Source organism: Microcaecilia unicolor, chromosome 3 (genome assembly GCF_901765095.1).
Source record: "Microcaecilia unicolor chromosome 3, aMicUni1.1, whole genome shotgun sequence".
Classification (NCBI taxonomy): Eukaryota; Metazoa; Chordata; class Amphibia; order Gymnophiona; family Siphonopidae; genus Microcaecilia; species Microcaecilia unicolor.
The window spans coordinates 401,911,103-402,041,996 of NC_044033.1; the positions used below are offsets into that span (position 1 = coordinate 401,911,103).

The following is a 130,894-nucleotide window of genomic DNA, read 5'->3' on the forward strand; positions in this document are numbered from 1 at the left end:
TTGATGGGCATGGGTGGCTGCAGGGGGGTGCTGGACATGGGTGGCTGCAGGGGGAACACGGGGAGAGGAGGGTCGCTGCACATGCCTGGCTGCAAGGGGACAGGGGAGAGGGAGGGAGGGGGTGAGGGGGTTCTTCACACCACACACGCAGTCACTCATTCTCTGTCTGCCACATACACTCTCACTCACACACTCACTGTCTTTGTCCCTCTCTCTCACACAGTGTCACACAGAAACACAAACACTGTCTCTCACACACTCTCTCTCTCTCTCGCACAAACACATACACTCTGTCTCTCTCTCACATTCTCTCTCTGATGCACACGCTCCATCTCTCACACACGCTCTTTCTGAAACATACACTCCAAGGAAAACCTTGCTAGCGCCCGTTTCATTTCTAACAGAAACGGGCCTTTTTTACTAGTTATGTTATAAAGGGAACGGAGTGGGTGGAGATGAGCATAATTGCTAAGTCAACTCTGTAATTTGATAGCAAAACTTTCAGCAGTTCAGTCTTACAAAACATTTTCTATAAGCTACTACAGCTTCAGAGAGCAAGTGTTAAAAACAATGTGCATTTCAGTTCTAACTGTTATTTTTTTGGTGGGGGTCATTACTCTTATTTGTTACATTAGTGGAGTAAATGCCTGGAAAAGAAATATCCAACAGAATTTTCCACCAGGACCAAGACCAATGCCTTTCATTGGAAACATGCACATCATGAATATAAAGAGACCCTACCAGAGTTGGTGCGAGGTAAGACTTTGCAGGAATGAATCTCTCAGGGAGAATCCTGGTGTTTAAATATACACCTTTCCTTAAATTAATTTTTCTAGAAATTCAGACACAGATAGTTTTATTACTAGATGGCTCTTTGCAGACAAAATACATAGTTCATACTTTTTAGTCTGCTTTCAGAATGGAAAGAAAAACTTACCAAATCATGATGTGTGTTGTGTGTTTGTTATGTGTTTGTACTTTGTAACTTGGGGGAAGGGTGTATGAGGATTGTTACAGCTGTGGGTACATGGAGCATAGGTGTGTGCACCCTGGAAACATTGGGGTCCTTTTGCTAAGGTGCACTGAAAAATGGCTTGCGATAATGTAGGCGCGGGTTTTGGGTGCGCACTAATTAATTTTTCAGCACGCCTGTAAAAAAGCCCTTTTTAAAATTTTTGCCGAAAATGGATGTGTGGCAAAATCAAAATTGCCGCTTATCCATTTTGAGTCTGTGAACTTACCACCAGCCATTGACCTAGTGGTAAAGTCTCACACGGTAACCGGGTGGTAATGACCTACTCACGCCAAATGCCACTTGGTGGGTGTCCAATACGCTTGGCCAAAAAAAAATTATTTTTCAGCCATGCATATTGGACGCGCGTGAAAAATGAAACTACTGCAAGAGCCACAGGGTAGCCAGGCAGGAACTCCATTTTGGCACATGTTCGGTGCGCATACAGCCTTATGCGACTTTGAAAAAGGGCCCCACTGTTCTCTCTATACTGAGTGGGAGTCCTCCACCTACAGTCCTGTCAATAGGGTGATTGGGGTGCTGTTTCACTATCACATTTTCAGTAGTGAGGGCCAGGCAAGCCAGGACTCCAGGGAACCTGCTTGTCCCTATCAATTGAAAATACAATATTGAACCTTCACCCCCCCCCCCCCCCCCCCACACACACACACACACACACACTGGCAGCAGTGTCCTTAGAGGGAACAGTGCTTGGAAAACAGGTTCTATTAATCCTGGGTAAAACTACTTGTAAATATAGGATCTTGCATTCAGATAGATTCTGCAGGTCAGGCTTTGTGCATAATCTTTCCATATGTTACATTTTTCAGAGCCAAAAGAAGAATAATTATCAAAGACACATACCCATTATATGGGCTGAATCCAGTATATGTGGAGATTGCCACCACACTGGTTCAACTATAACAATAGCAAACATTATTGAAAACAATAGTAAATAGATTATTAGAAATAATGGACTACCTATGCATGGTCCAACTGTAAAGTCTAAAGCAGTTTCAACTGGATATGCAGTGCCTTAAAAGATGGAGGACAAAATATTTTATTTTATTTTTTGACATCTTTTTTATGATTTGAAAGCTTCTCATATATAAATATCATAAAAATAACAATTGAATATCACTAAAACAGCTAGTAGAGAATCAGCAGTTATAAACTGTATTTTGTGCTCATTTTTCTACACTGTTCTATGCAATACAGATGGCTAAATTTCAATGAGGATCTCCTGTTACCTGATGGGTTCATCTTAACTGTTGTAATCTGCCTTGGGTAGCCTGGTGTTATAAAAATGGAATATACTGAAATTAAATGGAAGTAAAATTAAACTCTCCTTTCACTGGGGCACATGGAATCACATCTGTATCTATTTTGTAGAAGTTTACATTTTAGATTCACAAATTGATTATTCTGTTTTTGAACATGTTTCAGGGACAAATGGCTTATACTTCAACATAAAAATAAATATTTTGTTTCATAATAAATCAATTGATGTAAACAAAGAAGAACACAGTCTTCACAAACTTAAAAGAACTCAGCAAAGATAAGAACATAAGAGTTGCTATACTGGTTCAGACCCAGTATCCTGTTTTCCAAACAGAGGCCAAGCAAGGTCATAAGTTCCTGGCAGAAACTCAGATCATGGCAACACTCCATATTACTAATCCCAGGGCAAGCAGTTGCTTCCCAAGTCTGTCTCAATAGCAGACTATGGACTTTTCTTCCAAGAATTTGTCCAAACCTTTTTTAAACCCAGATACGCTAACCACTGTTACCACATCCTCCGGCAAAGAATTCCAGAGTTTAACTATTCGTTGAGTGAAAAAATATTTCCTCCTATTTCTTTTAAAAGTATTTCCATGTAACTTCCTCGAGTGTCCCCTATTCGTTGTACTTTTGGAATGAGTAAAACATCGATTTACTTCTACTCCTTCTACACCACTCAGAATTTTGTAGACCTCAATCATATCTCCCCTCATCCGTCTCTTTTCCAAGCTGAAGAGACCTAACCTCTTTAGCCTTTCCTCATATGAGAGGAGTTTCATCCTCTTTATCATTTTAGTAGCTCTTCTTTGAACCATTTCCAATTTCGCTATATCTTTTTTGAGATACGGAGACCAGAACTGAACGCAATACTCAAGGTGCAGATGCACCATGGAGTGATACAAAGGCATTATAATATTTTCGGTCTTATTTACCATCCCTTTCCTAATAATTCCTAGCATCCTGTTTGTTTTTTTGGCCACCACCGCACACTGAGGAGAAGATTTTAGTGTATTATCTACAATAACACCCAGATCTTTTTCTTGAGTGCTGACCCCCATGGTGGTCACTAGCATCAGGTAACTGTAATTCAGATTATTCTTTCCAATGTGCATCATCTTTCATTTGTCTTCATTAAATTTTATCTGTCATTTGGACGCCCAGTCTTCCAATTTCCTAAGGCCTTCTTGCAATATTTCACAATCTGCACATGTTTTAACAGCCTTGAATAGTTTTGTATCATCTGCAAATTTGATCACCTCACTCGTCATTCCAATCTCCGTATCATTTATAAATATGTTAAAAAGTACCGGTCCCAGTACAAATCCCTGTGGCACTCTACTGTTCACTCTCCTTCTTTGAGAGAAATTACCATTTAACCCTACCCTCTGTTTTCTGTCCAAAGATATGGTCTTTATACAATGTATAAAAAGTCCAAACTTATTGATGGGTCCATAAAAATAATGGAAATTGAAGAGACCCGACACCGCCGTGTTTCAGCCAACCAGCCTGCCTCAGGAGTCTTTATACTCTAAATTAAAACATACATAAAAAGGCAAGTTTATACATATACAGTCAAATAAAACTAAATAAAAGACAACCAAATAAATTTACAACTCATAATAAAATTACAAAATATATATAAAACAACATGAAAATGGAATATATGTTATAAATACAAAAACACGCAGCATGTTATAAAATTGACTTAAAATAACAATATCTCTTAGAAATGAAAATTACTAATAAAAATAAAAAAGTAGTGTATAAAAACAGTCATCTCTTATATAGGTAGATTCAACCTTACATTTATAATTTTTCTTTAAATAAATCAGCAGGCACTGTCACGGTTGTAACTGTATCCCATACCTACACTCACCTCGCCTCCTGGTGACCAGGCCCTATGGCTGCTGTGGACTGTCTTCTCCCTGTTTCCCAAACATGTTCCAGAATCCGGTTCCAGCCAAGCCCGGTCCAGCATCCGGTTCCAGCCAAGCCAAGCCCACTCGAGTCCCATTCTGATGTTCCAGCATTCCAGACTTACTTGTGACCTCATCTGTAATTGCCTTTATTAAGCACCTGGGAACTTTCAGGCTTGCCTTTGCAACAGAGGTCTTCAGATGAGTTTTCGTCTATGTGTTTTTGTTGCAGTTCCAGCCCTGCTAGTTCTTGTCTTGCCAGTCTTCAACCCTGCTTGTTCCAGCCCTGCAGGCCTTCAGCTTCAGTTCTAATCCTGCTTGTGTTTGTCCTGTTTGTCTTCTGCTTCAGTTCCTCCACTGTTTGTTCCAGCCCTGTCTGCTTTCAGCTTCCATTCCAGTTCTGCCTGAATCCTGTTCCAGCCAAGCCTGTTTAAGAATCCTGAACCCTGTTCCTGCCTTGTTTATTGTCTTGCTTCCGGTCAAGCCAAGCCCGTTCCAGAATCCAGTTCCAGCCAAGCCTGTTTGAGAATCCTATCTACAGCTTCAGCTCCAGTCCGGTAGTTCCAGTCCTGCGTATTCCAGCCCTGCTCATCTACAGCTTCAGTTCCCATCCTGCTAGTTCCGGTCTTGCTTGTACCAGCCTGTCTGTGTTCAGCCTCGCTTCCTGTTTGGGTGGTTCACCTGCTGCTGCCGGTAACTGGCAGTGGCCCAAGGGCTCACTACTCCGGACTCCGTGACAGTCCATGACAGGAACATATAAAAACACATGTACTAGACAACAATAATACAGGCATTAGTATGCTTTATGGATGTTAAAGAATTATATATTAACACCATCTGTTTTTAAGAAACAGTCTCCTAATAGTTTAAACAAAAAATCAAACAAATCTCTCTGAGACCTAGGTCTTATAGATTTAAAACTACCAAATCTATTGTTATATACTCTAGCTGTCTAAGGAAAGTATGAGAATAACAATTCCACTAAAATTGAGATGAGTATCTGTTGAATGTATTAAAACAGCAGGTAGCTTATACTTAACAAGGAAAATAAGATGGAATTAAAACAAAAGAAAATATATAAAAATATATCTGCACCTCGATCAACATTCATGCATAGTACTTACAATACGAAACAGTTTTTAGTATATGCTAATACAGTGACCAGAACCTTAGTATAACTTGTGTAAACTGAAGTCATGGTTAATTATATTTTATATGTCTGTCGATCTGTGTGTAATCCTGTCCCTTGCCCCTAGGGAGGGGAAAACACTTCAGCCCTAGAGGCTGGAATAAGAGAGACAATCAGACTTAGCTATAAACGCAAAGAGTAAAAATCTTTATTGGTATCTCACTAAGCCAATACAAAATAATTGTTCTCTCAGGAGCACGTTGTCATACAGAAAAGCCAGGCGCAAAGACTGAATAACAAAACCGCTCAGCAAAATCTTCCTAACCATCACATATATTATTATTTTTTATTATTTGTTACATTTGTATCCCACATTTTCCCACCTATTTGCAGGCTCAATGTGACTTATATTGTACCGTAATGGCATTCGCCATCTCCAGTAAAGAAACAAATACAGCTTCACCACTATAGGCCTGGGGTGAGATTGATTTAATTTCCTGAATGAAGGCACGCGATGTGCTCATTCGAACTCTAGCGGAGGCTCAAAGTTAATATGCAAGATGGAAGGTATTCATTTACTGAGAAAGTCTAACATGTTATTGCCTTCGATGCCTTCTTTAAGACATAAAATTCCGATATTACTCTGTCTGGATCTGTTAGCTAAGTCTTTCATTTCAAGCTCGAGCTTTTTAAAGTTAGCTGTTGTTGCATCTTGCATCCTGGTGATTTGTAGAGCTGCAAGATCAGATCTTTTCTCTAATTCCTCAATACGGGCTTGAAATGCCGACATCGAGTTGTTTATACTTATGATTTCTGTTTTCAGTTCGCAAGTTGTCTCATAGTGTCTCGAAGAGAGATCACGGAGAGCTCGTAGTTCCTCTAAAACTGACTCTGTTAGTGTACTCATGGATTTTCCCGGCGCCATTTTTTCTGGAATTGGGGGATCAAACTCTGTACAGGTAACGCAAAGATCCATTTTTGAAGTTTTTGGATTTGACATAGCTGTAGTGAAGCAGATCGATGTATATTGTGAATGATATCTTGTGATATAGACTGTTCTAGCCAATGTTCATGATCAGTTGGCAGGAGACATAAAATCAGACGTCCATTTCTGTCAATAGCTCACTAGCGCCCCGATATTATTGTTTAAAGAAGATTGGAAATATATGACAACTAATCAGAGCTCTTCCAGTACATGATAGGTTATCTCTCATGTCAGTCTCTTCAAATATATTTACTTTTTCATGAAAATACTATTATTTGAATATAAACGGTGGAATATTGCATATTTGACTGTGCAAGAACCTAAGAGCAGTAAGCCACTGATATTGATTTAAATGTTGCTTTTGAGCGTGATTTTTAAAGAGACTGATTTTTGCTTTTGATTTTCAGCTGTACAGAAAGGTCCATTTCCCCTTGAGGCAACAATAGTACACAGAAAAATGGTGGCCAGCATTGGGGAGACCTTGATCTGCTCAAAAGCAATGTCGCTTTTTGATACAAATAAAAAACTGAAAAATCAAATACAATAAATTGAAGAAGGTGGAAGGGTTTTTTTTGCCTATGATAGATAAACAGCAGATGTAATAAGATTATCATCTGCAACAAGATCTGAGGATTTTCTTTTCTACAATAATAATGTCTGTGATGTTGAAGTTACTGTGTTCAGGAGAATTGCTTAAATAGTGAACACAGGGTTAATAAAGGATTTTCTTTGCTGATTATATATACTTCACTCCTCTTTAGTTTGGTTAGAGATCAACCTGTACCAGAAATGGTTTTCAAGGGTGCAGTAGCATTCCTAGGGGCGCTGACACCCGGGGTGGATCGCCGATGCGCCCCGCCCCCCCCCCCCCGGGTGCAGCGCCCCCCCCCCCCCCCCGTGTAGCCCGACCCCGCCCTGGCAAAAAAACATCCCCCCACCCCGGCAAAAGAACCCCTCACCCCCGGGTGCACGCCGCTGGGGGGGTGTCGCGCGCCGGTCAGCGTCGTTCGTTTCCATGCTCCCTCTTCCCCGGAACAGGAAGTAACCGCCGCTAAGGGGGTGCCACGCGCTGGTCAGCGTCGTTCGTTTCCATGCTCCCTCTTCCCCGGAACAGGAAGTAATCTGTTCCGGGGCAGAGGGAACATGGAAACGAATGACGCTGACCAGCGCGCGGCACCCCCCCCCAGCAGCATGCACCCGAGGCGGACCGCCCCCCCCTTGGTACGCCACTGCAAGGGTGATGTTGCAGAGGAACTCAAAAAAAGGATAGTGATAGGAGTGTACTACCGTCCACCTAGCCAGGATGAACAGACGGATGTAGAAATGTTAAAGGAAATTAGGGAAGCTAACAAACTGGGCAACACAATAATAATGGGTGATTTCAATTACCCTGATATTGACTGGGTAAATGTAACATCAGGGCATACTAGAAAGGTAAAATTCCTTGAAGAAATCAAGGACTGCTTTATGGAGCAACTGGTACAGGAGCTGACAAGAGAAGGAAAAATTCTAGATCTAGTCTTTAGTGGAGCGCATGATCTGGTGCGGGAGGTAATGATGCTGTGATGATAATATGATCAGATTTTTTATTTATTTATTTATTTATTGCATTTGTACCCCACATTTTCCCACCTATTTGCAGGCTCAATGTGGCTTACATAGTACCGTGAAAGGCGTTTGCCCAGTCAGTGGATAACAAATACAAAGTTGTATAGTGATCGTATGAGGTATAAGTGGAGGGTCGGAATGGATGAAGATTGCGTGATGTCCTGTTCGATCATAGTCATGCTGTGTTGGTAGGTGAAGAGGGTTACATGGGGTCGTTGGGGTAGGCCTTTTTGAAAAGGTAGGTTTTTAGTGATTTCCTGAAGTTCAAGTGGTCATGGATTGTTTTCACAGCTTTTGGGAGCCCATTCCATAGTTGTGCGCTTATATAGGAGAAGCCGGCTGCGTAAGTTGTTTTGTATTTCAGTCCTTTGCAATTTGGGTAGTGTAGGTTTAGGTAGGATCTTGACGATCTGACTTTGTTTCTTATTGGTAAGTCTATAAGGTCTGTCATGTATCCTGGGACTACGCCATACATGATTTTGTGGACATATATTAAAGGATCCATATAAGATCATGCTCAACTGCATAATATCTTATGAACTAAAGTAAATAATTCAGGGGGTCTTTTATAAAGCGGCATGCTATCCTGGAACTACCGTCGGCCCAACGTGGCAATTGACAGTAGTTCCAGCTCCAGCCTGCTCCATACCAGAAAAAGCCCTTTTTATAGTATGGTGCTAACCCGGCATAAATGGGCATTGCCGCAAGCAGCTTGGCTACCGCCAGGTTTGATATTAGCTTTGGAGTAAGTATATGCAGGAAATCCAATACGTTAGCGTTTAACTTTCAAAAAGGAGACTATGATAAATTGAAAAGAATGGTGAAAAAAAAAAAAAAAGCTTAGAGGAGCAGCTGTGAGGGTCAAAAATTTACATCAGGCGTGGATGCTGTTCAAAAATACCATCCTGGATACCCAGGCCAAATATATTGCGCATATTAAAAAAGGAGGACGAAACACCAAACGACAGCTGGCATGGTTAAAAAATGAGGTGAAGGAAGCTATTAGAGCTAAAAGAAAATCCTTCAGAAAATGGAACAAAGAACCGTCTGAAAATAATAAGAAATAGCATAAGGAATGTCAAGTCAAACGTAAAAACGCTGATAAGGAAGGCAAAGAGGGACCAGGGCCAGTCCTAGGGTCTCTGGTGCCCCCCTGCAGACTATCAGTTGCCCCCCCACCCCCGTCTAGGATAAAACCACCTAGGAATAGATGGTTCACAGTAGGCTCAGGCAGACTTCACCATGTGACACAGAGGCATCCGCCCTCACAAGTGTTGCCCCTACAGAATTCTTTTGCTCCATTACAGCATGGTGGTGATCCTGAAAATAGAACTGAGGCAGAAGAGAAAGAAATGAAGTTGGAACAAAAGGATATGAAGGAACCCAAAGAGAAAAGACAACCCCAAATCACAAATGTTGAAGCACATACCAAGAAATGTACATGGAAAGCAATGGCCACAAATGCTCGTAGTCTAAGCAATAAAGTTCATGACCTTCAAGCCCTGATGTTGGAGGCAGACTTAGACATTGTTGCAATCACGGAGACGTGACTAAATGGTTCCCATGAATGAGATGCAAACATACCAGGCTATAATCTATTTAGGAATGATAGAGAGAGTCATAAAGGTGGAGAAGTAGCTCTATATGTGAGAAATGATATCACGGCGACCGAAATGACAGGGACCTGGGGAAAGGAAGAAGCGATATGGATCACCTTCAAAAGAGAGGATAGAACCTCTATACACGTGGGTGTTGTCTACAGACCTCCGAAACAATTGGAGGAATTAGATAAAGACTTGATCGCAGATATTCAAAAGTTGGGAAACAAGAGAGGTGCTGTTGCTGGGAGATTTCAATCTGCTGGATGTAGATTGGAAGGTTCCGTCTGCGGAATCGGAAAGAAGTAGAGAGATCGTGGATGCTTTACAAAGCGGTTTGCTCAGACAAATGGTGATGGAACCCACGAGGGAGGGAGCAACGCTGGATCTGGTGCTCACAAATGGGGATAGCGTGTCAAATATCCGAGTGGGTGCCCACCTGGGCAGCAGTGACCATCAAACGGTTTGGTTTGATATTACAGCTAAAGTGGAGGGCAGCCACTCAAAACTCAAAGTTCTGGATTTCAAGCATGCTGACTTTAGTAAAATGGGGGAATACCTGAGGAAGGAGATGATGGGCTGGGAGGAAATACGAGAAGTGGAAGGACAGTGGTCCAGACTGAAAGAAGCTATAAATAGGGCCATGAACCTTTATGTAAGGAAAGTAAATAAAAGCAAGAGAAAAAGGAAACTGATATGGTTCTCCAAGCAAGTGGTTGAGAAAATAAAGGCTAAAGAGCTGGCGTTCCAGAAATACACAAAAACTCAAGAAAAGGAACACGAGGAGGAATACCGGATGAAACTGAAAGAAGCCAAGACAGAGATACGTCTGGCGAAAGCGCAAGCGGAAGAACAAATGGCTAGAAATGTAAGGAGGGGTGCCAAAAATTTCTTCAGATATATACAGTGGTGGAAATAAGTATTTGATCCCTTGCTGATTTTGTAAGTTTGCCCACTGACAAAGACATGAGCAGCCCATAATTGAAGGGTAGGTTATTGGTAACAGTGAGAGATAGCACATCACAAATTAAATCCGGAAAATCACATTGTGGAAAGTATATGAATTTATTTGCATTCTGCAGAGGGAAATAAGTATTTAATCCCTCTGGCAAACAAGACCTAATACTTGGTGGCAAAACCCTTGTTGGCAAGCACAGCGGTCAGACGTCTTCTGTAGTTGATGATGAGGTTTGCACACATGTCAGGAGGAATTTTGGTCCACTCCTCTTTGCAGATCATCTCTAAATCATTAAGAGTTCTGGGCTGTCGCTTGGCAACTCGCAGCTTCAGCTCCCTCCATAAGTTTTCAATGGGATTAAGGTCTGGTGACTGGCTAGGCCACTCCATGACCCTAATGTGCTTCTTCCTGAGCCACTCCTTTGTTGCCTTGGCTGTATGTTTTGGGTCATTGTCGTGCTGGAAGACCCAGCCACGACCCATTTTTAAGGCCCTGGCGGAGGGAAGGAGGTTGTCACTCAGAATTGTACGGTACATGGCCCCATCCATTCTCCCATTGATGCGGTGAAGTAGTCCTGTGCCCTTAGCAGAGAAACACCCCCAAAACATAACATTTCCACCTCCATGCTTGACAGTGGGGACGGTGTTCTTTGGGTCATAGGCAGCATTTCTCTTCCTCCAAACACGGCGAGTTGAGTTCATGCCAAAGAGCTCAATTTTTGTCTCATCTGACCACAGCACCTTCTCCCAATCACTCTCGGCTTCATCCAGGTGTTCACTGGCAAACTTCAGACGGGCCGTCACATGTGCCTTCCGGAGCAGGGGGACCTTGCGGGCACTGCAGGATTGCAATCCGTTATGTCGTAATGTGTTACCAATGGTTTTCGTGGTGACAGTGGTCCCAGCTGCCTTGAGATCATTGACAAGTTCCCCCCTTGTAGTTGTAGGCTGATTTCTAACCTTCCTCATGATCAAGGATACCCCACGAGGTGAGATTTTGCGTGGAGCCCCAGATCTTTGTCGATTGACAGTCATTTTGTACTTCTTCCATTTTCTTACTATGGCACCAACAGTTGTCTCCTTCTCGCCCAGCGTCTTACTGATGGTTTTGTAGCCCATTCCAGCCTTGTGCAGGTGTATGATCTTGTCCCTGACATCCTTAGACAGCTCCTTGCTCTTGGCCATTTTGTAGAGGTTAGAGTCTGACTGATTCACTGAGTCTGTGGACAGGTGTCTTTCATACAGGTGACCATTGCTGACAGCTGTCTGTCATGCAGGTAACGAGTTGATTTGGAGCATCTACCTGGTCTGTAGGGGCCAGATCTCTTACTGGTTGGTGGGGGATCAAATACTTATTTCCCTCTGCAGAATGCAAATAAATTCATATACTTTCCACAATGTGATTTTCCGGATTTAATTTGTGATGTGCTATCTCTCACTGTTACCAATAACCTACCCTTCAATTATGGGCTGCTCATGTCTTTGTCAGTGGGCAAACTTACAAAATCAGCAAGGGATCAAATACTTATTTCCACCACTGTAAGTGAAAGGAGAATGACTAAAAAGGGAATTGTGAGACTAAAAGATACTGCAAATCGCTATGTGGATAATGATGAAGAAAAAGCAAATTTGCTAAATAGATACTTTTGTTCTGTTTTCACAGAAGAAAATCCTGGAGAAGGACCGCGATGGACTGCAAAAAGTACAAATGAGATTGAAGTGGATAGAGCACCGTTCACGGAACAGAGTGTGTATGAACAGCTTGAAAAGCTAAAGGTGGACAAAGCCATGGGACCGGATGGGATCCACCCCAGGATATTGAGGGAGCTCAGAGAGGTTCTGGCGGGTCCTCTTAAAGATTTGTTTAATATATCCTTGCAGACAGGAGAGGTTCTGAGGGATTGGAGAAAGGTGGAGGTGTTCCCTCTTCACAAGAGTGATGATAGGGAAGAAGCTGGAAACTACAGGCCGGTAAGCTTCACTTCGATTATTGGAAAAGTAATGGAAGCGATGCTGAAGGAAAGGATAGTGAATTTCCTGGAAGCCAATAAGTTGCAAGATCCGAGACAACATGGTTTTACCAAAGGGAAATCGTGCCAAACGAATCTCATTGAATTCTTTGATTGGGTGGCAGGAGAATTAAATCAGGGACGAGCTATGGACGTATTCTACTTAGATTTCAGCAAAGCTTTTGACACGGTTCCCCACAGGAGGCTCTTAAATAAATTGGATGGGCTGAAGATAGGACCCGAAGTGGTGAACTGGATTAGGAACTGGTTGACGGACAGAAGCCAGAGGGTGGTGGTGAATGGAATTCGCTCGGAGGAGGGAAAGGTGAGTAGTGGTGTGCCGCAAGGATCGGTGCTGGGACCGATTCTGTTCAATATATTTGTGAGTGACATTGCCGAAGGGTTAGAAGGTAAAGTTTGCCTATTTGCAGATGATACTAAGATCTGTAACAGAGTGGACACCCGGGAGGGAGTGGAAAACATGAAAAGATCTCAGGAAGCTAGAAGAATGGTCTAAGGTTTGGCAATTAAAATTCAATGAGAAGAAATGCAAAGTGATGCACTTAGGGAATAGAAATCCTCGGGAGACGTTTGTGTTAGGCGGGGAGAATCTGATATGTACTGAGGGGGAGAGGGATCTTGGGGTGATAGTATCTGAGGATCTGAAGGCGACGAAACAGTGTGACAAGGCGGTGGCCGTAGCTAGAAGGTTGTTAGGCTGTATAGAGAGAGGTGTGACCAGCAGAAGAAAGGGGATGTTGATACCCCTGTATAAGTCATTGGTGAGGCCCCACCTAGAGTATTGTGTTCAGTTTTGGAGGCCGTACCTTGCGAAGGATGTAAAAAGAATTGAAGCGGTGCAAAGAAAAGCTACGAGAATGGTAAGGGATTTGCGTTACAAGACGTATGAGGAGAGACTTGATGACCTGAACATGTATACTCTGGAAGAAAGGAGAAACAGGGGTGATATGATACAGACGTTCAAATATTTGAAAGGTATTAATCCACAAACCAACCTTTTCCGGAGATGGGAAGATGGTAGAACGAGAGGACATGAAATGAGATTGAAGGGGGGCAGACTGAAGAAAAATGTCACAAAGTATTTTTTCACGGAGAGAGTTGTGGATGCTTGGAATGCCCTCCCGCGGGAGGTGGTGGAAATGAAAACGGTAACAGAATTCAAATATGCGTGGGATAAACATAAAGGAATCCTGTTCAGAAGAAATGGATCCTAAGGAGCTTAGCCGAGATTGGGTGGCAGAGCCAGAGGCGGGGATAGTGCTGGGCAGACTTATACAGTCTGTGCCAGAGCCGGTGGTGGGAGGCGGGACTGGTGGTTGGGAGGCGGGGATAGTGCTGGGCAGACTTACACAGTCTGTGCCCTGAAAAGGACAGGTATACACAAAAAGTAGCACATATGAGTTTATCTTGTTGGACAGACTGGATGGACCATGCAGGTCTTTTTCTGCCATCATCTACTATGTTACTATGTTACTATGTCTAGCATAAAATGCCATAAATAAGTAAATAAGTATTTAACGTTGAGCACCTGATTATCAAAGTGGACATATTCCAAACACTATAATGAAAATAAAATGATTTTTTTCTACCTTTATTGTCTGGTGACTTTGTTTTTCTGATCATGCTGGCCTAGTACCTGATTCTGCTGCTCTGTCCTCTTAACTCCATTTCCAGGTCTTCTTTTCCATTTATTTCTTTACTTTTCTCCTTTCTTGCCTTACATCCATAAGTAAAAGCTGGGTCCTCTGCAGACTTGACTGTCCAGTGGATCCAGCTTCTGCCTATTTTCTCCATTCATGTGCAGGTTTTCTCCCTTTTCCCTCATCTCATCTCCTTCCTCTCTCTTCCCTCCCCCCATCCATGTCGATCATTTCTTCTCTCTCCCTTCCCCTCCATCCAAGTGCATCTCCTTCCTCTGTCTTCCCTCTCCTCCATCCATGTCCAGAATTTCTCCACTTTATCCATGTGCATCTCTTTCCCATCTTCCCTTCCCTCCCCTCCATCCATGTCCAGCAACCCTCCTCTCTCCCCTGCCCTCCCCTCCATCCACCCATGTCCAGCAACCCTCCTCTCCCATCTATCCACCCATGTCCAGTAACTCTCCTCTCCTCTGACTTCCCCTTCATCCATGTCCAGCAACCCTCCTATCTCCCCTGTCCTCCCTTCCATCCACCCATGTCCACCAACCCTCCTCTCTCCCCTGCCCTCCCCTCATCCATCCATGTCCAGCAACCCTCCTCTCCCCTGCCCTCCATGCATATCCAGCAATTCTCTTCTCTCCCCTGCCCCCTCCATCCATCCATCCATACCCAGTGACTCTCCTCTCCCTTGCCTCCTCCATCCATCCATACCCAGCTATTCTCCTCTGTCCCCTCCCCTGCCCTCCCCTCCCACTCCCATCCATGTCCAGCGATTCTCCTTCGCCCCATCCCCCATCCCACTCCCATTTATGGCCACCTGCTCGCCCTCTTCTCCCCCGAACATCCCCCTTTCTCTTCCTGCCACCCTGCGTGGTTTGTCTTTTTTAATTTACTTTGGTCGCAGCGTTCGCATCATTTCAAAACCATGCCCGTCTCTAGCCTTCCCTCTCTTCGTGAGTTCATTCGGCCTCAGAGTCCCGCCTTCTGATGTCATTTCCTCGAGGGTTGGACTCTGAGGGAACAAACTCACGAAGGGAGGGAAGGGTAGAGACGGGCAGGATTTTGAAATGACGCGAACGCTGTGACCGAGGTAAATTAAACATTTAAACCCCCAAGGGCAGCACGGTATGGCGGCACAGCACTGCAGCTGCACCCTTGAAGGCAGGCGCCCCCCTGTGGTGCTTACCCCGCTTACCAGGTTTGACCGGCCCTGAGAGGGACTTTGAAAAAAGATTGCGCTATGGGAAAAAACACATAGTAAAAATGTTTTTTAGGTATTTTAAAAGCAGGAAGCCAGCAAAAGAATCAGTTGGACTGCTAGATGACTGAGGGGTAAGAGGGGCAATCAGGGAAGACAATGCCATAGCGGAGAGATTAAATGAATTCTTTGCTTCGGTCTTCACCGAGGAAGACTTGGGAGAGATACCGGTGCCAGAAATGGTATTCAAAGCTGATGAATCGAAGAAACTGATGAAATCTCTATGAACCTAGAGGATGTAATGGGGCGGTTCTAAAAACTGAAGAGTAGCAAATCTCCTGGACCGGATGTTATCCATCCCAGAGTACTAATAGAAATGAAAAAATGAACTTGTGGAACTATTGTTAGTAATATGTAATTTATCTTTAAAATCAAGCATGGTACCAGAAGATTGGAGGGTGGCCAATGTAACACCAATTTTTAAAAAAGGTTCCAGAGGAGATCCTGGAAATTATAGACCGGTGAGCTTGACGTCAGTGCCGAGCAAACTGGTAGAGACTATTATAAAGAACAAAATTACAGAGCATATTCAAAAGCATGGATTAATGAGACAAAGCCAACATGGATTTAGTGAAGGGAAATTGTGCCTCACCAATCTATTACATTTCTTTGAAGGGGTGAACATACTTGTGGATAAAAGTGAGCCAGTTGATATTGTGCATCTGGATTTTCAAAAGATGTTTGATAAAGTACCTCATGAAAGACTCCAGAGGAAATTGGAGAGTCGTGGGATAGGAGGTAGTGTCCTATTGTGGATTAAAAAGTGGTTAAAAGATAGGAATCAGAGAGTATGGTTAAATGGTCAGTATTCACAAAGGAGAAGGGTAATTAGTGTGGTTCCCCAGGGGTCTGTGCTGGGACCACTGCTTTTTAACATATTTATAAATGACCTAGAGATGGGAGTAACTAGTGAGTTAATTAAATTTGCTGATGACACAAAGTTATTCAAAGTTGTTAAATCGCAACAGGATTGTGAAAAAATTACAAGAGGACCTTATGAGACTGGGAGACTGGACGTCTAAATGGCAGTCGACATTTGATGTGAGCAAGTGCAAAGTGATGCATGTGAGAAAGAGGAATCTGAATTATAGCTATGTAATGCAAGGTTCCACATTAGGAATCACTGACCAAGAAAGGGATCTAGGCGTCGTCGTTGATGATACGTTGAAATCTTCTGCTCAGTGTGCTGCAGCGGTTAAGAAAGCAAATAGAGTGTTAGGTATTATTTGGAAAGGAATGGAAAACAAAAAGGAGGACATTATAATGCCCTTGTATCGCTCAATGGTGCGACCGCACCTCGAATATTGTGTTCAATTTTGGTCACCGCATCTCAAAAAAAATATAGTGAAATTAGAAAAGGTGCAGAGAAGGGCGACAAAAATGATAAAAGGGATGGGATGACTTCCCTTTGAGGAAAGGCTAAAGCGGTTAGGGCTCTTCACTTGGAGAAAAGATGGCTGAGGGGAGCTATGATAGCGGTCTTTAAAATAATGAGTGGGGGAGTGGCCTAGTGGTTAGGGTGGTGGACTTTGGTCCTGGGGAACTGAGGAACTGAGTTTGATACCCTCCATTGCCCCATGTAAGCCGCATTGAGCCTGCCATGAGTGGGAAAGCGCAGGGTACAAATGTAACCAAAAAAAAAAAAGGGTAGACGTGAAGCTTCTGTTTACTCTCTCCAAAAATACTAGGACTAGGGATCATTCAATTAAGCTACAAAGTAGTAAATCTAAAACAAATTGGAGAAAATTTGTCTTCACTCAATATGTAATTAAACTCTGGAATTCATTTGCAGAGAATGTGGTAAAGGTAGTTAGCTTAGCGGGGTTTAAAAAAGGTTTGGGCAGCTTCCTAAAGGAAAAATCCATAGACCATTATTAAAATGGGTTTGGGGAAAACCCACTGCTTATTTCTGGGCTAAGCAGCATAAAATGTTTTGTACTTTTTGGGGCTCTTGCCAGGTATTTGTGACCTAAATTGGCCACTGTTGGAAAGAGGATGCTGGACTTCATGGACCTTTAGTCAGTCCCAGTATGGCAATACTTACGTACTTATGTAAATCTCAGTGAACCTGGAAGATATACTAAGCTAAATTGACAAATTAAGAGTAGTAAATCTCCTGGACCAGATGGTATGCACCCAAGGGTACTAAAAGAATTTAAACATGAAATTGCTGATCTGCTATTAGTGATTTATAACCTGTCATTAAAAATATTCTGCAGTATCTGAAGATTGGAAGGTGGACAATGTAATGCCAATTTTTAAAACGGGTCCCAGGGATGATCTGAGAAATTAGAGAATGGTAAGCCTGACATCAGTGCCGGGTAAAATAGTGGAAACTATTATTATAAAGAATAAAATTATGGAACACATAGACAAATATGGTTTAATGGCACAGAGTCAGCATGGATTCAGCCAAGGGAAGTCTTGCCTCACTAATTTGCTTAATTTCTTTGAAGGAATGGATAAACATATCGATAAAGGTGAGTCATTTGATATAATGTATCTAGAATTTCAGAAAGCTTTTGACAAAGTTCCTCATGGGAGACTCGTGAGAAAATTACAGAGTCATGCGGTAGGAGGCAATGTTCTGTTGTGAATTAGGAATTGGTTATTGGACAGAAAACAGAGGGTATGTTTAAATGTCTATTTTTCTCAATTGAGGAGGGTGAATAGTGGAGTTCCACACAAGGATCTGTACGGGGATTAGTTCTATGTAACATATTTATAAATGATCTGGAAATCAGAATGACTAATGAGGTGATTAAGGGCTCCTTTTACTAAGTGGTGGTAATCCCAACACAGGCTTACCACTTGCTTTAGAAGAAGTACTGCCGGGCTACCACAGCAGCCCATTGGTACTTCCCACGCCCCTAGTGTGCCGTCATTTCCTGCACTACAAAAATTTATTTTTGTAGTATCGGAGTATACCGGTGGTAACCGGGCAGTACCATGTGTTGCCCGGTTACCACCAGGTTAACACAGGAACCCTTACCGCCACCTCAATAGGTGGTGGTAAGGACACCCCCTGAAATGGCCACATGGCAAGTACTTTACTTGCCGTACGGCCATTTCCTGCAGGAAGGTGAGACTTCCCTTTTACCAGATGCGGGAAAAGGGGGCCTCGGCGCACGGGTAAAACATGCACCTATGCCAGCGCCGGCCCCATTTTGCCACAGCTTGGTAAAAGGTGCTCTAAATTTGCAGATGACACCAAACTATTCAAAGTTGTTAAAACACATGCAGACTCTGAAAAATTACAGGAAGAACCTTAGGAAATTGGAAGACTGGGCATCCAAATGGCAAATGAAATTTAATGTGGAGAAATGCAAAGTGATGCACATTGGGAAGAATAAGCCACATCATATTTACCTGATGCTAGTGTCCACCTTGGGGGCCAGCACCCAAGAAAAAGATCTAAGTGTCATTGTAGACAGTGCGCTGAAATCTTCTACCCAGTGTATGGCAGCAGCCAAAAAAGCAAACAGGATGCTAGGAATTAATAGGAAAGGAATAATAAATAAGACCAATACATGTCGCCTCTGTATCGCTCCATGGTGCAACCTTACCTCGAGTACTGCATGCGGTTCTATTTGAGGTATCTCAAAAAAGATACGAAATTAGAAAAGGTTCAAAGAAAAGCGACCAACATGATAAAGTCCTCTGATATGAGGAAAGGCTAAAAAGGTTAGGGCTCTTCAGCTTGCAAAATAGACAGCTGAGGGGAGATTGTGGTGTACAAAATCCTGAGTAGTGTAGAACAAATAGAAGTGAATCGTTTGTTTACTCTTTCAGAAAGTACAAAGACTAGGGAATACTCAATGAAGTTACATGGAAATACTTTTAAAACAAATATGATAGAGGTATATAAAATAATGAGTGGAGTGGAACAGGTGGATGTGAAGCGTCTGTTCACGCTTTCCAAAAATACTAGGACTAGGGGGCATGCGATTAAACTACAGTGTAGTAAATTTAAAACAAATCGGAGAACAATTTTCTTCACCCAACGTGTAATTAAACTCTGGAATTCATTGCCAGAAAATGTGGTGAAGGCGGTTAGCTTAGCAGAGTTTAAAAAGGGGTTGGACGGTTTCCTAAAGGACAAGTCCATAAACCACTACTAAACGGACTTGGAAAAATCCAAAATCCCAGGAATAACATGTATAGAATGTTTGTACGTTTGGGAAGCTTGCCAGGTGCCCTTGGCCTGGATTGGCCGCTGTCGTGGACAAGATGCTGGGCTGGATGGACCCTTGGTCTTTTCCCAGTATGGCATTACTTATGTACTTATGTACTTATGTTTTCACACAACATATAGCTCGTTGCCTGAGAATGTGGTAACCGGTTATCGTATCTGGGTTTTAAAAAGGTTTGGACAAATTCCTGGAGTAAAAGTCTATAGTCTGTTATTCATATGGACATGGTAGAAGCTACTGCTTGCCTGGGATTGGTAGCATGGAATGTTGCTACTATTTGGATTTCTGCCAGGTACTTGTGATCTGGATTAGCCACTGTTAAAAACTGGATACTGGGCTAGATGGACTATTGGTCTGACCCAGTATGGCTATTCTTATATTCATATAAGAGGATTAGTCAGGGTTAGAGTTTTGTGGGGGAGGGGGGGAAAGGCCCATTTGAAGGAGTGACTCGAAAGACAGGTTTGCCTGGGAGAATTTGACAGCAAAAGTTTACTTTCTGTCATACTAACAGAAGGACCACATAAAAAGATTTAGGACTCTTCTTTGAAAGGCAATGGGAATATAGCATATACATTCATCTGTGATCTGTACTGATCTTCAGGCTCTCAAAAGAATTTACTATTGACCAGTCCAAACACAGCTTTTGAAATGATAGGACTGTAAAATGTGAAATCAATCAAGAAACAATGGTGCACTAAGAGAGAGCTAAAGCAGTACCAGAACTGAATAGAAGACCTCAAAGCATTGAGGATGAATCACTTGAGTACTGGTGTTTAGGGGTTAGGATGTTACTCCCCCAAAATTTGGCTATTGGGATTCAGTAAGCATGTCAGAATTGGAAGTAACATTTATACTCATGGTCTGTTAAGGTAATTGGGTATAGAAAATATATTAACCTTGGAGGAAATGTTAGATTGTAAGCTCTTTTGAGCAGGGACTGTCTTTTCTTCATGTTCAATTGTAAAGCACTGCGTACATCTGGTAGTGCTGTAGAAATGATTTGTAGTAGTAATAGTAGTAGCCTGAGGGCTCATGTTAATTAGTGGCTAGGAGGTGCAGCAATTATATCCACAAGGCACCACCAAAGTTTCAAATAGTAGGAGCAACAGTGGAAAGAAGACCCAAGGCACCAAGAAAAAAGTAAAGCAGGCAGAGAAGGAAGACTAACATCTATGTAGAAAGGCCCAGATAACAGATGATGTTATCAGCCTACTTGCACAGGACTGAGGTGATAAGTTCAAAGAAGGGTGATCAAAATGTGCACACAATGTAATTGAATAACAAACCAATTAGTGCCAATAATTGGCTTTTTAACAAACAATTGACACTAATTAGATTTAATTAGCATTTACATGTATAAATTTAGGCGCAGGATCCATGCCTTTTTTACATGTGGACATTGAAATGGGAGGGTCATAGGCACTTTGGGGTGGATCAGGGGTGTTGTTCTGAGTTATGCTCTCATTTGTATACTCAACGGCAGCATTAGGTATGCCCAGTGGTGTGCTGGAGCCAGTTCAAACTGGCTCACCAGAGCCGATTGTTAAATTTTCGAGAATTTTGCGAACCAGTTGTTGAATGGGGCTGGCATGCAGGCAGAGTAGCAGAGTGCAGTCAACATGTTTTTTTCCTCCTCTAGCATCATTCTCCTCCCTCCATCCCCCAACACATGAGTCCTGCACACCTCTCTCAGCTTTCCATATCACAAACCCAGTACTTCTTTCATATCTTCCCTCAGGTCCATCCCCCTCACTGTCATCCTTCACTACTCTTCCAGCTGCACTAGCGGTAACATGCTGGCCAACCCAGAGCCTTTTCTCTGCCAGATCCCACCCATGCATAAACAGGAAGCTGCATCAGCAGAGTTTTGTTTAAAATCTACTAACTCAGTAACTCAATCAACTACAAAGATGTTGTTCTAAACTAAAGTCAATCACTGGCAACTCATAATGTAGAAGAGACACCAGGCACAATGACAAAGGCAACAGTAGTAATCAACATATACACAAAATCTACAAAACTATTAACTCCCACTTTACTCTTTGACAAATTCCTTTTTCCTTAGCTCCCGGTTGCCACTACTAGTTTAGCAGGTAGCCAACACAGTTATTTTAAGCCACATTTCTACTACTGTGGCTAGCAATGCAAGTTTCTTTTAGCTTAGATGACTACTACTGAGGGTAGCAGTGCAGTACTGTTCATTAGAGGTTCCACTTACACTTCAGATGCTGGCTGCCATGAGGCTCAGGGGGTCTATAGCTCAGGGCAAAATTCTGTGTACTTGAGATCTGGTACTAGCTGTTTTGATCAATAGGAGCCCTGTAAATGTTGTAAGTAATATATTTCCTTCAGCTTTGTGATGCTCCTTTCATCACTAGTAGTTAGGGTGAAACCCAGGTCTTCTTCTTGTAATAGGTAGACAAATAGACCAATCTGTAAGAGGGTGGTGAAGGTTTCCCATTCCCTCTATATCCACTAGGGCAGGTGCTTCAGTGGCTGTCATCTAGATATACTTAGCTACTCTTGCCTACTTCTTTGAATTTCTACAACAGCACTAATCTTTATTATAGCTGGGCTATAAGGATAAGGCTTAGGCATGAAGGTTCTTGCCTTGTGACTAGGGTCATAGGATGGGGAGGAACAGAAAAGGCAAAAGACTGGGTTTCAAAACAATGAGGCATGATATAGGACCCAGTCCTCCCTCTGATTACTCCTCACCCTGCTGGCCGTGGGGGCGGTGTTGGACTACTTCTCTCTCCCTCCTCCAGATTTCAACCCCTTCTTCCACCTCAATCTCACTGTTTTTCCTCCTTTGAAGTCTACTCTATCCACCTTTTCTCTCCTCTGCCTCTTCGAATAGCGGTCATTTATCGTCCCCCTGATAAGTCCCTTTCATCCTTTCTCAGTGACTTTGACGCCTGGCTTGCCTTCTTCCATGATCCTTCCTCCCCCTCTCTCATCCTTGGTGACTTTAATATTCCTGCTAATGATCCTTCCAACTCTTATATTTCCAAGTTACTTGCTTTAACGTCCTCCTTTAATCTCCAACTATGCTCCACCTCCCCCACTCATCAAAATGGTCACTGTCTTGATCTCATCTTCTCCTCCAACTGTTCACCCTCTAGTTTCCTCTGATCACCATCTTATAACTTTCACACTTAAATCTCCTCCCTCCCAGTCCCGTCCTATCTTATCTAATTTATCTAGGAATCTTCACGATATTGACCCTTCATCTCTATCCTCCCATGTTTCAAACCTCCTCTCTACTGTGGCACCATCCACGTCTGTCAACGAGGCTGTTTCTTCTTACAACAATACTCTATCCTCTGCCTTAGACACTCTTGCACCTTTGATGACCTGCCCTGTAAGGCGTACAAAACCCCAACCTTGGCTGACTTCTAATATCCACTACCTACGTTCCTGTACCCGCTCCGCCGAATGCCTCTGGCCCTTGCTGATTTCTTATACTTTAAGTTCATGCTGACCTCCTTCCAATCTGCTCTTTTACGTGCCAAACAGGATTATTATATCCAACTGACCAACTCTCTTGGCTCTAATCCTCGACTTCTCTTCACCACATTGAACTCTCTCCTCAAGGTGCCCCCTCCCCCAACTCCCCCTTCATTATCTCCTCAGACCCTTGCTGAATTCTTTCATAACAAGGTTCAAAAGATAAACCTTGCTTTCTCTACCTCACCACCTCTCCCTCCACTAGTCCGTTCCCCTCTCTCTCCTTCCCCTCATTCCCCTTCCTCCTTTCCTGAAGTTACTATTGAGGAAACTACACTTCTCCTTTCTTCCTCAAAACGTACCACCTGTTCCTCTGATCCAATTCCCACCCACCTTCTTAATGCCATCTCTCCTGCTCTTATTCCTTTTATCTGTCACATTCTCAACCTCTCACTTTCCACTGCGACTGTCCCTGCTGCCTTTAAACATGCTGTGGTCACACCTCTCCTTAAGAAGCCTTCACTCGACCCTACTTGTCCCTCTAATTACCGACCCATCTCCCTCCTACCTTTTCTCTCCAAATTACTTGAGCGTGCTGTTCACCACCGCTGCCTTGATTTTCTCTCCTCACATGCTATTCTTGACCCACTACAATCTGGTTTTCGCCCTCTCCACTCAACTGAAACTGCGCTTACTAAAGTCTCCAATGACCTATTACTGGCTAAATCCAGAGGTCAATATTCCATCCTCATTCTTCTTGATCTTTCTGCTGCTTTTGACACTGTCGATCACAGCGTACTTCTCGATACCCTGTCCTCACTTGGATTCCAGGGCTCTGTCCTTTCCTGGTTCTCTTCCTATCTCTCCCTCCGCACCTTTAGTGTTCACTCTGGTGGATCCTCTTCTACTTCTATCCCTCTGCCTGTCGGCGTACCTCAGGGTTCTGTTCTTGGTCCCCTCCTCTTTTCTATCTACACTTCTTCCCTTGGTTCATTAATCTCATCCCATGGCTTTTCCTACCATCTCTATGCTGATGACTCCCAAATCTACCTTTCTACCCCTGATATCTCACCTTGCATCCAAACCAAAGTTTCAGCGTGCTTGTCTGACATTGCTGTCTGGATGTCTCAACGCCACCTGAAATTAAATATGACCAAAACCGAGCTCCTCATTTTCCCCCCCAAACCCACCTCCCCGCTCCCTCCGTTTTCTATTTCTGTTGATGGCTCTCTCATTCTCCCTGTCTCCTCAGCTCGAAACCTTGGGGTCATCTTTGATTCTTCTCTCTCCTTCTCTGCTCATATCCAGCAGATTGCCAAGACCTGTCATTTCTTTCTTTACAACATCCGTAAAATCTGCCCCTTTCTTTCCGAGCACTCTACCAAAACCCTCATCCACACCCTTGTCACCTCTCGTTTAGACTACTGCAATCTGCTTCTTGCTGACCTCCCACTTAGTCACCTCTCCCCTCTCCAGTCGGTTCAAAACTCTGCTGCCCATCTCGTCTTCCGCCAGGGTCGCTTTACTCATACTACCCCTCTCCTCAAGACCCTTCACTGGCTCCCTATCCGTTTTTACATCCTGTTCAAACTTCTTCTACTAACCTATAAATGTACTCACTCTGCTGCTCTCCAGTATCTCTCCACACTCGTCCTTCCCTACACCCCTTCCCGTGCACTCCGCTCCATGGATAAATCCTTCTTATCTGTTCCCTTCTCCACTACTGCCAACTCCAGACTTCGCGCCTTCTGTCTCGCTGCACCCTACGCCTGGAATAAACTTCCTGAGCCCCTACGTCTTGCCCCATCCTTGGCCACCTTTAAATCTAGACTGAAAGCCCACCTCTTTAACATTGCTTTTGACTCGTAACCACTTGTAACCACTCACCTCCACCTACCCTCCTCTCTTCCTTCCCGTTCACATTAATTGATTTGATTTGCTTACTTTATTTATTTTTTGTCTATTAGATTGTAAGCTCTTTGAGCAGGGACTGTCTTTCTTCTATGTGCAGCGATGCGTACGCCTTGTAGCGCTATAGAAATACTAAATAGTAGTAGTAGTAGTAGTAGTGATTACAATGTGTCACTCCCAGCTTTTCCTAACTTCTCCCCCTTTTTTTTTTTTTTGAAAAGACCAGAATGTTACTGGCCAAATCAAAAAGTCTCTATTGTATCCTCATCCTTCTCGATCTATCCGCCGCTTTTGACACTGTTGACCACAGCTTACTCCTGGATACGTTGTCTTCACGTGGATTCCAAGATTCTGTTCTTTCCTGGTTCTCCTCCTACCTCTTGCTTTGCACCTTTAGTGTACACTCTGGTGGATCCTCTTCCACTTCTATTCCACTACCAATCGGTGTACCTCAGGGTTCTGATCTCGGTCCTTTCCTGTTCTCCATCTACACTTCTTCCCTTGGCTTTCTGATATCATCCCATGTCTTTCAATACCATCTCTACGCTGATGACTCCCAGATCTACCTCTCTACCCCCAACATCTCAACCAGCATCCAGACCAATGTATCAGCCTGCCTATCTGATATCGCTACCTGGATGTCTCAACGTCATCTGAAACTTAACATGGCCAAAACCGAGCTTCTCATCTTTCCCCCCAAACCCACCTCTCCTCTCCCCCCTTTCTGTATTTCTGTGGATGGTACTCTCATTCTCCCTGTCTCATCAGCTCGTAACCTTGGGGTCTTCTTTGACTCCTCTCTCTTCTTCTCTGCTCACATTCAGCAGATTGCCAAAACTTGTCGTTTCTTTCTCTATAACATCAACAAAATCCGTCCCTTCCTCTCTGAGCACTCTACCAGGACCCTTATCCACACTCTTATCACCTCTCACCTTGATTATTGCAACCTGCTTCTCACCGGCCTCCCATCCCACTTAGCCTTCTCTCTCCTCTTCAATCAGTCCAAAACTCTGCTGCACGCCTCATTTTCTGCCAGAGTTGCTACACTCACATTAGCCCTCTCCTCAAGTCACTTCACTGGCTCCCTATCCATTTCCGCATTCAATTCAAACTTCTGTTATTGACTTATAAGTGCCTTCACTCTACCACTCCCCATTACCTCTTCACTCTTGTCTCTCCCTACGCCCCCTCTCGAGTACTCCGTTCTGTGGGTAAATCTCTCTTGTCTGTCACCTTCACCTCTACTGCTAACTCTAGACTCCATTCCTTTTATCTCGCCGCACCTCAAGCCTGGAATAGACTTCCCGAGCCTGTACATCTAGCCCCGTCTCTTGCCGTTTTCAAATCCAGGCTAAAAGCCCACCTCTTTAACTCTGTTTTTGATTCCTAACCACTACTCACTTGCCCTGTACCATTCTATCCCCTCCTCTTTAATTCCCCTACCTCTTACTTGTTCTTCTGTTTACCTGTCCAATTTAGATTGTAAGCTCTTTGAGCAGGGACTGTCTTTTCGTGTATGGTATACAGCGCTGCGTATGCCTTGTAGCGCTATAGAAGTGATAAGTAGTAGTAGTAGTAATGTCCAGATGGTGAAATATTGGTCTACCTGCCTATCACAGAGGTCAGACAAGAGGTAAATCCCTATTAGTGAGGTAGTAACAATGGTATTGTATGCAAACATCCCTACTGCTAAATTACCAGCTGCCCTAGATATGGCTATCTCAGTTCAGAAAGGCCACCTAGGAGTACCTTAGTTATTGTAAATGAACTTTACTGTAAATGTACAGAACTGCAAAAGCTTTTCCATTAAAAATCCATACCAGGGTTAATTCTTGATAGGCATGTGTAGTGTTAACATGTTGGCTTGTGGAATTCCTCCATTTTATTCATTTCTTTTTACTTTTTCCTTACCTTGATTCAGAGTTTGCCTGGACTTTTCTTCCTCTCATGTGTAGGGCTATGTGGAATTACTAATTGTACTTTGCTTTCTCAAGACATAGTTTGTGTAAACATTTAAACATTTCTAAATTTAGGGTTCACAATTCTAGATTATTGATATTTTGATACCACTGAGAAAAGAATTGTCCTTTCAAAATTAATTTCTGTTGTGTTCTGCATTTCAGTTGTCTGAGCAATATGGCTCTGTGTTCAGCATTCAGCTGGGTATGAAGAAGATGGTCATACTGACAGGATATGAAACTGTGAAGGAAGCTCTTGTGGGCCATGCTGATGTATTTGAAGAAAGGGCCAGAATTCCAGTGTCTGAAGATATTTCAAAAGGATACGGTAATTATTATTTTTAATATTATTGACTAAGGGGTCCTTTTACTAAGGTGCACTAAAAAATGGCCTGCGGTAATGTAGACGCATGCTTTGGGCACACGCGAAATTAGTTTTTAGTGCACCTGCAAAAAAATGCCCTTTTTAAAATTTTTGCCGAAAATGGATGTGCGGCAAAATGAAAATTGCCACGCGTCCATTTTGGGTCTGATACCTTACCGCAAGCCATTGACCTAGCGGTAAGGTCTCACACGGTAACCAGGCGATAATGGTCTACACGCGTCAAATGCCACTTGATACGCATAGCTGCCACGCACCAGAAAATAAAAAATATCTTTCAGACGCGTGTAGCGGACGCACACCAAAATTGAAATTACCACAAGGGCCATGTGGTAACTGGGCGGTAACTCCAATTTGGCACACGTTGGGCGTGCTTAGGCACCTATGTGACTTAGTAAAAGGGCCCCTAAGTCATGTTAGCAATTCAATATGGTTTTACTATGCACCAAGGAGGCAGTTCTGTAAAGAGCTTTAGTTTTAGGCAACAGAAAGATATATAAATAGAACCATTCTAGAGATTTAGCAAAACAGTAGAAGGCGATGATCTGCAAAGGCTCAAGTGATGCAGATGACAGCAGACCAACATACACATGAAAATAGAAGTTGAGAACAATTTATTACAGCAGAAAAGATAAAAACAGTGCCTGACGTGGCCACATTTCATCTTTGTGAGGCTGTGTCAGGGGCAGACAACTGTTAAACAAAATTGAAATTAATAGCCGAATATATAACATAAGAAAAAATAATGAAATAATTATAATTAGAAACATAGAAACATGACGGCAGATAAAGGCCATATGACCCATCCAGTCTGCCCATCCTCTGTAACCCCTAATTCTTCCTGTTCCTAAGCGATCCCACATGCTTATCCCATGTCTTTTTAAATTCTGGAACAGTGCTCGACTCCACCACCTCCACCGGGAGGCCATTCCACGCCTCCACCAACCTTTCTATGTAATAATACTTCCTTAGGTTACTCCTAAGCCTATTCCCTCTTAACTTTGTCGTATGCCCTCTCATTCCAGAACTCTCCTTCATTTGAAAAAGGCTCACTTCCTGTACATAAATGCCCTTGAGATATTTAAACATCTCTATTATGTCTCCTCTCTCCCTCCTCTCTTCCAGCCTATACATGTTGAGGTTCAGAAGCCTGTCCCTATAATTTTTGCATTCAAGACCGCTTACTAATTTTGTAGCCGCCCTCTGGACTGACTCCATCCTGTTTATATCTTTCCGTAGGTGCGGTCTCCAGAACTGCACTCAGTACTCCAAATGAGGCCTCACCAGAGACTTATACAACGGCACTATCACCTCCTTTTTCCTGCTGGTCATGCCTCTCTTTATGCACCCAAGCATCCTTCTAGCTTTGGCCATTGCTTTTTCTACCTGATTGGAAGCTTTAAGGTCATCAGACACAATCACCCCAAGTCCCGCTCTTCCTTCGCACACTGAAGCACTACAACCCCTATATTGTACCGTTTCCTCGGATTTTTGTGATCCAAGTGCATGGCCCTGCATTTTTGGGGATTAAACCTTAGTTGCCACATATTGGTCCATTCCTCTAGCTTCTCTAGGTCCTTCCTCATGTCATTCACACCCTCCAGGGTGTCCACCCTGTTGCAGAGTTTAGTATCATCCGTAACGAGACAAACCTTACCAGACAGCCCTTCCGCAATATCGCCACCAAAGACGTTAAAAAGAGCCAGCCCTAGCACCGATCCCTGTGGTACTCCACTGATGACCTCTTTTTCCTCAAAGCAAGCTCCATTTACCACCACCCTCTGTCTCCTACCATTCAACCAATTTTTTACCCAATCAGTTACTCTAGGTCCCGCACCGAGGGCACTCAATTTATTTATCAGTCGCCTGTGCAGAACCATGTCAAAGGCTTTGCTGAAATCCAAGTATACCACATCAAGCGCCCCTCCCACATCCAACTGTTTGGTCACCCAGTCGAAGAAGACAGTCAGATTCGTCTGACATGACCTGCCACTAGTGAAGCCATGCTGCCTCGGGTCCCACATTCCATGTAGTTCAAGAAATGTCACAATCCTCCTTTTTAGAAGCGTTTCCATTAGCTTACTCACCACCAAGGTCAGACTGACAGGTCTGTAATTCCCAACCTCTTCCTTACTTCCACTCTTGTGCAAAGGAACCACATCCGCCCTTCTCCAGTCCACCGGGACCACTCCATTTTCTAAGGAAGCATTGAAGAGGTCCGTCAGTGGAGCCGACAGAACTTCTCCGAGTTCCTTAAGCACCCTTGGGTGTATCCCATCAGGCCCCATCGCTCTGTCTACTTTTAGTTTGGCAAGCTCCTCATAAACACAGTCCTCCGTAAACGGGTCTTGGTCTACCATACATCCATCCCCTTTAGCCTTTGTTTTCTGCAGCCCTACCGCCGGTCTTTCATTCATGAACACAAAGCTAAAATAATTGATACAGCCAAATCATAAAAATCAAATCTTGTTAAAAGCTATTTTAAAAACCAAAAAGTGGAACACCGATAATAGTGAATCAGTCATTCACATACAAAAAATATGCAGAGCAAATCAAAATGCACATGCACATGTGTATTTTAACAGAAACTATCAGCAACAGCTTTGGTGATGTATGATGAGCATTAATAATGTAGGTTAATCAATGTTACTATTGAACATTGTAAGTCTAAGTGCTTTGAAAATACTTCTCCATGTATAACAAATTATTGATTGTGTATAAACCAATTTCTGTTTAAAAAGAAGGGTAAAGTTGAAACTGCAAGAACCAGATATAACATGCTTAGAGGGAAATGGAGGCACACACTTCCCTCTAGAATTAACAATGGTGACAAATCTAAAAAAGTGTCAGAATATCAATGGATTAGAAGCTTAGAAGACAAGCAGGGGCATTTTCGAAACAGAAGGGCGCCCATCTTCCGACACAAATCGGGAGATGGGCGTCCATCTCTCAGGGTCGCCCAAATCAGCATAATCAAAAGCCAGTTTTGGACATCCTCAACTGCTTTCTGTTGCAGGGACAACCAAAGTTCACGGGGGGGGGGGGGGGGGGGGGGGGGCCTGTCGGAAGTATCGAGAAGGCAGGACTGGGGCGTGCCTAACACATGGGCATCCTCAACCGATAATGGAAAAAAGAAGGGCATCCCTGACAAACATTTGGCCGACTTTACTTGGTCCATTTTTTTTCACGACCAAAGCCTCAAAAAGGTGCGTGAACTAACCAGATGACCACTGGAGGGAACTGGGGATGACCTCCCCTGACTCCCCTACTGGTGAATAACCCCCTCCCACCCTAAAAACACAACTTTAAAAACTTTTTTTGCCAGCCTGAAATGTCATACTCAGGTCCATCACAGCAGTATGCAGGTCCCTGGGAGGGGAGGTATGTGTGTGTCAGCGGATTCATAGCGAAGGCCTGAACTGCCCCCCCCCCCCCCCCACACCCACACACACACACACAGGGATGGCCAAATTTCAAAGGAGTGGAGTGCAGGACTGACCTAGTGGTTAGAGCACTGGTCTTGCAATCCAGAGGTGGCTGGTTCAAATCCCACTGCTACTACTTGTGATCCAAAATTCAAATAAATAAAGGGGGTGTCGGAGGCATGGACACCCTTCTCACAGAAACATCCAGGTATGGATGTCCTTCTCACAGAAACATCCACATTTTGGACGTCCTCAATTACCATCACAGGGACGGAGGCATAGCAAAGGACGTCCTTCACCCATACTCTAAAAAAAAAAAAAAAAGTCCCTGACGAGCACTTGGACGTTTTCATCTGGACTTATATTTTTCTAAAGTTGTACATTGCAATTTATTTAAGGTTGTAGATAGCTATTATACACACAGCTTGTCTGCATATATGAAACCGTCTTTGGCATGCGCAGAGCAGCCACGCATAATGCTTGCCTGCTCTGCACTGGTTCCCCTCCTTAGGAAGGAAATCATGTGCAGATGAGCTAACAGTGAGCAGCTCATTTGCATGCAATTTCCTTCATGCATGCCCGTTCCTTTCCTAATCGCTAAGGGATCGGTAAGGGGAATGCTTTTTCCATTCAGTTAGTGCATCAGTTAGTCCACTGCAGTGCCCCCTAGGGTGCCCGGTTGGTGTCCTGGCATGTCAGGGGGACCAGTGCACTACGAATTCTGGCTCCTCCTACGACCAAATGAATTGGATTTGGTCATTTTTGAGATGGGCGTCCTCGGTTTCCATTATGGCCGAAAACCAAGGACGACCATCTCTAAGGTCGACCATCTCAACATTTATGTCAACCATCTCTAAGGTCGACCTAAATGTTGAGATTTGGGCGTCCCCGACCGTATTATCGAAACGAAAGATGGACGCCCATCTTGTTTCGATAATAGGGGTTTCCCCGCCCCTTCACGGGGACGTCCTGCGAGGACGCCCCTAGGAAAACTTGGACGCCCTGTTCGATTATGCCCCTCAAGGTGACACATAAAAGCTTAAGAAAGTCAAATCATAAAAAGCAGTATAGCAGTGAAAATCTCTGAGGGAGGTTGTGCATAACAGGTCCCCAGTCAGCAGGCAAGACTAAAGCCCAATGATCCCCTGATGAAAGGGGAATGGATGGAAATGATAAAGAAAAGGATAGCACAAAGGGAAAGATATGTAGCAAGCAAGAGAGACTTGGGGCTCATTTTCACAGCACTTAGATTTACAAAGTGACACAGAGGGGCATTTTCGAAAGAAACGTCCAAGTTGTGATTTGGACGTTTTGTAAAACTTTCAAATCCAGGGGCGAGAAAAACTGGACGTCCTTGGATTTGGATGTCTCTGACTTTTGGCGATTTTCGAAAGCAATAATGTCAAAGTCAAAAACGTCCAAATGCAAGCCATTTGGGCGTGGGCGGAGCCAGCATTTCTAGTACACTGGTCCCCCTAACATGCCAGGACACCAACCAGGCACCCTAGGGGGCACTGCAGTTGACTTCATAAAATGCTCCCAGGAACATAGCTACCCCCCAACTGTACACCACTACCATAGCACTTATCAATGAAGAGGGGCACCTAGATGTGGGTACAGTGGGTTGTGGTGGGTTTTGGAGAGCTCGCTGTTTCCTCCACAAACGTAACAGGTAGGGGGTTATGGGCCTGGGTCCGCCTGCCTGAAGTGCACTGCAGTACCCACTAAAACTGCTCCTGGGACCCTCATGCACTGTCATGGACCTGAGTATGACATCTGAGACTGGCATAGAGGCTGGCTGTTTTTTGAGGGTGGGAGGGGGTTAGTGATTACTGGGGAAGTAGTGGGAGGTCATCCCCGATTCCGTCCAGTGGTCATCTGGTCATTTTGGGCACCTTTTTGTGCCTTATTCGTAAAAAAACACGTCCTGATAAAAACGTCCAAGTGTTTGTCATGGACGTCCCTGCTTTTTTCAATTATGGGTCAAAGATGTCCAAGTGTTAGGCACGCCCAAGTCCCACCTTCGCTATGCCTCCAACATGCCCCCTTGAAATTTTGATGTCCTTACAACGGACTGCAGTTGGAGACATCCAAAATCAGGTTTCGATTATACCAATTTGGACGTCCATCTTCCGATTTATGTCGAAAGATGGACATCCTTCTCTTTCGAAAATGAGCCTGATAGTAACTGTTGAAATTCTTTCAACAAATCCCAAGAAAATTACATGTCCCAATAAATGTATATACAGAGAAACAAAAATAAGAGAAACAAAAATAGTAGAAATTTTTTCTTTTTATTCAACTGCCATTTGGATGACAGGGCTATGCAAGAATATTACATAGGAAGCAAGTATAGGAACAATCTCATCAAATACAGAGATGAAGTTGCCTGTTAAGAAGTTGCTTGCTAATACAATTGTCTCCTTTCTTATATGTACATAATTCTGGCATCATCACACATTCCTTGCATTTTATTTAGCTCGTTACTAGTTTATCTCAAACCTTCTGGCGTCTAACTTTCTCTCCCCTTTTTTTCCCTTCTGCAGTACTATCAGACACCTGTTTGCCAACCTCTGTTCTTACTTTCATCTCATGGTCATGCTGTAGACATCCTGCCTCTACTCCCTTCTTTCTCAGGACTCTCAGCACATTCTTTATAAAGGTTATTATAATGTCAGATTTTCAGTGTCAGCTATTCCAGCTGCACTTCTGGAGTCCATTTTATATTTGTGACTCCATTTTGTCAGTTTTAATATATACAATCCTCCCTTGAACGCTGTATGCAGCGTTCACATATTTAGGCAAACACTATAGTATGTCTAGCATGTTTGAGCTCTATGGGGATATAGTATTTCTCATTACTCCCTTTCTAGAGGCCGTCATAGCTAGCATACAGTTTCTGTCAAGTGTTATTCATGATTAATCTTTGAATAGATTTTATTACATGCCATTCTTTCCTTTGTCTGTCCATGTCCTGGATATATGTTAACATGTTCCCTATGTGTTATCATAGTAGTATTTGTTATCTTTGTCATCATGTTCCCACATAGTTTCATACAGCATGGGATAAGACAAAGCAACAACATTATTACAACTATGAAGACTATTACTATTGAAACAAGACCCTTTAACCAAGGACTCAGGGATCCAAACCATCCAGTTATTGAATCCCACCAAGATGTGTCTAAAATTCCCTTATAATCACTCACTTCAATTCTTGCCAGTGAAAGAATGCGCTGCATTGCATTTTTAACAATTATTGATTGATTTCTAATAAGTGAACAACACGATGTATCATTCACTATGCTGCACACTCCTCCAGATTGGGCTAACATAAAGTCAACCGCCATGCGTGTGTGCATTGCATATCTCGCTGTATCATCAATTTCCTCTTGAAGTGCTGTTATAGCTATATCTAATTCATGTGTTACAACATGTAATAGTGATTGTAAGCGTCTGATTGACATACCCATTTCAGCCGCAATGGCAGATCCTGCAAATGGAAGCCATCCAGTGGCTGACAAAGCATCTAAACGTGTCTTGGTCATAGGATAGGTACTGTTAATATAATCTAATGCTAATTGTAAAGCTTGATCATCTCCTGTTAAAGCACTAAAGGAGGTACTAGAAACATCTCTTTTACGTCGTCTCTGATTATTAGAACTATGTGGTGTGTCATTTAATGGAATAATCAAATCAAATAAATTTAGTTGAACAAGAGTGCAGAACTTATAACATGATGGAAGATAGGTGTACAGGATATTATCACATAACAGATAATCTCCCAACCGTAAAGACTGTAGAGAAGTTAGGTTATGATATAAAGCATATGTTTGAGAAAAAGGAAAAATAGGATTATTTAGTGCCTTAAGTGAAGAACACGCAGTAGGCATAGCAGTAATGGCTTGTATAGAAGAGGCATTAAATTGACATAATGAAAAAACAAAAGTCAAATTTGTAAGAGTAAGATTAGTAGAAGTCACATAAGAGGTTGTCAGTGTCCGGTTACAGAACATTTTGTTAGCACAAGCTATAGATGTTGCAGTCTGATTTATAACATAGGATCCCTGTAACACAGTCCAATTTCGGGATTGTATGTCATAAGTATAATTACATAAAACATTAGGCATCTTACCCTGAAGTGAACTAGAGTTTATCAGACACCAATAGTTTAGTGCAGGTATAGTATGAGCAAACAAAGAAGGCAGACGTTGAGCAGTAACATTGGTCCAATATTGTCTGTGTTCATGTCCTCGACCCAAATAGCAGGTACCATTACTGAAACAGTTATGAATACCTTGTAACTTAATCATAGAGTAAGGATGAATATGTGCTGGAATGGTAAGTACGGAAGTGACAAGTGGAGTGCAAACAATACAGTTAGTCAGATTAAGAGTCTTTGAGGCATGTTGAATTTTCTCAACATATGTATTGAGTCCATAAGTAAGTCCTACCAGCAAATAGATTACAAAAGCCTTCATAATCCTTTTTCACTGGTAATGTTGTTAATCAATGTTCTCTGCTCTCTGGAGGTGCAATAGTGGTCTCTATTTCCTCAGGTAGTCCTAGATCATGAGCCTTACGTATATCAGATAAATGTACCCAAGTGGTATGGTCTGATAATCTTGCTGTTGTATGAGTTAATTCCTTGATCTCAAATGGTCCTACGTAGATAGGATCTTTCCAGGTTTTGTGTGTGAAATTCTTCCGAAGAACTTTCTGACCTACAGAAAAAGATGAACAAAAAGTCATGTTAGGAACTTCTTTAGATTTGGCTATTGCCATATCTCTTGTCAAATTTATTATTGGATTTATTTGTTTCCAATAGTTAGTCACTCCTTCATTATCGTTATTAATTTCTTCGACAGGTACCCCTCTGGGGTCTCGTCCTGTATGCAACTGGAAGGGTGAAATCTGTAGCTTTGTGCTAGGATGGGATCTTAATTGAAATATCGCCAATGGTAACACATCCATCCATGTATATTTCTTTTCCTTTCCTGCTAGTGCTTGCAAGAGCACACGTAATCTAGTCTTTAAAAGACCATTGTATCGTTCTACTAGGCCATTGGAAGTGGGCCTATACACTGCCACCCTTCGGTGCAGTATCCCACACAATTCAGTCATATCTTTGACCAAAGCGTTAACAAAATGAGTACCATTATCTGTAACAAATTTCTGAGGACAGCCATGTGCTGGCAATATTCTCTGCAAAAAAGTTTCAATTACTACTTGTGCATTTTCCTTTTTACAGGGGAACGCTTCTACCCATTTTGTAAAAGCGTCCACCCAGACCAAGAGATACCTTTTACCTTTTACCGGTATTACCATATCTGTGAAATCCACATGCCATTCTACTCCGGGTCCCGTTGGAATTGGAATGGATCCGGGAGAAATAACTGGTCCCCTGTGTACTATATTTTTGGAACAAACTAAACAATTTAGTACAACTCTTGTGGCATAAGAAAGCATATTAGGATGCCAAAATGAAGTTTCCATTGCTTTACTCATGTCAGAAGCAGACAAATGTAATGTAACATGCCAATTATAAAAGTTATTAATTAATTCTGAGGTAGACATGCATATTTTTCCACTAGGATGTATCCATTTACTTTTGTCAGGGTGTGTTGTACAATCCAAATTCTGCCATTTCAATTTTTCAATTTCAGTTGGTTTTTCTCGGGGTTGTGAGACATCTGGTGGATATGGTGTCTCAGTACACTGTATATGAGCACGGGTAATTATCATGGTAGAAAGTACCTCTTTAGCTGCCTTATCAGCTAAATCATTCCCTTTTGCTTCGAATGTCTGTTCTCCTGTATAGGCAGGAACCCAAACAATGGCTGTATGTAATCCTCTTCCTTCTCTATCACTCAAACAGTTTAACAATTGTTCCCATAAACTTTCATGTTTCAGGGGCTTTCCATCTGCTGTCAAAAATCCCCTTCTTTTCCATTTTAACAAATGATATTGCAATGAACTAACTACATATGAACTATCAGTATATATAGTCCCTTTCTTTTCTGTCCCTAATTGTTTCACAGCTTCTAGTACTGCTGTTAGTTCTGCTTCTTGAGCTGTTGTGCCTACTGGCAATCGTTTTTGAATCTTTTTACAAATTTCAGTGTTTCCCTGATTTAATTGAACCTTAAGTGCTGAAAATGAAGCATGCTCGCCTGTTTGTGCTCCATCAGTAAACCAAATGTCTCCTTTTCCTTCAAGAGGTTCAAATATAAGTAACCGAAAAACTGGAATATCCTTTAACCCATCTAGATGTTCCTGAGTCTCTTGTTCTAATTTAAATAATGCATCCATTCGTTTAGTATTTTCTTTAGTCAATGGCTGGGTACGAACATCTTGTCCTATTAATATGGCCTGATATTTTCCAAATCTTGTATTAGTTAATGCAACCAGACTAGTGGATAGTAAATTATGAATTGTATGGTCAGAATGGATGATGATAGGACCGAAAGGCATAACTGCTCTCCATTTCTCAACGGCCGCAACTGCGGCTACCAGGAAACGAGGAATGTTCTCCATTCCCCTTTCTACTGGACTAAAGGTTCCTGATAAAAATGATACAGGTGACACAAAGGTGTCTTGTTGATTTACCATTGCTGCCCAAGTAGTGCCCATATCTTTAATCCATAAATGTATCTCTTCTTTGGGGTCTACTGTGGTTAATGGATTATATGATACTAAATGTTTTACTAACAATTGTATAATAACAATATCACTCTGGGTAAGCTGAATATGAGTCTTATGCGGTGTGCCAGCCGGTACACGCAAGTGTCGATATAGTGGGCTAACTAATTGAGAATAATTAGGGATCCATTGTCTACAATAATTAAGAGAACCCAGCAATCCTCTCAATTGTGTAAGTGTCTTTGGCAATGGGGATTTCAAAATTTCTGTCAGGGCTTCTCGTGTTATAACCTTAGCTTTACTTGAAACTGTTTGCCCTAGGAAGGTAACTTCTTCCCTGCACACAAAGCACTTATTTCGATTACACTTATAACCCTTTGATAGTAATTGATAAAACAGCGCCACTGTCCATGAAAGACATTCCTCCCTTGTGGATGCAGATAATAAAATATCATCCACATACACGAACAGAGACACAGTGTCAGGCAACAATTGTTTAAATGATTTCAAGTCTTCTGTTATCTGCTTAAAGAAAACAGATGGACTTTCGGTATATCCCTGTGGCATTCTTGTCCAACGATACGCTTTATTGTCTAAGGTAAATGAGGTTAAATCTCGTGATTCCTCTGCTAAAGGAATGGCAAAGAAAGCATTTGACAAGTCTATAACCGAATTAAATGCATAGATAGGCTGTGATTGTAATAATGTCAAAGGATTTGGACATACTGGAAACTGAGCTTTTACCAAATCATTCAAACCTCGTAAATCATGAACAATTCTTACGTCACCATGTGGTTTAGGAACTGGAAAAAGAGGTGTATTATACGGTGAATTTGATGGTTCTATGATATTATGTTTTAACAATTTATCAATATGCTGCAAAGTTTTGGATAATAATTGCGGCCTTATAGGGTATGGTGGCCAGACAGGACCATCACCCTCATGTTTAAGGCGAATCACATGGGGCTCCATTTTAGCTAATCCATAGGGATCATCAGGTGTGCTCCATAAATCTGCTGGTAATCTTTGCATCACCTGCATACCCTCATCATCCTCGTCAACATAAAACATATCTTGTACAACTGAAATCAGCAAACTTTGTTTACATCTGGGAAATTTTAAAGTAAGTCCTAACTGTGAAAGTAAATCTCGGCCACATAAATTTACCGGGCAATTTTCTGCCAACACAAAATCAATAATTCCCTTCCTGTTCATTTCCCTCATATTAGGTCCAGATGCTTTTAAAATTACTTCAGTAGGTACAGTAACACGCTTATCCTGCTTTTTTCCTTCAAATCCTACCAATGTATCTATCCTTTTGCTTAAGGGTACACCCCTAACTCTAGTACTCAATACTGATCTAGTGGCTCCGGTGTCAATTAAAAAGGACATAGGAATCTTTTCAGGTCCTACAAGCAATGTGATAAAGGGTTCTTGATTAGACAGGGAAAAGGTAAAATCATTATTTCCTTCTTCGGTTAGTCAGTAAACGTCTTCCTGATCTTTTTCCTGTTCCCATAAAGGAAATTGTTGGAGTGGTATATTCTGCTGATTCTGAGTTTCTGGAATCGCATTCTGTGTCTGTACAAATGGATTGTTAGACCCTATCATTTGCCCTAAGTTCTGGGGCATCTGTGTTAACTGCTGAGGCTGACTAATAGGATTTGGCACTATTGGAAATGCTGGCTGTCTTGCTGGACATTCATTCGCATAATGTCCCCAATTTTGACATACCCAACATTGAACGTTAGCTCGTCTGTTGGGAGAGGGTTGACTAAAACCCCTTCCTCTATTCCCTCTTCCTCGTCCCATACCTCTACCACGATTATTCTGATTATAGGGTTGTTGATAACCCTGTTGATACTGGTATTGCTGATAAGGCCTAGGATAACTTTGATTATCATTTTGTCCTGGCGTCATATAATAAACAGGCTGTCGTTGCTCTTTACTAATTTTCTGTACCTTTTTATCCTCAATTTCTTTAATCTGCATGGCCACTAATTTATCTGACAATTTCTGCTGCTCTTTTCCGGGTGTCTCCAGCATTTTAATATGAATGGCACTAAAATGCAACAATGTAGCACGAATTTCAGGCCATGGTTTAGTTGCCAATGCCACTACATTATCCAGATTCTTTCTCATGCTCATAGGTAGTGTAACCAAGAATAGATGTAAAAATATAGCTGAGGCAGGAGCAACATCTGGGTCATCCCCAGTCTGAGCTTTATAGATCTGCATACACTTCATTAAATGTGTAGCAAAGTCATCTTTTGTATTCCATTTAGAGGTCGTTATAGCAGAAAAATCTATTTCAGTTGGATACATGATCTGTAAGGCACCTGTGAGTTGTCGCCTAGCATTTCCCACAAATGCCGCACCATCTCGCGTATGGTTTAATATTGCCGGATTCTGAGACTGCACCGCAAGTTGTGCAAGACTAACTCCTGCAGCAGTACAAAAGGCTTTAAAATCTCCTACTGCCAACTGTGTTCCCGCTGTTAAAGCATCCATCTGTTCTAGCCAAATGCGCGCACCCTTTTGGATATTTGGCAACTTATTGACTAACGTACTAATATCAACTGGACTATAAGGTTTATATACCTCCTGTCTTTGTCCTAATGGCCCTGTGCGTGTAAATATGGGAAATTGACTATTCGTAGCTACAGAACTCTTACTTTGTTCCAAAGTTTCCAACATCTGATTTTGCAACAACCCTTTCCATAGGTTTAAACCTTCCAAAATATGCATCTGATTTGACCATTCTGTCCCTCTTCTGTGTATTTTTTCTATCAATTTATCGATATCTCCCATGCAACTCGGACCCCGTGAATCAATAGGCAAACGAACATCATTATCTAAATATGTCCGGACCACTTCATCCCAAAACTTATGGCCATATTTGTGTACAAAATCCACTGGGAGTAAGGACATTAGTCCTTTAAAAAAGTCTTCCTTATCTGGGACATTTCCTTCTGTATCATCCCGTCTCCCTTCATCTTTTCCTCCCTTATCTTTTGGTCTTACAACAGGATCCTGCAAATCATCTGGCAAGGGATTCCTTTGTTGTATCATTTCTCCTTTCATTGTAAAAACACCTTTTAATTCAATGTCAACCTGCTCCCTCCCTCTTCTACTTACAGATTTCTTTTTCTTTCTTAGGTCTGACTCAGATTTAGAACAAACTTCATCTTCAGTTTGACGGTCAGAGTCAGTATCAGTATGTGATGAACACACGGGTACTGCGCGTGGCTTTGGCTTTGCTGGCGGCTTCGGGACAATCTTACTATCCCAAGGCTCATATCCTGCAGCCGTTTTATCTGATTCTTCTGCCTCTTTTTGTATTTCTTTTAAACTTTTTAAATTGGGATATATTCCAGGAGCAGTACTATGTTCATAAGACGGGGGTGCACTTGGTGTGAGACAGTGTGATGTATTATCTTGCCTTTCTTTCTGCCGCTCAGCTACAAAAGCTTTATCCTGACATTGTTGTTTATCATACCGCCACATATCAGCGGTGACAGTAAAAAGATTCCAGACATGCAAATGTTTCTTCAAGGAATCCTTTGTCTTATTGTCCTGAATATATTTCAACAACTGACATAACACTGATTTCTCAAAAGAGCCGTGCTCAGGCCAACCCAGAAATGAATTCTTCTTGCTATATGTTAGCCATTTTTTATGTATGTCTTTAATGCGTTTTTCATCAAGGGGAAAAGCAGCTATAACATGTTGCAAAGGAGTAAATGTGCTAGAACTATCTACAAACAAAGTATATTTAGGTTCGGGATCTGGTGGGGGAACTTCTATATCTATGTTAATATTAGCCATTTTACAACAGGTACAATAGTATTGTAAATAATATCCAATAATAAACAATAAAAGAAAATATAAACAAAAAAGCGGAAAGAAAGAAAGCAGCGTTAAGACGTGAAGAAAAGAGTTAAGAATGACGTCAATATTTTATACTCACCGTCCGTTGGTATCGGAAGATTGCAGTGGACCTCTCACGAGCTGATCAGTATCGTAAGACCGGGACACCTTAATGCAAAAATCGAACCAAAAATAATGGCTGTGCGTGCACGGTCCTGCCGCGCAGGTCGCCAGTTGTTTAAAACTCCTCGTTTAAACTTGTTTACTGAGTATCTTCACCAAAAAAGAATAAAGAATAAAATAAAGAAATGAAAGCAAAAATTCTGTTGTGGCCGCCTCACACGGGGCACCAATTGTTGAAATTCTTTCAACAAATCCCAAGAAAATTACATGTCCCAATAAATGTATATACAGAGAAACAAAAATAAGAGAAACAAAAATAGTAGAAATTTTTTCTTTTTATTCAACTGCCATTTGGATGACAGGGCTATGCAAGAATATTACATAGGAAGCAAGTATAGGAACAATCTCATCAAATACAGAGATGAAGTTGCCTGTTAAGAAGTTGCTTGCTAATACAATTGTCTCCTTTCTTATATGTACATAATTCTGGCATCATCACACATTCCTTGCATTTTATTTAGCTCGTTACTAGTTTATCTCAAACCTTCTGGCGTCTAACTTTCTCTCCCCTTTTTTTCCCTTCTGCAGTACTATCAGACACCTGTTTGCCAACCTCTGTTCTTACTTTCATCTCATGGTCATGCTGTAGACATCCTGCCTCTACTCCCTTCTTTCTCAGGACTCTCAGCACATTCTTTATAAAGGTTATTATAATGTCAGATTTTCAGTGTCAGCTATTCCAGCTGCACTTCTGGAGTCCATTTTATATTTGTGACTCCATTTTGTCAGTTTTAATATATACATAACCTATGGAGCTTTGTAAGTCTGCTTTGAAAATACATCTCTATAACACTAGCTCAGCACATAGCTGATCAGATTTTATATTGGCTTTGGAGTAAGTCTACACAGGAAATCCAATACGTTAGTGTTTAACTTTCAAAAAGGAGACTATGATAAAATGAGAAGAATGGTGAGAAAAAAAACTTAGAGTAGTGACTGTGAGGGTCAAAAATTTACATCAGGCATGAATGCTGTTCAAAAATACCATCCTGGAAGCAAACAACAAATATATTCTGTGTATTAAAACAGGAGGAAGGAAGACCAAATGACAGCTGACATGGTTAAAAAGTGAGGTGAAGGAAGCTAACAGAGCTAAAAGAAAATCCTTCAGAGAATGGAAGAAGGAACCGACTGAAAATAATAAGAAACAGCATAAGGAATGTCAATTCAAAAGCAAAGCGCTGATAAGGAAGGCAAAGAGAGACTTTGCGTTGGAGGCAAAAATACATGATACATTTTTTTTAGGTATATTAAAAGCAAGAAGCCAGCAAAAGAATCGGTTGGACCGCTAGAGGACCGAAGGGTAAAAGGGGTGATCAGGGAAGACAAAGTCATAGCAGAAAGATTAAATGAATTCTTTGCTTCGGTCTTCACCGAGGAAGCTTTGGGAGAGATACCGGTGCCAGAAATGGTATTCAAAGCTGATAAGTCAGAGAAACTGAATAAAATCTCTATTAACCTAGAAGATGTAATGGGGTAGTTTGACAAATTGAAGAGTAGCAAATCTCCTGGACCGGATGGCATCCCAGAGTACTGATAGAATTGAAAAATGAATTGGTGGAGCTATTGTTAGTAATATGTAATTTATCTTTAAAATCGAGTGTGGTACTGGAAGATTGGAGGGTGGCCAATATAACGCCGATATCATAGGCGCCCCGTATAAGAGGCTTGGGAAGGCTAAGCCTCCCTAGCACAGCTGTGACCTTCCCTGCCTGCCTCCTCCTCCAAATGTAGTGCCGATAAGCATACCTGCCAAGACTCCCATTGAATTCTGCAGCTGTTCCTGTTGAACAGCGGCAGGAACAAGCACCATGCTGAGCCACTTCTCTCCACAGCCATCATTAGAACAAAAAGAAACGCGGGGCCGTAGCAGCCTTCAGGCATGCGCTGTCGGTTCTGCCGTCCTCTGCCCCCGCTGACGTCAATTTCCAGTTCCATGGGCAGAGGACCGGCAGAGCCGACAGCGCATGCCTGAAGGCTGCTGTGGCCCCGCGCTTCTTTTTGTTCTTCTGTCAGCGCTGCTGTAAAGAGGCCTGGAGGGAGAGAACATGGCTGGAAATGGTAGGGAAGTGAGGACACTGGAGAAGAAAGAGAGTGTAAAAGAGCAGGGGAGAGCCAGGGACATGGAAAAGAGCAGGGGAGAGCCAGAGAGAGAGAGATAGTTAGAGAAAAAGGGGACATGGAAAAGAGCAGGGGAGAGCCAGAGAGAAGATGCTGGATGGAAGAGGGGTACAGAGAGAGAGAGAGATGAGTGGAAAGATGGGGAGAGAAAGAGGGGACATGGGCAGGAGAGAGAGAGAAGCTGCTGGGGAGAAACTGGGTGAGACCCTAGCTGTCAAACAAACAAATGCTGAATGTAAGGAGGGAGAAAGGGGGAAAATGCTGGAAGGGGGGGGCAGAAAGAGGGAAGGTGCTGGACATGGATGGATGGAGGGGAGGGAAGACTGTAAGGAGATGCACATGGATGGTGGGGAGGGAAGAGAGGAGAAATCTGGACATGGATGGAGAAGAGGGCAGGGAAGATAGGAGAAATGTTGGACAGGGATGGAGGGAAGGAAAGACAAAGGAAGGAGATGAACACGGATAGAGAAGAGTGAGGAGAAATGCTGGATATGGATGGAGGGAAAACTGCTGAATTTAAGAGCTGGATCGGAACACTGAAGGATAGGGACAGGGCTACAGATGGTAGACAGGATGCGTAAGGACACAGGAGGATGGTGGACATGGTGAGAGAAAAAATATCAAATGGAAAGAAGACAATGCATAAAACAGAAGACACTGGGACCAAAGCGAATGGAAAAACTAAATGCTCAGACAACAAAGGTAGAAAAAAGTATTTTATTCAGAATATGCCAGCTTTTGGAAATGCGTTATTGCGTTATTGATACTGCCATATTAACATGGTTTTGGCAGTAGACGCTACTGAGGTACCCTAAAAAAATGAATTTAGTTGTGCCAATACTAAGAAGAGGGAATGAGTGACGTTGAATTTGCTGTTTGAAAGAATATATGAGTAAGAAGTTGGGTCCCAAAAACCAAATATAATTGTTCTTTATTTGCATGACAGTGGGACTTTTGAAGATCTGATTTTTGATATAGCCATTGAATAGGAGCTTTTGGAAATGTGCATCTGTGATATTTTGCATTTAAGTTTTAATTTCTCTAGTATTGCTGGATGCCGAGTTTGACTTCTTGAGATAACTTTCCAGTTCAGTATTTTGCCTTCATATGAGATGTGTATGAAACTGGCTGAGATCCACAATGGGTCAAGAAAGACTGACAGCTTTATGTTTACTGAACATTGAAAGTGATCTTGTTGGAGATATTAACCCTGAGCAGATCATTGACATCTATGATGTGAAGTCTAGTCGCCAGATGTTACTTCACTAATGTGACCATTTCATTTTGGGATTTTCCATGGATGGAAGCAGCAGTGTTTAATAATTGATAATATTTTTGAATAGTATACATTGGTTAATATATGCTTTGAGCAACCACTTTTTTTTCTTTGACATATGATACATATCTAATATTAATTGTGACTATTTTACTTTTACTTAATTTTTTTTCTGTGTGTTGTCAGACAATTATGGATGTAAGCCCCACCCCTGGTACCACCCCTAACCCCACCCCCTTTAGCCTGCCCAAACAGTTGGGCCACCGACCGCCTATGGCCGATATTTTAAAAAGATTCCAGAGGGGATCCGTGAAATTATAGACCGGTGAACCTGATGTCGGTGCCGAGCAAAATGGTAGAGACTATTATAAAGAACAAAATTACAGAGCATATTCAACAGCATGGATTAACGAGAAAAAGCCAACATGGATTTAGTGAAGGGAAATCTTGCCTCACCAATCTATTACATTTCTTTGATGGGGTGAACAAACATGTGGATAAAAGCAAGTCGGTTGATATGTATCTGGATTTTCAAAAGGCATTTGACAAAGTACCTCATGAAAGACTCCAGAAGAAATTGGAGAGTCATGGAATAGGTGGTAGTGTCCTATTGTGGATTAAAAACTGGTTAAAGGCTAGAAAACAGAGAGTAATGTTAAATGGTCAATATTCTCAATGGAGAAGAATAGATAGTGGGATTCCCCAGGGGTCTGTGCTGGGACGGCTGCTCTTTGACTGTCACGGTCGTCGTTGCCTACATCCGTGCCTTGCTCGTCTATGCTGTGTTCCTTCTTCTTACCTACTAAAATTACCTGCAGTTCCAGTCAGTGACCTGTGGGGTCACTGTAGAGTGGTGGAGGCCAAGCTGGTGATGTCATCAGCACTGAGCACTTCTTAAGCTGGCTTCTGAGAGTGCTCAGGTTTCTGGCAATTACCCTTGATGGTCCCAGGCCCGCCTGGACTCCTGCTAGTTCCAGCCTTGGTTCCTTTGTGAGACAGTGGCCTGAAGCTTTGCTACAGCTTTTCCTTATGCTGTGTTCCTGTGGAGAACTGTCTCCAAACCAGGGAGTCCTGAGGAGTAAAAGCTTGGCCTACAGCTTTTCCTTATGCTGTGTTCCTGTAGAAATCTGTTTCCAAGCCAGGGAGTCCTGAGGAGTAAGCTTTGCCTACAGCTTTCACCTATTGCTGTGTTCCTGTGAAGCCTGCTTTCAAGCTTGGGAGTTCTGAGCAGTAAAGCTTGGCCTACAGCTTTCACCTTATGCTGTGTTCCAGTGGAGGTCTGCCTCCAAGCCAGGGAGGCCTGAGGAATAAAGCTTTGCCTACAGCTTTCACCTATTGTTGTGTTCCTGTGAAGCCTGCTTTTAAGCTTGGTAGTTCTGAGGAGTAATAGCTCTGCCTTCAGCTTTCACCTTTGTTTGGGTCCAGTGAAGCCTGCTACCAGGCCTGCGATTCCAGAGCCTCCCATGCTTCAGTTGAGATTCCAGTCGCTCACTGTGAGTCATTACTCACTGTATGCAGCGAGTGGCATTGTGCTGTGTTTGGGGCTGTGTGGGCTGGATGACGGGGAATGCTGCAGGTGCAGCGGCTGAGGCCATTCCGCGAGATATCTCTGGACGTGGGAGCGGTGCTTGGAGCGCCGAGGGTTCCACGTGGGCTGATCCTGCCCTTGGGTGCTGTGCAGGGCCGTTGAGTCCTCTACCTTTTTTGTTGTTGTTGTTACATTTGTACCTCGCACTTTCCCACTCATGGCAAGCTCAATGCAGCTTACATGGGGCAATGGAGGGTTAAGTTGTTGCAGGAATTACCACTATTGTTAGCAGAATCTGTGGTACTTCAGGAGTCAAACACCACACACCAGAATGAGAGAGAAATCTTCTTTATTTGCCAGCACACAAAGTAGGACATCAGCGCTAGCTCTCTCCTTCTCTTCAGCTTTCTATGTCTTGTGTCTCCTGTCTTGGTTCCTTCTCTTCTCAGCTCCTTCTCCAATGTAAGCTGCTTCTGCTCTCCTTTATATAGGGTCCTAAACCCTTCTAGCCCCCCTTTCTCACCAAATGGTAAAGAATAGATTGATTACCCTGTCTTGAACTAATTATCTCCACACATTTACTCAAAAATATCAGTTACATAGGTTTGAGATATTTCCTAAACTGACCTATGACAAAACTAGACAATGTGGCACCTATCTCCTGCATTTTATTATTATTAAATTCTCAGATTCCCAGTTATAGCTTAAAATACTAACCTGTTAACTGGACTCTGGCATTCATTAAGGGGCCAAGGGGCCAGTCTTGCTTAATGGCACACAGACATGGTTTGTTATTACTTTCAGAAGGCCAGTCCTACACTTAGCTATAATCCATCAAGGAGAAGACTTGACTTTCCCTGACCTCTTTCACCTTCTAGCTTCATACACAGAACTAGCTAGGACTGTGGATAATTCAAACCAGATGATAACCTCTTAAACTGCAGACAAATCTCACTTAAAAAGTCAGACAAAGATGTAACACTGAATTGAAAAGATATTCTACATAGAAATAGAACTTATTAATTAAACAGAATAAAACATATTTTAAAATAAGCAGAAATCAGAATTCCTTATAAGACAAAATCTAACTTATCTAGAATTATTTAAATCTACTCTATCTCCTTCTAAACAGAGTTCAGTCTAATCTTTTAAAACAGCTTGCTTGCTGATCCCCTCGAGATTGTCCAGTATGCCTTACTCAGAATGACATCCAGATGTGGTTTATATGAACTAGCCTTAACAATCCATCACTCAAAAAGGGACAAAGAAAGTTTCATTTCTCACTGACCTCTCTAACCTCTAGTCTAGCAAAAGCTAGACATTTGAGTAATTAAAACCAGATGGCATTCTACCACTTTACAGGACTGAACCAAACTTAAACAGAATTAACAAATTAATATGATTTCTCTGCCCAGGCTGCCTCAAAGTGACTTGCCCAGAGTCACAAGGAGCTGCCTGTGCCTGAAGTGGTAATCGAACTCAGTTCCTCAGTTCTGCAGGACCAAAGTCCACCACCCTAACCACTAGGTCACTCCTCCACTCCTTGGAAGCAACGGCTCAGATTTGGCTTCTTCACCTTGCTTGCCTTGGGAGCGTCGGCTCGGGCTTTGTTGCTTTATCTTGCTTGCCTTGGGAGCATCCGGCTCAGGTGCCTGAGTGACTGTTTGCTTGTCTTAGGAGACATCCCTAGTCTTCTGTGAGTGGAGTGACCCACTCTTGCCTCCAACTGCGGTGAAGGTCCTCAAGAGACACTTTCTTTTGTCTTTGTTTGCTTCTGCTCTACTCTGGTTTTGAGGGAGCTTGCCACGGTAGTTCCGTGGCTTTTCTGTATGTACTGACAGATTGAACCCTTTCCTGAACCACTAGGGTGAGCCCTTTGCCTAGTCTATTGTGTTCTACTGTATGCCACATGTTTGCATTGCTCTGTTAGTATTGAGATGCGCTGCTAGGCTGTTTATGTTTGATTTCCCCATACAGCTAGGCTGTTCCACTTTACCTTTACTGTATACTTTGCTTTGCATTGTGTTCGTTAGTATTGAGTTGAGCAGCTAGGCTGCTTATGATACAGCTAGGCTGTTTTACTTTACCTTTACTGTATACTTTGCTTTGCATTGTGTTCGCTAGTATTGAGATGCACAGCTAGGCTGCTTATTGTATAGCTAGGCTGTTCTACTTTACCTTATTCTATGATTTAGGTTTGCCTTGCATTAGCTAGGTTAGACTGTATAGCTAGGCTGCCTATTTTCCTTTCTGTGTCATTTGGCTACCCTTTTAGGCCTGTGTTTTTGCTGCTAATAAAGCTACCTCTCAGTTCATCTCCACTTGTGGTCTGGTCCAGTTCCTGGGAGCAATCTTAGTTCTGAGGGGACTCGATCTACCCAGAGGTGGTTGGGTGATTCTCGCATGGCCACCTCTGGGCCAAGGGCTCACAAATGTCACATTGACATATTTGTAAATGATCTAGAGATGGGGAGTAACTAGTGAGGTAATTACATTTGCTGACGACACAAAGTTATTCAAAGTTGTTAAATCGCGAGAGGATTGTGAAAACTTACAAGAGGACCTTATGAGACTGGGCGTCTAAATGGCAGATGACGTTTAATGTGAGCAAGTGCAAAGTTAGTTATGCAAGTGGGAAGGAGGAACCAGAACTATAGCTACATAATGCAAGGTTCCACGCTAGGGGTCACCGACCAAGAAAGGGATTTTGGCATCCTTGTTGATGATACGTTGAAACACTCTACTCAGTGTGCTGCGACAGCTAAGAAAGCAAGTAGAATGTTAGGTATTATTAGGAAAGGAATGGAAAACAAAGGACGTTATAATGCCTTTGTATCGGTCCATGGTGCAACCACATCTCGAATATTGTGTTCAATTCTTGTCACTGCATCTCAAAAAAATATATATCACAGAATTAGAAAAGGTACAGAGAAGGGCGACTTCCCTATGAGGAAAGATTGAAGCATCTATGGCTCTTCAGCTTGGAGAAAAGACGGCTGAGGGGAGATATGATAGAGGTCTATAAAATAATGAGTGGAGTGGAACGGGTAGACGTGAATCATTTGTTTACTCTTTCCAAAAGTACTGGGACTAGGGGGCATGTGATGAAGCTACAAAGTAGTAAATTTAATATGAATCAGAGAAATTTTTTCTTCACTCAACGTGTAATTAAACTCTGGAATTCATTGCCAGAGAATGTGGTAAAGGCGGTTAGCTTATCGGGGTTTAAAAAAGGTCTGCCCGGCTTTCTAAATGAAAAGTCTATAGACCATTATTAAACTGACTTGGGGAAAATCCACTTCTTATTTCTGGGATAAGCAGCATAAAATGTATTGAACTTTTTCGGAATCTTGCCAGGTATTTGTGACCTGGATTGGCCACTGTTGGAAACAGGATGCTGGGCTTGATGGACCTTTGGTCTGTCCCAGTATGGCAAAACTTATGTACTTATCCAACATCCTGACTTGACCGCAGGGATAACGGAGCATGGCAGGTAATGGACATCATGTCCTGGAGAGCAGGGCAGTCACCAGAGACTGCCAAACATTTCCATTGGTAAACTGGCCTCCACTGGCAGCCAGGCTGGGGAAGAAGAGTTTTTATTTTTCAGTCCTTAGAAAACAGTGGACATGAAATCTCTGTTAAATGCTAACTTTCTAAAAGACACATGCATCAGCATTCTGTACCACAGTGGGTTGGAAAAAAACTGCAAGAAGGGATTATGAAAAGCAAACATTTTAGATGGCTTTTGGATACCATCTGCTTTTTACAGACCTTAGGCTTTATTTTTCCCTCTCCTCGCTTAACCACTGAACTCCTTAACCACTGAACTCCTTGTCTTGACTTCTGGCAGATATTGGAAAATCAGGTCAGGTTGGCATCAAGAGGAGTGTTTTCAGGTGGCAGTGAGCAAGGCTGTCCTGTGTTTTAACTGGTGCTGTTGTTAGAAGGCAGTTAGTTGGCCGAAGGTTATTGTAAGATTAACTCACAAGCCCAGTGTTAAAGAAGATATTTAAATCAGCTTGTCTCTGAAGGTAAAAACATTTCAGTTTAATTCTATACATTTCATTTCCCAGGAACCGAAGGACCCTCCACAGTGGACTTGACAGCATAATCATCCTTGATGTTTTGTTCACTACCCAATGTTGGCCCTCCATTGCCTCTGGTACAAACTTAGAATCACATTTACCAGCATGTATTAAAGTGTGATAATGTGAATTATGCAGTTAGGAGGCAAATCGATAAGTGGGCACCTCCAAATACACTGAGGCATATAGTCAATACCTATAGCGGAATTAGAAAAGGTTCAAAGAAGAGTGACCAAAATGATAAAGGGGATGGAACTCCTCTCATATGAGGAAAGGCTAAAGAGGTTAGGGCTCTTCAGCTTGGAAGAGATGGATGAGGGGAGGTAGGACTGAGGTCTACAAAATCCTGAGTGATGTAGAACGAGAAGTAAATCGATTTTTTTTTTACTCATTCCAAAAGTACAAAGACTAGGGGACACGAGGAGGGTACATGGAAATACTTTTAAAACAAATAGGAGGAAATATTTTTTCACTCAATAGTTAAGCTCTGGAACTCTTTCCCGGAGGATGTGATAACAGCGGTTAGTGTATCTGGTTTAAAAAAAGGTTGGGCAAATTTCTGGAGGAAAAGTCCATAGTCTGCTATTGAGGCAGACATGGGAAGCAACTGCTTGCCCTGGGATTTGTAGTATGGAGTGTTGCCACGATTTGGGTTTCTGACAGGTACTTGTGACCTAGCTTGGCCACTGTTTGGAAAACTGGATACATGGGCCCTATTACTAAGCGGCAGTAAAAAAAAAAAAAAAAAGGGCATGCGCTAGTATCAGTGCGTATTTTTAATGTTGGCTGAGGCCCTCTTTTACCGCAGCTTTCTGTCTTTTTTTTTTTTTTTAGGAAAAGAAATGACCGCACAGTAAATGGAACACTTACTGTGCAGCCATTTGGGGGGAGCCCTTACTGCCACCCATTGAGATGGTGGTAAGGGCTCCTATACTAAGCCAGCTGTAACTGGGCAGCTCACTGTGCTGCCCGATTACTTGAACTTCTGATGCTACAAAAATAGCTTAGTAAAAGGGCCCCTCAGTCACAATATTTCTGGAATGCTCCCAATAGCTTCTCTCTTAAAGTACAGCCAAGCTCTGCAGCAGCAAGTTTATAGAAGCTGTGCTGGAGTCAAGAGTCACCAGCAAAAATACTTAATTTAATTCTAAATATATTATAACCTAGAAACAGATAACCTTTTACCAAACTAAACTAAAAAGGAAAAATTATACGTTTAAAAGTCCCAAGAAACTTTAAAAATACCGTTTTTATGATACGCTATACAATCACATAAAAATGTCTGATTTTAAAAGAGGAAGTGCTGCCCTCCTTTAGTAAGTCATATTTGTTAAAAATCACTACTGTAAACACTATAAAAGTGCTAAAAAAAAACATTTTTTTTAAAATGCTATGCACTCCAGTGGCCATTTTGTGAGTTCCAATGATGCAACCATGACATTATCAGAACTGGGGCACACTGGAAAAAGCACTGGGGATCTGTGGCAAACAAAATAACAAAAGGGGCTCTCAAAAGCAGATATAATGGTAAAAATGAAGCTTGAAATTAATAATGTAAAAAAGAAGGAGGCTTGAAACCACATGGAGCAAGTGAAATGGTACATATAATACACAATTATATATGCAAAATCAATAATATACAAATGTAAAATTACATATGATCAATGAACATAACTGATAAATACTAATAAATAAATAATAAAAAATGAGTTTGAAACTATAAAGAACAAATAAATTGATATTAGCATAAAATCAAATGATAAATGCATGTTTATAACCTCATTTGAAGTTTATAACCTCATTTGATTATTGAACATTACTGCTGTGAGTTCTATTTAGAAGTCCAAATCAGATACTAGGTCAGTTATACATATTCAAAGAACTACATGAAATAATAACACAGAATTGAAATCATCATGACACATTGCTCCATGTGAGGATAAAGGCACTCAAAATCTGTCATAAATGGTTCTCATTAAAATAAAATAAAAAAAAACTAAGATCAGATTCATTACAGGTATTAAGAACATGAGGTGAAACGGTATTATATATATTTTTTAACTTCTGTTCCTACAATTCCCTCTAGGTAAGTCATATCTGGCTCTCTTGGTTTCAACTTTACCCTTCTTTTTAAACACAATTTGGTTTTGGTTTGCTCTGCATGTTGTCTGTATGTGAATGACTGATTCTCTGTTATCTGTGTTCCACTTTAGATAACTTTGAACATGATTTGGATTTTTATGATTTTGGCTGTTATGATCAATTATATATATTTAATTATTTTTTATTATGTTATGTGTTTGGCTGTTAATTTCAATTTTGTTTAACAGTTGTCTGCCCCTGACACAGCCTAACAAAGGCGAAATATGATCATGTTGGTCACTGTTTTTTTCTTTTCTACTCTAATACATTTTTTATAGCTTCTACTTTCTTATTATGTTAGGAGCCCTTTTACTAAGCCGCATAGGCACCTTTGTGCGCCCAACATGCACCAAATTGGAGTTACCGCCCAGTAACCATGTTGCCTTTGCGGTAATTTCAATTTTGGCGCGCATCCACTACACGTGTCCGAAAAATATTTTTTATTTTCTGACGTGCGGCAGCCACATGCGTCAAGTGGTGTGAGACCTTACCGCTAGGTCAATAGCTTGCGATAAGATCTCAGACCCAAAATGGACGCATGGCAATTTTCATTTTGCATCACGTCCATTTTCAGCATAAATTTTTTAAATGCATTTTTTGTTGGTGCGCTGAAAAATAACTCTGTGCATGCCCAAAACACGCGGCTACACTACCACAGGCCATTTTTCAGCACACCTTAGTAAAAGGACCCCTTAGTCTGTTATTACATGCAAGAGGCCACTTATGCATGTAAATAACCATTTATAGAATACCACCTATCAAAAAAGTATATGCCATGATGTGATGGTTCGTACTTGTCCACTGTACCCACATCTAGGTGCCCCCCTTCAACCATAAAGGCTATGGTAGTGGTGTACAGTTGTGGGGAGTGGGTTTTTGGGGGGGGTTGGGGGACTCGGCACACAAGGTAAGGGAGCTATGCACCTGGGAGCGATTTGTGAAGTCCACTGCAGTAGCCCCTAGGCCTAGGGTGCCCAGTTAGTGTCCTGGAATGTCAGGGGGACCAGTGCACTATGAATGCCGGCTCCTCCCATGACCAAATGGGCGTCCTTGGTTTCCAATCAGAAACGACCAAGTCTAGGGATGACCATCTCAGAGGACGACCTAAATGTCAAGATTTGGGCGTCCCTGACCGTATTATCGAAAAGAAAGATGGGCGCCCATCTTGTTTCAATAATACAGGTTTCCCTGTCCCTTCTCCAGGACGTTTTGTGAGGACGTCCTCAGCAAAACTTGGGCATCCCTTTCGATTATGCCCCGCCACATGAACCATCAGCTGTTCTTCCTTCCACCCTATCAGTATATCTCAACTTTCCTTTACTTTCCTACCCTTCTGTGTTCACCCCCTCCCCACCTTAGAAATACAAAAGCAAAAGCTGAAGTACAGATTCCCAAACATGAAAAATGAGGTGACAAGACTTTACTACTACTACTTATCATTTCTTTAGCACTACTAGACGTATGCAGCGCTGGATACTTGAACATGAAGAGACATTCCCTGCTCAACAGAGCTTACAATCTAATCAGGACAGACAAACAGGATAAATAAGGGATAAGAGAATTACTAAGGTGGGAATGATAAAGCATACATGGGTACTGTAGTGGTGAATAGGGATTAGGAGTTAAAAGCAGCATCAAAAAGGTGGACTTTTAACCTAGATTTGAAGATGGCCAGAAATAGAGCTTGACATGCTGCCTCAGGAAGTCTATTCCAGGTATATGGTACCACAAGATAAAAGGAACGGAGTCTGGAGTTGGCAGAGGAGGAGAAGGGTACAGATAAGAGAGATTTACCCAATGAACGGAGTTCCTGGGGAAAAGTGCAGGGAGAGATAAGAGTGGAGAGGTACTGACGAGCTGTAGAGTGAATATACTTGCAAGTCAATAAGAGGAGTTTGAACTGTATGCAGAAATGGAGAAGGAGCCAATGAAGTGATTTGAGGAGAGGGCTAATATGAGCATAGCAACACTGGTAGAATATAAGTCGTTCAGCAGAACTTTGAACAGACTGAAAGGGAGAGAGATGGCTTAGTGAGAGATCTGTGAGAAGCAAGTTGCAATAGTCTAAGCGAGAGGTGATAAGAGTGTGGATAAGGATTCTGGTAGTGCGGTCAGAAAAGAAAGGATGAATTTTGGTGATATTAAAGAGAAAGAAATGGCAGGTTTTAGCAGTCTGTTGAATATGTGCAGAGAAGGAGAGAGAGGAGTCATAGATCACCCCAAGGTTATGAGCTGATAAGACAGCGAGAATGAGAGTGTTATCCACAAAGAAAGAGGAGAGGTGGATTTAGGGGGAAAAATAAGAAGCTCAGTCTTGGTCATGTTTAGTTTCAGATGGTGTTGAGATATCCAGGCAGCAATGTCAGACAGGCAGGTTAGTTAGTTAGTTAGTTAGTTAGTTAGTTAGTTAGTTAGTTAGTTAGTTAGTTAGTTATTCGTTTGTAACATTTATATTCCACATTATCCCAAACAAGTTTGAGTTTAATGTGGCTTACAATATAGGATATATAACAAACAATAATGCATAAGAAAGTAATTTGTTGTAAGAATCCAATTTTACAATACAGTATCATAAACATACTGGGATAGCCATGGATGTTTAACATTTAGAAAATCTATTATGAATGAGAAATTGTACATGAAGCAAAGAGAAAGTTGAAGGTTGATACTTAGGTCTGGATTCTTCTGAAATTTCTGGTGTGGAAAGGTAGATCTGGGAGTCATCAGCATAATGGTGATACTGAAAACTATGGGATGAGATCAGAGCACCAAGGGAAGAAGTATAGAAGGAGAAAAGAAGAGGTCCTAAGGTCCACCAACTGATAGTGGGATAGAAGTGGAGGAGGATCTGCTAGACTATACACTAAAAGTGTATTGGGAGAGATAAGAAGGAAACCAGGAGAGAACAGAGCCCTGAGATCCAAGTTAGGACAGCATATCAAGGAGTAGGCAGTGATCAACAGTGTCAAAAGCAGCAGATAGATCGAGAAGGATGAGAATAGAATAGAGACCTTTGGATCTGGCCAGTAACAGGTCATTGGAGACTTTAGCAAGGGCTGCTTCATTTGAATGAAGAGGGCAAAAGCCAGATTGAAGTGGTTCAAGGAGAGCTTGAGAAGAAAGAAAGTCAAGACAACAACGATGAACAGCACGTTCCAGTATCTTGGATAGGAAAGGGATGAGGGAGATGGGGCGATAGTTGAAAGGACAGGTTGGGTCCAATGAAAGTGTTTTGAGGAGTGCATAGGCGTAGTTTGACTGTTTCATTTGGGGAGGCAAAGAATGGGTGGAGCATATTAGCATATCATTTGCATATATACATATGCAAATGAGTATGCTAATATGGAGGAAGGAATTGAAATTTACAGGCAAAATATCACAGATGCACATTTCAAAAAGCTGACACATTTCAATTAATAAATTCTGAATAAAATACTTTTATCTACCTTTGTTGTCTGATCATTTAGTTTTTCTATTCGCTTTGGTCCCAGTGTCTTCTGTTTTATGCAGTGTCTTCTTTCCAGTAGGCTTCCCTCTGCTCCCCACCCTCCCAGTCCCATCCATCTCTTGCTCCTTCCCTCTGCTCCCCACCCCTCCCAGTTCCATCCATCTTCTGTTCCTTCCCTCTGCTCACCATCCCTCCGTCCCATCCATCTTCTGCTCCTTCCCTCTGCTGTGCCTGACCTCTCCCAATCCCATCCATCTCCTGGTCCATCCCTCTGCTCCCCACCCCTCCCAGTCCCATCCATCTCCTGCTCCTTCCCTCTGCTCCCCTCCTCTCACAGTCCAATCCATCTCCTGGTGCTTCCCTCTGCTCCCAACCCTCCCAGTCCCATCCATCTCCTGGTCCTTCCCTCTGCTCCACACCCCTCCCAGTCCCATCCATCTCCTGTTCCTTCCCTCTGCTCCCCACCCCTCCCAGTCCAATTCATCTCCAGCTCCTTCCCTCTGCTCCCCTCCTCTCCCTCTCCCAGTCCAATCCATCTCCTGCTCCTTCCCTCTGATCCCCACCCTCCCAGTCCCATCCATCTCCTGCTCCTTCCCTCTGCTCACCTCCTCTCCCAGTCCAATCCATCTCCTGCTCCTTCCCTCTGCTCCCCACCCCTCCCAGTCCCATCCATCTCCTGCTCCTTCCCTCTGCTCCCCACCCCTCTCAGTACCATCCATCTTCCCTCTGCTCCCCACCCCTCCCAGTTCCATCCATCTTCCTTCTACTGCCCCCCCCCCGCGAGGTCCAAGATCGTGACTCCATTTACCCCCTCTCTTCCTCCCTCCCTCCGGCGCAGGCAACAGTCTTCAGCTTTTTCAGCGTTCCTGGCAGCGGTAGCGATGTACACGCTGCCTTCGGTCTGCCCCGGAAGCCTTCTCTTCAAGTTCCTGTTCCCACCTATGCGGGAACAGGAACTTGAAGAGAAGGCTTTGGGGCAGAACCGAAGGCAGCGTGTACATCGCTACCGCTGCCAGGAACGCTGAAAAAGACTGCTGCCTGCGCCGGAGGGAGGGAGGAAGAGAGAGGGGTAGGCGGACACGCTCCTCTCCGTCCGCTTGGCTTCCCTGCCCTCTCTGTCTGTGTCCCGCCATCCTCTGACGTCAGAGGAAGGTGGGACGCAGACAGAGAGGGCAGGGAAACCAAGCGGATGGAGAGGAGCGCGTGCCTGCATGTGTTTTTTTTTTAAACTAATGGCGCGGCGGAGCCTCGTCCTCGTTTGGGGGGCATTGCCCCCCCTCGCCCCCCCCCCCCAGTCTACGCCTATGAGAGGAGTGGTGTAACTATGGCATGTTTGAAGGCATCAGGAACAGTTGCAGTGGAAAGTGAAAGATTGAGAATATGACAGATAGAAGGGATGAACGTAGGAGAGATATAGAAGGGATGAACGTAGGAGAGATAGTGCTAAGTATTTGGGTGGGAATAGGATCAGAGGAACAGGTAGTCAATTTGGAGGAGGAAAGAAAATGTTTAGGTTCCTCTTCAGTGATTTCAGAAAATAAAGAGAAGGAGGCAGGAGATGAAGAAGGGTTGAGAGAATGGACTGTGGGAAGAAGAGGTGGTTGGTTGAGAATTCTTCAGATATATCCAAGAAAGGAAGAAGGACAGAGGTAGAATTCTAAAACGAAGGATGCTGAAGACCAATACATAAAAAATAAGGAAAAAGCAGAAATGTTAAACCATTACTTATGTTCAATATACACAAAAGAAAGCCCTGGACAGAAACCAAAGATAGCTAGAAGTTACAAAGTAAAAACAGAGTAGATACAGAACTATTCACAGAAGAGCTATATGTGAAAATGTTGCAGAACTGAAAGTAGATGAAGCCATAGGTCCAGATGGAATATATCCCAGGAAATGTTTCCTCTAAGGAGTGGCCTGCTGTGTGTAAATTTATTTTCGTGTCAGCAACAAGTTTTAAGAATCAACAATTTTTGAATGCTAGTATTAGCAATGTATTTCTGTATATAGCACAAAAAAACCCATTTTTGTGAGCAATCATGTGAAATCTGTGAACGACGCTCCTAAAATGTATGATACTGACAGAGCTTAGAGAGGAACAGACAGGTTCATTGAAGGATCTGACAGATTCCTGAAGATGAGAGAGGTTGTATCCCTCCCAATATTCAAAGCTATTTAACTGGTCAGACACAGCTGCTGACCAGTTAATTAGCATATTGGTGACTACCCGTGAATATTTAGCGGGAGATAACTGGTTATGTCACACTAAATATCCATGGTTAGTGGCTAACCAGTAACTGGCTAGATCCATTTATGTACAGATATTCAGCACTTAACCGGCTATGATCAGCAGTAAAAATAGGCCGCATACATAGTAGGCCTATCTTTAAACTGCTAAAAAGTTAAATGGTTAGCGCTGAATATTTGCTTAACTGGTCAACTTTTTAGTGGTTTAGAAAAACTTGGATATTCAATGCTGGTGGCCAGAAATGGCCCACGATTGAATATTCGGGTTTAACCCCGGCAGCAATAAAAGTGCTGCCTGCCACCAGCTGAATATTGAGCCCTATGTGACTGGAAAAAAGTAGATTTGGTCTCTCTTCACAAAAATGATTTTATAAAACAGGTGGGAAATTACAAGTCAGTAATCCTCCACTCAATGATGGAAAAGTAATGAGTCGCTGCTGAATGAAAGGATAGTGAGCTTTTTACAGTCTAGTGGTTTGTGGGATCTACAACAACATGGTATTATTAAACCCAATTTAATTCTTTGGTTGGTTGACTAGAAAACTAGACAGAGGACATATGCTGCATGTGCTGTACTTGATTTCAGCAAAGTCTTTGATGCAGTCCCTATTAGGAAACTGATAAATAAACTGAGTGGACGGGGAGTGAGTCCTAGAGTACATAAGAACATAAAAATAGCTATACTGAGTCAGACCAATGGTCCACCTAGCCCAGTATCCTGCTTCCAACAAATTTGGCTCACTGACAGATGACAGAAGGTAGCAGTAAATGGCATTCATATGGAACAAAAATGAGGTAGTGGAGTGCTTCAGAGCTTGGTCCTGGAGCTGAGAGATATTGCAGAAGGGTTATAAGATAAAATTTGCATTTCTACCAATGACACAATCTTTAGTAGGGTGGGCACCCCAGAAATAGTAGGCGTAGAGGGGCATAATCAAATGGGGCGCCCAAGTTTTCCTGAGGGCGTCCTCGCAGGACATCCCCGCGAAGGGGCGGGGAAACCTGTATTATCAAAACAAGATGGGCGGCCATCTTTTGTTTCGATAATACGGTCGGGGACACCCAAATCTCAACATTTAGGTCGACCTTAGAAATGGTCGTCCCCACTTTTCGGCGATAATGGAAACCAAGGACGCCAATTCAAAAATGACAAAATCCAACCCATTTGGTCATGGGAGGAGCCAGTATTCGTAGTGCACTGGTCCCACTGACATGCCAGGACACCAACCGGGCACCGCAGTGGACTAACTTATGCATTAACTGAACGCAAAAAGCCCTTCCCTTACCAATCCCTTAGCGATTCGGAAAGGAATGGGCATGCATGAAGGAAATCGCATGCAAATGAGCTGCTTGCTGTTAGCTCATTTGCACTCGCTTTCCTTCCTAAGGAGGGGAAGCCAGTGCAGAGCAGCCAAACGTTATGCGTGGCTGCTCGGCGCATGCCAAAGACGGCTTCATACACGCAGACAAGCTGCGTGTATAATAGCCATTTACAACCTTAAAAAAACACAAGTCCAGGTGAAAACGTCCAAGTGCTCGTCAGGGACGTCTTTTTTTTTTTTTTATATGGATGAAGGATGTCCAAGTGTTGAACAGGCAATTGAGGACGTCCAAAATGTGGATGTTTCTGTGAGAAGGATGTCCATGCCTTTGTTATACCTCCAACACTCCCTTTATTTATTTGGATTTTAGATCACAAGTAGCAGCAGTGGAATTTCAACTGGCCACCTCTGGATTGCAAGACCAGTGCCCTAACCACTAGGCCACTCCTCCACTTCACTCCACTCCCTTGAAATTTGGCCGTCCCTGTGGGAGGGGGCAGTTCAGGATGTCCAAAATGTTTGAAAGAAGGACGTCCATGCCTTCGCTATGCCTCCGCTGACAAACACACACCTCCCCACCTCCCAGGGACCTGCATACTGCTGTGATGGACCTGAGTATAATATTTGAGACTGGCAAAAAAAGTTTTTAAAGTTGTTTTTTTTCAGGGTGGGAGGGGGTTAGTCACCACTGGGGGAGTCAGGGGAGGTCATCCCCGATTCCCTCCGGTGGTCATCTGGTCAGTTCAGGCACCTTTTTGAGGCTTGGTTGTAAGAAAAAATAGACCAAGTAAAGTCGGCCAAGTGCTCGTCAGGGACGCCCTTCTTTTTTCCATTATCGCTCAAGGATGCCCATTTGTTAGGCATGCCCTAGTCCTGCCTTCGCTATGCCTCTGTCACGCCCCCGGGAACTTTGGTCATCCCCGTGACGGGAAGCAGTTGGGGACACCCAAAATCGGCTTGCGATTATGCCAATTTGGGCGACCCTGAGAGAAGGATGCCCATCCCCCGATTTGTGTCAAAAGATGGTAAGCCTGAAAATGAGAAATTATCTTTAAAAAAACTAGAACATTGGTCAAATACTTGGCAGTTAACATTAAATTTTTAAAAAATAGAGAGTGATTCATTTGAGGTACAGAATTCCAAATGAGCTATATTTATTAGGAGGGAAGAAGCTGATGTGTATGGACCAGGAGACAAACCTTGGGGATAAGGGTATCTGAGGATATCAAGGTGGTGAAACAATATGATAAGGCATTGCCCAAACCTAGAAGGATGCTAGGCTGTAAAAAGTGAAGCATAATTAGCTGGAAGGAGGAGGTGATAATGCCCCTGTTGAAGACACTGGTTAGAACTCATTTGGAGTACTGTGTCAGTTTTGGAGGCCATTTTTGAAAGAGAAAAACATCTAAAAAGTGTCATAAAGTGGCATTTGGATGTATTTCCTCTCAAAACATCCAAATTGCTATTTTCAAAACCTATTTTCCAGATGTTTATCTATGCAATGCATCCAAATCACAAGGGGATGTGTTGGGCACATGTTGGGGGTGGGATTAGAGTGTTCCCAACACTTGGACATTTTTCTGCCATAATGGAACAAAACCAAAATGCCCAGAGCTACAATATAAATGTTTAAAAAAGAAATAAGGTGCCTTAAATGACCACTGGAGGGATTAAGTCATGACTCCTCTTACCGCTGGACTCTTAACACTAGTAATGCCAAGGTTTTAGCTGTGGTTCCAGGCATCATCTCAGCTTCTCTGGAATTTTCAACTGCATTGCAGCTGGTTCCAATGACATGCTCTCTGAGGTGAACATGTTCCTCAGTACTAAGAGTGATATCATAGGAGACTGATGGAGCTCACCTCTTCATGCTACAGTGATCAGAGGACTAACAACCAAGGACATCAAATAATCCAATACACTGATTGCACCACATGTGGAGTAGGAGCCTAACGGTTAGTGCAGTGGGATGAAAACCAGGAGTACTGGATTTGAGTCCCACAGCAGCTCCTTGTAACCCAGGGTAAGTCACTTAATCCTCCATTGCCCCAGGTAGAAAACAAACAAGCAAAAAAAAAAAAAGCAACAACTCAGATTGTGAGCCTACTAAAGACAGAAAAAGTACTTATGTTAACTGCTTTTGGTTGTACCACAGAAACACATTACTCTTACCCTCACTGGCCCATGCAAAGTAGAAGGTTCAGCTGGGAAAGTGTAAACTTTGACTGTAGGCATTCCCATAAGATAAATTAAAACTAAAGGAAAAGTAGAAGTATTTGTTAGGAGGAAAATATGAATATTATACTGTTTTATGGTCTTTTAATATTGATTCAAACAGCATGCAAATTGCATATTAAATTAAATAATCACTATGAGGCTTGTTTTTGAAAGAGAAAAACGTCTAAAAAGTGGCATAAAGCAGCGTTTAGATGTTTTTCTCACAAAACCTATTTTTCAAATGGTTTCTATGCTGTTCATCTGCAGTGCATCCAAATCTCAAGAGCGGGATTTGGGTGTTCCAGACTTGGACATTTTTCAGCCATAATGGAACAAAACAAAACTGTCTAGGACTTAAAACTAAGACATTTTGAGTTAGACCTGTTTTTATAACAAATAAGGCACAAAAAGGTGCTTTAAATGACCACTGGAGGGAATCAAGGATGGCCTGTCCTTACTCCCCCAATTGTCATTGACCCCCTTTCTACCACCAAAAATTGTGATTAAATATATTACTTACCAGTCTCTATGCCAGCCTCAAATGCTTTACTCAGGGCCATTAGAAAAGCATACAGATCCCTGGAGTAGTCTAGTGGTGGGTGCAATGCACTGTAGACAGGTGGACCCAGACCCCTACCTCTTCCTACCTTTTACACTTGTGGTGGAAACTCACCAGAAACCCACTGTACTCATATATAGGTGCCCCCTTCATTCATAAGGGCTATTGTAGTGGTGTACAGTTGGGGGGGGGGGGTTAGAGGTTTTGGGGTAGGTTTGGTAGAGCTCAGCAGACAAGATAAGGGAGTAATGGTGAGATGTGTACCTGGGAGCATTTATTTTAAGTTCACTGCAGGGCCCCCTAGAATGCCCCATTGCTTTCCAGTGATGTCTGGGGCAACAGCCTAGTAAAAATGCTGGCCCCCTCCTATATCCCAATGGCTTGATTCTCTTCATTTTTCATTTAGATGGAATTTTTTTGAATTTGGTCCAAAAAAAATAAGTACAAAGTACAAAACCTTGTTCGAAATGATATTTTGGAAAAAAAAATAGAAGTTGTTTTTTTTTTTTTACAAAAAATGGCCTTCTTTTCTATTCAGATTTTGTGCAAAAAAGTAGTGAGATCAACACGACACTTCCAAAACACCGTGGAGGCGAGTAATAAATAAAAATGCTTTATTACAAAATGTAAAGAAAACTCAAAAGACTGCATGAATCATGGGCATGTTTTAAAAATGAGTCTTTTGAGTTTTCTTTACATTTTGTAATAAAGCATGTTTATTTATTACTCGCCTCCATGGTGTTTTGGAAGTGTCGTGTTCATCTTGCTACTTTTTTGCTGTTCTTTTATCAAAGTCAGACTTAGACATCATATTGAAAATGCCCATCTATGTCTATAGAGCAGCAAATTATAACTAATTAATACACAAATAAAGTTTGCTGTTGTAGGGAAAATTTGCAGTGCTTCTAAATTTAAAAAATTAAATTACATTTTGCTGATGTGGCCGACTGCACACAACTACAGAACTGCCATCTTGGAATCCATGGTATTTTTAAAACATGTACATGATTCATGTAGACTTTTATACTTTGCAACTGCTCTTTTTAGATTTTATTTTTTTTTTTCTAATTTCCTCATTTTATTAGTATCTCTTCTTAGAATGTTAAATGGAATTGCAATAGTTTTAGTTAGTGTCCTGTCTCCAGTGACAAGGTGAAATTAGGTTGTTTTATTATTAGGGCTTTTGATTTTAGGTTTTAGTTGATAAAATACCCCAAATGAAAAAAAGAGAAAGATGTATTTGGATAACCACAAGAAAAAAAAATCATTTTTCCTAGTACTCTGTTACCCTTTCCCTAGTTTGTCTTGCATCCTAAACTTAGGGCCCTGTTTACTAAGCTGTTATAGGCACTAGTGTTTTTAGTGCATGCTAACACTAGATACACCTATACATTCCTATGAGTGTCTCTAGCATTAGCGTGCGCTAATTTTTAACATGCACTAAAAATGCTAGAACACCTTAGTAAACAGGGCCCTTCATTTTTACACCTTTTCTGAGCACACAGTCTCTAAGTGACATTAACTAATCTATTTTAATTCACCAGAAAAGATACCCCGCAATAGCATCTGTGGCATGAAAATACCAATAAACATATGTCTTTGTACCCCCCACAGAATCCCAAGTTATCTGAAAAATGTAGTAATTTCATAAACACCTTAGAAGGCCTAATTATGATTTCTATTGCCACGTACCATTGCCATCATTATCTCAGAGGTTCTGTGTTCTTCTAAAGCTAAGATATCTCTATATTTTGTCATTTTTAGGACCAGCTCTTGTATGAAGCAGTTATTTATCGCATCTAGAATCTTTACTACATTTACATATGCTGGTAAGACATTTACCCAGTCAATACTGAGGCAAATGAAATCTTCCATTATTGTTTTATTGCCAGTTTTATTTGCCTTTCTAATCACTGTTAGTATTTTCCTGTCTGTTTCATCATCTTGGCCAGGTAGATGGTTATAAACCCCTAATGCTCTTCGCTTCCTATCACACATCTAATCTCTACCTGTAAAGATTCCATCATTCCAACAGGATTTTATCCTACTTGACTGTATGCCATCATTAATATAAAGGTTCCTGTTTACTAAAGCCAGTGCTTTTTTTATGCCGGTACGCAACGGTACGGCGTACCGGCACCTTTTTCTCCTCCTGTCCTCCCCTCCCATTATTTCCAGCGATTCTCCGCCTCTCCCCTGCCCTCCCATCGACGTGCAGCGATTTTCCGTCCCTCCCCTGCCCTCACCTCTCCCATTTCCAGTGATTCTTCGTCCCCCAGCCGTCCTCTTTCACTGCCTGCCAGCCAGCGTCGGACTCAGAAGCGAACGGTGCAGGCAGCAATTGGCTGGCAGCGTCATAGCTTCCCTCTACAAGTCCCGCCTATGCGTAAACAGGAAGTTGTAGGCGGGACTTGCAGAGGGAAGCTACGACGCTGCCAGCCAATCGCTGCCTGCACCGTTCGCTTCTGAGTCCGACGCTGGTTGGCAGGCAGTGAAAGAGGACGGCTGGGGGATGAAGAATCACTGGAAATGGGAGAGGTGAGGGCAGGGGAGGGACGGAAAATCGCTGCACGTCGATAGGAGGGCAGGGGAGAGGCGGAGAATCGCTGGAAATAATGGGAGGGAAGGGCAGGGGAGAGAGAATTGCTGGAAATCAATGGGATGGGAGGGAAGGGCAGGGGAGAGAGAATTGCTGGACATGGGATGGGAGTGACGGGCAGGGGAGAGAGAATTGCTGGACATGGGATGGGAAGGAAGGGCAGGGAGAGAGAATTGCTGGACATGGGATAGGATGGGAGGGAAGGGCAAGGGAGAGAGAATTGCTGGACATGGGATGGGAGGGAAGGGCAGGGGAGAGAAACTTGCTGGGCATGGGATGGGAGGAAAGGGCAGGGGAGAGAGAATTGCTGGACATTGATGGGATGGGAGGGAAGGGCAGGGGAGAGAGAATTGCTGGACATGGGATGGAGTGAAGGGCAGGGGAGAGAGAATTGCTGGACATGGGATGGGATGGGAGGGAAGGGCAAGGGAGAAAGAATTGCTGGACATGGGATGGGAGGGAAGGGCAGGGGAGAGAGAATTGCTGGACATGGGATGGGATGGGAGGGAAGGGCAAGGGAGAGAGAATTGCTAGACATGGGATGGGAGGGAAGGGCAGGGGAGAGAGAATTGCTGGACATGGGAAGGGCAGGGGAGAGAGAATTGCTGGACATGGGATGGGATGGAAGGGAAGGGCAAGGGAGAGAGAATTGCTGGACATGGGATGGAAGGGAAGTGCAGGGGAGAGAGAATTGCTGGACATGGAGGGGAGAGAGGAGAATCACTGGACAGGAGGGGAGGACAAGGAAGAGAGAATTGCTGGACATGGAGGGGAGGGCAGGGAAGAGAGAATTGCTGGACATGGAGGGGAGAGAGGAGAATCGCTGGACAGGGAGGGGAGGACAGGGAAGAGAGAATTGCTGGACATGGAGGGGAGAGAGGAGAATCGCTGGACAGGGAGGGGAGGACAGGGAAGAGAGAATTGCTGGACATGGATGAGAGGGGAGAGAGAAGAAATGCTAGAAATAGATGGAGAGGAGAGCAGGAGATAGAGGAGAATTGCTGGACATGGATGGATGGAGGAGTTGGCTAGGAGAGAGGAGAAATGCTGACTTGGATGGAGGAGAGGGGAGAGAGAATTATTGCTTTATATGGATACAGAGGAGAGAAGAGAGATGAGAAATGCTGGGCATGGATGGAATGGAGGAGAGAGGAGAAGTGCTGGACATGAATGGAGGGGAGGAAAGAAAAAAGAAGATGCACATGGATGGAGATGAGGGAAAGGGAAGAGGAGAAAAACTGCACATGGATGGAGAAAATAGGCAAAAGCTGGATCCATGTTATACCTCCTCCAGTCAATTCCATGGAGGAGGACCCAGCTTTTACTTATGGATGCAGGGCAACAAAAGAAGAAGAAAGGAGGAAAGTAAAGAAATAAATGGAAAGGAAGCCCTGGAAACAGAGTTAAGAGAACAGATAGAGAGCAGCAGAATCAGAGACTGGGATCAATATGGATAGAAAAACAAAGTCACCAGACAACAAAGGTAGAAAAAAATCATTTTATTTTCATTTTAGTGTTTGGAATTTGTCTTATTTTGCACTGGGTATACTGGAGCTGTAACAGCTTACAGAAATTATTTATAATGAAAAAAAAATCACATTATTTTTTTCTCCTATACTAGTATAATATTTTCAATGATGTCTGTTTATATGTGCCATGCTTGGTATAAGGGATGTGGCTAATGTGGGTGTGGCTATAATAGGGGCGGTTCCATGTGTGGTGACCCCGCCCGCAATGAATACCGGCATCTTTTTTTCTACAAAAAAAGCACTGACTAAAGCTAAGTGCCTGAGAACAGCATTATCAGTATTCTCTGCAGCAAAGCTTATTGCATACAATGGACTTTGAGGCAGAGAACGTGAGATGACGCATTTGTGTGTGCTATGCATTAGTAACAGGGATCATAGTGACACCACTCCACTAAATGTATCTACCCTAACATTTTGATATAATTCATACTCTAGTATCACAGTGCCCCCATTGATTTACTACAACTACTACTACTACTATAAATCATTTCTATAACACTACCAGTTGTACGCAGCGCTTTACAATTGAACATGAAGAAAAAAAAGACAGTCCCTGCTCAAAAGAGCTTACAATCTAAATCGGGACAGACAGACAGGACCAATAAGGATAAGGGTAGGACAGACAGAAGGACACATAGGGAAAGGGACTATTGAAGAGAGGAAGACAAGATAAAGGTTACAAGCAAGTGACAAGTTAGGTGTCAAAAGCAGCATCAAACAGGTAGGCCTTTAGCCCAGATTTGAAGGTGGCCAGGGATGGAGGTAGACGTAACGGCTCAGGAAGCCCATTCCAGGCATAAGGTGCGGTGAGACAAAAGGAACGGAGTCTAGAGTTAGCCTTGGAGGAGAAGGGTGCAATTAGGAGAGATTTGCCTAGTGAACGGAGTTCCTAGGAAGGAGTGTAGGGAGAGATGAGGGTGGAGAGGTAGTGAGGGGCTGCAGAGTGAATGCACTTATAAGTCAATAAGATGAACTTGAATTTTATAGGGAAACGGATAGGGAGCCAGTGAAGTGACTTCAGGAGAGGGCTGATATGGGCATAACGACTTTGGCGAAATATTAGTCGTGCAGCAGAATTTTGAAGAGGAGAGAGGTGGCTGAGTGGAAGACCTGTGAGAAGCAAATTGTAGTAATCTAAGAGAGAGGTGATGAGAGTGTGGATGAGGGTTCTGATAGCTTGTTCAGAAAGGAAAGGGCAATTTTGGTGATATTATAAAGGAAGAAATGACAGGTTTTAGCAATCTGTTGAATACGTGCAGAGAAGGAGAGGGAGGAGTCGAAGATGACCCCAAGGTTACGAGCAGATGAGACAGGAAGAATGAGCATGTTGTCGACAGAAATAGAGAATGGGGGAAGGGGAGAGGTTGGTTTAGGTGGGAAGATAAGGAGCTCAGTTTTGGACATATTAAGCTTCAGGTGGCGGTGAGACATCCAGGTAGCAATGTCAGAGAGGCAGGCAGATACCTTGGACTGGATTTCTGCTGAGATTTCTGGTGTGGAGAGGTAAACCTGGGAGTCATCAGTGTAAAGGTGATACTGATAACTGTGGGAAGAGATCAGAGCACCAAGGGAGGAAGTATAGATGGAGAAAAGGAGAGGTCCTAGGACGGATCCTTGAGGTACACCCACTGACAGTGGGATAGAGGAAGAGGAGGATCCACCAGAGTATACACTAAAAGAAAGCTGTGAGAGATAAGAAGAAAACCATGAGAGAGCAGAATTCTGAAATCCAAGAGAGGACAGCGTGTCAAGGAGTAGGCTGTCATCAACCGTATCAAAAGCAGCAGAAAGGTCGAGAAGAAGGAGGATAGAATAGAGCCCTTTGAATATAGCCATGAATAGATCATTGGATACTTTAGCAAGTGTTGTTTCAGTTGAATGAAGGGGATGAAAGCCAGATTGGAGTGGATCAAGAATAGGTTGAGAAGAAAGAAAGTCAAGGCATGGACGGTGGGCAGCACGTTCTAGTATCTTGGATAAGAAAGGGAGGAGGGAGATGGGGCGATACTTGGAAGGAGAGGTAGGATCCAGAAAAGTTTTTTTGAGGAGTGGGGTGACTACAGCATGTTTGAAGGCATCAGGGACAGTCGCAGTGGAAAGTGACAGATTGCGGATATGACAGATGAAAGGGGTGACAGCAGGAGAGATAGTGTTGAGTAGATGAGTGGGAATAGGGTCAGTGGAGCAGGTGATTAGCTTTGAGGATGACAGAAGAAGTAAAGTTTCTTCTTCAGTGATTTCGGAAAAGGAAGAAAAGGAGGCAGGGGTAAGAGGGTTGAGAGAGTGGACTAAGGGAAGAAGGGGTGGAGGAGAGCTGGTTGTAAGTTCAAGTTTAATCTTGTGAACCTTATCATGAAAGTAATCAGCCAGAGTCTGGGGAGAAAGTGAAGGGGGAGTAGGAGGAGAAGGCACTTTGAGGAGAGAGTTTAGCGTGGCAAAGAGACGTCTAGGGTTTGAACCAATAGAGTTAGTCAATTGGATGACAAGTTGGAGAGCAGATTGGAAGGAGGTCAGCAAGAATTTGAAGTGAATGAAGTCAGCAAGGGCATGAGATTATGCCAAAGGCGTTCAGCAGAGCAGGCACAAGAGCATAGGTAGCGGATAATAGGGGTCAGCAAAGGTTGGGGTTTGGTACGTTTAATGGGACGAGACACGGGAGGAGCGAGAGTGTCTAGAGAAGATGACAGAATAGTATTATAGAAAGAGACAGCCTCATTGACGGACTTGGTTGACATAGCAGTAGAGAAAAGATTTGAGATAGTGGAGGGTAGGGTAGAAGGGTTAATAGCCTGTAGATTCCTAAATGTGTTGGACGGGACTGGGGAGGAGGGTGTTGAAGTGTGAAAGTTATAAGATGATGGTCAGATAGGGGGAGAGTTGAGGCAAGGAAATTGGAGGGTGAGCAGTTGGAGAAGAGTACAAGATCAAAACAGTGGCCATTCTGGTGAGTAGGGGTGGTGGAGCACAGTTGAAGATTGAAGGAGGATGTTAAGGCAAGGAATTTAGAAGCATAAGAGTCAGAGGGGTCATTAGCATGAAAGTTAAAATCCCCAAGAATGAGGGAAGGAGACGAAGGTTTAAGTAAGAAGGAGAGCTAGGCATCAAAGTCAGTGAGAAAGGAAGAGGGGGATTTAGCAGGGGGTCGATAAATGACTGCTACCCGGAGAGGTAGAGGAGCGAATAGACGGATCGAGTGGACTTCAAAGGAAGAAAAGCAGTGAGACTGAGGTGGAAGAATGGGTTGAAATTTACAGGAGGGTGAGAAGTAGTAGTCCGACACTGCCTCCACGGCCAACCGTGCAAGGAGTATGGGAGAAGAGATAACCTCCATGACATAGGGCCGCAATTGATTTCCTTCCTTCTCCTTGGTCTCTGAAATGTGTTTTGTTTATTTTTATCTGAAATACTTTGGTAAAATAAAATCTTGAAATGTGACTCAAAGATTATATTTAATTATTTTATATTTCCTAGGTATCCTTTTTTCTCATGGTGAGAACTGGAAAGTAATGAGGAGGTTTACCATAAGAACTTTACGAGATTTGGGCATTGGAAAGAGAACCATAGAGGACAAAATTATAGAGGAATGTGATTTCCTAATCAAACATTTTGAATCATTTCATGGTAAGTATCACCATGGTTTTTTAGGTCCTAATAATCTAACATTTTCCTTATAGACACAGAAGAATAAAAAAAAAGCCTTAATGGATTAGACCTTATAGAATTAAGTTGTTTGTTATGGATTTAGTCATGGTGAAGTTAATTTTCAAAAGCTGTTTGCTGGATTAATGGTTATGTACCCAGAAACTAAACTCTCTGAAACCACCCACCCTGTGAGCATGTAAAAGAAGCAAAGGTAGGATCAGAGGTAAGGTTAGGTCCGGGGAGACAACATTGTTAATGCTGTATTTTCAAACCTGTTCATGTTGTTTGTCTGGGGAAAAGTATTCACAGAAAAAGCAAGTCCAAATCTCTTCAGGTACTTTTTTTCACCATGGGCTGTATTAGAGGTACATATTTTTCTCCGAGGACAAGCAGGCCAGATAGTTCTCACATCTGGGTGATGTCATCCATGGCATCTGATGCGGAACACTTTTATAGCATAATATTCCTTTAAGAGTTTGTGACAGTGCTCCTACCATGCATGTGCGAGTGCCTTCCCATCCACTACAAGAGTGCAGGATCATCAGTCTCTCTTCATCTGTAGTGAGGAGAGAACACGCTGCTTGCAGCTCCTCACAGTGTCTGATGCGTCAATTTTGTTGAGCTTTTTTGTGCCTTCCATTTTGAGTATTTGTTCCCCTGTTTTATGTTTTCCCACTTTGGTATTGTTTTCTCCTTAACCCTTAAGGTTTTAGTTGGAAGTTTTTTTCCTAATTTTAAGTTTCATCATTTTTTCTCTGGCTCACAAGGCCCTCAGGCCTGAGCTTCGGTCTGAATCCTTTCTCTTCAATTTTCTTGGTGATTTCCCTTTTTTTCTATCACAATCGAGTTGTTTGATTTGGCCACAGCAGTTTTTCCTTCCATGTCATCAAAGGTTTCCAGTGGCTTCAAGCGCTGTGCTTGCTGACTCTCTTTCCTGGTGTATCCAGTGTTTGGGGCAAGACCAGAGCTGGCACAACCCAGTAAGTGTGGTAAGCATGGCAGGGGGGCACCAGCCTCTGGAGAGCACAAGCCATGCTTACCACCGCTGGAGGCTCACACTTCCAGCCCCAGCTGCAGCCCTCGATCCCCACCTGCTTGCCCTCACTTCCCCGACAGCCCTCTTTTTGTTCCTGCCATCCTGTATTTAAATCTTTTATTTAACCTCAAAATAAAACTGGCAGCGGTAGCAACAAGAAGCAGGCTCAACTCGAGCCTTTCCTTCCTTTCCTCTCAGTGTCCAGCTTCTGTCTCCGCAAGGGCGGGACACTGAGAGGGAAGGAAGGGAAGGCTCGAGGCAAGCCTGCTTCTTTCACTGCTGCCACTTTAACTTTAAGTTAAAGTAAAAGATTTAAGCGCAGGGCAGCAGGAATAAAAAAGGGGATGTTGCAGGACAAGAGTGTTTGCCAGGTGGGAGGCTGGGATTGCAACTGGAACTCGGGGGATGAAAAGGGGAGCAGGTGGGGCCTAGGGTGAATCACTGGACATGGATGGGAGGTAGGGCAGAGGAGAATTGCTGGACATGGATGGGATGGGAGAGCAGGACAGGAGAGAGAAGAAATCGCTGGACATGGATGGGAGGGCAGGGCAGAAGAGAATAACTGGACATGCAGGGAGGGGATGGCAGGTGATAGAGGAGAATTGCTGGACATGGATGGATGGATGGTGGAGCAGGCAGGGGGGAGAAGAGAGATGCTGGATATGAATGGATGGAGGGGAGGGCAGGAGAAGTTCTGGACATGGATGGAGGTGAGGGAAGACTGTGTAGAAAACTGGTGTTTCTTATCTTTTGGGAATCATAGGTCAAGCAGGCTTGCCTTTTTTATAAAGGCCTGAATAAAAATCAAATTGACTGTCTGACCCTAAAAGATTGCAAGAGGTTTCAGTAACACTGTGTTTGTGACAGCTGACAGTTGCTAAAACTCGGCTCTGACAAAAATAACTGAAAAGGGTTCAATAACACCAGGTGGTCGGTCCAAAAGAAGAAGTTAGGAAAAAAGTTGCGGTTAGATATCCCATAACTGGTAAACAACAAAGGCGAAGTGCAAAGAAAAAGAGGACCCTAGGAGAGGGGCTGTGGAGCTTGTGATCAGATGTGCAAATTTAGGGGGGGGACTAAAGAAATCAGCATGTTTATCCAAATTGAAGCTAATGGTTTTCAATGGTAGAAAAAGAGTATTTAAGATGCTGCTGTGCTCCATAGAAATGGAGAAATCTGTATAGCTTTGATGGGCTTGTCATGCTGTCGGATATCTCCTGTAACAGAAAATGATTCTACATCTGTACTGATGAAATTCGTATGACTGAATTGTAATTCCTTTTGGGTAAGTTGAATAAAAATACTTTGTCATTCCTTTGATCTCTTGGTCTGTCTTCTGGTTAACTGCAGAGCACGTGCACAGCTCTGTCAGAATTAAGGAGTCAGTCAGTGGCGTAGCAAGGGTGGGGGCGGTCCGCCCCGGGTGTCATCGGGTGGGGGGGTGCTCCACTCCCGCTGCTCCGCCTTTACATTTTTTTTTTTCGAAGCGCTGGAAAGTGGCAGGCAGCGCGCCTCCCGTCTGCCCTGCTAGTAAAGAAGATCTCGCTGACGTCGTCGCCCTTCCCACATTGAGTCCCGCCCGCCCTCGCGGTAATAGGAAGTTGCCTCAGAGGGGGGCGGGACTCAATGTGGGAAGGGCGACGACGTCAGCGAGATCTTCTTTACTAGCAGGGCAGATGCAAGGCGCGCTGCCTGCCACTTTCCGGCGCTTCGAAAACAATTTTTTAAAGCAGGACAGGGTAGGAGAACGGATCTCGGGTCGGGTCGGGTCGGGTTGGGGGGGGACTCAGAGGGGAGAAGGGGATTGGGGGGGCGCTCAGAGGGGTGCTTAAAGGGGATTAGGGAGGGTGGGAGAGCATCAAGGAGGGGAGAAGGGGATTGGGGAAGGGTGGGGGAGCTCAGAGGGGTGCTTAAAGGGGATTAGGGAGGGTGGGGAGCTCAGAGAGGGGAGAAGGGGATTGGGGGGGCGCTCAGAGGGGTGCTTAAAGGGGATTAGGGAGGGTGGGAGAGCATCAAGGAGGGGAGAAGGGGATTGGGGAGGGGTGGGGGAGCACAGAGGGGTGCTTAAAGGGGATTGGGGAGGGTGGGAGAGCATCAAGGAGGGGAGAAGGGGATTGGGGAGGGGTGGGGGAGCACAGAGGGGTGCTTAAAGGGGATTGGGGAGGGTGGGAGAGCATCAAGGAGGGGAGAAGGGGATTGGGGAGGGGTGGGGAGGGGAGTGCTCAGATGGGAGAAGGGGTCTGAAGCTGGAACTGGGGTCTGACATGGGGGCAGGAGGGAAAATGGGTCCATGCCTGGGGCAGGTGGGAGAATGGGTCTGGGGCTGAAAGGGGGGGATGCAAGGCATGTGGTGGATGAAGGGGACTGGAACTGGGGGCTGAAAAGAGGGGGCAGAGAGAGAGGGGACAGATCCTGGATGGAAGGGGGGCACGTGAGGGAGGGCAGACCCTGGACGGATGGTAGAGGGAGGGCAGACGGATTGAAGGGGCAGAGAGAAAGGGCAGATGGTGGGTGGAAGGGGAGAGAGAAAGAGGGCAGACTGGGGCAAATGGTGGATGGAAGGGGCAGAGATAGAGGCCAGATGTTGATGGAAGGAGGAGAGAGAGATTGCAGACTGGGGCAGATGGTGCATGGAAGGGGCAGAAGTGGATGGAAGGGAGAGAGGGCAGACAGTGGATTGAAGGAACAGAGAGAAAGGGCAGACACTGGATGGCAGAGAGAGAGTGAAGACAGATGCTGGATAGAAGGAAGACAGTGAAAAGATGAGGAAAGCAGAAACCAGAGACAACGAACTGTAAATATATATTTTTATTTTTTTGCTTTAGGATAAAGTAGTATTGTAGCTGTGTTAAATGTTTATAATAGAACATGTAAATAAGGTAATCTTTTTATTGGACTAATTTTAATACATTTTACTTTCGGAGAACAAAACCCCCTTCCTCAGGTCAGGATAGGACACTGTAACAGTACTATACTGAATTGACCTGAGGAAGGAGGTTTTGGCCTCTAAAAGCTAAATGTATTAGTCCAATAAAATGATATTATTTGTTTTATTTCTATTTGTTAATTTGTAAAATGGTGATTGGTATTTGTTAGTTTTTTCAAATTTACATCTGCTGTCTTTATATTTTGCACAGTACTAGAGGACATTTTCTGTTTCTGTGGTGTTGCATTGTATGCAGAGTCTGGCATCGGGGGTTCAGTTTAATTTTTGTCTAAATAGAAAGTTTATGATTACTTATTCTATAGTGGATTAGGGTGTATCTATTTGTGAAAAAGACATGGCTTTCGGTTGGCATTGACTGTGCAGGATCGACGATCTGTACTAATCTGTCTGTTTTCGTTTTACAGTAGGTGAATTGATGTTCTAGTGCTTTCCTTTTCCTTGTGTGACTCGTACAAATTACTGCTTATGGTATGGTAGAATTGCTCTATAGGTCCTGAGTGTTTTGTATTCTCGGTATGCCTAGTACTGGATTTCGGGGGGGGGGGGGGGGGTGTTAAAAAATGACCGGCCCCGGGTGTCAACTACCCTAGCTACGCCACTGGAGTCAGTAAACCTTAAAAGCAGCCTGGGGATTTCCATCCCTCATTACTTGCAGCTGGATTGTGGTATTTGAGAACTTGGAAATAACCCAAATTTTGAACAACTGGAAGGAGCTGCATATGAATGGAGGGGAGGGCCCAGAGGGGAGAAAGGAGAAATGCTGGAAATGGATGGAGGGGAGGGAAGACAGAGGAAGGAGATGCACATGGATGAAAGGGAAGGTAGAGAGGAGAAATGCTGGATATGGATGGAGGGCAGATAAGACAGAGGAAGGAGATGCACATGAATGGAGGGGAGGGGAGAGAGGAGAAAGGCTGGAAATGTATGGAGGGGAAGGAAGAGAGAGGATAATGTTGATAAGGGAAGAAAAAACGACTTCATCAAACTGTTGCACGTATCACAAAGATAGAGAACGCGGAATCAGTGATTCCATATGCACACAGTTAAAAATATTAATCAGGGGGAAACAAGATTGTGGCATGAAGAGAATGCAGTCAAGATGGTCTGATCCTTACCTTCACTCTCTGGAACTTAGATACATTTTCTTCTTTCCCCAAGCCTAAAAGGAGTGGTAAGCAGCGTGCTGGCCCTGCTATGCCTGCGGCACCCATGGTGGGACCTATGAACCGCTTCACTGCCTTTGGACGTTTTCTGGGACTGGATTCTTCGCTGTTGGAGGGAGCGGTTGGAGATGACCCGCTCCCCCAACTTGAGGCTGAAACATCTCTCGGTCCCGAAAATCGGAGGTCACCACTCATGCTGGTGGCTGAGTTGAGATATCAGCAGGAAACCCCTTACCCTGATGTGCTGGGAGTGCTTCCTGTGGAGGGGGGGGGGGGGTCAAGTCACAGCAACAAACCACCAGATAATTCCACACAGATGAGCGTGGCACAGAATGGAGTCAGCGTTTCTGCTGATTCCAAAGCTGCAAAGGAAAAACAGCTTTCGGGTGACTTTATGACTGAAATTATTTCTTTGAGTAAGTCTTTTTTAGCGTTAGTATTGGCGGCTGCGGGTGGCGAGGGGGTTGATGTGCCCGCTGGGGGGGGGGGGGTAGGGGCTTTGGTAAAGCGCTGGGGGGAGGGTCTTGGGTGATGCGTCTAGGGGGGTAGGGGTTTTGGTGTTGCACCGGTGCTTGGTTGTTGCACCAAGGGGGGGGGGGCACTGAAAGCTGATTCGTAGGCAGGGGGAGGAGTAGGGAAACACGCAGGGGGAGGAGTAGAGAAACACGCTCCGCGTGTTTCCCTACTCCTCCACCTGCCTGGCTCGCGGTTTTGCAGGGCAGGGGCTTGGTTGTTGCACTGAGGGGGGGCACTGACAGCTGTTTCCCAGGCAGGGGGAGGAGTAGGGAAACTCCTTGCCTTGGAATCGGCTGTCAGTGACATCACTGATGTCAGTGCATTCTAAACTGCCTAGCAGACCACCTCCGAGGGAGGCACGGTCCCAGGCACATTTGAATGTTGAAGGTGAGAATTATTATATAAGATTGGGCTCCACACATAAATTTAGGCACGGACATTTGAACCACGTTTTCATTGGAGCAAATGGTGGCACCTAAATTTACCCACGAACACGATTAGTGAGCTGTGCGCATAAATGCCAATTAGTGCCAATTAGTACCAATAATTGCTTATTAACATCCAATTATTGACACCAATTGGCTTGTTACCTAATTAAGTTCCATGCTTTTCAATCATTGGCTTAAAAAAACCTCTCTTTTATTGCATAAGTTTCATCAAAAGCTGGATAAGAAAATGTATTTATGACCATAGACTGTGATAGGTGCTGGAATATTTCTATTTATGAATGATATTTGATGCTTTTGATGAAACATTTGTTTTCTAATAAAAGGGAGGTTTTTAAAGCCAATGAGTGAAAAGTAGGAAGCAAGAAAACACGTTGGGGTGATAAAAGCTACCCAAATTTTCTGAGGCTTTTTCCTACACTAAAACCTTTAGAATAAGAGCTGTCCTGTGGAGAAGAGAAGGGATTTCAAGGTTTGCTAAGGAAATTCACAACACTTGTCACAAGATTACAGTGGTATTATGTTATGATTAAGCTGTTGCTTTGAACCACTGTCCTCATTATAGTTTAGAGTAGACCTTCTCGTGAATACATATAGAGAAGCTGGAGGCAATCAAGAGAAAGTCTACAGACAGGTGCTGTATCTGCAATGTTAATCATATGACATGAGATGTAGGAACCTAAACATACATAGCCCTAGAACAAAGGAGAAGCAAGGTGAATATGAAAGAAGAATTTAAATCTCACATGCACAAGAAGCAATTATTTGTCAATAGAAATTATGCCTTAGAACACTGTTTCCCAAGTCCAGCCCTGGAATACCTCTTGCCAGTCAGGTTTTCAGGATATCTACAATGAATATGCATGAACCTGGGGGGTCTTTTACTAAGGCGTGCTAGCGTTTTTAGCGCATGCTAATATTCAGGGTGCATTAAACGTTAGCAACACCCATAGGAATATATAGATGTCTCTAATGTTTAGTGCGAAATATTAGCATGTATTAAAAATGCTAGCGTGCCTTAGTAACAGATGTCTTTGATTTGCATACACTGCCTCCATTATATACAGATCTTTTTCATGTATATTCATTGTAGATATCCTGAAAACTTGACTGGCAAGGGCTATTGACCTCTAGTGGCACAAGAGGATGGTAAGGAAGCATCAGAATAATCTTCATGAAACAAAACCTTTAAAATGGCTGGGGTGATAAATACATAAGTGCATAAGTATTGTCATACTGGGAAAGACCAAAGGTCCATCAAGCCCAGCATCCTGTTTCCAACGTTGGCCAATGCAGGTCACAAACACCTGGCAAAATCCCAAAAAAGTACAAAACATTTTATACTGCTTATCCCAATGTTATGATTCTGTTAGTATTTCTACTAGTCAGACAGGGGAATGCTTTGGACCGCTCCTGATTGGTCCGTCAGGGGCTGGGCTGATGTCAGTCTGATCTACTTAAGCTCACCCCTCCCGTCAACCCCAGTTTTTGCGTTTTCTCTGATTCTGCTGAAGCCTTACCTGTGCTCTGTCTGAGCTATTTGCTCTGTGCTTGTATGGAGTTGTTCTCCTATGCTGGCTTGCAGTTTTCTACTGCTCTGTCTCTGCCTGCCTGTGTCTAATTACCTTTCTCACTACACCTGGGTTTCTCTCTTTGGCTCTGGTGCCATGTGGTGAGTCCCTCCTCCATCTGTTCCAGTGTGTTTGTTTTGCTTCCCTTTGTTTATCTCCATGGGGGTTGTTTGTTTGTTTGTTTGTTTGTTTGTTTGTTTCATTGTACTCCCCATTACCAGTTGTCTGCAATGTTCCCTGCCTCTAGTTAATGTCTGTATGCTGACCATGGCTTAACCCTTTGTCTGCAGAGCTTCTCTGCTTCTAGCAGTTCTGTTTACTGCAGTTCCCTCCTGGTGTGACTAGTTCAGTCCTTTCTTTGTTGTATTACCTCCTGTAATACAGAGCCCTGTCCCTTTCTGTGTGTGTGTGTGTGTGTGTGTGTGTGTGTGTGTGTGTGTGTGTGTTTTAGGCTCTGCACTCCGTTTTGCAGACTTTTCCAACCAGGCACACTAGGGGGCCAGTCCACTACAAATGCTGGCTCCTCCCACAACCAAATGCCTTGCATTTCGCCGGGTTTAAGATGGCCGAGTCTGGTTTCCATTATGGCTGAAAACCGAAGCCGGCCATCTGCTCTAAACCCGGTGATCGCAACATTTGACCTAAATGTTGATTTAGCGGCCCCAACCGTATTTCGAAAATACGGTTGGCTCCGCCCCTTTACGGAGCCGGCCCCGAACATGGCCGGCCATCTATTTGGCCAGCGCTGTTCGATTATGCCCCTCCACATCAACCAGCTCACTTTTATCCACATGTTTGTTCACCCCTTCAAAGAAATGCAGTAGATCGGTGAGGCAAGATTTCCCTTCACTAAATCCATCTTGACTTTGTCTCATTAATCCATGCTTTTGAATATGCTCTGTAATTTGTTCTTAATAAAAGTGTATCTACCATTTTGCTCAGCACCGACGTCAGACTCACTGGTCTATAATTTCCTGGATCTCCTCTGGAACATATTTTAAAAATCGGCGTTACAATGGCCACCCTCCAATCTTCCGGTACCACGCTTGATTTTAAGGATAAATTACATATTACTAACAATAGCTCTGCAAGCTCATTTTTCAGTTCTATCAGTACTCTGGGATGAATACCATCCAGACCAGGAGATTTGCTACTCTTCAGTTTGTAGAACTGCCCCATTACATCCTCCAAGTTTACAGAGAATTCATTAAGTTTCTCCGACTCGTCGACTTCAAATACCATTTCTGGCACCGGTATCCCACCCAAATCTTCCTTGGTGAAGACCGAAGCAAAGCATTCATTTAATCTCTCCGCTATGTTTTTGTCTTTCCTGATTGCCCCTTTTACTCCTCGATCACCTAGCGATCCGATTCTTATGCCGGCTTCCTGCTTTTAATATACCAATAAAAATTTTATTATGTGTTTTTGCCTCCAATGCAATCTTTATTTCGAAGTCCCTCTTAGCCTTCCTTATCAGCGCTTTGCATTTAACTTGACATTCTTTATGTTGTTTCTTATTATTTTCAGTCGGTTCCTTCTTTCATTTTCTGAAGGATTTTCTTTTAGCTCTAATAGCTTCCTTCACCTCACTTGTTAACCATGCCGGCTGTCGTTTGGTCTTCCGTCCTCCTTTTTTAATACGTGGAATATATTTGGCCTGGGCTTCCAGGATGGTGTTTTTGAACAGCATCCACGCCTGATGTAAATTTTTGAGCCTCACAGTCGCTCCTCTAAGGTTTTTTTCACCGTTCTTCTCATTTTATCATAGTCTCCTTTTTTAAAGTTAAATGCTAATGTATTTGATTTCCTATGTATACTTACTTCAAATCCGATCATATTATGATCTCTGTTATCAAGCGGCTCCAGCACCATTACCTCCCGCACCAAATCATGCACTCCACTAAGGACTAGGTCTAGAATTTTTCCTTCTCTCGTCGGATCCTGTACCAGCTGCTCCATAAAACTGTCCTTGATTTCATCAAGGAATTTTACCTCCCTAGCGTGCCCTGATGTTACATACCTAGTCAATATCAAGGTAATTGAAAATCACCCATTATTATTGTGTTGCCCAGTTTGCTTGCATCCCTAATTTCCTTTAACATTTCTGCATCCATCTGTTCATCCTGGCCAGGCGAACGGTAGTACACTCCTATCACTATCCTTTTCCCCTTTAGTGACAAAAATGGATGTCTTTTTTGTTTTTCGAAAATACAGTTTGTACGGACCAAATGCAATGGATTTCTTCATTTCTGAGCTGGGCGTTTGCTTGTTTTAGCGATAATGGAAACTAAAAACGCCCAGCTCAAAAACGTCCTAATCCGAGCCATTTGGTCGTGGGAAAGGCCAGGATTCGTAGTACACTGGCCCCCCTGACATGGCAGGACACCAACTGGGCACCCTAGAGGTCAGTGCAGTGGATTTCAGAAAAAGCTCCCACATGCATAGCTCCCTTACCACGGGTGCTGAGCCCCCAACCCCCTCCCCCAAAACCCACTACCCACAAATGTACAACATTACCATAGCTCATGGGGGGGAAGGGGGCACCTACATGTGGGTACAGTGGGTTTTGAAGGCCTCCCATTTACCAGCACAAGTGTTACAGGTAGGGGGGATGGGCCTGGGTCCGCCTGCCTGAAGTGCACTGCGGTACTCACTAAAAGTGCTCCAGGGACCTGCATACACACAGGCCTCTAGGACTTGTTGCTGCTGTATAACCTTGGCACACCAGTTGACACCTGAAAACTAATCTCTCCGAAAACGTCCTTTATTGGAATAAGCACGTTTACTCACAGTTAACTGCAGATCACAGGTTGTGCCCCACTGGCAACGAGTCTCCCTGGTACTGAGATTAGCAGTAGGTCAGAGCTGGCAGAATGTTGTACAATGCCCTCTTTCAGCAACATTCAAGGTAAGAACTAGGTTCTGTAACGTGGCTAACACATGAAAGAGATCTAAAACTGGCTTACAAAAATGGCCACTACCTCATGGACTACCGGAAACAAAACAGGGCACACTCTGACCCAGTAAGGAGGGGGAAAAGCACCATGGGAGTTCAGCCTACCAACTACCAACATCGTGAGAATGTGGCACAAGCTAGTGGAATCACGGAGCCCAATACCCTATACCCACCACAATGCATTGCTGATGTGACTCTGCAGTGCGCATAACAGAAAAGGTGTCACACTCACCCGAGAGCCACATCAGAACCAGGGAAAGGCTGTCACAGGATAGGACACATTCTGCTGTCATGGAGGTGGGTACGGCATTTGAGGCTGGAAAAAAAGTTTTTAAAGTGAGTTGTTTTTGGTGGGAGGGTGACCACTGGGGGAGTCCGGGGAGGTCATCCCTGATTCCCTCCGGTGGCCATCTGGGCAGTTGGGGCACTTTTGGGGGACTTGTTCGTGAAAAAAAAGGGTCCAAAAAAAGTGACCCAAAATCAGCGTAAAAACGCCTTTTTTTTCGATTATCAGCTAAAGACGCCCATCTCTCCTCGGCCAATAACCACGCCCCAGTCCCGCCTTCACCACGCCTCCGACACACCCCCATCAATTTTGTTCGTTCCTGCGACGGAGTGCAGTTGAAGACGACCAAAATCGGCTTTCGATTATACCGATTTGGGCACCTACGGGAAAAAGACGCCCATCTCCCGATTTGGGTCGAAATATGGGTGTCTTTCACTTTCAATTATGAGGCGGTTTGTATTGTTAATTGATATTTTTACTGCTGTAATTTCCTATAGCTCATGTTTGATCTATTGTTACTGTATAACGCCTTGAGTGAATTCCTTGAAAAAGACGGTAAATAAATCCTAATAAATAAATAAATATGAGATCAGATTATTTCTAATCAAATATCTTAAATGGAGGAAATACATCAGTAAAAAGTTGATTCCCTCACTACAGTGATGAATCATGCTATTAAGATTTTCAGAAGGCGTTTGACAAAGTGCCGCACGAAAGACTCCTGAAGAAATTGCAGAGTCATGGAATCGGAGGTAGGGTATTATTATGGATTAAGAACTGGTTGAAAGATAGGAAGCAGAGAGTAGGATTGCGTGGCCAGTATTCTCAGTGGAGGAGGGTAGTTAGTGGGGTCCCACAGGGGTCTGTGCTGGGTCCGTTGCTTTTTAATGTATTTATAAATGACCTAGAGATGGGAATAACTAGTGAGGTAATTAAATTCGCCGATGACACAAAATTATTCAGGGTCGTCAAGTCGCAGGAGGAATGTGAACGATTACAGGAGGACCTTGCGAGACTGGGAGAATGGGCGTGCAAGTGGCAGATGAAGTTCAATGTTGACAAGTGCAAAGTGATGCATGTGGGTAAGAGGAACCCGAATTATAGCTACGTCTTGCAAGGTTCCGCGTTAGGAGTTACGGATCAAGAAAGGGATCTGGGTGTCGTCGTCGATGATACGCTGAAACCTTCTGCTCAGTGTGCTTCTGCGGCTAGGAAAGCGAATAGAATGTTGGGTGTTATTAGGAAGGGTATGGAGTCCAGGTGTGCGGATGTTATAATGCCGTTGTATCGCTCCATGGTGCGACCGCACCTGGAGTATTGTGTTCAGTACTGGTCTCCGTATCTCAAAAAAGATATAGTAGAATTGGAAAAGGTACAGCGAAGGGCGACGAAAATGATAGTGGGGATGGGACGACTTTCCTATGAAGAGAGGCTGAGAAGGCTAGGGCTTTTCAGCTTGGAGAAGAGACGGCTGAGGGGAGATATGATAGAAGTGTATAAAATAATGAGTGGAATGGATCGGGTGGATGTGAAGCGACTGTTCACGCTATCCAAAAATACTAGGACTAGAGGGCATGAGTTGAAGCTACAGTGTGGTAAATTTAAAACGAATCGGAGAAAATTTTTCTTCACCCAACGTGTAATTAGACTCTGGAATTCGTTGCCGGAGAACGTGGTACGGGCGGTTAGCTTGACGGAGTTTAAAAAGGGGTTAGATAGATTCCTAAAGGACAAGTCCATAGACCGCTATTAAATGGACTTGGAAAAATTCCGCATTTTTAGGTATAACTTGTCTGGAATGTTTTTACGTTTGGGGAGCGTGCCAGGTGCCCTTGACCTGGATTGGCCACTGTCGGTGACAGGATGCTGGGCTAGATGGACCTTTGGTCTTTCCCAGTATGGCACTACTTATGTACTTATGTACTTATGTACTTATGTGTATTCTACATAACTGTGTTTCGGCAGATGCGCCTGTATCAGAAATCTTGCAATTGCCTCTTCATGTTTTTCAGGGACTCCATTTGATACCTTGATGAGCATTACTCTTCCTGTTGCCAATATAATTGCATCTATACTACAAGGATATCGTTTTGACTACAATGATCCAGTATTACAGAGGCTTATACACATAATTGATGAAGGTGAGAGGCTCCTGGGATCCCCAACAGTTTTGGTAACATTTCATTTTCATATATATATTGAATGCAGAAACTAAATACAATAAACATTCCAAGTCTTTCTCATGAACATACTAAGGATATGTGAAATAATTACCCAGATCATAACCCTGTTCCTAGGGCTTCCAATATTACGTTTCAACTGATAAACACTAAAAAAGATACTTTTGATATAAAAACATTATTGGGTCCTTTTACTAAGGTGCACTAACAGATTTAGCGCTTGCTAATGATTAGCACATGCTAAATGATAAGATGCCCATAGGAATATAATTGGCATCTTGTCATTGTATGTTCTTTTATTATGATATATTAAGTAAAATTGTAAACCACATAAGTATCTTTTTGATATATGATATATCAAATAAATTTGAAATTCAACATTGAAAGTTTTACATTCTTAATGCTACATGTGCTGCTTTTAAGGAGAAAATACTTTCACATAAAAGAAAAATAAAACAAACATAAACACCTAAGGGTACTTTTTCCATGGACAGTGGAGGAGTGACCTAGTGGTTAGAGTGGTGGACTGGGTTCGATTCCCACTGCAGGCACAGGCAGCTCCTTGTGATTCTGGGCAAGTCACTTAACCCTCCATTGCCCCAGGTACAAATAAGTACCTAAGCCGCATTGAGCCTGCCATGAGTGGGAAAGCGCGGGGTACAAATTTTAAAAAAAAAAAGGAAAACATAATGCTGTCATAGGAGGCAACTTTTGAAAATAATTGGGGAGTACTGGACTTATAACGCACAACAAATTTCCCCTTACACAGCCGAAAAAACAAATCTAGTAGTGAATGACTAACGAATAACACGGGGACAAAGTTTATCCCCGTCCCCGCAGGTTCTGTCCCCGTGGGCTCTGTCCTCATCTGTAGAAACCTCAAACACTTATGATTTTATATTTAAATCTTCTTATTAAAGTATAAAAAGGAACAATATGCTGTGCAACTGTTGTGTATAAATTACAAATAGAGAACAATAATAACAATGAGCAGCTGTAATAACCCTCCTTCCCACCACCACCCTCTACCCTTCCAACCCCAACAATAGATGATTTCTACTACACCAAGGAATCCTAATTCACACTGTTAAAATGTCCAGGGGTATAAATTACAACCCATTCTATATGCCCTAGAGGGGAAAAATATGCCCTATGAAGCACTATTATGTTTTTTTAATCTAATGTTGATGAATAAGAAGTAATCATCAATCTCAGGATTCAGTCTAGCCCTTCTGTCTTCCACAGTCCTTCCTGCAATAGAAGATGTCTTCTTAGAAGATGTGCTGGTAGTAGGATGTACAGGATCCCCCATGCAAATTTTGCTAGTTGTGGCCAGTATGTTTGCTTGTTTTTCCCAAAAATCAAAATATCTTTGTAGGCATCACTTAAACATAAAGAACAGTCCAGTTCAAGTAGAAAATGACACATCCCTGTGGGTTCTGTACTCATCCCTGCCCCATCCCCATGGGATCTGTCCCCGTCCCCACCCCAACCCTGCAAGCTCTGTCCCCATCCCCACAGTTACTGCGGTTCCCCGTCTCTGTCTCATTCTCTATGAATGACCTGCTCGTATCTAAATGTCAAAAGCCTGGCAGATAATGTAGTCATACAAACAGTGGAGTCCTGCTATTCTTTCCTCCCTCTCACAGATAGTCAGCATCATTTTCTCTCTCTCTCTCTCTCTCTCTCTCTCTCTCTCTCTCTCTCTGCCTCCATTCAGGCCATCCACAGCACTTTTCTCCAACCAGTCTCTCACTTCCCTCAGCCCATCTACACCACTATTCCCCCAATTGTTTTCATTTTCCCCTAATTTCCTCTTCCCCCATGCTCCTCCTTGTCCTCTTTCTACCCTCCCTACTCCCTCTTCATTTTTTAATTTTTTCTCCTCCCACATAAGCATAATTTGATGTTTTATATTTTGGGGCAGGGAGTTTAATAGCTCTCTTCCTGCTTCCAGAGACACCAAGGGTGGCCCATTCTAATGCTAGAGATTTACCACTGCAATGCTGAAGATTGAAGGCCAATGATTGTGTTTTTTCTCATGGGCCCCAGCCATGTCTAAACCTAGTTCTGCCAGATGTACATTCCAAAATCTGACATATTACAATCAATAAATAGAAAATAGAATTACATAAGTACATAAGTACATAAGTAGTGCCATACTGGGAAAGACCAAAGGTCCATCTAGCCCAGCATCCTGTCACCGACAGTGGCCAATCCAGGTCAAGGAGCAGCTCGCAGAGTAAAAAACTTGCATCAGGCGTGGATGCTGTTTAAAAACACCATCCTGGAGGTTCAGGACAAATATATTCCACGTATTAGAAAAAAGGGAAAAAAGACTAAACGTCAGCCGGCGTGGCTAAACAGTAAGATAAAGGAAATCATTAGAGCCAAAAAACAATCCTTCAGAAAGTGGAGAAGAGAACCAACTGAAAGTAACAGGATAGATCATAAGGAATGCCAAGCCAAATGCAAAGCGGAGATAAGGAGGGCAAAAAAGGACTTTGAGAAGAAATTAGCGTTGGAAGCAAAAATACATAGTAAAAACTTTTTTAGATACATTAAAAGCAGGAAACCGGCCAAAGAGTCGGTTGGGCCGCTGGACGAAAATGGTGTTAAAGGGGCGATCAAGGAGGACAAAGCCGTAGCGGAGAAATTAAATGAATTCTTTGCTTCGGTCTTCACCGAGGAGGATTTGGGGGGGACACCGGTGCCGGAAAGAATATTTGAAGCGGGGGAGTCGGAGAAACTAAACAAATTCTCTGTAACCTTGGAGGATGTAATGGGTCAGTTCAGCAAGCTGAAGAGTAGTAAATCACCGGGACCTGATGGTATTCATCCCAGAGTATTAATAGAACTAAAAAATGAACTTGCGGAGCTACTGTTAGAAATATGCAATCTGTCCCTAAAATTGAGTGTAATACCGGAAGACTGGAGGGTAGCCAATGTTACTCCGATTTTTAAGAAAGGTTCCAGAGGAGATCCGGGAAATTATAGACCGGTGAGTCTGACGTCGGTGCCGGGCAAGATGGTGGAGGCTATTATTAAGAATAAAATTGCAGAGCATATACAAAAACATGGACTGATGAGACAAAGTCAGCACGGATTTAGTGAAGGGAAGTCTTGCCTCACCAATCTAATGCATTTTTTTGAGGGGGTAAGCAAACATGTGGACAATGGGGAGCCGGTTGATATTGTATATCTGGATTTTCAGAAGGTGTTTGACAAAGTGCCGCACGAAAGACTCCTGAAGAAATTGCAGAGTCATGGAATCGGAGGTAGGGTATTATTATGGATTAAGAACTGGTTGAAAGATAGGAAGCAGAGAGTAGGATTGCGTGGCCAGTATTCTCAGTGGAGGAGGGTAGTTAGTGGGGTCCCGCAGGGGTCTGTGCTGGGTCCGTTGCTTTTTAATGTATTTATAAATGACCTAGAGATGGGAATAACTAGTGAGGTAATTAAATTCGCCGATGACACAAAATTATTCAGGGTCGTCAAGTCGCAGGAGGAATGTGAACGATTACAGGAGGACCTTGCGAGACTGGGAGAATGGGCGTGCAAGTGGCAGATGAAGTTCAATGTTGACAAGTGCAAAGTGATGCATGTGGGTAAGAGGAACCCGAATTATAGCTACGTCTTGCAAGGTTCCGCGTTAGGAGTTACGGATCAAGAAAGGGATCTGGGTGTCGTCGTCGATGATACGCTGAAACCTTCTGCTCAGTGTGCTGCTGCAGCTAGGAAAGCGAATAGAATGTTGGGTGTTATTAAGAAGGGTATGGAGTCCAGGTGTGCGGATGTTATAATGCCGTTGTATCGCTCCATGGTGCGACCGCACCTGGAGTATTGTGTTCAGTACTGGTCTCCGTATCTCAAAAAAGATATAGTAGAATTGGAAAAGGTACAGCGAAGGGCGACGAAAATGATAGTGGGGATGGGACGACTTTCCTATGAAGAGAGGCTGAGAAGGCTAGGGCTTTTCAGCTTGGAGAAGAGACGGCTGAGGGGAGATATGATAGAAGTGTATAAAATAATGAGTGGAATGGATCGGGTGGATGTGAAGCGACTGTTCACGCTATCCAAAAATACTAGGACTAGAGGGCATGAGTTGAAGCTACAGTGTGGTAAATTTAAAACGAATCGGAGAAAATTTTTCTTCACCCAACGTGTAATTAGACTCTGGAATTTATTGCCGGAGAACGTGGTACGGGCGGTTAGCTTGACGGAGTTTAAAAAGGGGTTAGATAGATTCCTAAAGGACAAGTCCATAGACCGCTATTAAATGGACTGGAAAAATTCCTCATTTTTAGGTATAACTTGTCTGGAATGTTTTTACGTTTGGGGAGCGTGCCAGGTGCCCTTGACCTGGATTGGCCACTGTCGGTGACAGGATGCTGGGCTAGATGGACCTTTGGTCTTTCCCAGTATGGCACTACTTATGTACTTATGTACTTATGTACCTGGCACGCTCCCCAAACGTAAAAACATTCCAGACAAGTTATACCTAAAAATGCGGAATTTTTCCAAGTCCATTTAATAGCGGTCTATGGACTTGTCCTTTAGGAATCTATCTAACCCCTTTTTAAACTCCGTCAAGCTAACCGCCCATACCACGTTCTCCGGCAATGAATTCCAGAGTCTAATTACACGTTGGGTGAAGAAACATTTTCTCCGATTCGTTTTAAATTTACCACACTGTAGCTTCAACTCATGCCCTCTAGTCCTAGTATTTTTGGATAGCGTGAACAGTCGCTTCACATCCACCCGATCCATTCCACTCATTATTTTATACACTTCTATCATATCTCCCCTCAGCCGTCTCTTCTCCAAGCTGAAAAGCCCTAGCCTTCTCAGCCTCTCTTCATAGGAAAGTCGTCCCATCCCCACTATCATTTTCGTCGCCCTTCGCTGTACCTTTTCCAATTCTACTATATCTTTTTTGAGATACGGAGACCAGTACTGAACACAATACTCCAGGTGCGGTCGCACCATGGAGCGATACAACGGCATTATAACATCCGCACACCTGGACTCCATACCCTTCCTAATAACACCCAACATTCTATTCGCTTTCCTAGCCGCAGCAGCACACTGAGCAGAAGGTTTCAGCGTATCATCGACGACGACACCCAGATCCCTTTCTTGATCCGTAACTCCTAACGCGGAACCTTGCAAGACGTAGCTATAATTCGGGTTCCTCTTACCCACATGCATCACTTTGCACTTGTCAACATTGAACTTCATCTGCCACTTGCACGCCCATTCTCCCAGTCTCGCAAGGTCCTCCTGTAATCGTTCACATTCCTCCTGCGACTTGACGACCCTGAATAATTTTGTGTCATCGGCGAATTTAATTACCTCACTAGTTATTCCCATCTCTAGGTCATTTATAAATACATTAAAAAGCAACGGACCCAGCACAGACCCCTGCGAGACCCCACTAACTACCCTCCTCCACTGAGAATACTGGCCACGCAATCCTACTCTCTGCTTCCTATCTTTCAACCAGTTCTTAATCCATAATAATACCCTACCTCCGATTCCATGACTCTGCAATTTCTTCAGGAGTCTTTCGTGCGGCACTTTGTCAAACGCCTTCTGAAAATCCAGATATACAATATCAACCGGCTCCCCATTGTCCACATGTTTGCTTACCCCCTCAAAAAAATGCATTAGATTGGTGAGGCAAGACTTCCCTTCACTAAATCCGTGCTGACTTTGTCTCATCAGTCCATGTTTTTGTATATGCTCTGCAATTTTATTCTTTTTTCTACCTTTGTTGTCTGGTCATTTTATTTTCTTATTGTGTTGGTCCTAGTCTCTGGTTTCCTCTTTGTTCTCTGAAATCAAATCAAATCAATTCTTACATATCGCTAATATTCCTTTTCCAGGGTTCAGTGCTGTTTACATTCTGGATGAGATAAAAACAGAAACTGTCAGAGTGTATGCATGAAACAAAAGAACATTATATGGCAGTCTTATGGATGGTTCAATGAAACAAAAGTAGTAATGGATCATTATGAAATGGTCTTTGGGAAGAGAAAGGTTAGCCTCTTCTGGAAGCTAAGGTAGCTATTGTCTGTTCTAATGGCAATAGTTAAAGAGTTCTATAATGTATCTGCAACTACAGGGAACAGAGAGCCAAAGATCTTCTGATCTTGAATTCCCTTATGGAACGATGATTCTAGCATCAGTTGTTCTTTCAGTCAAACATAGTGAAGTAGCCCTAGTCAGCAATTCAGATGTGAAACTCTAAGATAGGGAAACTAAACAAGCAGCTTTAAACTGAATTCTTTCTGATATGTGAAACCAGTGCAGTTTGATTTAGGTGCATTGGGCCATATTCTATAATTACACGTGCACATTTCAGAATGCCCACAAAATGCCCATTTCCCTGCCTATAATCATGACCCTTTTGTCTACGTGCGTTAGAAGTTAGGTGCACTGCATTACAGAATGCACTTAGCGAGTTGTGCATGTAAATTCTAATTATTGCCAATTAGTGCTCATCATTTGCTTGTTAAGAGCTGTTATCATTGCTGATTAGCTTGCTAAGCCACTTAAGCTGTGCATGTTGTTATTGAATACGTTTGGATTTCAGTGTGGATCTCTAGGCGCACTATATAGTATCCAGGGGATAGCGCAACACTGAAATCCACAATACAGCACTGCAAATAACAAAGCAATCTCTGGAGCACTAACAAAAACATTTGAATATAACCCTTCCACCTTTTACAGACCTCTCAAAAACTCCCCAAACCCCTCCATATCCCCTTATATTCCCCCGATCTCCTCCTAACAGAAAGAATGCAAAACCAAGGAGGTTTAATAACATAATATAAATCTCAAGAATTTGCTATTGTTTTCAATAGTGTCTGCAAATGTTTTGGGTCACTCAATGTGGCAGCAATCTCCGCCTACTGGCTTCAGCCCATAGAATGTGCCAGATAGGCTCATGCAGTCTCCTCTCTTATTAAACCTCCTTATTATCAAACCTCCGTTTTAGGAGATACCAACTTTCCATCCTGCTTTCCCTGAAGCCCATTGGTCAGACATTCCTTAGCCAGCCACTAGGCTGCAGAGGGAGGCAGGAGCAGTAGCTACAGAGACCAGCCTTTCTTCCTGTTTTCCCCTGAAGCTCTACATCCCAAAGATTTCAGCTCTGATATCTGGGTAGTCCTGGAAAGAATATTGGGGATGCTCTAGCACCTACAGAGCTGGTGCCTAAGGACTCTGTTCTGACAAGTATAGCAACAATAGACTGGAAAGATCCAGTACTTAGAAAATGTATGAAGCTCAAGAACTTGACAAAGTCAGGTATAGCATGAGACCTAGTTGTCGAACACATGACTTGTCTGCCATTCTGATATAATGAGATGTCATCCAAGTTTTCAATAACTGCAGGCAGTGTAATGCTGAAGTGAATATCCTGGATCTATTTCCTGCTATTCATTGCCCATCTCAGTAAAGCCAGCTCCTCTGCTATCTCTGTTGCTGTTTCTGTTCTCTCTTTATATGTCTCTCTCTATTTTTCTTCCATTTCCATCTCACTTCCTTTGCTCTCTTTTCTTTCTTTTTCCCAGTTTGCTTTTTCTCTTTGTTGTTGAACTTAGAACTAATGTTTGTGTAACCCACTCCTCTCACCCAGAAACGGGTTCACGCTCAGGAGGTGGACCCCATGAGTTAATCTTGGGGGTTTGGGAGACTGGGTTTGCACTACTCTCTTCAGGGTCCCTCCCGGGAACACACAGTAGTCAGAAGAGTCAAGAAAATAACTGAACTTTATTTAACAAGTGGAACTCTGCATCATTTGTCATAGGAGTCCTCAGCACACAGCTATGATGGTAATCTTTCTTGAACTTACATAGTCACAAGAGCAATCAACCTTTCCTTATTGGGTTATACATTCATGCAAAACCCCTTTTGCTTGACCTTCAACCAGTTGACACTCCACAATCACCTTCTCCGATGCATCATTATCATCAACAGAGTGTTGGATCCAGCATTTTCTGTCCAAGCCTTTCAGGGGTTTACCTGAAAGAAATCATCAGCCGTGGGCAGATAGCATCCTACCCTTAAGCCCAGTTTGTGGCAAGACTCCCCAATCTCCAGCCTGCAGGTCGGCTTCTCTGTTCAGCTCAGGAGTTTAACAGTAATAACTCTGACCCTGCTCCTCTTTCAAGGTCTACTCAGCAGTCTTAGACACAGGCTACCAAGTCTTAAAGCACTGCCCTTCCTTAAATAGTAATTCATCAGCTCCGCCCCACACTGAGACTCCACAAATCAGGACATCCTCAAGTGTGAGATGGACTTATAAGTATGTTCATGCTGGGCTCCTTCCACACAGGGCTTCATGGGGTTACATTTGGCTTTTTCCTAGGAGAAGGCGGTCCTAAATTAAATTTTATGTAGGATTTGCTACACTAACTAAAGGGGCAATTCCATAAATTGGTACCAAAACGTGGGAGTCACAATGTGGTGTAGCATTTGCACCATTTCTAGAATGGCTTATGGGCGCATGTAAGCCATTATAAAATACTAGTGCAAATCAGCTTTGGCAAACAGAGTTAGGCGTTACAACTTATGTCATGGCATTGGCTGACATAAGTTGGCGTGTCTAGTGCACCATGCAACAAGTGCAACTAATAGTATTCTAGAAGTTGTGTATGACGCGTGGCAACATTCCTATCCATATCTCGCCCAAATGTCCTCCCCCTTGCAGTTGGACGCTAAGAGACTTATGCACATGGATTCAGAATAGCATCCATCACTTACATGCATAACTTTCAATTATTGGTTCCAATCAAGCATGAAAGCACTATTATTCTGTTACATACATGTGCTATTGGTATCTAAATTGAGACACCAGCTTATAGAATTGCCTGGTAAAACTTTTTAGTACATATCTGCCCTTGTTTACTACAGCATGGTAAGGTTTTACAGTAATTGCCAAAATTAATACATGGTGTTTGCAAAACCTTCTCATTAGCTGTTGGAGGTATTTCCAGAATTTTGGGGAGGGCTTACATATAGTTAATGTCATGAAAAAGTCACTAGTGCATATTAACCACATGCCACAGCAGTTAGCTTCATGTCAAGGTGCCATTAATCACTCTGTTTTATCTGTTGTGTTAACAACCTCTGTGGTAAATGTAAGGAGCAATCCCCACTCATTCCACACCCCAAAATTCTAATGTGGTTTTGTGAAAAGAAGGAATGGCTAATCAGCTGGCTAATTATATATGAGAGTGTGGTATTTTTTTTTTCATGCTTGCTAGGACCCTTTTATTGTGCCTTATTAAGGAGGTCTTTTACTAAAGATTAGCACATATTATCTGCAGCAGGGCCCATAAGAGCACATGTTTACTGAACATTTTTCCCATAGACACAAAATGGGAGAGAACCAGGCCTCAAAATACTTCCTATGGCAGATAACATTTGATAATCTTTAGTTTAAAAAAAAAACCTAAATGCACTAAACTGTATACTGGATGATATATTATATTTTTACAAAAGCTGCATCCTCTTGGATTCTGGATTTGTGAATCATAATTCAGGAGGTAGATCATAATTTAAGTTATATACCATAAGTCTCAAATGCATCATTTCCAGTTCTAGTTCATGCTAAAATTCCATTTTAATCTAAAGGGGTCTGTTTACTAAGCCCTGCTAGCAGTTGTCACGTGGCATTGCCGACACAGCCCATTCAAAGTGAATGGGCTGTGTCGGCACTAGCGCACAACCAGCCATGCTAGTGGCTTAGTAAACCCCAGTGTAAGTGTCCATTCCAATAATAGACTATCTTCTTCTGCTTATTATGCATTAGCAATTTCTTCTGTTTTGTCTGTTCATAGTTGTACAATATAGTCCCAATACTTGGATTCCTTAGTAGAAATCTCAGAATCATACAGAGCAATGCAATGGAAATAAATGCTTATATAAAATCTAGATTAATGGAGTGTCATGAACAACTGGATACAAATGGCCAGAGAAGATTCATTGATGCCTTTCTTTCCAGGCAAAAAAAGGTAAAGCAATTGATTTGTATTTGACTTTGCATAGAACATGTGTAATTAATTGTTAAAATGCATTTGCTTTATAAAACCATCATCCTGCATTAATATTTACATAGGTCTTTGAAGAAGAAGAAGAGTTTGAAAAACTTTCATAATGGTATAAGATACTTAAATTCATGGTCTGGATATGTGCTATCCAATCTACAAAACTGGAACTCTGGGCTAATGCTTGACATTTAAACTTTAAGACCAAAATTCTATATAGGAAGAGTGTCTGATATCAAGGAGCTGGGCACTCTAGGAAGCAGGAATAAATTACAAATTCAATTGTATCTGGCGAACGACAGATAGAGGCTCATAGGTTTACTTGCTTTGTTTTGGTGAACGGAGAAGACCGCAGCTGTGCGGAGGACAGGGAAAAGGAGGCTTCATTGACTTCAGCTTTTTAACATTGCCTGTTTTGGTTCCCTGCACCGCTGCCCTGCTTTAATTGTCTGGCCCGCCAGCAACACCACTGAGATAAACACATTGCCTTTAGTGGCCCCGGAAGCTCTCCCTCTGTTGCAGCCAGCATCCTGCCTGTGCGGGATAGGAAACTAACAGAGGGAACGCTTCCGGGCTGCCAAAGGTAGTGTGTTTACTGAAGCTGCCAGCTGTCCAGAAAATTGAAGTACAGCGGTGCAGGGAGCAGGAGGGCAGCCAGTAGTGCCAAAACACAGGCACTTCACTGGCTACCAGGGTTGGGGGGGCCTGGGCCCCCAGGGCCCCCCATAGGTACGCCACTGATTCAGCCCTTAACCGTATAAGATAACTGCTTAAATTGGGTCGCATAAATAGTAGTCCTATCTTTAAGTAGTTCAGCTTATGCAGTTAAGGGCTAAATATTGCACTTAACCACATTCCAGCCGGTATTCAAAGTGATTTAGCTAGTCACTGACTGGTTAAATTGCTTGGTTGGGGCTAGCCACTATTTTTCAGTGACATTTAATCAGCTAATTGCGACTGAAATTTGCGGTTAGCGTGTAACTCAAAGCTGGTTATGGGGGCATTCCAGTGGCGAAGTCAGCACTTGCTTAACCCTTAAGTGGCCAGGTTTAGCACGTAAATTGGACTGCATAAGTCTGTCCTATCTTTATGTGCTGACCAATGGCTGTTTAAGTGCTGAATATCAACTTAAGTGGCTATCGGGCTCATTTTCAAAACAGAAAAACGTCTAAAAAAAAGCATAAAGCAGCTTTTTCAAAACCAATTTTTAGACGTTTTTCTTTGAAGTCTGTCAGAAGTGCGTCCAAATCTCAAGGGGGCATATCAGGGGCGTGTAACGTCCAGGACTAAAACTAAAATGTTTTGAGCTAGATCTGTTTTTAGAACGAATAAGGCATAAAAAGGTGCCCTAAATAACCAGAGGACCACTGGAGAGAATCAGAGATGGCCTCCCCTTATTCTCCCAGTGATCACTAACCTCCTCCCACCCCCCAAAATGTGATGAAGAATATTACTTGCTAGCCTCTGTGCCAGTCTCAGATGTTATACTCAGGTCCATTAGAACAGCATGCAAGTCCCTGGAGTAGTCTAGTGGTGGGTGCAGTGCACTGCAGACAAATGGACCCAGGCTTCTACCTCCCCCTACCTGTTACACTTGTAGAGGAAACTGTAAGCTTTCCAAAACTCACCAGAAACCCTCTGTACCCACATATAGGTGCCCCCTTCACCTGTAAGGGCGTACAGTTGGGGGTAGTGGGTTTGGGGGGGGGGGTTGGGGGGCTCAGCAGACAAGGTAAGGGAGCAATGGTGAGATGTGTACCTGGGAGCATTTTATGAAGTCTACAGCAGTGCCTCCTAGGGTGCCCTATTGCTCTCCTGGGATATCAGGGGGACCAGTGTACTAAAAATGCTGGCTCCTCCTACATCCCAATGGCTTGATTTTGTGCGTTTTGCACTTGGGTGATTTTTTTTTTTCAAAAATAGACCATAAAATAAAACGTCCAAGTCACAAAACATTCTATTTTTGAAAACAAAAGATAGACGTTCTTCTTTTTTGAAAATGACCTTCTTTGCTATTCAGATTTTGGTCGTTTTTTGCAAAACATCCAAAGTCGGACTTAGATGTCATATCAAAAATGCCTCTCTATGTGTTAGCCAGATCAAAAATAACGATATATTCAAAGCAAAGCCTGAACAGAGCCTGGCTTTGAATATCCAGGAATAACTCTGTCAGTGGTGATCAAAATGCTTATTGCCACCAGCTGAATATCACACTTTTAAGTTTTAGTGGCTGACCTATAACTGGATATTCAGTGCTGGTGCCTGGACATGGCCCAGTATTGAACATCTAGGAATACAGCTAGAGGTGGATATAAAAACACTAATTGCCACTGGCTGAATATCATTACAGTCTTGATTATCTGACCTTTGCTAATCTAACCATCCAGACAGACCCCCGCCCCCACCCCAGTGACATCATTGTGTCACCTTTAAGAAGCACGTAGCTTCTCTTTCCATTTTCTGGGGTAGCACAGAGGGAAGTTTTGCACCTGAGACAATTTGTTTCAGACCTGGGACCTTGCTTTTACTGCTAGACAACACTGTTGTGACCCAGGACCCTGCTTTTACTGCAAAACAGCTCCATTGTGAGCCAGGAACTCTGCTTGTACTGGTGAGATTCTGGAGCACAGTGAGTTTTACTCTCTTTCCCTGCAACATTTTTAATAGGTCAAAAGAGAAAAACAGTTGTTTTGTCTATAGAGCAGAAACGTGATGCTTTAAAAAGAATTGAAAAGGGTGAATCCATCTAAAAAATTGCAACAGAACTAGAAGTGGGGAGAGTGGCAGTTATTGACTGGAAAAGGCAACACAGTGAGCTGGAGAAATGGGGCTCAAATTGTACCGCTACTTTTTCATTGAATACTAGAAAAACTATGAAAAAATGCAAACATGAGAAGGTGAGCAAAGCCTTATTCCTGTGGTTCACACAACAAAGAGACATGGGCATACCTATATCAGGCCTTGTACTGCAAGAGAAAACCCTGGTTTTTCAAAAGGAATTCAATGAAATTGACCCTGATTTCACTGCTAGTATCAAGTAGCTTGATCGTTAAAATGAACAATATGGAATAACGCAGTTCTACATTGCTGGTGCAAAGCTGTCAGCAGATTCTGAGGAATTTGTGACATTCAAATTGAAATTTCAGCATTTTATTAAAAAGGAAGTTGTATCAAGGGACCAGATGTACAACTGTAATGAAACCGGGTTAAATTTTAAAATGTTGTCATCAAGAACTCACATCATGGCTCAAAGCCTTGGCTCCAGATTATAAATGAAGTAAAGATTGACTATTCTAGCCTGTAGCAATGCAGCTGGTAAACATAAATTATCACTAACTTTCACTGGAAAGAAAAAAAAATCCTTTAAAAACATAGCTCCTGCTGCACTTCCAGTGTCCTATAGGAACCAGAGGAATGACTGGATGGACAAAGATATTTTCCGTAATTGTTTTTTCAAGACATTTGTTCCTAAATCTCAACTTTCCAAGCTGCAAAGGACTAAAATACAAATCTACCTACGCATCCAATTTTTCCTTCATCAACACACAATTGTGGAACGCTCTATCGAAAGCCGTGAAAACCAGAACGAGAGGACATGAAATGAAATTGAAGGGGGGGCAGACTCAAGAAAAATGTCAGGAAGTATTTTTTCACGGAGAGAGTAGTGGATGCTTGGAATGCCCTCCTGCAGGAGGTGGTGGAAATGAAAACGGTAACGGAATTCAAACATGCGTGGGATAAGCATAAAGGAATCCTGTGCTGAAGGAATGGATCCTCAGGAGCTTAGTCAAGATCGGGAGGCGGGGCTGGTGGTTGGGAGGCGGGGATAGTGCTGGGCAGACTTATACGGTCTGTGCCAGAGTCGGTGATGGGCAGCGGGACTGGTGGTTGGGAGGCGGGGATAGTGCTGGACAGACTTGTACGGTCTGTGCCATTGCCGGTGGTTGGGAGGCAGGGCTGGTGGTTGGGAGGTGAGGATAGTGCTGGGCAGACTTATACGGTCTGTGCCCTGAAGAGCACAGGTACAAATCAAAGTAGGGTACACACAAAAAGCAGCAAATATGAGTTATCTTGTTGGGCAGACTGGATGCACCGTGCAGGTCTTTTTCTGCCGTCATCTACTATGTATATGTTACCTCCAATTCAGGAAAAGACTAAAAACCCACCTGTTTCAAAAGGCATATCCTCCCACCCCAACATAAAAACATGTATTTCGTGACACCACAACATTACAATTCATTATGATCCCCAACAAATCCATCTGCTCCTGACTTCCATCATGTGGTCCCAATACATGAACCTTTTGTGGTTCCCACCACATAAACCTTTTCCTACCACTACTTAACCTTATATTTGTAACTTTACTCCGGAGTCTACCAACACCTCTATGGCAACTTGTAAGCCACATTGAGCCTGCGAATAGGTGAGAAAATGTGGGGTACAAATGTAATAAATAAATAAATAAAATCATTAGAGCACTTATTGAAAATGATAAGCCTTCCTAGGGAAGCAATCCTTCTCTTGAATAATGCACCACTTCATCCTGTTGTGGATGAACTGAAAATGCTGACAGAGTTCTTTTTCTGTCTCCAAATGTCACATCATTGTGTCAGTCAATGCACTAGGGCATTCCGGAAACCTTAAAGAAAAAATATTGCCATAAGTTTCTTACAATGCTTGTTTGTTCACTGGATGAAGGGAAAGTTTTGTGTACATGAAAGATGTTGTCTACTGGATCACTCAATCATGAGATGAAATCGAACCTCCAAACCTAAGAAAAATGATGGAGAAAGTTAATTTCAGAGCATAAAATGAACAAGGACATGGCAATGAACACAGAACAGCTGAGGAAGATCTCTTTCCTTTAGGAAACACCGGGCTGTGAAAATGCTTGTGAGGATGACTTCCAAGAATGGATGCAGGCAGAAGAGAAAGAAGAACTGACAATGATGTGATTGCTGTAGTGAATGGGAATTGGAATGGAGATGATGCCAATGAAGACACCTCAAGTGAGGCTGAACATGCAATAGATAAAATTGTAAAAGTCAGTCATAGTGAAGGGGTCAAGAAAACTGAGGTTGCATTGGCATATGGGGAACAACAAGAGGAAGTGACAGCTACTGATGCAATATTATTGAGATGCTGGCATGACCTTGCAGTGAGGAAGAGAAGTAAAATGGGAAAACAAACATTAATCACAAAATTTTACAGATACTTTAATAATTTATGGTTACCAGTTGCATTACTACTATACAATACAGTATGATACAGTATATTAATTTATTTCTATTAACAAGCACATATACAGTAATTATGGGTCAGGAGCCATTCCTGGTCGGTTAAATGGTTTTAAATATTGGGGGGGGGGGGGGTGGTTAGAGTTCTTGTTTGATATCTACATTTTACCTATTACATTTCTTTGAAGGGGTGAATAGACATGTGGATAAAGGTGAGCTGGTCAATGTTGTGTATCTGGATTTTCAAAAGGCATTTGACAAAATGTCTCATGAAATACTCCTGAGGAAATTAGAAAGTCATGGGATAGGAGGCAATGTCCTATTGTGGATTAAAAAGAGATAGAAAACAGAGAGTAGGGTTAAATGGTCAGTATTCTCAAAGGAGAAGGGATGATAGTGAGGTTCCCAGGGGTCTGTGCTGGAACTGCTGCTTTGTAACATAGTTATAAATGATCTAGAGATGGGAATAACTAGTGAGGTAATTAAGGGCCCCTTTTACCAAGCTGCGGCAAAAGGGGGCCTGTGCTGACGTCTGTATGTGTTTTTGTTGCACACCAAGGCCCCCTTTTACTGCAGTGGGTAAAAGTAGGTCTTTCTTTTTTTAAAGAATTGGCCATGTGGCAAGTGAAGCAGTGTCATGCGGCCATGTCGGGGGGGAGCACTTACCGCCACCCATTCAGGTGATGGTAAGGGCTCTTGTGCTAACCCAGCGGTAACTGGGCAGCGCGCAGCACTGCCCAATTATGGCCAGGTACACACCAGCACTACAAAAATAAATATATTTATAAGGTTAATAATAAATATATTTTTGTAGCGCCGGATATGATGGCACACAGAGTTTGGTAACTATCTCTGGGCTGCTGCGGTAGCCCAGTGATATTTCCTTTTAAGTGAGAGGTAAACCCGTGTTGGTCTAGCTGCCGCTTTATAAAAGGAGCCCTAAATTTGCTGATGATACAAAATTATTCAAAGTTGTTAAATCACAAATGGATTGTAGGAGTGGCCTAATGGTAGTGCAGTGGACTTTAAGCCCAGAATCCTGGGTTTGATTCCCACTTCAGTTCCTTGGGACCCTGGGCAAGTCATTTAACCCTCCATTGCCTCAGGTACAAAAAACAAGATTGTGAGGTCTCTAGGGACAGAGATAGTACCTGCTTATAATTGGATTGTAAGTCACAGTGAACCTGAACTCTGTTTGGATAATGTAGGATACAAATGTCATAATAAATAAATAAAAATTTCAAGAGGGCCTTGGGAGACTGGGCATCCAAATGGCAGATGACTTTTAGTGTGAGCACGCGCAAAGTGGTACATATAGGAAAGAGGAACCCAAACTATAGCTACATGATTCAAGGTTCCATATTAGGAGTCACCACCCAGGAAAAGGATCTAGTTGTTATTATTGATGATATGTTGAAACCCTCTGCTCAGTGTGCAGCGGTGGCTAAGAAAGGAAACAGAATGTTAGGAATTATGAGGAGAGGAATGGAAAGCAAAAAAGTAGAATATAATAATGCCTTCGTATCACTCCATGGTGTGACCTCACCTTGAATTCTGGTCACCGAATCTAAAAAAACAGAATTAAGATATTATACAGAGAAGGGCAATGAAAATGATTAAGGGAATGGGACGACTTTCCTACGATGAAAGGTGAATGTGGCTAGGGCCCTTCGCCTTGAAGAAGAGGTGGCTGAGGGGAGATATGATATAAGTCTATAAAATACTGAGTAGAGTGGAATGGATAGATGTGAATCACTTGTTTCCTTTTTCTAAAAATACTAGGACTAGGGGCAATGAAGCTAATAAGTTGTAAATTTAAAACAAATGGAGAAAATATTTCTTCACTCAACATGTAACTAAATTCTATAATTCATTGCAAGAGCAGTTAGCTTAGCAAGGTTAAACAAGGTTTGAATAATTTCCTAAAACAAAAGTCCATAAGCCATTGTTAAGATAGACTTGGGAAAATCAACTGCTGATTTCTAGGATAAGCAGCATAAAATTTGTTTTACTGTTTTGGGATCTTGCCATTTACTTGTGACCTGGATTGGTCACTGTTGGAAACAGGATACTGGGCTTGGTGGACCTTCAGTCTGTCTCAGTATGGCAACGCTTATATTCTTAAGTTCTTATCTAATATAATAAAACGCACCGTGAATGTTCTGAAGACAACGTTCTGAAGTCACTCAAACACTCCCTGGCTGTAGGGTTCGTGGATTCATGGTGTGAAGCCAGCCAGCCGTCTCTGCCCCGCCCTCGCGTCAAACGTCATGACGTCGAGGGCGGAAAAAAAAAACAAACAAACGGATCGCACCCACGCACGGTGCATTTTATTATATTACATTTACCTCCGTGGTGGCGGTTCCAGCAGCGCAGCGTCAGGGAAGGAGGCGGCGCTCCCGACGTCTCTAGCCTTCCCTTCGCTGTGTTCCGCCTTCTTCTGAAGTCAAGGATGACGTCAGAAGAAGGCGGAACACAGCGAAGGGAAGGCTAGACGTCGGGAGCGCCGCCTCCTTCCCTGACGCTGCGCTGCAGAAACCGCCATGGAGGTAAATTTAAAAAGAAAAAAAAAAAAGGATGTTGGGGGGAGAGAAGAGGGTGGGCAGTAAAGTTGAACAATGGGAGCGGGAGGGCAGGGGAGAAACGACAGCATGGATGCGAAGGGGGGGCATGGATGCGAAGGGGGGGGAGAAGAGGGCGGGCCAGGCTGGGACATGGCAGAGAGAGGAGCATGGATGCGAGGGGGGGTCATGGAAGGGAGAGAGGGGAATTGCTGGAAAAGGATGAATGGAGGGGACAGAGGAGCATGTATGGGCATGGATTGGGAGAGCAGGGCTCAGGGAGAGAGGGGAATTGCTGGAAAGGGATGAATGGAGGGGGCAGGGGACAGAGGAGCATGGATGGGCATGGATTGGGAGGGCAGGGCTCAGGGAGAGAGGGGAATTGCTGGATAGGGATGAATGGAGGGGGCAGGGGACAGAGGAGCATGGATGGGCATGGATTGGGAGAGCAGGGCTCAGGGAGAGAGGGGAATTGCTGGAAAGGGATGAATGGAGGGGGCAGGGGACAGAGGAGCATGGATGGGCATGGATTGGGAGGGCAGGGCTCAGGGAGAGAGGGGAATTGCTGGATAGGGATGAATGGAGGGGACAGATGGGCATGGATGGATATGGATTGCAGGGCAGGGCTCAGGGAGAGAGGGAAATTGCTGGATAGGGATGAATGGAGGGGCAGGTGACAGAGGAGCATGGATGGGCATGGATTGGGAGGGCAGGGCTCAGGGAGAGAGGGAAATTGCTGGATAGGGATGAATGGAGGGGCAGGTGACAGAGGAGCATGGATGGGCATGGATTGGGAGGGCAGGGCTCAGGGAGAGAGGGGAATTGCTGGATAGGGATGAATGGAGGGGACAGATGGGCATGGATGGATATGGATTGCAGGGCAGGGCTCAGGGAGAGAGGGGAAACTGCTGGATAGGGATGAATGGAGGGGGCAGGTGACAGAGGAGCATGGATGGGCATGGATTGGGAGGGCAGGGCTCAGGGACAGAGGGGAATTGCTGGAAAAGGATGAATGGAGGGGGCAGGGGACAGATGGGCATGGATTGGGAGGGCAGGGCTCACACTCTCTCTCTCTCTCTCATATACAATGTCTTTCTGACTCACACTCTCACACACTCTGTCTCACACTGTATCACATTCACTCTCTATGTGCCACACAGTCACTCACACACTCGCTTGGTCTCATACACTCACTCTCACAGAGAATCTGTGTCTCACACACACTCTCTCTCTCGCACACACACACACACACACACTCTCTCTCACACTGTGTCTCACATACACACTTGCACACGCTCTCATTCTCACACACACACTCTCTCACAAACACACTCACACCCAGACTCACTCTCTCTCTCACACACACACACTCACACTTTCACTCTGTCTCTCACACAGTCACTCTCACATACACTCTCCCAAACATACACACTCCGAGGAAAACCTTGCTAGTGCCCGTTTCATTTGTGTCAGAAACGGGCCTTTTTTACTAGTGTTCTTATAAAAGTTAATTTATAAATAAAAGCAGAGGTCATGCAGATTACAAAGTTCTTTCTTACTTTTTCTATCTTTTGTTGGTATAGAATATCATATTCCAGAATGCAGTAAAGAGAAACTTGTTGAGCTATATACAGATAAATGATATGGTTAAAGGAAATCAGGGACGCAAACAAACTGGGCAACACAATAATAATGGGGGATTTCAATTACCCGCATATAGACTGGGTTAATGTAACATCTGTACACGCAAGGGACATAAGATTTCTTGATGAAATCAAGGACAGCTTCATGGAACAGCTAGTTCAGGAGCCGACAAGAGAAGGAAAAATACTAGACTTAGTCCTTAGTGGTGCTCATGATCTAGTGCAGGGGGTAACGGTACGAGGGCCACTTGACAACAGTGATCATAATATGATCGGTTTTGATATTGGCATTGAAGGAAGTGAAACTAGGAAATCAAGTACGCTAGCGTTTAACTATAGAAAAGGTGATTACGACAAAATGAGAAAAATGGTGAAAAAAAGACTGAAAGGAGCAGCTCGCAGAGTAAAAAACTTGCGTCAGGCGTGGATGCTGTTTAAAAACACCATCCTGGAGGTTCAGGACAAATATATTCCACGTATTAGAAAAAAGGGAAAAAAGACTAAACGTCAGCCGGCGTGGCTAAACAGTAAGATAAAGGAAGTCATTAGAGCCAAAAAACAATCCTTCAGAAAGTGGAGAAGAGAACCAACTGAAAGTAACAGGATAGATCATAAGGAATGCCAAGCCAAATGCAAAGCGGAGATAAGGAGGGCAAAAAAGGACTTTGAGAAGAAATTAGCGTTGGAAGCAAAAATACATAGTAAAAATTTTTTTAGATACATTAAAAGCAGGAAACCGGCCAAAGAGTCGGTTGGGCCACTGGACGAAAATGGTGTTAAAGGGGCGATCAGGGAGGACAAAGCCGTAGCGGAGAAATTAAATGAATTCTTTGCTTCGGTCTTCACCGAGGAGGATTTGGGGGGGACACCGGTGCCGGAAAGAATATTTGAAGCGGGGGAGTCGGAGAAACTAAACGAATTCTCTGTAACCTTGGAGGATGTAATGGGTCAGTTCAGCAAGCTGAAGAGTAGTAAATCACCGGGACCTGATGGTATTCATCCCAGAGTATTAATAGAACTAAAAAATGAACTTGCGGAGCTACTGTTAGAAATATGCAATCTGTCCCTAAAATCGAGTGTAGTACCGGAAGACTGGAGGGTAGCCAATGTTACTCCGATTTTTAAGAAGGGTTCCAGAGGAGATCCGGGAAATTATAGACCGGTGAGTCTGACGTCGGTGCCGGGCAAGATGGTGGAGGCTATTATTAAGAATAAAATTGCAGAGCATATACAAAAACATGGACTGATGAGACAAAGTCAGCACGGATTTAGTGAAGGGAAGTCTTGCCTCACCAATCTAATGCATTTTTTTGAGGGGGTAAGCAAACATGTGGACAATGGGGAGCCGGTTGATATTGTATATCTGGATTTTCAGAAGGCGTTTGACAAAGTGCCGCACGAAAGACTCCTGAAGAAATTGCAGAGTCATGGAATCGGAGGTAGGGTATTATTATGGATTAAGAACTGGTTGAAAGATAGGAAGCAGAGAGTAGGATTGCGTGGACAATATTCTCAGTGGAGGAGGGTAGTTAGTGGGGTCCCGCAGGGGTCTGTGCTGGGTCCGTTGCTTTTTAATGTATTTATAAATGACCTAGAGATGGGAATAACTAGTGAGGTAATTAAATTCGCCGATGACACAAAATTATTCAGGGTCGTCAAGTCGCAGGAGGAATGTGAACGATTACAGGAGGACCTTGCGAGACTGGGAGATTGGGCGTGCAAGTGGCAGATGAAGTTCAATGTTGACAAGTGCAAAGTGATGCATGTGGGTAAGAGGAACCCGAATTATAGCTACGTCTTGCAAGGTTCCGCGTTAGGAGTTACGGATCAAGAAAGGGATCTGGGTGTCGTCGTCGATGATACGCTGAAACCTTCTGCTCAGTGTGCTGCTGCGGCTAGGAAAGCGAATAGAATGTTGGGTGTTATTAGGAAGGGTATGGAGTCCAGGTGTGCGGATGTTATAATGCCGTTGTATCGCTCCATGGTGCGACCGCACCTGGAGTATTGTGTTCAGTACTGGTCTCCGTATCTCAAAAAAGATATAGTAGAATTGGAAAAGGTACAGCGAAGGGCGACGAAAATGATAGTGGGGATGGGACGACTTTCCTATGAAGAGAGGCTGAGAAGGCTAGGGCTTTTCAGCTTGGAGAAGAGACGGCTGAGGGGAGATATGATAGAAGTGTATAAAATAATGAGTGGAATGGATCGGGTGGATGTGAAGCGACTGTTCACGCTATCCAAAAATACTAGGACTAGAGGGCATGAGTTGAAGCTACAGTGTGGTAAATTTAAAACGAATCGGAGAAAATTTTTCTTCACCCAACGTGTAATTAGACTCTGGAATTCGTTGCTGGAGAACGTGGTACGGGCGGTTAGCTTGACGGAGTTTAAAAAGGGGTTAGATAGATTCCTAAAGGACAAGTCCATAGACCGCTATTAAATGGACTTGGAAAAATTCCGCATTTTTAGGTATAACTTGTCTGGAATGTTTTTACGTTTGGGGAGCGTGCCAGGTGCCCTTGACCTGGATTGGCCACTGTCGGTGACAGGATGCTGGGCTAGATGGACCTTTGGTCTTTCCCAGTATGGCACTACTTATGTACTTATGTACTTATGTACTTATGGTTAATACCCCCTCCTTAGAATTTCTTAGGCCTATTTTAGCCCTGAGACTGAGTGCCTCATATGTGGCTTCTTAATGACCAGGAGCGCAAGTGAATTCCACAAGCTATTGCAAAAAAGTTTGAGTTCTTAAAAGGATTTCACCAGTTTTAGTATGTCAGATTAGGGGTTACATATTTCCAGGGATAAATTTTATGTGTAGTGGCAACAGGAGCAGCTGAGCCCTATAATGCAGAGCACAGCTCTATTCAATATCTAAATATTTTTTAAGGTCATTCCAATTTCTTTTTTTTTTTCAAAATTTGACACCACATTCAATAATGACCAGATAAACTTCTAAATGGAGATATTTGGAATGTCTTGTATTGTGTTCACGGTTTGACAAAAGGAGACGAATTTCCAGGGGAGAAATATTCCCCATATGAAACAGAATGAATGATTGTCTTAACATTCTGTGAGATTAAAGTGTTTAATAGTTATTCTTAAAATTATTCCTTTAAACAACTTAAATATTGCTCTTCACATTTATAGGAAAAGGATAATCCTAATACATATTTTAATGAAGAAAATTTAGTGGCTGTTGTACGAAACTTTGTTGTTGCTGGAATAAGTACTATATCCACTACTCTTCGTTGGGGTCTTCTGTTAATGATGAAATATCCAGAGATTCAAGGTAAGACATTGAGATAAATTTACTAATGCACACTACTGCATTAACTACACTAACGCTTATTAAAGTCTATTATTTACCACTCTGTGCAATGAGATAAATTTACTAATAATGCATATTAAAAGCATTAACAAACACAGTACCACACTTTAGTAAAGCCAGCCTTTAATGCATTGTAGGACATTCATGGAAATTAGTAGTAAAACAATATATGGCATGTATCCCTCAAAATGATATTATGTCTGGTTTCAAAAATGTACCTTGGAGGTACTTCAAGGAAAACTCAACATTGGTGTTTAAACTAAGTACATAAGCATCGCTATGCTGGGACAGACCAAGGGTCCATCGAGCCCAGCACTCTGTCACCGACAGCGGCCAAAAGAACAAGCAATTTGTCCTGCTCATCCTAGAAATACTGTATTCCCTCGTCCATTCAATAACATTCTATGGCTTTTTCCTCCAGGAAGCCGTCCAACCCTTTTTTGAAGTCCGCTAAGTTAACCGCCTTAACTATCTTTCCCAGCAGCAAATTCCAGAGTTTAACTACGCATTGAGTAAAGATAGCCATTAAGGGTGAATTCACTAAACGGTGCCCAAAGTTAGGTGCAGGGGTGATCTGTGCTAAGCTAATATTCTGTAAAGTGCACTCTGTGCAAAACATCTTTACAGAACATCAATTTAGCATGCAGGTCATGCCTGTCTTTGGGCACAAGCATTTATGCCTGCCAAAGGCTGGCGTAAATGCTTGCACCCAACTGATGGCAGTTAGGCATGCAAATGCAGGTATTCTATAACACTGCACCTAATTTCTGGGAAATGCCCCTGACCTGCCCATGCTCCTCTCCCTATGGAGTTCCACATTATGAGATTTAGGTTTGCATGTTATAGAATAGGGCGTAAGCAGATCTGCATGTATCCTCTAATTACTGCCAATTAAGTGATTGTTTATATCAATAATTGATTGTTATTGCCTAATTAGCTAATTAGTTTATGTGATCTGCACCTAAACTTGTGCACCAACTTTAGGTGACCTATAGAGAATCTGGAGGTAATTGATTTCTCCTCAGATGTATTAATTTTCTTTTAATTTAGAGGAGAAAAATGTAGTTCATACATTACATTTTCAGATAAAACAATACATGTGGTTACAGCAGTTAGCATACCTGGGTTTAAAAAAGGTTGGGCTTGGAGGAAGAGTCCATAGTCAGCTATTGAGACAGACATGAGGGATTGGTAGCATGGAATCTTGCAACTATTTAGGATTCTACTAGGTATGTGACCTCAATTGGCCACTGTTGGAAACTGGATACTGAGCTACATGGACCATTGGGATGACCCACTATGGCTATTCTTATGTTCTTATAGCGTTTTTTTCTTTACACATATTTCCTTCTTTATGAATTACTAGAAAAAGTCCAAGAAGAGATAAAAAGAGTCATAGGATCTTCCCAGCCTCGAGCTGAGCACCGGAAATATATGCCATATACCGATGCAGTTATACATGAAGTTCAAAGGTTTGCTGATATTGTGCCAATGAATTTACCCCATGAGACTACCAGAGATATCAACTTCAAAGGATATTTTCTCCCCAAAGTAATTTGTCTATTTCTTTTTAATGTAGTTATTACTTTAAGGTGCAATTGATTAGGATCTGAAGATTCAATATACACATGCTATTTTATAATCTCAACCAAAACATCCTTTAGGGCTGCTTCTCCTCATTATGAAACCCACATATACTTTTAGGCAGACTGAATGAGGACTATATTCAGGCTTCCAATATATCCCCCCAAAATTGAATTGCCCCATGCTCTTAGGGAGCACAAGAAAAGGGCCAGAGCACTTGAAGAAAGATACTGGACACCCCTGATCCATTAAAAATTAAGGGGTTGATTTTCAGCTGGCAGCAGTAAGCATTTTTTTTAACTGCCATCAGCGTTATCCCTGGATATTTAATGCCAGGCTATGTTTGGGCACTGGCATTGAAAATCCAGGTTTATGCAAACGGCTGTGTATTATTTTGTTAAGTGCAATATTCAGCATTTAACCACATAAGAGATACTACATACAGATAGGACTGAATTTTATATGGTCTAATTTAATCACTAAACCTAGGTGATTAAGTGCTGAATATTGGCTGTTAACGCATAAGTGCCAACTCCACCCCCAAACCATCCACAAAATAGTCGGCTTTGAGTTTAGCAGTCTGTGGTGACATTCAGCAGTGCTAATCAGTTTAATGCAACAGAATATTGGTGGATAACCCCAAACCAGTGGCGTACCAAGGGGGGGACAGTGGGGGCAGTCTGCCCCGGGTGCACGCCGCTGGGGGGGTGCCGCACGCCGGTCAGCGTCGTTGGTTTCCATGCTCCCTCTGCCCCGGAACAGGAAATAACCTGTTCCTTCTGGGGCAGAGGGAGCATGGAAACCAACGACGCTGACCGGCACGTGGCACCCCCCCCCCCCCCCCAGCGGCGTGCACCCGGAGGGAGTTCTTTTGCCGGGGTGGGGGGGTGTCCCTTCGCCGGGGGGGTCACGCTGCATGGGGGGGCGCTGCACCGGGGGGGCACATCGGCGATCCACCCCGGGTGTCAGCGCCCCTTGGAATGCCACTGCCCCAAACAAGTGACTTAACCAGCCAAGAGCAATTTCTGGCTGGTTAAATTACTTTGAAAATTGACTCCTAAAACTCCCTACCCCATAGCATATTTCCCAGATCCTACTAGAGGACTTTTTGTGTTGTTTTTAACTCCAAACTGCAGTTAAAAATAACATAAACTGTTTTTCCTTGTGTCATATATAGTGTGCAATATTTCTGAATAGGTCCATGATAGCACCACAGTGCATACTATTTGAGTAATAGAAAGCAGTATTGACCAATAATTCGCACTATAGTTAACATTCCTCCTCCCACACCAAAATGAAAAAAAAAAAGTTAAACCCGATGAAACAAAAAATCCTATAAATGACATGGGAAACTTTTCCTGCCCACAATAATAATCAGATTTTTCTCCTCAGTGTGAGCTGTCACTTAGCAACACATACAATTATGATTTAGTACTTTTCCTTATATTTAATTTTTTTCTTTTTGACATTTAGGGAACCATTATCTTTCCATTATTGACATCTGTGCTGAGAGACAAGAGACATTTTGAGAATCCAGAAGAGTTCAATCCTCAGCATTTTCTGGACTCAGGTGGAAAGTTTGTAAAAAAAGATGCATTCATTCCTTTTTCAACAGGTAATTTGTATTTTCAGGATAATGATCCTAACTTTAGAAGCCCTATTTGCAATTTGTATGTGTAAAAACCAGCATTTACATGTGTATATCACATTCATGTATAAACCAGGTTTAAAAAACTGGTATCTACACATGTAAATCTGCACTGTGTGCATATTGGAAGGGTCTATGGTTTGGGTGGGGCTTGCGCAGAACCCAAATCTTCATATGCATTCCTCATTTCAAAAAGGGAATCACATTTATGTTCCAGTATTTCAACATTGGGATTTACAGCTGCTCCTTTGCACGCATGTTTTTTTTTTAAGTGATTGTGTTAGTCAGTCCTTTACAGAAGGGATTAAGAGAGTTCACCCCTTAATTCCCTGTTGCTTATTTCTCCTTCCAAAATAAAAATTAATCAGCAGCATGTACACATGTAGGTTAGCAAAACGGCCGGTCTAAATATGGAACCTACCTATGGGGATCTTTTACAAAGCGGCGGTAAGCCCAATGCGGGCTTACTGCACATTAAAATGGAACTACCGCTGGCTCAACGCAGCTGCCGGAGGTAGTTCTGGCTGGAGCGCGCACCATTTCCAGCGCTCTGGGAAACTTTTTTCTCTAGATTGGCACTAACCCGGCAGTAATTGGGCATCACTGTGCGCTGCCCAGTTACTGCCGGGTTACCACAGGAGCCCTTACCTCCACCTCAGTGGGTGTTTTATTTTATTAAGTTGCTAGTATGGAATACATACTGCACAATTAAGATAAATAATTGCTTCATTTTCAGTTTCATTTATTTGTTTTTTGTAACATTTGTAATAAAGTATAGAATTAATGTAATTCAGATACCTTGGCAAGTGATTGATGACAAACCGTAGAGCTTTGATCTGAAATAGCTGGAGCTATAAGAGATCTCATAGCTTTATCTTATGAGCATCTGATGCCATTGTATCTTTTCTCACTAATTGAATTTAAAAAAATGTGGGGGCCCTTTTACTAAACCGCGTAAGCGTCTACGTGTGCTCAGTGCATGCCAATTCCAAGTTACAGCCTGGCTACTGTGTGGCCCATGTGGTAATTTCATTTTTGGCATGTGTCCACTGCACATGTCCAAAAAATATTTTTTTATTTTCTGGCACACATCAGCTACGCGCGCCAAGTGGCATTTGAATTGCACAGGTCATTACCGCCCAGTTAGCATGTGAGACTTTACTGCTAGGTCAATGGCTGGCAGTAAAGTCTCAGACCCAAAATGGACGTGCAGCAATTTTCATTTTGCCGCACGTCCATTTTCAGCAAAAATTTTAAAAAGGCCTTTTTTACAGGTACGCTGAAAAATGATTCTGCACACACCCAAAACCCACGCCTACACTACCACAAGCCATTTTTTAGCGCACCCCTGTGTTCTTTTGTGATATGTTAGTTTGCCATGTAGTATGTTCCTCCTTGATGTTTTTGTCATGTCTTTCTTTAGGAGGTTATAGAGGTTTTTTTTCCTTTCTTTTCTCTATATATGTGGTTATTTAGTTGTCCTTTCGGAAATTAAATGCTGCTGCTACAGTAGATTTCCTTTGTGGCTTCACTCCAGTTATTAGGTCAAACTTGATCATGTTATGATCACTGTTTCCATGAGTGTAGTTTGACTGTTTCATTTGGGGGGGGCAAAGGATGGGGCGGGGCATATTAGCATATTCATTTGCATATATATAGATATATTTGTGCAAATGAATATGCTAATATGGAAGAAGGAAGGAAGAGAGAGAGAGAGCTGGCTTTTTTGGGAATAACCATAATGAATATGTATGAGATATCTCATAGATATACATTACGGTTATTCCCAAAAAAGCCAGCTCTTTCTCCCTTCCTTCCTTCCTTCCTTCCTTCCTTCCTTCCTTCTTTCCTCCTTACCCAGCACTCTCTCTTCCTCTCCAGTAGTATTTCCTCACCCCCTTTCCCATACCATGCCAGCGTAGACCTTAGAAATGCATAAGCTATATATGTAGATCCTTCAAGAGGTAGTGTGTCATGATTTAGGCTCTAAAACCCTTTCTGATGTTTTGGTGCCACCTCAGTAAGGCCAACACACAATCTCTCCACTGGAAAGCACTATACACAAACTTGTGCAAAAACAAACTCATAACCTTACCAAACCATAACAGCACTAATTCCAAGGACAGGACGAGCTACAACCTCATGCGTGGAAAGCAGCACTCTAATTACACCGTGCTCTAAAAACCCAGTACGCTACCTAATGAAAAACAAAAAAAAACCAAAACAAAAAGGGCTGCAAATACTGCACCTTGATCACACATGAAAAACACATGGCAACAGATATGACACAAGGAACTAGAAATAAAAAAATATAAAGGCAAAATACTGAACTGGAAAGTTACCTCAAGAAGTTAGACTCGGCATGCAGCAATACTAGAAAAATTGAAACTTACATGCAAAATATCACAGACGCACATTTCCAGAAGCTGACATATTCCAATTAATAAATTCTGAATAAAATACTTTTTTTCTACCTTTGTTGTCTGATCATTTAATTTTCTATTCTCTTTGGTCCCAGAGTCTTCTGTTTTATGCAGTGTCTTCTTTCCATTTGATATTTTTTCACTCAACATGTCCACCATCCTCCTATGTCCTTATGCGTCCTGTCTACCATCTGTAACCTTGTCCCTATCCTTCCTCAAGTTTCAGTATCTGCCCTCAAAGTGTCCCAAACCAGCCCTTAAATTCAGCAGTTTCCCCTCCATCCATATTCAGCATTTCTCCTCACTCCCCTCTCCATCCATGTGCATGTACTTCTTCTGTCTTCCCTCCCCTCCATCCATGTCCAGCATTTCTCCTCTCTCCCTTCCCCTCCATCCATGTGTCCTTCCTTCCTTTCTTTCCTTCCCTCCATCCTTGTCCAACATTTCTCCTCTCTTCCCTCCCCTCCATCCATGTGCATCTCCTTCCTGACTTCCCTCCATCCATCCATCCATGTCCAGCAACTCTCCATTCTCCCCTGCCCTCTCCTCCATCCACCCATATCCAGCAAATTTCCTTTCCCCTGCCCCCTCTATTCATCCATCCATGCCCAGTAATTCTCCTCTCTCCCCTGCCCTCTCCTCCATCCACCCATATCCAGCAAAATTCCTCTCTCCCCTGCCCTCATTCATCCATACATGTCCAGCAATTCTCCTCTCCCCTGCCCTCCCCTCCATCAATCCATGTCCAGCAACTCTCCATTTTCCCCTGCCCTCTCCTCCATCCATCCATCCATCCATATCCAGCAAATTTCCTCTCTCCCCTGCCCCTATTCATCCATCCATGTCCAGCAATTTGCCTGTCTCCCCTGCCCTCCCCTCCATCCATGTCCAGCAACTCTCCTTTCTCCCCTGCCCTCTCCTCCATCCACTCATATCCAGCAAATTTAATCTCTCCCCTGCCCCCTCCATCCATCCATGTCCAGCAATTCTCTTGTCTCCCCTGCCCTCCCCTCCTCTCCTGTCCAGCAATCTCTCTCTCCCTGCCTTCCCCTCCTCTCCATCTCCAGTGATCTCTTCTCTCCCCCTGCCCTCCCCTCCCATCGATGTCCAGCGATTCTCCCTGCCCTCCCTCAGCTCCACGACAGCCCTTCTCTTCATTCCTTCCTGCCCCCCCCCCCCCCCGGCACATTTAACCCTTTTATTTTCAGTGGCAGCAACGGCAGTGAAGAAGAAAGCACTGCGGGCTGGCCTCCAGCTTCTCCTTTCCCTCACACAGTGTCCTGCCCTCGCGGAAACAGGAAATACATCACCGCAGAAGGCGGGACACTAAAAATAAAAGGGTTAAATGCGTGGGTGGGAGAAGGAATGGAGAGCTGAGGTGGGACAGAGGGGGAGCTGCCAGCAGCGTTGCGCCGGCCCTGCATTTGGGGATGCAATGCCTACCTCGCCCCTCCCAAACTACGCCCATGAGTGTTTCATAGTGAATCCAACACCGTTACCTCTCGTACTATGCCCTAAATTCCACTAGGGACTAGATCTAAAAATGAAGCTTGCAGGCACTATGACTAGAATACTCTTGGGTAGTTTCACGTAATCAAGTATTGATTTTAAACCATGGCAGTATCTCACAATGACACTTGAAAAATGCAAGTACATAGTCTATCAGAATAATTATTTAGCATATGTTAATATATATATAATAATTTAATAAGATTCATAAATGTTTGCTACTGTAAATTCCACAATAAATAAAAAGTAATGGATCTAAACAGTAATGTGTCAGAAATCCCCATGAACATGTAAAGAGAAGTCAAACACTTACAGTATGCAATTAAAGTTTTTATCCTATAGATAGAACTGTAGAAAAGCCTTAGGAGCCCTTTTACTAAGCTGTGTTAAAAAAAATTAGTTTAGTGTACCCTTACATGGGCCTTTTCCACACGCTAAGCCCATTTATAGCATGGCAGTCAAAATGAGATTTTTTTCTATTTCCTTAATATATGACAGTGTGCTAAAGTTAGCATCAGCTTGTGGCCATTAAAAAAAATTACTGAGCAAGCACTTACCACCACCTGTGTGCCAGGGGCATAGCCAGACTTTGGCGGGAGGGGGGTCCAGAGCCCGAGGTAAGGTGGCACATTTTAGTCCCCCCTGTCGCCACCAACCCTCCCCCGCCACCGCCAGGTACTTTTGCTGGCGGGGGTCCCCAACCCCTGCCAGCCAAAGTCCCCTTCAGCGCCAGTCTCAGAGTCCGGCGCATTCGCTGATCTAGATTCTGTTTCTGTGAGTCCTGACGTCCTGCACGTTCCTATGTGCAGGACGTCAGGACTCACAGAAACAGAATCCAGATCAGCAACGCGCCGGACACCAGCGCTAAAGAGGACTTTGGCTGGCGGGGGTTGGGGACCCCCCCATCAACTGACGCTGGCGGTGGTGGGAGGGGGATCGTATGTGGTGGGAGAGGGTCGGTGGCGGGGGGTGAAAACAGGGGGGCCAGGGCTAAATCTGTGGGGACCCATGCCCCCGTGGCCCCACCTAGCTACGCTCCTGCTGTGTGCTAGCTGGTTAACGTATCCACACCCATGTCTTCCCCTGACACGCCCTCTAAAATAAATACCCGCGCTTAGCACACACACACATGACAAAAATGATATGGAACACTTTAGTGCACCTAATGTTAGTTATTTTTGCTGTGTTAGGCATGCGTAAGTGCCTAACACAGCTTGGTGAAAGGACCCCTTAGTGAGTTCAGTGCTCTTTAGTGCTTTCTGTATTAATGATTTAAGATTTTACTCCTTCTTATATATTTTATTTTTCGCTACAATGCACATCATAAAGCCCAGTTGTTGTTGTTTTTTTTAACATCTGAAATCAGTTTTGCCTTTTGTTCCAGGTCGGAGAGTCTGTATGGGTGAGACTCTTGCCAAAATGGAGCTTTTCCTTTTCTTTACCAGTCTTCTGCAGAAGTTCACCATCCGCCTTCCTCCTGGTGTAACCCAAGTGAATCTTACGCCTGGAACTGGGATAATAATCTCTCCGAAGCCTCACCTGATCTGTGCTTTGCAACGTTCATGAACAAATATAGAAACCAATTTACTAAATTGTGAATTTTTTCACAGAAGGGAGCCCACTTGCAATAAAACTATATCTGCCATTGCTTTGGGTTATGTTTATTTTTTGCACATAGGGCCTGTTTGTAGAAAATAAACAAGACGGTCCCCTTGTAAGTAGTATTCACAGAAGTACTAAATTTATGAGTTAAAGAGCAGCTGTAATGTAAAATTTTGATTTTTGTCCATGTTTATTTTATTTTTATTTTTAAAATTTTTTTTATTTATAACCATTTACATTTTTACAAGCGATAAAACAACTTGCTGGAAATACAGAGAAAGTAATATGTAGGAATTATTTCAGTCACGTAATTCTATTCTCTTCCTTAGACCACTAAATAGGGAGAGTGAAACAAGATAAGGAGATCAATTAAACAGTAAACAGAAAAAAAAACCCTGTGGTATTAACCTGATTATCCCCAGATATTACTTGTCTAATTTATTATTCCACATTGATCATCTGGTTGGCTTCTTCAAGGCCAATACGGTGTATAGTCAAATCATTTAATTGAAAACATACTTATTGTCCAATATTTACTCAGAAATAATACATCTGATTACATTCTTTCTCTTTTAAAAACCAGAAGTTATTTAACAATATATATACTTAAGTCTCTAGTTCAAATCCCACTGATTAAAGTAATCCCAGTTTTCACAGGCTTCACTCCTTTTAAAGTAATAATTTGAGGAAATATTTCTGAGGAAAACTTTAGGAGTCATACCCGGAACTGTGGGAAAAACAATAATCTCGATATTAATCATCTATAATAATATTCATTTTATTATTCAAAATTTCTGATCTATTATCATAACCACTTCTTGCTCATGTAGAATCATTTGTTATATCAATTTTTTACTCTCAAAGGGTTCAGTTGAATTGTACATGTAACTCTCTAATAAAATTATATCTGAAACAAAATTATTTACTGCCACCATTAGGTCCCAAAGCGCCTTCCAGATGGTATTCAATGTAACCTCCACGGGAGCCAAAAACTCCAAGTTGATTTCTCATAGGTGTTTAGGAGTGGTTCCGCCGATTCAGGTTCTGCTGTAAACGTCCTCCGTTTCAGCATATGCCTCTAACTCACTCCTCCACTCCTTTGGGCATATATATATATACTAGCTGTTAAGCCCGTTAAAACGGGCGCGTATTGGAATGTTTTTTTTTCCCAAGGCCCCCCTCCCGTTGCAGCTGCAAGGCCCCCTGCCATCCTCCTTCCCTGCCAGCTCCAAGGCCCCTCTGTCCCTCCCTCCCAGCTCCAAGGCTCCAGTCCTCCCCCCTTCCCAGCTGCAAGGCCCTCTGCCCGCCCTACATCCCTCCCAGTTCCAAGGCCCCCTGCTCTCCCTCACAACTGTAAGGGGCCCCATTCCTTCACAACTGTAAGGGCCCCCCTGCCCTCCCTCCCAGTTCCAAGGCTCCCTGCCCCCCCCCCCCCGTGCCTTCTTCCCAGCCAGCTGGAAGGCCCCCTTCAGTCCAGCCCTCCCAGCTCCAAGGCCCCCCCTCCTTCTGAGACCTCCCATGTCTCCTCCCCCCCCAAGGTAGCCGCTACCGCCCCCCACCCCGGAGTCGCCCCCGCCCCCCCTTCACCCGGCCCGGGCCCTCTCTTCGTTATTCAACTTACAGCAGCGCCAAAACAGCAGCAAGCAGCAGCTCCCGTTGGCCTTCCTTCACTGCCTGTGCCTCGCCCTCGTGTGACGTCACGTCGGCGAGGGCAGGGCACAGGCAGGGAAGGAAGGCCGACGGGAGCTGAAGCTGAGCTGCTTGCTGCTGTTTCGGCGCTGCTGTAAGTTGAATAACGAAGAGAGGGCCCGGGCCGGGTGAAGGGGGGGGGTGGCGATTCCGGGGGGGGGGCGGTAGCGGCTACCTTGGGGGGGGAGCGGTAGCGACGTCAGCGGTTCCCTCCCTCCCCTTCCGCGCATTTTCCCTCTCTGTCCCGCCCCCCTCCCCCCGTCTTGACGCGGGGGCAGGACAGAGAGGGAAGTCTCTACTGCGCATTTGCAGGTGAGTCGGTCACTTGCCATTTATAGGTTTGATATATATATATATATATATATATATTTTTTTTTAATTTTAAATTCTCAATAATCAGCCCGAGACTTCAAATAAATGTATTTTTTAAAAATGACTCTATAGAAATACAAATTGTATAAATTACATACACAGTATCCAAAGAATGCAATGCAATACAGAAGCAGAATGTATAACAATAATATTGCCCCATTTAATTTTAATTTAATTTTGCATTTCTATTCTGCTTTATCTCAGAATAATTCACAGTGGATTACAAAGCCTAGGAGACATACAATTAACATATAAAGGCCCTTATTTTAGAAGCATCGTTCATGTTCAGGACATCCCAAAACTGGCACTGAGACCAAGGAGGTTTAAAAGACAGGAGATGAAGCATGTCAGAACGCTGAAACCAGTTAGGTCAATCTAAGTTTCCCCTTCCCTGTGCAGCTGTCATCTCCGTTCATCAAAACAAAGCAAGCAAACCTATGAGCTACTGCATCCACCTTATCGTTCTTTATTGTTAGTAGCATTTTTATTTAATTTCACTTATATTTTCAAACATGCCAGCTTGTGCAGCATACAGATGTGCACAGAGGAAGTATAATAATGGAATAACTTTTCATAGGTAAAGTAGTAATTTGTTATAAATCTTAATCAGTGGTCAGTTGGAGGGGCTGGTTACAGGGTCACCCTAGCACGTGTTATATTCGTGCAGAGATGTTTTTTCTCCTGGTAATGGGCCACTAAAACAGACATCATGTTATGAGAATCAGGTGCTCAACATTCAGAGTTTCTATTTATTTATTTATTTATGACATTCATATCCCACATTTAATATGTATTAGGTTGATACTAGGGAGCATTTGAAAGCGTTTTTTTTTCCTGTGCCTAGATCAAAAGAGGAAGATGATTTGTAGGAACTTGCTCCTTCTGTTTAGAAGAATGCAATGATAAATTATAAAATTGCACTTAATATTGTTTATTGCTATTTACTACTGGTTGATAAACAGCAGAAGTTAACCAAGTCAACTTCATTGTTTGTAATATAATTTTTAATAGCATGTTAATTATACAACCATGTCTGCCTCTTATGGTAGTTAGGATAACCTGGTCCTGGAGTTACCCAAGGCAGTCAGGTTTCTCAGTGTTAGGATCTGGTAACTGTGAGCCCCTGTGCCCCGACTGAGCACGGCGAAGATGGAGTGACTCCGCACTCGGTCAGGCAGCCAGACAACCCCAAGCTTCACCTGGGAGATGACCACCATTCCCTGAGAGTTGAGCCCTCAGGTGCAGGCGGCCACCAGGACTTCTGGAACCGGGGGGTTGCACAACCGCTGACCAGGCAAGCAAGCAGAACAGACACTGTCCAAGAGCCAGGAAATCCGTAGAGCAAAGAGTAGTCAAAAACAGTCCAAGGTCAAGGCAGGCAACAAAACAAGTGAGGTCCGGGAAACAAGCCAAGGTCTGGAACACTGGATCTAAAGACAAGGAGCACCGGCGTGGATCTCAAACACAATTGAGGCTGAAGCAACGAAGAACTGGAGGCAGGGCTTTAAATAGTGTAGGAATCAATCTCAAACATGTGCAGCTGATCCAAGATGGCTGCCCCCATAAGCTTCCTTCCTGCAGCCAGCCAACCCCAAGATGGCCACCACAAGCTGAGATGCCCATCCCAAGATGGCCGACCTATCCTGAAGAACCACCACCAAGATAGCCGGCTATCTCTGCCGCACCGCGCCGGACCACGCCTCACCGGTGAATTGGCCGCACAGGCCTAGAACCAGGTGAGGAACGTAACAGTATCCCCCCCGAAAGCCTCCCCCTTCTCCCTGGCCCGGGCCAAGTAGGGTGAAGAGAATGGTACTCACGGACCAGGTCTGGAGCATGAACATTGGTTGCTGGTTCCCAGGAGTTGCCCTCTGGTCCGAAGTGCTTCCAGGACAGCGAGTAGAACAACTTCCCACCACGCAGCTTCGAATCCAGGATCCGTTCCACTTCGTACTCTGGGTCACGATCGCTCTCAGGCACAACTACCTTCTTGGGCTCCGGGTGCCACTTGGACCTGCGGAAAGGCTTCAGAAGAGATACGTGGAAGGTGTTGTGCACCCTGAGCTGAGCGGGTAGGTGCAACCGATAAGTCACCGCTCCTATCCTAGAGCGCACCGCAAACAGACTGATGAAGCGTGGAGCAAATTTGAGCGATGGGAGCCGCAGTCTCAGGTACCGGGTACTCAGCCATACCTTCTCTCCTGGTTGGAGCTTGGGAGCTGCCTGTCTCCTGCGGTCGTATGTTTCCTTGGCCTTGGCCGCTGCCCGGCGCAGCTGCTCCTGAACCTTCCTCCAAGCTTCTTGCATCGTTCGGATCACCTGGCCAATTTTTCTCATTGTATCAGTCCCAGTTCTTAGTTTCTACTTTCCTTTGTCTTCTCTTAGCTCTCTTCACAGGGTTTTCTCTCTGTTTGTCATTTCTCTCTCTCTTCCTGTCATCTTCATTTCCTCTAATAGATCTGTCTCCAACATTGATTTTTTTTTCCTACCAGCTTTATTCTATTTAATTTTCCACCTCTCTGTCCAAATTTCTTTTATTCTTACTATTTTATTTCTCTCTCTTTTACGTCATCTACCTACAGCTTTCTAACTCTTTCCCTCAGCCCAGTTCTTCTATTTCCCTTCCTCATAGTCTCCAGTCTTTCACTAATTCTATCCTCTCCCCCTCCCATTCAATATCCTCCCTCTCTACCATTTTCCATCTGGCATCTCCCCATCTTCTCCATTCCTTTCCACCAGTATTTCTCCTCTCTTCCCTCCAGCATCCCTCCATTCTCCTCATTTCCTCGTATTCTCCAGTCTTTCACTAATTCTATCCTCTCCCCCTCCCATTCAATTTCTCCCCTCTCTACCATTTTCCATCTGGCATCTCCCCATCTTCTCCATTCCTTTCAGCCAGTATTTCTCCTCTCTTCCCTCCAGCATCCCTCCATTCTCATTTCAATGCAGCATCGTTCCCTCTCTTTCTCCACCCTTTCCATGCAGTATTTCCTCCACCCTTTCCAGCCAGTGCCTTCCTCTCTCTCTACCCCTTTCCTGACAAAATGTCTCCTCTCTTTCTTCTTTCTTCTTTCATCCACCTCTCTGTCCAAATTTCTTTTATTCTTACTGTTCTTTCATCCAGCAACTCCCCTCTATTTCCCCCTTTTCATGCAGCATAACTCTTTTTCTCTCCACCTTTTATATCCAGTGTTTCTCCCACCTTTATCCCCCCCCCCCACCTACCTTTTCAGCCACAATGTCCCTCTTCTCTGTATCCCCTTGCAGATAGCCTCTTCTTTCTCCAACTCCCCCCCTACAAACACACACACAGAATCTCCCTCCGTTCTCTTTGCCCTCTTTCAACCAGCACCTCTACTCTCTCTCTCTGAACTCCCTTCCCCTTTCTGCCGATCCTTCTGCTTCTCCTCAAAAGAGCAGCACTGCAGCAGCAATTTAAAAAACAAAAAAACTGTGGAACCTCTGCTTTCATAGGAGTGGCTGCCAGCTCTCTACCAGTCCTTCCCCCTCTGGAACAGGAAACTGATGTCAGAGGGAGTGTGACCAGCAGAGCCGGCAGCCGTGCCTTTGAAAGCAGAGGATCCCTCCCTCCTGTTGCCATTTCTGCCTCGCTAATTATAGAATAAAGCTCTGTGGGACTGCGGGTCTCTGCACGCTGCAGCTACCACTTCTAGCTGACCCCGCCTCCTCTGCTATAACTTCCTCTTTCAGAGGAGGTCGGCCAGAAGATGAGGCAGCAGCTGCAGTTGCAGCGTGCAGACTCAGGGTCCCGTGCAGCATTGTTTTATAATTAGTACTGTACGAACGGCAGAGGTCGAAACAGGAGACAGAGAAGGAAAACGTCTACAGCTTAAGGCAGGAGGTGGGGCAGGGGGAAAGAGAGGGGCAATACTAGGAAGAAAGCAGCAGGTGCGGAAGGTTGGTCTGGGGAGGTTTAGCCTCCCCAAGCCTCTTATACCGGGTGCCTATGGGAAGGATGTGAAATTTGGCCATGTTGGCAGCACGTCCGGTCTTATAAATCAACTGAGCAACATTTAAAAGCTAAGGACTATGATATTATACATGAAGATGCTAGCTGAGCTACATCCTATATAATAAAACGCACTTCCAACATTCTGAAGCTGACTGCATGGCTGAGGCATTCCTGCTCTCTGTATCCATCTCCTGAATTGACATCATGTACTTCCGGGTTCGTCACAAGCAGAAGTGACCAACCACATGAGGTTTCTCGGCTTCAGAATGTTGGAGGTGCATTCTATTAAATAGGATTGGTCAGTTCCTTGAAGCACAGCCAGAGCTCAGCATCCTGCACAGTAACGCTCAGACACCAGAGAGAGAGGAGGGGGGCCTGACACCAGAGAGGAGGGAGGTATCTCTGTCTCTCACACACTCTTTCTCTCTCTCACAGTCAATGTCTTTCACACACTCTATCGTCTCACACTGTATCACATTTACTCTCTATGTGTCACACAGTCACTCACACACTCTCTTGGTCTCATACACTCAGTCTCACAGAGAGTCTGTGTCTCACACACACTCTCTCTCTCGCACACACTGTATCTGTGTGAAACACACTCTCTCTCACACTGTGTCTCACATTCGCACTTGCACACACTCTCATTCTCACACACACACACTCTCTCTCACAGACACACTCGCACCCAGACTCACTCTCTCTCTCACACACACACTCACACATTCACTCTCTCACACACAGTCACTCTCACATACACTCTCTCAAACATACACACTCCGAGGAAAACCTTGCTAGCGCCCGTTTCATTTGTGTCAGAAACAGGCCTTTTTTACTAGTTGTTATCATAACTCTTAAAATGGCAATTAATAAATTGCAATAAATTGCATTTCTTGTTATCAATGCAATTTTATCCCAGTAAAAACCTCTACTTACATATTTCCTTCAACACAGGTTTTCCTTCATAGATATCCATTAGATGGGAATGTAGTGCTAAAGCCCTGCATAAGGCACTATAATTCAGCACTGGCCTACAATATAAACCTAACTTTTATAGTCATGGCCATTTTCAGACTTAATGCAGAGGCTTGGTACTGTGTGAAGGCCTCGAGGTGCATAAGGAGTTAACCAGACTACTAAAGGCAAAGCAACATAGACAATAACAACTTTTGTTGTTAGGTTGTTATCAGCATGGACGTCACCACAGGAACTTCAGGTCATCATGTTCCAGACCAACTGGCACTAAGAAAGGTATAAAGAGCCCTTCCCTGAAGGTGTTATCAGCTTAGCTGGCACGCGAGCTGTTATCTCTTAGAACCTCGGTAACAGCCCTCAGCCGGCTCCGAGCCCTGCCACCCGATGAAGGCTCATTAATCTGTGGCATCACTGCCTGAGACTTTCCATCTGGGGAGTCGACCTGCTGCCTGGGTTCCTGACTCATCATGTACCAATGTTCCTGATCTACATCATCAAGTGCCTGTGCTGTTTCCAGATCCAGTGTCCGAGAGTGATACCATCTGTCAGGTCTGAACTGTTATTTCCTTAGTGCCTTTGAGTGCCTAATGGGCTCATTTTCAAAAGAGAAGGATGCCAATCTTTTGACATAAATCGGAAGATGGACATCCTTCTCACAGAAACGTCCAAATCGGTATAATCGAAAGCCGATTTTGGACGTCCCTAACTGCACTCCATCGCAGGGACAGCCAAAGTTCAAGGGGGTGTGTTGGAGGCGTAGCGAAGACAGGACTTGGGCGTGCCTAACTTGACCCATAATCGAAAAAAAGAAGGATGTCCCTGACAAGCACTTGGGTGTTTTCACCCGAACAGGTTTTTCTTACGACTAAGGGAAAGGGAAATGTGATTTGATATACTGCCTTTCTGAGGTTTTTGCAACTACACTCAAAGTGGTTTACAAATATTCAGGTACTTCTTTTGTACCAGGGGCAATGGAGGGTTAAGTGACTTGCCCAGAGTCACAAGGAGCTGCAGTTGGAATTGAACTCAGTTCCCTGGGATCAAAGTCCACTGCACTAACCACTAGGCTGCTACTCCACTAAGCCATAAAAAGGTGCTCGAAATGACCCGATGACCACCAGAGAGAATCAGGGCTGACCTCCCGTTACTCCCCCAGTAGTCACTAACATAAGTACATAAGTAGTGCCATACTGGGAAAGACCAAAGGTCCATCTAGCCCAGCATCCTGTCACCGACAGTGGCCAATCCAGGTCAAGGGCACCTGGCACGCTCCCCAAACGTAAAAACATTCCAGACAAGTTATACCTAAAAATGCGGAATTTTTCCAAGTCCATTTAATAGCGGTCTATGGACTTGTCCTTTAGGAATCTATCTAACCCCTTTTTAAACTCCGTCAAGCTAACCGCCCGTACCACGTTCTCCGGCAACGAATTCCAGAGTCTAATTACACGTTGGGTGAAGAAAAATTTTCTCCGATTCGTTTTAAATTTACCACACTGTAGCTTCAACTCATGCCCTCTAGTCCTAGTATTTTTGGATAGCGTGAACAGTCGCTTCACATCCACCCGATCCATTCCACTCATTATTTTATACACTTCTATCATATCTCCCCTCAGCCGTCTCTTCTCCAAGCTAAAAAGCCCTAGCCTTCTCAGCCTCTCTTCATAGGAAAGTCGTCCCATCCCCACTATCATTTTCGTCGCCCTTCGCTGTACCTTTTCCAATTCTACTATATCTTTTTTGAGATACGGAGACCAGTACTGAACACAATACTCCAGGTGCGGTCGCACCATGGAGCGATACAACGGCATTATAACATCCGCACACCTGGACTCCATACCCTTCCTAATAACACCCAACATTCTATTCGCTTTCCTAGCCGCAGCAGCACACTGAGCAGAAGGTTTCAGCGTATCATCGACGACGACACCCAGATCCCTTTCTTGATCCGTAACTCCTAACGCGGAACCTTGCAAGACGTAGCTATAATTCGGGTTCCTCTTACCCACATGCATCACTTTGCACTTGTCAACATTGAACTTCATCTGCCACTTGCACGCCCAATCTCCCAGTCTCGCAAGGTCCTCCTGTAATCGTTCACATTCCTCCTGCGACTTGACGACCCTGAATAATTTTGTGTCATCGGCGAATTTAATTACCTCACTAGTTATTCCCATCTCTAGGTCATTTATAAATACATTAAAAAGCAACGGACCCAGCACAGACCCCTGCGGGACCCCACTAACTACCCTCCTCCACTGAGAATACTGGCCACGCAATCCTACTCTCTGCTTCCTATCTTTCAACCAGTTCTTAATCCATAATAATAATACCCTACCTCCGATTCCATGACTCTGCAATTTCTTCAGGAGTCTTTCGTGCGGCACTTTGTCAAACGCCTTCTGAAAATCCAGATATACAATATCAACCGGCTCCCCATTGTCCACATGTTTGCTTACCCCCTCAAAAAAATGCATTAGATTGGTGAGGCAAGACTTCCCTTCACTAAATCCGTGCTGACTTTGTCTCATCAGTCCATGTTTTTGTATATGCTCTGCAATTTTATTCTTAATAATAGCCTCCACCATCTTGCCCGGCACCGACGTCAGACTCACCGGTCTATAATTTCCCGGATCTCCTCTGGAACCCTTCTTAAAAATCGGAGTAACATTGGCTACCCTCCAGTCTTCCGGTACTACACTCGATTTTAGGGACAGATTGCATATTTCTAACAGTAGCTCCGCAAGTTCATTTTTTAGTTCTATTAATACTCTGGGATGAATACCATCAGGTCCCGGTGATTTACTACTCTTCAGCTTGCTGAACTGACCCATTACATCCTCCAAGGTTACAGAGAATTCGTTTAGTTTCTCCGACTCCCCCGCTTCAAATATTCTTTCCGGCACCGGTGTCCCCCCCAAATCCTCCTCGGTGAAGACCGAAGCAAAGAATTCATTTAATTTCTCCGCTACGGCTTTGTCCTCCCTGATCGCCCCTTTAACACCATTTTCGTCCAGCGGCCCAACCGACTCTTTGGCCGGTTTCCTGCTTTTAATGTATCTAAAAAACTTTTTACTATGTATTTTTGCTTCCAACGCTAATTTCTTCTCAAAGTCCTTTTTTGCCCTCCTTATCTCCGCTTTGCATTTGGCTTGGCATTCCTTATGATCTATCCTGTTACTTTCAGTTGGTTCTCTTCTCCACTTTCTGAAGGATTGTTTTTTGGCTCGAATGACTTCCTTTATCTTACTGTTTAGCCACGCCGGCTGATGTTTAGTCTTTTTTCCCTTTTTTCTAATACGTGGAATATATTTGTCCTGAACCTCCAGGATGGTGTTTTTAAACAGCATCCACGCCTGACGCAAGTTTTTTACTCTGCGAGCTGCTCCTTTCAGTCTTTTTTTCACCATTTTTCTCATTTTGTCGTAATCACCTTTTCTATAGTTAAACGCTAGCGTACTTGATTTCCTAGTTTCACTTCCTTCAATGCCAATATCAAAACCGATCATATTATGATCACTGTTATCAAGCGGCCCTCGTACCGTTACCCCCTGCACTAGATCATGAGCACCACTAAGGACTAAGTCTAGTATTTTTCCTTCTCTTGTCGGCTCCTGAACTAGCTGTTCCATGAAGCTGTCCTTGATTTCATCAAGAAATCTTATGTCCCTTGCGTGTACAGATGTTACATTAACCCAGTCTATATGCGGGTAATTGAAATCCCCCATTATTATTGTGTTGCCCAGTTTGTTTGCGTCCCTGATTTCCTTTAACATTTCCGCATCCGTCTGTTCGTCCTGGCCAGGCGGACGGTAGTACACTCCTATCACTATCCTTTTCCCCTTTGCACATGGAATTTCAATCCTCCCATCCTCAAAAAACATCTGTTAAAATATGTTGTGCCAGCGTCAGATGTCATACTCAGGTCCATGACAGCAGTATGCAGGTCCCTAGAGCAGTTTTAGTGGGTGAGTGCACTTCAGACAGGCGGACCCTGCACCATCCCCCCCTACCTGTTAACGTTTGTGGAGGAAACAGCAAGCCCTCCAAAACCCACCAGAAACCTACTGTAACCACATCTAGCTGCCCCCTTCACCCGTAAGGGCTATGGTAGTGGTGTACAGTTGTGGGTAGTAGGTTTTGGTGGGGGGGTTGGGGGGCTCAGCACACAAGGTAAAGGAGCTATGTTCCTGGGAGCAATTTACGAAGTCCTCTGCAGTGCCCCCTAGGGTGCCCAGTTGGTGTCCTGGCATGTCAGAGGGACCAGTGCACTACAAATGCTGGCTCCTCCTATGACTAAAGGGCTTGCATTTAATCGTTTCTGAGATGGACGTCCTTAGTTTCGAAAATTGCCAAAAATCAGAAACGTTCATATCTAGGGACATCCAAATCTAGGAACGGCGAAATTTAAGGATTTGGATGTCCCTGACGGTATTTTCGAAACGAAAGATGGGCGTCCATCTTGTTTCGAAAATACAGGTTTCCCCACTCCTGGATTGGGATGTTTTGCAAGGACATCCAAATCAAAACTTGGATGTCCCTTTTGAAAATGCCCCTCTAAGTGTTGTTACATGTCCTAATTTCAGGATTAGGTGAATGTGTACTATCTTGGCTATCACTTAGACCCTTTACCATCATTTTGGGTTAGTATGATTCATTGTCTCTGGTTACATCTATTATTGTTTGCTGCCTATGGTACAATAACCAGCTTACCTTTTTATAATAACATATGAGCCTTGTGTCTTACTCTCAGTATAAATATAAAGTATAATTATAAGTGTGCCTAATAATAATAAGATTGAACTGTGAATTAGGATCTAGAGTGAGAGATTGCTTATAAGATTTTTCCAGAGTGCTATAAGATAAATTATTCCTCTCACTCATTTGCCAATTCCCTTGTGGATTTGGTAAAAATGTAGCTTAGTCCCTACAGGAATCCTCTAGTATTTCCTTTAAAGAGCACAATTTAGAATGATAAATCAATCTCAATTTGAATGCATTGGTTTCTCTAGAACATTAATATTTGTTTACTTTTTCAGTTCCACTGCAGTTCTGACAGAGCAGCAAGTAAAATATGTTCCTGGACTGAATTATCTTTTTCACTTAGCAACAATGCACTTAAATATTATCAGCTCTCCTTCCAGATTCATGTGGTTTCCTGTCACCGGGATTCCTTGTATGGCACACAGACTGTGGGTCACCAGATAAAAAACACTCTGGGCAAGCACTGTTGTTCAGGGTGACCCAAGTGGGTCTCTCCTCTCTCTGTAAAGAACCTATTTTCTTACAACCAATCCCACTTTCTTAGCATTGCCTTAGTATCTGGGTGCTCATCTGTACAGTTTGAGGTCCCCTTGGCTTTCAACATAGTGTCCATTGCTGGATCAGTCTGTTGGGCCTGGCGAATGTCCTGTAAAAAAACAAAAGGTAACCGAACAACAAAGTCCCACGGGACAAATAGAGGTATGCAGAGAAGTGGGAACAGAGGAAGGCTGTCCTGTAAAGTCAAATTGGATAGGTTAATGGATATTAAAGACACAACATTGCAGTAGGCAAGGGTAAAGCCTGGGGCAGAACTCCTAGGCTATCAGCAGCTCAGTGCACATTCTCAATGTCCAGGTCCACTTGGTTCCCTGCTCTCCCACATATAGCGGCCATATCAGACTCAGGCAGTTTATACCAACTCTCTTTAGCAGTGTCGTTTCTGTGGCGATGTCTAGATAAGGCATCTGCATCCCCTATTGGTATTCCCTGGCCGATATTGTAGGCTAAAATTATAGAGAGATAGAGCAGCCAACCACCTGTGCCTAGTTGTGTCCAATTTTGCAGTGGTCAAAATATGTTAAAGGGTTGTTGTCTCTTTTCACGGTGAATTCCACTTCATACATGTAGTCTCTAAACTTGTCCACCACTGCCCACTTGAGAGTTAGAAACTCTAGCTTATGTGCTGAATAGATATATTTCGACTTGCATAAGCCACTGGCCTCAGTCCTTCAGAGTGTGGTAGATACAACACTGTTCCCTGTCCTTCCAGGCAAGCGTCTATATACAGTTCATAGGGCTTGCCTGGGTCAGCAAATGCAAGCACAGGAGCATTACACAAGCAGTCTATGATGCTCTCTAAAAATTATTTGAGGAAGGCACAGTTTTAAATTTGTGCTGCTTGTTTGATACAGCTATTAGTTGACTGCTGTCTGCTGTGAGTGGGAGGTCAGAACACAGCTGTAACAATGCTGTATGTTGGTCTGTTGAAGTAGATATGCATAGCATCACTGAACAATGCCCTTTTAAACAGCAGGGAAAACAATTTGGAGTTTAGGTTAAATTAAATAGGGACTTATTAAGCAGTTATTTTGGTAGCTGGAGTGGCCCAAAGGTTCTTAATATTCCCAGAAAGAGAAGAAAAAAAAAACATACACACCGCTGCAGTGAAGAAGACAGACTTATTTACTGATTTTTAAAGTTTAGGATAGTAGTTATATTGGGCCAGGTACAAAAAAAACATTACCAAGTACAAATTGTTGAGAACATGGGCTACTGTTACTGAAGGAAGTGAATGTGCAGGTTGTTTTAAATTAGAGATAAGGCCCTATTTTCAACTCTGAAGAGCCACTAACTAGACCTGTTCTCTAAACCAAAAGACACAGGACTTTAGACTGCCTTCTGAAGTGTTGAGGAACCAAGGCTGTTCATGCTAGGAAAATACATGTGAATGCATGATCAGAAGAGAAGGGAAAAGAGAAAATGATCTAAGACTTTCAGTTCTTTGGTACATTGACAATGTTTTTAGGCGGAATGTCAGTCCAAATGAAAGAGAAATTAAGGAGCTAATCCCAGTTTAGCACCACAAGACTACTGCTAGGGGAAGAGGCACCATTTTGCAGCCAGAATAACAAAGTCCAGGAGCAAAGGCATTCTACGCACGTAAACCATTACCACTCAGTTAACACGTGAGACCTTTTCGCTAATTCAATGGATGGCGGTAAGGTCTCAGACCCAAAATGGCAGCAAGCCAATTTTCATTTTGCCGCACATCCATTTTGGCCAAAAAAAAAATTTTAAGCATTTTTTTTTACAGGTGCGCTAAAAAATAGATCTGCGCACGTCCACAACACGCACCTACACTAGCACAGGCCATTTCAGCACACCTTAGTAAAAGAACCCCTTAGCGCGTGCTACATCTGTTATTGCTCCTTAGTAAAAGGACCCCATAGATTGTGAGTGTGACAGAACAGTGTTTTTTAAGCCTGTAAAGTGTATTTCTCTAGCTTGGACAGCAGATGGTGCATGTTTATGTTTCGAAGCTGCCACAGCCTGAGCTTGGTCATATGCCCAGGAACAGCCAATCACACACCTTACATGGAATCTTCAGTTTTTTCCTTGGGCACATGGAACCTTTTTTTTTGAATAAGCACAGTCTACTACTACTACTACTATTTAACATTTTGTGAGATAAATTTTATCCACAGAGTATAATGGGAAAATTAAAGTTTTAATAAAATTGCACAAAATTTACTCAAAATGACTAGTATCCCTAAAATCCATTGAACCACATGTGCCATAATGTTCTCACAAATTTTCTTCCACAAATAAAGATGTTCCCAGAATTTTGTCCTAAAATACCCCCAAAATCCCCATGGAACTGCACATGTCCACTCTAAAACAAATTAGCATTACCCCTCGCATACCCCTGATCCAGAAAAAAAAAAACCCTAATATTTCAAACTGGCCCAAAACAAAATCATCACTTTTAACCTCAAAATATTTTTTTTCAAAATTTTTTCCAAACATTTCTTTGTACTCACCCACCCCACGAGGTTCTCAGGAATTCAAAACTACAATCAGATTACCCCCCAAAATTAACTCTTTATTCCCCAACCCAACAGGACCAAAAATAACATTTTAAAGCAAATAAAACATATTTTGAGCCACCAGACCTTTCATCGTGTCCCTCAGAGGCTCCTCAAATGACCCCCACCATCAAACAGGTCCCAATGGAACCTCCACGACCGCAGGAACAAGGAACAGGTCAGGATCCACCCCAAAACCAAAACCAGCAGGTCCAACAATTGTGGCCCCGGCTTCGATTTAGGCCTATTCGCTTCTCCAGAGCACTACTGTGCATGCTTAAAAAGTTGTGCATTCTCTGGATACCAGACCAGGCCCAGACCAGCCATTTTACTAAGCGTGTCTGGCCCAGAGAACCTCATTTCTCAGCCGTGCAGCACCGTGGACAATTTCTTTCAGTGCAACCTTCCCCAGAGGCCTAAAATGCCTCCAGAGCCCCCATCAAATCCAAGCACTCCCACCAATGAGGCAACTGACCACTTAAATAGCCTGAAGACCCCTGCCTAGGGTAAGTCAAATTTATTTTTAAAAAAATATATTTTTAACAGCGGGTTACAGGACCCATAGTTTCATACTGGGCTGTTTACGCTCCGCCACCAATTTTGGCAAGCAGAGTTGATCTGGCAATTCCATGCTGTTTCTAAATTCTATAATAAGGAAATCAAATCTGTGAAGTGATCCTACTACTCTAAGCTCATAAGCAATTATTTTAACTCTAATAAAGAATTATTCTCCACAAGCTTTCATCTTGCTACTCCTAATCCTATATTCTCTGACCGACTCACTTCCTCAGTGGCTATACTAGTTACTCATTTAAAGAACAAGGTGAGTATACTGTGATTTGCTGCCTAGTTTTCTACTTCCACAAGTAATGATCTTCAACCTGCTATGTTTTTTTACATGGAATTCCTTCTCTTTACTATCCCTGAGGTCCTGAATGGCACTATTAAGCATATGCATTTAACCACCTGCCTCCTGGATCCTCTGCCTTCTAGTTGGTTAAAAAGAAAGGTATGTCTTGGTTTTATTCCATAAAGTGTACTGACATTCAAAACTCCCATTGCATTATAAAAAGGAAAGTGTGCAATCATACAACATAATCACACAACATATCATTTAACACATATGGGGGGGAAAGCCTCAAGGTGCGCGGATCAAAATGATTTCCTAAGCAACAGTTGATCCTGT

At 43.3% G+C, this 130,894-nt stretch overlaps 1 protein-coding gene across 1 annotated transcript; it reads left to right on the top strand.

Annotated features, from left to right (window-relative positions):
* The first annotated feature begins 356 nt into the window (after positions 1-356).
* On the top strand, positions 357-114,894 carry LOC115467066 (cytochrome P450 2K6-like). Its single transcript, XM_030198745.1, has 9 exons — positions 357-756; positions 27,095-27,257; positions 69,979-70,128; positions 83,083-83,243; positions 93,102-93,275; positions 105,903-106,044; positions 107,450-107,634; positions 109,141-109,282; positions 114,632-114,894. The coding sequence occupies exons 1-9, from the start codon at positions 571-573 to the stop codon at positions 114,811-114,813; spliced, it is 1,485 nt and encodes a 494-aa protein (XP_030054605.1). The 5' UTR covers positions 357-570; the 3' UTR covers positions 114,814-114,894.
* The last annotated feature ends 16,000 nt before the right edge of the window (positions 114,895-130,894 follow it).

Coding starts and splice junctions, on each gene's coding strand:
- LOC115467066 (XM_030198745.1), top strand. CDS start 571: ATGTGCATTTCAGTTCTAACTGTTATTTTTTTGGTGGGGGTCATTACT. Junction 757..27,094: donor CCTACCAGAGTTGGTGCGAG/GTAAGACTTTGC, acceptor TCTGCATTTCAG/TTGTCTGAGCAATATGGCTC. Junction 109,283..114,631: donor ATTCATTCCTTTTTCAACAG/GTAATTTGTATT, acceptor CTTTTGTTCCAG/GTCGGAGAGTCTGTATGGGT.